This window comes from Abrus precatorius, unplaced genomic scaffold (genome assembly GCF_003935025.1).
Source record: "Abrus precatorius isolate BTA unplaced genomic scaffold, Abrus_2018 Scaffold3, whole genome shotgun sequence".
Classification (NCBI taxonomy): Eukaryota; Viridiplantae; Streptophyta; class Magnoliopsida; order Fabales; family Fabaceae; genus Abrus; species Abrus precatorius.
Genome location: NW_020874373.1, coordinates 32,692,264 through 32,836,442, shown reverse-complemented (window position 1 = coordinate 32,836,442; position 144,179 = coordinate 32,692,264). Strand labels below are relative to the sequence as shown.

General features: G+C 29.8%; 10 protein-coding genes, 2 non-coding genes and 2 pseudogenes across 12 annotated transcripts; 5 read left to right on the top strand and 9 right to left on the bottom strand.

Annotated features, from left to right (window-relative positions):
- Window positions 1-1,282: 1,282 nt before the first annotated feature.
- TRNAK-UUU lies at window positions 1,283-1,354 on the bottom strand. The gene has a single exon. It is a non-coding gene; the product is annotated as a tRNA-Lys (tRNA).
- Window positions 1,355-11,696: 10,342 nt separating this feature from the next.
- On the bottom strand, window positions 11,697-13,010 carry LOC113862511 (phospholipase A(1) DAD1, chloroplastic-like). Its single transcript, XM_027495592.1, has one exon. The coding sequence runs from the start codon at window positions 13,008-13,010 to the stop codon at window positions 11,697-11,699; it is 1,314 nt and encodes a 437-aa protein (XP_027351393.1).
- A 19,537-nt stretch (window positions 13,011-32,547) lies between these two features.
- Window positions 32,548-37,915, top strand: LOC113861776 (RGG repeats nuclear RNA binding protein A-like). The gene is made up of 7 exons (XM_027494804.1): window positions 32,548-33,030; window positions 33,791-34,109; window positions 34,188-34,253; window positions 34,385-34,517; window positions 35,254-35,409; window positions 35,514-35,570; window positions 37,160-37,915. Exons 1-7 carry the CDS (start codon window positions 32,832-32,834, stop codon window positions 37,334-37,336), a joined length of 1,107 nt encoding a protein of 368 aa, XP_027350605.1. The 5' UTR covers window positions 32,548-32,831; the 3' UTR covers window positions 37,337-37,915.
- Window positions 37,916-39,158: 1,243 nt separating this feature from the next.
- LOC113861779 (ras-related protein RABD2a-like) lies at window positions 39,159-43,333 on the bottom strand. Its single transcript, XM_027494806.1, has 8 exons — window positions 43,112-43,333; window positions 42,218-42,290; window positions 41,239-41,286; window positions 41,110-41,157; window positions 40,784-40,855; window positions 40,534-40,689; window positions 40,274-40,377; window positions 39,159-39,484 (listed from the first exon to the last, which is right to left on the bottom strand). The coding sequence occupies exons 1-8, from the start codon at window positions 43,123-43,125 to the stop codon at window positions 39,391-39,393; spliced, it is 609 nt and encodes a 202-aa protein (XP_027350607.1). The 5' UTR covers window positions 43,126-43,333; the 3' UTR covers window positions 39,159-39,390.
- Window positions 43,334-45,778: 2,445 nt separating this feature from the next.
- On the bottom strand, window positions 45,779-47,825 carry LOC113861778 (flavanone 3-dioxygenase 3-like). The gene is made up of 3 exons (XM_027494805.1): window positions 47,589-47,825; window positions 46,795-47,042; window positions 45,779-46,343 (listed from the first exon to the last, which is right to left on the bottom strand). Exons 1-3 carry the CDS (start codon window positions 47,823-47,825, stop codon window positions 45,779-45,781), a joined length of 1,050 nt encoding a protein of 349 aa, XP_027350606.1.
- Window positions 47,826-51,325: 3,500 nt separating this feature from the next.
- Window positions 51,326-54,856, bottom strand: LOC113862510 (MDIS1-interacting receptor like kinase 2-like). The gene is made up of 2 exons (XM_027495591.1): window positions 51,946-54,856; window positions 51,326-51,675 (listed from the first exon to the last, which is right to left on the bottom strand). Exons 1-2 carry the CDS (start codon window positions 54,854-54,856, stop codon window positions 51,326-51,328), a joined length of 3,261 nt encoding a protein of 1,086 aa, XP_027351392.1.
- A 9,702-nt stretch (window positions 54,857-64,558) lies between these two features.
- On the top strand, window positions 64,559-70,103 carry LOC113861775 (subtilisin-like protease Glyma18g48580). Its single transcript, XM_027494803.1, has 11 exons — window positions 64,559-64,656; window positions 64,779-64,888; window positions 65,361-65,458; window positions 65,559-65,714; window positions 66,229-66,352; window positions 66,902-67,445; window positions 67,787-67,881; window positions 67,993-68,283; window positions 68,388-68,517; window positions 68,817-69,033; window positions 69,394-70,103. The coding sequence occupies exons 1-11, from the start codon at window positions 64,567-64,569 to the stop codon at window positions 69,933-69,935; spliced, it is 2,397 nt and encodes a 798-aa protein (XP_027350604.1). The 5' UTR covers window positions 64,559-64,566; the 3' UTR covers window positions 69,936-70,103.
- A 3,043-nt stretch (window positions 70,104-73,146) lies between these two features.
- Window positions 73,147-76,595, bottom strand: LOC113862509 (annotated as a pseudogene).
- A 10,697-nt stretch (window positions 76,596-87,292) lies between these two features.
- LOC113862508 (subtilisin-like protease Glyma18g48580) lies at window positions 87,293-92,297 on the top strand. Its single transcript, XM_027495589.1, has 11 exons — window positions 87,293-87,367; window positions 87,578-87,687; window positions 87,790-87,887; window positions 87,988-88,143; window positions 89,236-89,359; window positions 89,528-90,074; window positions 90,268-90,362; window positions 90,444-90,695; window positions 90,912-91,044; window positions 91,137-91,353; window positions 91,756-92,297. Exons 1-11 carry the CDS (start codon window positions 87,293-87,295, stop codon window positions 92,295-92,297), a joined length of 2,349 nt encoding a protein of 782 aa, XP_027351390.1.
- Window positions 92,298-93,877: 1,580 nt separating this feature from the next.
- Window positions 93,878-99,918, bottom strand: LOC113862507 (annotated as a pseudogene).
- Window positions 99,919-107,858: 7,940 nt separating this feature from the next.
- On the top strand, window positions 107,859-107,964 carry LOC113864055. The gene has a single exon (XR_003504661.1). It is a non-coding gene; the product is annotated as a small nucleolar RNA R71 (small nucleolar RNA).
- Window positions 107,965-112,292: 4,328 nt separating this feature from the next.
- Window positions 112,293-116,565, bottom strand: LOC113863683 (probable leucine-rich repeat receptor-like protein kinase At1g35710). The gene is made up of 2 exons (XM_027497339.1): window positions 112,908-116,565; window positions 112,293-112,648 (listed from the first exon to the last, which is right to left on the bottom strand). The coding sequence occupies exons 1-2, from the start codon at window positions 115,738-115,740 to the stop codon at window positions 112,293-112,295; spliced, it is 3,189 nt and encodes a 1,062-aa protein (XP_027353140.1). The 5' UTR covers window positions 115,741-116,565.
- A 7,667-nt stretch (window positions 116,566-124,232) lies between these two features.
- On the top strand, window positions 124,233-129,826 carry LOC113862506 (subtilisin-like protease Glyma18g48580). The gene is made up of 11 exons (XM_027495588.1): window positions 124,233-124,307; window positions 124,518-124,627; window positions 124,726-124,823; window positions 124,924-125,079; window positions 126,766-126,889; window positions 127,058-127,604; window positions 127,799-127,893; window positions 127,975-128,226; window positions 128,441-128,573; window positions 128,666-128,882; window positions 129,285-129,826. The coding sequence occupies exons 1-11, from the start codon at window positions 124,233-124,235 to the stop codon at window positions 129,824-129,826; spliced, it is 2,349 nt and encodes a 782-aa protein (XP_027351389.1).
- Window positions 129,827-131,354: 1,528 nt separating this feature from the next.
- On the bottom strand, window positions 131,355-132,558 carry LOC113863915 (putative glucan endo-1,3-beta-glucosidase GVI). Its single transcript, XM_027497698.1, has 2 exons — window positions 132,483-132,558; window positions 131,355-132,295 (listed from the first exon to the last, which is right to left on the bottom strand). The coding sequence occupies exons 1-2, from the start codon at window positions 132,556-132,558 to the stop codon at window positions 131,355-131,357; spliced, it is 1,017 nt and encodes a 338-aa protein (XP_027353499.1).
- Window positions 132,559-144,179: the final 11,621 nt, after the last annotated feature.

Genomic DNA, 144,179 nt, shown 5'->3' with positions numbered 1-144,179 from the left:
TTAAATAAGTTAAAAATAATTTATTTCTTTAAATTTTCAAAAAAATTGAATGAAGAAACTTTTAAAAAAATAAAAGTTGATTTTAACTTATAAAAAGAATTTAATTCATTTTAATACTTAATTTTTTACTTTTACTTGGAAAAATTTACCTAAACTAAACCTAGGTCAAGTTAAAAAGTCCTTTCAAACTTTTCTTATGAGATGAATAATACTATATTTGATAAAATATGACAACTTGTTTATCCTTAAAGAGTCAGGTATTTTATTTCGAGAGTTCATCGTGACTCTTTGCTAGCTAATTCTAAAAGAAAGAATATAAACATGTCTGTATTCAACATTTTTCTTCCCTGAAATGAAGTTTTTGAATCAATAATACATGTTCGAAAATATTGTAATCAAGTTCAAGACTTTTTGGTCTCTTTAATTGATTAGAAGTGTTGACTAAAATTCTTTAATAGTAGTTTAAACAATTGAGTTACGATGAATTTATTTGATATTCAAATAGAGCCAATGAATTGTGATTGAATTATTTTATTTGGTAAAACTATGATTTTTAATGGTTTATTTGACATCCATGATAGTTTACTTAATCCCGAGTTAAAATGAAATTTCCTAAAATACTTTTAAAGTCAAGATGCCAACCATTAAATTTTTGCATCAAAGGAAATGGTACATTTGTTGGCTTCCCCTTTATTCTAGTTTTGTTAAACTGAATATTAATAACTCTATTGCTATAGGTTATGGCAAAGTGGCTTTATTTAGGAACTCCAATGGAGAGTTTGTTAAAGGTTTTCTTTTTAACATGGGTGTCTTCCCCTTTGGAAAGGTTAAACTATGCAATATTCTACAGAGATTTAAATTGTTAGTTGATCTTAAAGTGGAGAAGGTTTTTATAGAAATAAACTCTTGAGTTATTGTTGCCATAACAAAGCATTATTATTGTCATAATTATTACAGTAATTAACAATTTTAGAATTTCAATCAATGAAAATTAAGATTTTCTTTTCACTCTTATTTTTAAAGAAGCTAACACAACTTTCTTGCCAACTTACTTTCTTTTCTCCCTCTCCATTGTAGTTTAAGAAAAAATGTTTGTGAAATTATTTTTACTAGACTAATTCTGTAGCTTTTGGGTCTTTGGTTCCTTTATTCATAAAAAAAAAAGGTAAGTATTTCGATAAGAAATCACGTAATAGCGAGTTAGTTTTCCTATGATATTACTAATGGTTTAATTATAAAATTTTTACAAAAGATTAAATAAGAAAAATAAGAAATCAGACGACGCCGTCTGTGGGGATCGAACCCACGACCACGTGGTTAAAAGCCACGCGCTCTACCACTGAGCTAAGACGGCTTTGTTAATTATGTCACCATATATTTTATTTTCACTAATTCTTTATACGTTTACTTTAGGTACTCGTAACTATTATAATTAATTGAAAATGTTAATCTCAATTATTGTGACTGAGTTTGAGCAACTAAATAGTTTAAATAATTTTATAACTTTAATACAAAGAATATATATATTTTTAATATAATTTTTTTTACTTTTAGATACTTAAAATAATTAATACATTTAATCTATTTTGATTTTATAGTTTTATAAATAATCTGGCATTTTAACGGGAAAGTAGATCAGCAGTGCTGGATTCAAATTTGTACTAATTTACAAACAAAATAGCGTACATGGACTTTGAAAGTTGGGCTGATCCAATTATTTTGATAGCAACATCGTAACGTATATTCATCTTTTTTGGTTTTGTCAATGTTGAGTTGATCCAATTAACTTACATTCATCTGAATGATCTGACAAATTTTTTGGGCTTTAAAAAAATAAAAGGAGTAATAACCCATTTTAACCACAGTGCTATTGCCTCAAAAATAATATTTACTTCATAAAAACTATTTTCTTTTGTATTTACTTCATGAAAAGAAAAAGTTATTTTGCTTTTTAAAGTCCTTGTAAAATCATGATAGAATGTGGGGCCTTTTCTGCAAAAAATTAATTACTCAAAATAAATTAATTTTATTTACTAAATAAGTACAATTTTTTATTTATTTTGATAATTTTAATAATAAATAAAATATTCATCGTAGCCAATAACCGAATTTACCTATATTAGGGTTGGACTAACCCTATATGGCAAAAAATAATAATAATTAGACCATGGGAGATTATAGTTTTTGCTGGTATATACGTATAGTCTAAGATAATGGCCGTTTACAGATGAGAAAATAAAAACAAATATTTAATATTTAAATAAGTTAAAATGAAAGAAAAATGATAAAAAAAAAATTAGCTTGCTGGAATGAGTAAAATTTTTTGAGTCATTTTAAAAATATTCATAAACATTTAAATTTTATTTATTTATTTAAAAATATTATAATATTTTTTAATTAAAAATGTTTTTGTATTTTATATTATTTTAATATATATTTCCTTCTCTCCTTTCCATTTTCATACCATCCAAGAACACCATAAGATAGCAAATTATCTTGAGAAAAAAAATTGAAAATACATACAATCACTCAACAACACCAATAGTAAGAGCAAAACGATGCATATATAATTACAAATTCAAACAGTGAAGTTACAAATTAAATAAGTGGATGTAAGCCAAGCCTATATACTTTTAGGAACATAGCCATTAACATGATAAGCGGAACTTCTCAATAATCTTCCTCAAGGACATACAAGATTTTTTAGATTTTGGATGATTATTTGCTAGATAATTGGTTTCCGGCTGAATAGACGGTGGTGAAAAACCACGGGCACTTGGTGAAAGCCGCGGAGAGTGGTGGTGCGTTGAATGCACAGGCCAGTGATGATGACGTGAACAACCAGATGAGCATCTACCTTCATAGTGGGCACTAGGTTCATGTTCATTAAAGGGAAGAGCATTTTGTGCCATGTTATGCCACGAGTTGTAAGGACCATACAATTGATAAAGGTAATTTCTATAAGGATATCTTACATTAGAAAATGGACCATGATCAATCAAATTAATATTTTGGCCACTTCCAGGGTCTTGGATTTGGTTTTGTTCAGCTCTTGTAATTAAAACCATAGCTAATCCATTCAATTTTGGCATGTTTGTCACTCTTCTTTAGCTTCGTCAAAATTAATTGCGGATCTGCCTTATTTTACATATATGAACCCAAGGGGTGCATTAATCTCCTAACACAGGTCTAGCAAAGAAAGAAACATCATGAGAAATGGGAGAATCTGTATAATCTATTGCAAATGTTACAGAAAGGTTAAGGAATAAGGGGGGGAAAAATAAGGTAAAATGTTATGATGAATAATGCTAATCGAGCACAAAAGAAAATGAATTTTTGGATATTCTAAATGCGAAAAATCAGTGAGTAAAGGAATTTTCTTTGATATAGCATAGAAACTGGAATGCAATTAAGGTGTATTTTATTCCACGTTATTTCATTTTCCCTTCTATAATTTCAGTAATAAATTGGATAACACAGAGAAAAAGATATGACAACTTTTAGAGGTTATAGAAAATGACACAACTCTAATATAATATAAAAACTAATATAAAATTAACATAAAATACAATCTTACACGTCGAAAGAGAGAATCATGAGCTGAAATACCTTCAAATCTACCCAAAACTTTAGTCACAGAAAATTCCCATCAGTCTGAAGTATGGATTCTTAACAAACAGTCCTTGAAAAAGGGAGAAAAAGGATTTGAATAAAACACGGTAATTTCAACAGAACTAATTTAATTAATTAAAAGACTTGCAACAATGAAAGACGAGTGTATATATCTATGCTAATTAATTCATAAAATAACATTGAAAAAGCTATGATGATGAAAACCATGCCTTGCACAAGGTCTGAGATCTGAAAGTTGAGAAAATGAATAAGGGAAAGAGTTTCTATAACAAAATGATAAGTGTAAGCGTTGTAAGAAATTGCGAATTTAAAAGGGTTACTTTATGAGCAAATCATCATTAATAATTTAATATCCGCTCCAAAAACTTATTTCTTTTCAAATACATAATCCATTCATCAAAACAAATTAAGAATTAATGGGAGAGCGATGAAATGACGAATCAGGATATTATATTTAAAGCACTCACCATTTCATTTCATAAACTATTAGATACGTTAGGATCAAAGAAGAAAATGAAGGTAAGAGCCACCAGAGTTTTAGTTTCCTTGGCTTCGAATTTGAAATGTTACAATACAAATATAATTTTTGGATCCCATGCCCTAGTTTGAAATTCAAATATTTGATTAATTGGTTTTGATTACAGTGATTGTTATCAACAGTGATCACCATTTTGGGTTGCGCAAATCAACTACGTATTAATTAACAAAAATTATTTATAGTAATTTAATAACATAAGGATTAATTTGTCAGATTAAAAGTCAAAATTTATTGAAGTGTTTACTTTTGAATACAGGCATTTAGAACGGAAATTCTTACCTTTTCTTTTTCATTTCCCCTTTTTTTATGTCAATCCTTCTCTATAAGCTAGTGATGTTTATGAACTGATATTTCTGTAAAAATTTGTGACAACTTTCCTCTAGGTTGTATATATCTTTTTAAGTTTAATTAGTTATAATAAAGATTTGTATTAAAGCAATTAATTTTGGTTTAACTTTTTCCATTAGAATCAAATTAAACTGATTCATCTATATTCTTAATCAATTTTTTAATGTTTTTATTTTGAATAAATTTAAAATACAAAACATTATTTTAATTTTTTAATTAAATATAAAAACTAATAAAATAAAAATATTAACTAAAAGTGCAATACTGCTCACAATCCAAAATTTTTTAAAAAGTATTTCAAAACTAAGTAAGCTATAACATGTATGTGTATAGATGCATGTGTGTTCATACATGTGCACGAGCATGTAAAATTATATTTATACCCTTTTTTATACAGTATTTTTTTTAAAAAGATTAATGTGATAAGAACTTTAGATTAGTGTATAATTCCCATTAAAGTATAAAATAAAATAAAAATTATTAATTAAAAAATCAACGATTGATACAACAATTAAATACGTGTATCAGTAAAATAAACTGTAAATTATTATTAAAATCTCAAGCATTAGTTTTAAAACAATGGTTATTACTCCTGTATGGTTTAAAGCAAATCCTGTATTTAAAAATAATAAAATTCAAAAAATTAATATGCAATCAAAAAATTTTGTAAATACCAATTAATCATGGTTTTGTATTTAATTTACTTCAAATTTTATTAAAAAAAGTCATTCAAATAAAACATAAAATAATATACAATTTGTTTTTATTTGAAGATAATATAAAAACTAAATTGAACTGAAATTTTAGAGTTCTGTTTGGATAATTTCTTTATTTTTAAAATTTTATTTATTGTTATATAATTTTAATTTTAACTTAGACTAGGTAGTAGTCGAAAAATTTGAATGAGTTTATTAGAAAAATGAAAAAATAGATAAAAAAAAGTTGATTAAAAAGATAAAATTATGAAAAAAATACAAATTTATTAATTGAGAAAAAATATGTTCAATGAAAAAAAAATAATGTAAAGAAAATAAAAGCATTGCATCATATACTTATACAACATTATGATAAGATTGATTAAAAGTTAATTTTTATATAAAATATGATAAATATATTATAAATGGGCCGGGGTTTAACCGTATCCAATTTAGTTTAAACAATGAAAGATGAAAACAATTTTTTAACTTTTGATTTGATTGATTTTTGGTTTCTTAAATTTTGAATTTGTTTAATAAATTAAGAATAATTAAATTAAATTTTGAACAATTCTATTAGTTAAGTTTGGGATCTGTTGCGATCTGGAATTAAAAATATTGTGATTACTATGGATGAAGAAATCAATGGGTGATGTAAATATATTTAAAGTGATATTCTTAAATGGAATTGGCAAAAACATGATATGCATGGAATTTCCCTTTCATCAACTTACATTGGAGCTGAAGGTAATAATACATTTCACTCAATTCAAATTAGGCCGTTTCACGTTTAACTTATTGAAAAATAATGGGATGCTAAATTAAACGCATACCCAAATTGTCTAGTGAAGCTATATGAGATGGGACCAAATTTATTGGGTGATTTAGCCAATCATAGAGCTTTGATCTTTGTTTTGATGAACTTGTCTTGTCAAGATAAACGAGAAGGGACCCATTTCTTGAGAGATTTAGCCAATCATGCAACCCTCATCTTTCTTTTGGGACCCATTTGCTGTCCTTGGTTTAGATATAAAATCGTGTTATTAGCCCTATCTCATATGCATCTTTTTTATCTTTTTCAATTTTCGGCCATTCAAGAGACACAGATTTAAACCGTCAAATGTCTATCATAGTAAAAGCGTATCACAACTCCATCGTCAAAAGCCTAAGCAAGCCTTGCCCATCAAAACCCACCCAAAAAAATCTGCAGTTCACGAGACCAAACAGTGTCATTCTGCCATTCATCTTTATTACATCCCACAACACATGTAAATCAAACCAAATGGGTTTCTTGTCGTTCAAATTCTCAGACCATAAACATAGCCACTGCCTCTGTGGTAGGTAGACTCATAGCATGTGTCGTTCTTACAACAATTTTTATTAGATCTCACGTATATTTATCAACGTGCATGTTTATCAAAAATATTATATTCATATAAAGGGCTTTTATATAAAAGTTTATGGACATTTTCAGAAAATGAACGTGTTTAAATTGTTAAAAACACGTTTGAAACGTAAGTTTATAATTTATGTAAAAACAGATTTTTTTACTATTATTTTGGTATAATTGTAATAAATAATTTTTTATAAATTTTGAAACTAATTTATAAAGAAAATATTTTAAGTAACTTTTAGCTTATTGAAAGTAAACTTCTAGGAAGTAAACAATCGAGCTAATCTCCTGTTTTTGCATCATTTCTAATTAAGCACTTAAACTCAAGATAGTAATCACCTAAAAAAGCTAACAAAATCAGACTAAAGTACGAAAAGAACCCCAAACACACGAAAAGACAATTAGCTCTTAATCTAAACTGAGCATATCATATATGCTTTTCAACAAAAACTAAATCATTTTATGCTCAAATTGAGAATGACAACATTATTAACTACAAGAACTCTCCCAGTCTTCGGATTTGTTTCACATACACTTCATATATAAAATAACAGATATCCTTCATGTAAAATAATCTTATTCAAGTAAAAAAAAATTATAATATGATAAAAAAATAATAACTTTATATATAACATTTGAATTCAAAACTTTATTAAAAATAAATAAATGTATATTCCCTTAGTCAATTAATCATGGGTTAATATGCGCTGAAGACCCTTCAATATTTAAGAAGAATTACATGAACTGCGAAGTGCATTCCTTCGAAATTTAAAAGCCTACTAATCGTCACACAGTTAATTAACATTTATTTATATACTTTCAATTACTAAAGTCATTGTCTATGAAGAAAATATCCATCATTGATTATTAAAAATCTGTACGGAAGAGTCCATCAATAATTTATAACTTGTTTATGTTGTTTTTAGTTTTTTTTAAAAAGTTTGTTGATATATAATTTATTAAAATAAGTTTTTTAAAATTTATTTTTAAATTTATGGCCTAAATAATTATTTAAAATATTTAAATAAATAATTATCTAAATATAATGCATAAATATACTTGACTATTACGAATCTTATATGTTGATGTCCTAAGACAGAATAATGAAATATATATTGTTAGATTATCTAAACTTTTTTTATTATAGTTCTTATATTTCAAAAAATTATTATTTTCAGTCTAGTCTTTTCAACTGAAGTAATTCAACTAAATCAATATTATACAGTGTGGATCAAGTTAGTAATAAAAACTAAAAAAAATTGAAGAAATTAAGATAAAAAATTGACTAGTATAAAAGTATATTTAAACATAAGAGATATACATCATGCCCCTTGTTCAAATGAAATGAGTATGACTTGACCAAAGGCTTGGAAAGGGCTCCTCATGATTGCTTATTGAGAGAACCACGGCATAGAAAAGTAACGATGATATAACAGTGGCCTAGAAAGAACAGCAAGATGCATTCCCCCACTTAATCATGTATCATTGTGCGCAGCAGCCTAACCCTCTTGTTCAGTACGAGAATAAGATTAATTTATGATATTACTTTTCTTATCTTATTAAATTAGTATAATTATTATTCTATTATTTTTCTCTCATCTCTCTTATATTTCTTTTTTTTATTAACATAAAGTTATATATAAGATAATAATGTAGCCTGTTGTGTTTAAGTTTAATAAAATTTTGTGAAAACTTAAAATTTAACTTATTTAATTAAATAATTATTCAAAAAAGTTTTATTTTTTTATTAAACAGGTTAGGTCAAATTAAGTTTAAAATAGGTTAAATCATAAATTAAGGATGAATTGTTTAACATATTTTTATTCTTTTTAATTTTTTTTCTCTCTTTCTTATATCTAACATATAACTCGCTTTTTATTTAGTGTAAGAACATCATTGTTCATTGAATGTTAATATCTATATAGCACAAGTTATTGACTTTACTCTAAGCAATGAGTTGGTAAGCATAGTGATCGTTTTCCTTGGCTTTTTCAAGTTGAGTCTCTAGCCAATTCCGCAGACATGTGTCACTTATTTGCATAGAATTTGAGATACATTTGTACAGTTATATTGAAATGGTTGATCTGTTACGTTTGTGTTGACAAATAATTGCAACTTGCACACATGTCCTAAAGATCCATCGTAAGCTATCGTTTCCTTCTCATGCTAATTCTCACTTAAGAGTATTGTTATTAAAAGTCAGTACTTTCTATGTATTTTTTTAAAAAAAATTATTTTAACCTCTTAATATGATGACACCAAAAATTTATTTTATTTTTTATTAAGGTGCTCAAATTATTATAAAAGTAAGGTGATAACTAGTTTTAAAGTTATTTTATGTGTTAATTAACAGAAGTCATCCTTGATAAATAAAGATATTATTGTCAAAAATTAATAAATGCTTTCTTGATGTTTTAAAGAAGCAAATATTTGTTATACAAATAAAAAATATTTAAATAATGATATTTCAAGCAGAGAAAGCACATGTTAATAGTATCTCAAGTATAATTTTACACTTAAAGAGTTGGGTAATTGGTAGTTGAATACAAGGATTTTTTTTTATCTGTCCTAGATTACTTGTATCTTTTATAGGAAATAATTTTGATTCAAATTAGGTAAAATCATTATAAACAACTTTTTTTTTCCAAATACATATATACACACCACATTTATTTAAACTTAGAATGTTAATATTATACTTTTAATAAACTTATGCTTATTTAAAAAATCTAATTAAAGTTTAAAATAAAAAATAATATAAACATTTATAATATGATAAGTAGTAAACTTCAATTACAGTAGTAAATCAGAGATAGAGATTTTAAATAAAAGATATCATAAATTTTGTATAATAAATTTCAGAATATTGAGATGTATAATTATTTTTATATTATCATTATTTTACCTTCATGAAAATCTTAGATTTTCATCCATCTCATGAGAATACATTTTTAGAAAATTTAATAAAAAATTATAGTTGATGATTGAAAATTATAAGTTAAACATATATAGTCGCATAATTTATTATATACATGTACCTACATTTAATTGCAGAATCATTATAACTATTTATTTTAAAGGAATCATATCATAAAATAATAAAAGAATTTTTTAATATTATTTTATTAAATAATTATTTTTTCATATTATATTATTGTTAAATGAAACTACATAGTATAAAGCCAGAAATTTAGTAGCATGGTCTTGAGTTGGCCCTCTATCTTATATATTTTTATTCTTTTTAAATCATATATTATGCACTTATTACATTTATTATTATTTTTTATTTTTAATCTCTCCTTCCTCTCAAAATATATATAGCTCCGAAGGGTGTAAAAATATGATTTTCTTAACAATAATGTCTACGCTTATGTTCACTAAATTCGAAAGAAAAACTCGCATTTCGGTTTATGCATACAAGCTATACATTATATATATATAAACAATTCTCTAAAATGGCATCGAGAGGTTTATTTTACAATATACTGCGAACCACAGTGATTTTGGTCAACCACAAAAACGAATTAATTTTATTTTTAACTAAATACATATTACAATTATACTTTTCGCATTAACCTAAGATGGGGTTTGACAAGTTATTATCAAGACGAAAGGGACCGACTAATCTATCAGTTTGTTAGCAAATGAAAATTACATTTCCTTTATAACTAAAATTTCAACCACTTTTTTACTCCAAGTTCTTAATAAATGCAATGTATGTGATCATTGACTTAGCATTGCATATGTTGATGAAGCTAGGATTCCATTCATATCGTTTTGACTTCTTAACCTGATTTCTTCTTTTAGACCCATTGATTGCCTAGCTAGGATTCATGCTTTCATTTCATGCGCGCTGCCTTTGGAGAAGAATAATTTGAACTACGCACACGAAATGAAAATGATAATAGTTTCTAATCCTAGGTTTTTATTTCCATTAATTTGTTCATTGTTTACTCTGGAAATGGGACTTACCGAAAATGATATAGGCTCAGCTATCACAACTAGGACCAAAATGAAAACTATATGTATTTGCAACACACTTCGATTCCCCTCCTCTTTGATATGATTGATCACCACACTAAAGGTGACAATGGCATGATCATGACCAAAGATATTAGGATGATGGAAATATCAAAAGAGGTATCTTACACAAATATGTAGGGTTGAATAAGTATCTTGTATGAAAAATGCATAATGTTGTAAAATTTTAGGGAATGTCTCTGGTGCGCTTGCTTTCCCTTTGGGTAAGAGCACTTGTTTTTCTTAGCAAAGATTATCGAAATGTTTTCCTTACACGGAAACATGTATGCATTATTAACCTTCGCATATTGGAAGTAGCTTTCGTTAGCAACTTGATGTGGACATTGCAAACCTCAATGGTGGAAAGTACGCATGCACTCTACTTAGAACTCCAAAATAGCGCAATTGGGGCCATCCAAATGGGGCCTTAGTTACCCATTCTGTGCTCACTTACAACTTCGGTTTTGTAAAACGATTATATTAGTTGCTGATACAGGCTTTTCTTTTTTGAGCCAATTTGTTGCGCACCACTCTTTGATATATTTTGGGGCTATGTTATTTTATTACACAAGATATTCAAATTATGCAAATTAGCAAATCCATCATATATTAATGAACACATTACCCTTCTGCAGTACCAAACTAGATATTTCTGTAATCGATTGTTGATATTAGTTTGGGGACTTTACAGTATAAAATATGAATATTTATATTAAAAAATAATAATCAAGTCATCAAATCACACTTCCAAAAAATAAAGTCATGGAATATGAAAACTGTCAAATCAAACGTTGATTTTTCAGATAATTACATGTAACTAATTTTCTATGCCATCTTTCCCTTTTTCTCTATTTTCTTAGTATGTTAAGATTTGAACCGACCTTACAACTGATAGAATTTCACTTTTCCAAAATATGGAAAAATGTAGAATGTGAAAAAACAAAACATGTCCACAGTTGATTTGAAATAAATTAAATCTATAAAATAATTTAATTTAATTTAAATCACCAATGAATATATATATATATATTTTTTTCCTTTTCTATCTCTGTATATATCTCCAACCTTTTCATCGGTGAAGGAACCTCTTGGCAGTGGATCTAAAGGGACAGGTGGAGCTGACAAAGCCATCAACAAGGTGAAGATACGTGTTCAAATCATGACACGTGGCAATGTTGACACCCCTGAGGTACGGAGAATCCCTGCTACAAAGGCGTAACTCCTCCCCAACCTCAGAGTAAGACCACTGTATCTCTTCCACTCGCTTTTGAATCCAATTAGGAATTTTCGCCACGTGGAAGCCCCCATCACTTGCCACGTCATTTTCAATTTTGTCCACGTCATCATCAAACACAAATCCCGGCACCTTTGTTATAACATCATCGGAATTTACTATTCTCAACACTTTTGTTCCTTGTTTCTCAAGCCGCCGGCGGAAGCTTTTGTTGCCTACGCGGGGGCCACCGAACGAAATCACTGTCACGAGCGGTGGCCGGAGAAAACTGTTTTTGATGTCATAAGCCGTGAGAGTGGCCAATGCCGCTCCCAAACTATGTCCCGTGATGGTCAAACTCAACGGTTCTCCATCATAAGTTTGAAGAATGCGACCAATCTCTTCCCTCACCATTGCTTGCAAGCTCATTAACGATGAATTGTCACCAAGTGCTGACGTGTAAAGACTCAAGAACCCACTTTCTACCATGGCTGCATTTTCTTCCACTAGTTCATTTTCCATGTTGCATGGTACATGTGTGAGAGTGGCGCGAAGATTCTCAAGCCATTCCAAGCACGTGGTGGTTCCTCTATATGAGACAACCACGTCCCTTCGACCTAGTCGTTTGATCTCTTCCTTGTTGTCACACACTGCTACATATCCCACGTAGCTTGATTGTGTTGCTACCCAGCTTGGTGCCTTGTCGACCCAACTAGGTAGTTGAATCCCTGAAGTTGCACGAAGGTGTTTGGTTACCTTGTAACCAGTGTTAGGTAAACCGCATCTTTCAAAGAGTGTGCTTTTGGGGAACTTGCATGTGGCATAGTTTGGAGAAGAAGGGTCTAATTCAAAGGATTTGTATGCAGCTTCAACGAAATGCCCATAGCGGAGAATTTCACCTCGAAGGTTTTCATCCAACGGGTCTAATAAACCGTTCCAATTGCTCACTCCTTGGTACTCTTTCCATCTCTTCCCAACTTTCTCCGACAACGATGATGATGGTCTCAATGGGGACAAACGCATCATTTTCTCAATCCTTTTAACGTTGTCATTGAAGCCTTGTGGTTTGGTGGGTTGAATGAGGGTTATGCACTGTGGTCTAATGCTGAAGGTTGATGTGGGTGTGGCGCAAGAAATGAGGGTGGTTGGAGCGTGGTGTAGAGTTCTCATTGCGTTGTTAAAGAGTGGCACGGAGTGATAAGAGACAGAGAGTGAGAACAAGCGAATGTGGTTTTGAGAAGCAATTGTGAGGGAAATTTATAAGTGGAAGATTTTGAGAATAGGAATGGTGCGTAACTCATAACTGCATATACCGTATAGAGTGGGTCGCTTTTATGATGAGTGCAGGTTTGCGTAGAGATAGAAAGTGTGTATATGTGATGGTACGTGGAATTTTTCCTTTTGCTATTTTGTTTTATTGTATCGAGAAAACATTGTAGATCTTCGTTACGTAGAGCCATTTGTGTATGGACACGTTTCCGAAACCTCCAGCTTTGTTGAGTTGAGGAAATTAATGACTACTGTCTCAGCTGGAGATAAAAAATAAAATAAAAATAAGAGGGTGGAGAATTTTGAAAAATTATTGGGTCTAATTTCGAAACTATAAGTAATTTTATAGGTGGCGCAAGTTATTCTTGAATATCTTAAATAAGATTAATAGCTATTATAATATTCGATTGAAATGCTTAATCAAATAAAAGGTTGAAATTTTGAAACACTAATTGTAAGGCAAATTTCATTAGAATACACTAAATTTTCATTTAAAAAAAAAAAAGGCTTTGGCACTAGCGCATAAATCTCTCTACTCTTTCTCTCCCCCTATCCCCCTATTTACTATCGTAGCACTGGGAGTTCTTGTCTTTTACTTGTCTCTTAGCTTTAAAATATCAATCACAATGTCAGTTCAGTTTCCTTCGCACCGCCAAGATCCAGAAGTACAAACAAGAATACAGCTAGTTGCCTATGCACACATGCATACATATATCACTTTATAAGTTAAGTTTGAATTTTAGTTTCTGTATATGACGTTTATTTTTACTTTATACGTGAAAACATTCCTAAATGGCCAAATCATTCCTTGGCCCTCAGCATTCATCATAGCATCGTGATTTAGTTGTTTATTTTTATTATAATTTATACGCGAGCATGACCAAGAGTGTGATTGAGTGAATTACAGGAAATTTTTAAGTACTTTGTTTGTTAAAAAATATCATAACACTTTGAATTTTAATATCTTATTTATATATTAAAATTTATTTGATAAATCTTATGATTAAGGTGGGGATTTTTAATATATTTTTAGCTATTTGTTAAAATCGGTCATTATGATTAATGTTAACAGCACCATTCATTTTAATGTTGGCGCGCGACAAAATCTTAGCCACCAAAGTATAAACAAAGCACATTCGTAATCCATCCATCCTATGTGACTAATAAGAATCTAGTAACTTTGTGTTTTGTAAGTGACATTCATGTTAGATGATTTTTCATCCTCTAAAGTCAACAGATATGCTAAATAAGAAAGTAAGAGTATAATTATCCTTAATTATTTGAATCATAAATTTGTCATCTTTATTAAAACTTAGATGTTAGTAAGCATATATTGAGATACACTAATATATGACATATTGCATTAGAGGGAAATACCAAAGGCTCGTGTCCATAGGGTGTGAGCCACTTCCTTATCGTAGATGCCATATCCCAAATCCAGTACAAATTATATAGAAGCGATATATTTTATAGACACCCTTTGGACAAACTCATCAAACACTTGCATTGACTGAGATTCTATAATTTTAAAAGTTAATGCTGCCTAATTGACAAAAAAAAATAAATCGTGGTCACTTTGACTGACAGCAAAACTTAGATTTGCAAAGGCAAGAAATCTAGGTGACTCTTTGATGGTAATGAACATAAATTTGGGATAAACCAAGTCCTTGTAACTAAACTTGCAAAGATAATTCATATTGGACACATATTGCTTGGAATTCTGATTTTGTTGCATGTGTATCATACGAGAGGTGATTTATTAGAGATTTGCAAGCATAACCAATTAATCACGGACTTTTTTATTTGAGCTTCGGCCGTCGAACCACTTAAATTTTATTATTTTTAAATTTGTTGTCTTTTTGTTAGGGTTTTATTTTATCTATAAATAAGCTCTCTTTGTGAATAGTTGATAGATTTATACGATAATTTCTTTTTATTTTTACTTTTTCTGTGTGAGTCAAGGAGTAGTCATCCTAAGGTGTAGCTTGTCAAGGAAAATACCGTTTAAATTACAATTTCACATCAATCTAAGTTAAGTAAAAGAATACTCATAAGTTTATTGTAGGAGAGTACTTTATCAAAAGAGAGTACCTTTGGTAAAGTACCTTTAGGTTTACATCAATCTAGTTCTATATTAATGTAAATTGAGTCGAGAGTACTTTCATGCTTTGCGTTTATTTCATGAGTACCGTACTAAAGAAAGTACTTTTTGAATGACGGTTCTACGTCAATGTATCTACTAAAATAAAAAGGAAAAAGGAAAAAAATAGTAAATATAATACATAATATGATACAATGAAACAAAAAAATATTAAATAATCATTAAGAATACTATATTATCTTATTATTTTATAAAGGGGATCCGTTTTATCTTTGATAGTAAGAAATTTTAGGTCAGAAGGCTACAAAAGATACACGTTAGTGTACTAGTGTTTATTTATTCTTGTTTAACACGAAACTTTATAAGGAGTGTAGCAATTAATATCTTGAGAAAATTAGCATTAAATAGGAGCACTTTATGCCCAACATATTATGGTCCACTCCCTTTTCTCATTAAGAGCTTCTTAATGTTGGAAATCAGGAACCGTCGAAAAGCTTGGAATTATTGAAGTTGGTAGGTCATCATACTATAAATAAATACCCTGCATCTATTCTTAGCATCAGATCTCAACTGGCACAATAAGATATAATAATGGATTGTTCGGTTGCTAAGTTTATATATGAACCCTCCCTTTTAATTACTTTGTAAAATTATTTTTTTCTCTTTAAAATATTATAATGGTAATTGTATTGTATTTTTTAAAATAAGATATGTATGAAATTTAAATGTGTGGCTCGTATGAACTCACTAATTTACTGTGAGTTAGATATGGCTGCAGCGTCCTTGCGTAGAGGACAACCGTCCCAAGTCTTGCCAAATTCAAAAGTGTTGGGGTACCCAATCCAGTATTGAAAGCCGCATGATTTTTGTCAGATCGATCTTTTGATCCCACAATATTCTAAAATGGAATTTCTACATTTTTGCGATTGATATGGGCCACGTAATATATAAACAACTGTCAACTAATGTCCTTATAGTATTAATCTAGTTTAACATTATTTTAATAAAATAATTATTTTAATTTTTTACTCAATACACAACAACTAAATTACTTTAAAATGTTTAAGGCAGTTCGTTTGTATTTATTAAATGAAAATATCATATACTAAAAATTTAGTAAGACATTAATTTTTGTAAGGCTTTATTACATTCTTAGTCATTGAGTTTTAATTTATATTATAATTTTTATTTTTATATTTAATTTTCATAATATTTTAATTGTTCACACTATACCTCTTATTCTATAATTTTGTTCAATAATCAACAAAAACATGACAAAAATAGGAAATATCATTGGTTTGTATAAATTTTTAAAAAATATATTTAAATAAAATATATTTTATTATATTTTATACAAGTATATTTATTATTTTTATTATATATATACTAACTTAAATAAATCAATAATGTTACATTTTTATATTTTTTATTAAATATCAGATAAAATGGGAGTAAAGAACTTAATTTGAATAATTAAAAATTAAATATAAAAAAAATAAGAGAGACTGTAGTAAAGTATGAATATCACAATTAAACCAATTGTTAACTTTGTAGTTGATGTTACCGGGGCATAATATATATTAGTGAAGTGCATTTAATTTATAACATTATATTATCCAAGGGCACTAACATAACATATTTGTTAATTGAACAGTAGTCATTAATGTGCTTAATTTATAATAAAAAGCCATTAAAAAAATATTTGTTAGCTGCCTTTATTGACAAAAGTGGAAGAATGTATTTAATTGAGACTGCTAATTTAGAAAATACGCGTAAGGATTGATTTTATAATTTTGATAAGTTTATTTATATGTTTTTTATATAATGTATCAAAATATTTGTTTAATATATTATATGAAAAATCTGTGCCATCATGAAAAAATAAAAATATTTTAAATAAATATATAATCAAACTATTTATTCAAACACATTTTTAAAATATTAATTATAAAGTGTTAAATACATGATAAAAATAATTTTTATGTTAAAATCCGTGTTACAATAAGAAAAGTTAATTAGGATTTATTTTGTTGGGCAAACACTAATTAATATTTAATTTTATGCACAAAAAGTGATTCAATGGTTTCACTGGTATATATCCATCAAAGCATGAATATTTTGCACATGCATTACAAGAGCAATGAGACTACGATGATGGAAAGTGGAATGAAATTGTTGGAATAAATAAAAAATAAAAAAAAATACTAAAGAAGTATATGAAAACATGGAGTGCATGTAATTTCCCTTTTCTCAACATATAATTGGTGGTCTTATGAGATTTCATTTCATTCGCCTCCAATTAGGCCTTTTCACGTTTTATTGATTGTGCCAAACCCACACCCAAATAATAATACATCTTGTCCTCTCTACACTGCCTATACATAGAAACTCATCTCTTTTTACTATGCCATATGCATTCTTTTTTCCCTTTTCAATTTATTTATCCAAATATTTCATATCAAATTGAATTTTCTTGTTTTTGGCTGTGTCAATTTGGAAAACTATTTGTATTAAATTATTTTTAATGATACCAGACTATCTATCTTTCAAATTTTGTATTGTTCATAAAATCTTTATGTGAGAATATATAATAAAAAATTGTATCTAACTGTCAATTGCCAAAAATGGTAAATACATTGAGATGTAAAGACGAAGCAAAAAAAATAAGTTATCCTTAAAATGGCAACACTTTTGAAAAGGAGAGTAATTTTACATAAAACATACCTTTCTAGAGTGTGGAATAAAATATACATATTAAAGGTTGATTATTATAATGGTTTATTGAAAAAATATGGTTGTTAAATTTATAAAATAGAAATGTCTTGATAAAAATTAAAGCAAAAATATTATACCCTTTTGCAATCCAGTCATTGGTCTATGTTATAAAAAAAATTAATCTTTAATACAATTGTTATAATCATCAAAATTATAATAAAAATATTTATTAAAAAAAGTTTCAAGTTGATTTTTTTTTTTTGTATTAAAAAGTTATATTGAATCACTGTAAAAGTTATAATCATCAACCATTTGTTTGTGAGTAACTTCCCTTTTCTATTTTCTTTTAGAGTTAGTTTAAAAATAAATAAATAATGCATGGTAAATTCGGCTCGAAATCTGATATAGGGTTCAACAGAGTTGAAGAATTAATTCAATTCCTCTGACTAGAACAAATAAAAGATGGGAGTGAAATGGTTGCGGCAGTTTACAATATCATATAACATACTTAAATGAAAATAGAAATATTGTACTGGAATTTTAAATATAATTGTAAAAATATTGTATTGATTCATCAAATTGTTTCATGATTTGATTTTAAATTATTAATACTTTTCTTTTCCTTTTTCTTTTGAGATCGTAAAAAATGGCATGAAAGAATTTTGAATAATTTAAAATAATTGTACACATGATTTAATGAAGGCTATAATATGCACATTTTAAGTTTATTTGAAAAATTGAAATAAGAGAAAAACAGTTTGAGAAATAAAAGAATTAAGGAAAAAAATAGGAAGAAAGGTTAAACTCTTTTTTATATATATATAATTTTTTAAAAATAATTAAAATGAGATAATTTAAACAATTAATACAAAAATAATAGTTTTAGCAAAAAACCATCAAATCACTTTCTCTTATTTTTAAAAGTTATCAAATAAAGAAATTTCTCTTAAAAGCTTTTCCTTCTCCACCTCTTTTCTTTTAGATTTAACTTGCAAAGAAAGTTATCAAATTGAATCATTCTCTATTAGTAAAATATTCTATAACCAAAATTAAATAATATAAATATTATGGGTTTTTATTTTATATGGTATTCAAAGAAAATAATCCCTTAATTAGGTAAAACTTAAAATGAGTCAATAAGAAATTTTTAAGGATTTATAAAAATTTATCTCATATTTAAAAAAATTTTAACAAAAATTATTATCAAATAAATATTTTTTCACTCTTTTCTTTCTTAAATTTAACTCATGAATAAAGTCTAAATTAATACCCAAATATATTATTAATATATATATATATATATATATATAATTAATCGAAAGTAACTTGCATATAAAGTTATAATTCAAGAAAAAATAAACATTGAAATTTTTTTAAAAAAGTATCAACAACAAAGTAAAAGTTAAAATTTAATATATATATATATATATATATATATATATATATATATATATATATATGTATTAACGATTTTAACATTCCGATAAAATATTAGATATATATTATTAGTACATCAAATAGCATAATGTATTATACTATTAATGTAAAGTAATAATTCCCATTCTAATAACTTCATTTTTATTGAATACAATATATATTAACAAAAATAATTCTAATTATATATATATATATATATATATATATATATATATATTTTGCAATGTTTAAGATCTCAAGGATTAAAAAAAATCAATCTTATAATTATTATTTCATTTACTCTAACACTTATAAATTTGATAATTGATCTTGCGTCATATAAATGGTTATGGCCAAGCAATTAAAAGATTTGTTTGTGATTTTATCCCTAATAAATATGTGAATTAAAGACTATAATTTCTTAGTTAAAGATGATAATTTTTTTTGTAATCACTTAATATTTACGGAATAATTGTTCTTTATTGTAAATTATAAATCATGATATCACTATTATAAAGTGAATTATCCTGGTGTATTTGATAAAACACAATAATAAAATTCTCTTGTTTTAGTTCTCATGTATTTGACATAAGTTGAAATTTATTTTATTTTATTTGAGCTATCAAGAAAATAAAAAATTAAATTATCTCTATGCGAATAACCGGTACAAATATAATATTTCAAAATTAATATAATATTAATAATAGAAGTCCAAAACTTGAGACAACCAATGTTGTACATGTAAAGGGAAAAACACCAAACCTTATGTACATTACTCTCACTACTAAAAAGTCTGTTTATACAGACAGATTTACAGACAGATTTTTAGAGTATTATAGACGATTTTTTCTATTACAAACGGATTTTTCCGTCTGTGATTTACAGACAGATTTTTCCGAGTTACAGACAGATTTTACCGTCTGTAAGTTACAGACAGATTTTTCCGTCTGTAAGTTACAGATGAATTTTTCTGTCTGTAATCCGTCGGTGATATATTTTGCTAATATTGATATTTTTTTATTTATATAGATAGTTATTTCCTGCTGTTCTTGATTATCACAATTTATAAACAAAATAGAAACTATAGATTCGGCATCTAAACATTTCAAAATGATTTATAAAATTTAAATGTTATTACAAAGGAAGACAAAAAAGCATCTAAATAAATACATTTAAATATAAAATACAAGTCTTCATCAGGAATAATCTGTATGGTCATAATCCGAAAGAGCATAATCATCAGTAGAAAAGGAGTCAGTAGAGGAATGATGCATGGAGGTGAAAACCGGTGGTGCTGGAGCTGGTGGAGGAGGAGGAAGAGGTGTGGAGCTGCTTGCTCTCATGAGCTCAAAATAAGCATGCATCTGCTGCATTTGCATATGCTGTTGCGTCATTTGCTGCTGGACCTCCCTTTGCATTCTCGACGCCACCTTCTTCTCTATCTTTTTCTCCATTTTCTTTGCCCACTTCTTCTTCCATGCACTTTCTTTGCTCTTCCACATCTCCTCATTCTGCTTCTGGAGTTCTTCATTGAGGGCATGGACTTGAGTGCGGATCATGTCCTCCACATCCTCAGGTGCAAGAGAAGGGGCATCTCCAGTGACAGATGCAGGGGACATGGAGTCTGCAAAGCAGCCCCCCATGCCATAAATGTGACCTTTATAAAGGCCAACAAGAATATGGTTTATTAAATTGATTGTTTGGAGTGAACCCATCAGCACATAACCCTAACCTTACATTTCTAGGATCGGATGCAAACTCAGGATATACTTGATCAAAATGTTGCCAAGCCTGACCATGAGATGGATGAGTCATTATCCCATCACTCCTTTTATTTTCAGCATGCCATGTCATGTAAGGAGCTGAACTCATTGACGCATACAACCTTTTTAGCCTAGGAATCAAAGGCAAATAATGCATTCTACTTTGCGGTACATCTTTATGTTTACCACTTCTACCACCTCTTCTTGGTTTAAACCTAGGCTCTCCACAGAATTTGCAATTGGTCAAAACAGCATCATCTTTGTAATACAGCATGCAGCCTTTCAAACAACAATCAATTTTGACTTATTTTAATCCAAGTTTGGAAACTAATTTTTTGGCTTGGTAAAAGTCCTTTGGGATGGAGTCAGGTTCGGGACTAAGCTCACTAATTAATGTAGCCCATTGATCAAATGAACTCTGACTTTGATTGCCTTCTGACTTTATGCTTAATATTCTTATTGCTAAAGATAACTCTGAATGCACACACTCATCCCATAAAGGCTTGTTTGCTGCTTCTAAAACATTATAAAACTTTGCAGCCTCTCCATTAGGTTCTTCTTCAGCTTCAAAATTATGAAAAATTCCAAATTGAGGACCAACAGCATCATAAACCATTTCTTGATAACGACTATTGCTTTCTTCCCAACTTACATTACCTACATGACCACCTGATTGTAATATATTTGAATTACCTACTTGATTTTCTAAATTAACTTCTTCCCCATGCTCAGTCCATATCCAATAATCATGTTTAAATCCAAACTTATATAAATCATATCTAATTGAATCAATATCCAAAAACTTTCTACACTTGCACTTAGAACATAGACACCTAACGACCTGATTGGTGATGAATTGATGCGAATTACAATTGACGCGTATAAATTCCTCTACACCCTCAAAGAATTCAGGTTTTATCCCCCCCGACTTGGGTGCAACCTATCATACATCCACTGACGATTTCTGAGAAACATCTTCCTCAACAACTATATAAACCTAATACAAATATACAATGTGGTATCAACCTTCTAAAATACATTACAGAAAATTTTAATATAAATTTTGGCAGAATCTCCCCTAATACATGTTAATTTCCTTACATTTGTTTACCATTTTTTTACAAAAATGAAAATTTCACCTAAAATCAACTAATAAATTATATAACAATAAATTATTCGATACATCAAACAAAAACACATCACAATCCTAAACCGTTCTAGAGCACATCCCCTTGTAACTCCACAACATGCATATTCTACAAACTCCACAAACACAAACAATCCCACAGCACACAATAATCAGGTTCGGAGAAGGACCTCTACACCCTTCCCCCCAGTCATACAATCTCCAATCCTACAACTCTATCTTAGAAAGTTTAAGTCTCTAAAAAACATAAAAAATTAAAAAACTAAACCGATTAAAAGTTAGAGTATCGTACCAGGAATACAATGATGCAAAAAAACTTTCAAATGGTTGCTCCAATCACTCGCAATGGCTAAAACACTGAGCTCTTAGAGAGAGAGAGGGGGGAGCGAGAGAGAGAGAGGGGGTTCTGATAATGGGGGAGGGGAAGAAGAGACGCGGTTTTTATGGGTTTCAGTCATTACAGACGGAAAAATTCGTCTGTAATGAGTTTAATGAAACGGTGCGTTTAAGGTGGCACATTACAGACGGATTTTTCCGTCTGTAAATGCGTCAATCCCATTTACAGACGGAAAAATCCGTCTGTAATTTATCACCTGAAAGGTCGGCTAAAACAGCCACATTTACAGACGGGAAAATTCGTCTGTAATTTCCTGCTATAATATTTCCTCTTATTTTCAAATTACAGATGGAAAAATCCGTCTGTAATTTCTGTCTATAACATTTGGTGCCAAAAGGTGGGCTAAATACAGACTGATTTACAGACGGATGTTTCAGAAAAAAAAAAAAAATTATTCCACAAATCTATCTGTAAATCCGTCTGTAAAATCTGTCTATATTAAGCACTTTTTTAGTAGTGTCTCTCAAAATTACATACAAAACTTCCTTACTCAAACCTTGTTTAACTTAAGTGTTAGAGTACTTTCTTACAACAACACTTCCATCATCCGTTAAATCACCTTATTGTACAAGACATTCGAGCATCATATTTATGTTTAAGGAATACTCTCTACCTAAAAACCGAACAATATAGTCAATATTATTTTTAATAACAAATTAAATTTATAAAAATATTAATATTATTCCAACTCTTACATAAAAGTGTAAAGTAAAAGAAAAGAAAGAAAATTTAACTATTTTTAATTTAAATTTAAATATTTTAATAATATAATTAACATTAAATTAAAAAAAAACTCAGTTTTTTAATTTAGATATTTCTTTCAACTCAGGGAAATAAATCCATATATAAGTACACTTTACTTTCCGACAAATTGATAAATGCAAGTATCGATAGTGAATAGATATATATCGTCAAAACATTGGAAAGTACAAGTATCAATAGTCAACAGATATATATTAAGCATGCAACTGTTAAAGATGTGTATTTCGTTCTTTAAGATGATTGATGCTCCTTTGCCGAATTCTTCAACAGTATTCAAGTGCGTAGTACAACGTTAAAATGTCACCATTAAAAGTAGGTACATATATGAGCTTTGTTTCACGCGTTAGCTCGTAAAAGTATAGATTTTAATTTAAAATTATACTGCCCATTTAATTATGAGTTTATGTAAGTTAGTTCACATAAATTACGGGTTAAGTTCATGCAAATCAATATGATAACCTGTAAAAGCTTAAAATTTAAATTTTTAAAAATTATTGTTAAATTATTTTAAAATAAGAAAAAAAAAACTAATTAAAAGTGTACAGTTCCGGTACCATTTTAAGGCAAGCTAATACAAGCTATAGCTGCCACCTAAGATATAAATGAACTAATTGAGCTCATCCTATAATCTTCTATGCACGATGTAAAATATGACTCTTCTATATATCCACGTATTTTTATCATACCCGTAGTCTTCAGGATTTTGTTTTCCTTTTATACCATTGCAATTAAGTTCTTTTCCTAGACCAGAACACATTTGTTTCCCAATTTGTTTACCAATTTTTTATATAAAATCTTAATTCTTAATTTTACAGAATTAAACATAATATTTATAAGTAGTTCATTTGGATTGAAGGTTTGCGAAATTCAACATTTGTAGACTTTAATACCACGTTTAAAAAAAACAGGTCTTACTTACTTTTAAAATTATCTTATAAAATAAAGATTATTCAACTCTTATAAAGATTGATGGTATAAATAAGTTATGATTAATTTGTTAATATGGTATATTAAAACTTATTTAGTTTAAATGTTAAGTTACCTACAAATATTCAGTCCTATAAACTTGCATGTAGAAGTTAGTTTTTAGGAGGGAGTTAAGCTTCTTCTTTTTTTCACTTTGCTACTAATATTAATATTGAAATAGGAATTTTTGTTGTAACTTTTTTTTGTTGATGGGAATTTTGCTTTTTGAAAATGCTAAAAACATGTTTGGTATATCATTCGTATTTTTAAGAATATTATACAATAATTTTTTAACTATGTTTTGATATTGTATTTGGTTGAGATATTATCTATTGATAATATTAATCTTTCTTTTAAAAGTATGTTTTTACTCTATGTGAAATTTAATAATTATTTTTAAAAATAATTGTTGACAAATATATATATATATATATATATACATATATATATTTGTATTGATACTATATGACATTGTCACCAAAATTAATTAATATGAGTGATGGTGATTTCAAATTTCCAATTATAATAAATTCACATAATCTTCGATTTCAGGAATACGTTAGGAACAAATGTTTGAATGGATATGATGACAAAATGAAGAAATAACATATGTTTAAATTTGAGGATATTAAGGGTTATAATGTATTTTTGTATTATAGAAAACTTTTTCATGAGAATTTTTTCTATAAAACTTAATTAAAAAAATATTCTTGAAAATATTAATTGTCGAAATTTTTTTATATTATTTATACTCAGTATATTTTAACAATTGAACTGGTTTAAAGATTAAGGTTTTATGGTTCAATTTTAGTTGAAACATGATTGAACCAGTGATAATTAAATTTTTTTTAATATCATATACTATATTAAATAATAAATTTACATAAAATAATAAAATATAAGATAAATCAAAATTTAAATTCATAAAATAAATTATACATGTTTGTGCAAGAAAAACTAAAAATAAAAAGATAAATAATTGGTGTAGATAAAACCTTTATAATTTGTCATTACTTTTTTTATAGTTTAAAATGAAAAAATAAAATATAACCTCTTTTAAAAAATAGAAACTGACCAATTCAAAGTAGGTTTTACTGTCGATTGTGGACCAGTTCAATTTTCTGAGTTTTGAAACCAGTCCAATTTTCTGAGTTAAATAGACTGCACCACTATCAATTCCCCTCAGTCCAATTTTTAAAATAATGTTTATACTGAATATGAAAATTTCACATTTCTAACCTATAATTTCTAAAAGAACTTAAAAAAATCTCCCCACAAAAAACTTACCATTGTCTCTATACAAACATTCGTAAATGAAACAAACTAAGCCTATGTTTAATTAATATAATATAAACAATATATATGTATGTCAGTCTAAAGATTAGCTTAGTTGTATCCTATTAGGCTATTAGCTTACTACAGGTTTACATGCAACCTAAACTCAGGCATGTGAGGAATGGAAGCCATTTCTCGGACTCGAGAAATGAAGATTCATATTAGTAATTACTTAGAATTCACCTAAGCAACAGACCATTTTTCTACCTTTTTGTCAAATTGTTGGGTTCGGCATAGTGATATGGATAAAGGTCAAGAATTTGGTAAACGAATGGAAACGTAGCTTAATATGAGCCATAAGAAATATAGAATATGAAACCCCTCTTTCGGCACATCATTGAAATCGAAAGCTTTTCAGAGCTGAGAGAGAAACTACACCAATAATTGCAAGTGAATGTACATAAAGCAACGCATTTAAGGTCAGAAAGTCCAGTTGTTTACATGTGGGATATTTATGAAGGAATTGCCTATGGATCTTTTTTAAATTTATGTTTTTTATATAATATTTTTGCCAGTACAACGATTAATATTTTAATATAATTTATAATTAAAGATCATTTGTTAATTTTTCATTCACTACTGTTAAAATTATATTAATATTATTTTAATTCATTTAAAAATTAATTAATTATATATAAATATTATATTCATACAAAATGTTTCTTGAAGGAGAAATATAAAATAAAATATGTTCCTTGCCAATTGCCTTAGAGAATTATTATATGAATAGAGATTATAACATGTCGAAAGGGTCGTTAATAATTAATCTGAAAATATTGATTACAAAATTAATATATCGAAAAGTATATTAAAAATTGTAATTGTTAACTGTTATTAATATTTTCTACTTTTAATTCGTTAATTAATGCATTAAAAATATTCCATAGATGACATTTGTCATATAAAAAGAGTGAAAGTATAAGTTACAACTTATTGCGGATGAGACGAATTAAATAAAAGTGCATCTGAAAAAAAAATGCGTGAGTAAATTAAAGGGTGTAGGCACATTGAATGCAGGATGCCAATTTCCCATATCGTACGTGCAATTTTGGGGGTATTTTGGGTAGTAAATATCATTATTTTAGATGTATCTTTAAAATAAAATAAAAATAATGTACCAGCCTTTGCAAAATTAACAATGAATAATTAAAAGTATCTCAAATTTTCTTTTTGCTATTAATATATGGTATTGTTAATTGTTTTGAAGCCTAAAAATACAAATTAAGAAACATTTAATTATTGAATATATATTTAAGGACTACTGACTAGTGCTGAAAAGTAATAATTAAGAATAATAACTATTTTTTTTAATAAAATGCATAGTAAAGATATGTTAGGAATATTAAATATTATTTTCAATAATTGTTATAAAAAATATTTTTTTATAATAAGGGGTAAAAAGGTAGTTATAAAATATATATATATATATATATATATATATATATATATATATATATATACGAACTTTGTCAAATAAACTTATTTTAATCAGACAAACATTTAAGCTAATCGAATATCGATAATTAGTTTAAAATGCTACAAAAAAATTGATCAAACTCAGTCGTTGTATCCTCCCTCTACGTTTAGGCCACGGTTGCAAGAAATTATAATCCAATCCAACTCTTTACATTTATCTCTCTATACACTGGAGTTGAGTAGTTCATAACACATATGGTCCATATTATTTATGAGCTAGGTAGTGATATTATTTATAACCATAAGACATTGTAGCTGTAAGCATGTGAACCATTTATTTCCAAAAGGCTTAATTCAATCAACCAAAAATATACAAATTTTTTTTTATAGAAGATAAAATTAATTAACTGAATCATTAGTTTAAAAATTCTTATTAAACAAATTAACTTTATAAAATGAATAATTCTAGTAACACTCTTTCTAACATATATTTTTGTAATACATCTTTTACTGTTAGTTAAAATTTATTGAAAACTACTAAAATTATGAAAGTTGCACTTTTTTTTCATTTTTAAATTAATATTTTTTTATATTTTGTTAGAGAGTGTGTTGTCAGTATTTTTTTATAAATATTTAAACTATGTAAAATTATATATATATATATATTTATATATATGTATAATTATAAAACTAATATAAGATAGTAGATTGATTAATTTTATAGAATATAAAAAATTAAGTGATATAAATATCTAAAATTTAAATTTTAAGCTTAGAGTCTTCTCGACTCTTTCTGCGTGTGAAATAGGTTACTAAAAATTAAAAGCGTATGTGTAACTTCAGATAGTTTGAGATATTTTGATAATATTTTAAAAAAAAGAAAAACAATTGCGATACAATTTATTTATTCAAATATAAGGACAAGTATTAAAGAGTAGTTGGCTTACTATAGATTCCCATATTTTTACCGTCGCATGGAGGGACATGGCATTAAATAAAATATCTGAAACCTTTGATATTAAATTCAATATAAAAAATAGTATACCATCTGCAAACTTGAGGAATAATGAGGTTAAACAACTTTCAAATGTATAATTAATTTTCAATAATTAACTATTACAAGATTAATCGGTTTCCATAATAGAAATTCATATAAGAAACACAGTAGCACTTTCTGCCCTTGTTAATTTCTATGGTGGGTGATGGAGGGGCCATGATTAGTGGGCTTGCAGCCATACCCACTAGGGAGAGTAATTGAGTTTGAGTTTGAAGGCTAAGACTCTGAAAAGTGAAATTTGTATAATTGAGTTAATTGGAGTGGGGTGACATCAAACTCTTGCCACCAAACCTTCTTACTATCTTATCCAAGTTTCACTTTCAAGTAATTTTTGCTGTGAAAAGGGAACTTACTATATAGTTCTCGCATAAATTTAAGAGGATTTAAATCTTTATTTTACTATCCAAACTTCACATTCTATGAATAAGATAAGGTCAATGTGATAAATTATTGGAACATTCAAAAGGGTTAGAAAAAAAATCTCTAAATATTAAGGTTAAGGATTCAAATTATATAAAATGAGTTACTATACATAATCACCATTGTGAGCACTAGGCTTCTAAAGTAGAAGAAACTTAACTGAAATTATGAGTTTTGAGAATTGAATAAATATATAATTGATATTTAGAAATTAGAGAAGCAAATTATTTTAATTTTGAAAATATTTATGTGCACTGTGTAGCAGTAAAAAGTTAATTTTTTGATCATGCAGGCCGTTCTCAAGTAGATTGCATTGACTACCTCTTTTCATTCTATCCAGCTAAATTGAAAAAAGAAAACATTTGATTTAAAAAAAATGATTAAAGCTACATAAGAAGACATTTTAAAGAAATTTATGATTTTTTTTTGTATTTGCTACAGTATTTCTAAATTTAAAGAAACATTAAATATTTTCTCTAGATTAGATTAAAATATTAAAAGATATTTATATCTTTTTTAAATACACTATTAATTATATTACTAAAATTAATGATTATAATTATTTTACGTACATAAAAGTATAGAATTTACCATATTTTTTTGGGGTCAGAATTAAATGAAGGTAACGTCAATTTGCATAGCGGCTATCCTGTATCACTTCACAGGACTTGGGCTTTGTATGAGTTGTTGGGCTTATTCGGCGTGTTGATCCCATAGCCAGCTCTTGTTGACTGCTACCCAGAAAAAGTGTTGTCAAATTTTCATAGCACAAAATCTTTCCACGTAAATGAGTGATCATTGTTCACAACTTCACAAGGTAATTATTTGAAAATTAATACTTACATTTTTTTGCCTTTTTTATATAAAAATATGGTATTTTAAAGAAAACTATAAGTATATAAGAATTTTTCAAAAATCGTCAATGACTCTTTATACTTTTAAAAAAATCGTTATTGATAATTTTTATATTTTTATTTTTATTTTTTAAAAACCTTCATTAGTAAATTTTGATTTTTTAATTTTTTTTAAAAAAATTTCATTAACAAATTTTGAGAGATTTTAACTTTACTTGTTCTATTTCTAAATCTCTAAACCAAAAATCGTGATTTTTAAACTTTATATTTTTATAATTTCTTTTAAAATATCATATTCTAGTATATATTAATTTTAAATATCATATATAAAAAAAATCCACATCTTTCACTTATTTTGCTTATATATTTCTCTTTCTCCACTCATTCAATACCCGAAATTTGAGAGTCAACCAATGATTTTGCTTTGAAAATAAACTGCTGACAACCTTAGTTAGAGTTTTCCTAATCTAAATGAATTATATGTTACGACCGAAAGAAAAATGAAAAAACAAAAATTTTTGTTAAAGGTTTTTGAATTGGGTGACAAATGCTGATGGGTTCTCTATTATGCTGTATTTTTTAATATGTTACCTTCATCACTGTCGTCTACTGTGTAACTGTTTTGAGCCAAAGCACTTTCTTATAAGGGGGAAAGCTATAGTGCTTTTATACTATAATTAAGCAAGGTAAATTGAGTTACAGATTTTGAATAGAGGGTGTTATCAATCAACTTTAAGCATGTATCTAGAAAGAGTTCAACTTGCAAAATAGAGAATACAAATTTCAACCAAATTAACCACAAGAATCTATAAATTGTAACTCATAAAAATTTCAACTAAATCAACCACGCGAATCTATAAATTGTAACTCAAAATTGAAGCCAAAATCAAACGTAATCTAAAATTTGATTCTTAAAACTGAACCAATAACTAAACTAAATCAAACTGAGAATTCAAAATTTGTGCCAAATCTTTAACATTTCAATTTGATCCTCTTGATCCAACTTAAAGTTAAAAACTCAAGTAGCATATTATGGAGGAGGTAATTGACAACAACATAGAAGAATAATTCATGGGATTGCTACTTGAAAGCCAAAGACAACGATAATCCTTTGTAAAGACACATGTATTCCTATAGTATGCTGGTCTTTGAAAATCATGATGAATATTTTTATCAAATTAGAATCCTTGTTAAGTAATGTAACATGGTTATGTTAGAGAAAAAAAGGGACAAAATTGTTATCAATTTTAATTAATGGGATCTACAACGAATCAAAGTAGGTCTTTATTTGATTAAAAAAAAAGACTTTTTCTGTTTAACATGATCATATTACATTCCTTACTAACATGAAAGGATTCAAATTCATTTTTAAATAAATGTTGAACATCTATTGCAAATTTTTCAAGTATAAAAGGCCTTAATTGTGTGTATCAAAATTGGTTGTCTAATTTTGTTGAAGTAATCATGTTAATTCACAATAATGTTTGAATTAATAATGTTACAAGGTTTATGAACTTGACATGTGGTTTTTAAAGTTACAAGTTCAAATAGTGATACTAATATGTTAAATGTGTTTAACAATTTGGAAAGATGAGCTCTCGCACTACAATATGCAATGAATAGAACCTAACATTATAAGGTACAATCTAGCAAATGACATTTATTTATAATAGCATAGATTTATCTAAAACATCCTAGTATTACAAGTAGATGAAATAAAATCATTTGTCCAAGATTAAGAAACAACAGAAAATATATAAAATGAGCATTTAAAATACTTCAATCTTGATATGTAATTATATATGGATTGACGCATGCTTGACACATGGATTGATTTAAGCATATACTATATGTATGTATCATGTCATACAAAAGGGTCAACAAAGACAAATGAAATGTATATGATTATTTTTTTTTATTATTACAATTTTCTATATAATGACATCTCTCAATAACTAAAATGTTCCTCATATTGTTTTTCAAACACATCTAAAAGGGAGAGTCAACACTTGTCATAGACAAATTCATCATTAACTTCAAACAAATACACACACACACACATATATATATATATATATATATATATATATATATATATATATATATATTGCATAGTTTTTAATATATTTTAACTATGAAATTGCTATAAGTTTTGTGCATTTTAGTTTTCCCAAAAAATAGTACAAATAATTTTAATTTTGTATGTATTTTAACATAATTTTGAATATATATATATATATATATATATATATATATATATCTAACTTTTTACCAAGTGCATTCTTAACAAAATCCTATAAAGAATTCTTAAGTTAAATGTTACAATTAATTAAAATATACTTATAATATAAAATATTTTTATATTATCAATTATTAGTTATTCATAAATTAACATTTAAAAATTATTGACTTTTATAATAAGTAATTAAATTTCTTTATCATCATAAAAATATTTTTAATAATTAATCTCCTTCATTATAAAATATCTATTTAATCAAACAATACATGTATTTATTATTTAAAAAATATAAAAAATTATTTAATATTTTCTCAATTTAATAGTTAAAAGAATTATAGGCATAAAAATAGAAAGATTTAAAATGATTTTAACTAATTCGAAATTTATATCTACAATATATTTTTTATTAATTGACATTTTAAATAATATATAATAAAAATTAATAAGTAATACGATTTTATTATAAATTATGACATTTAATACCATTATATGATTTTTAATGCATTAGATTCTATAATTTTTATAAAAATTAATATATATTATTTTTTAATATTTTAAGATATATGTTTAAAAAATACTATTAATTATTATGATAAAAAATTGAAAAAAAACTTCTCTTCTACAATTTTTCACTCACGTTAAAGTTACACATTTTTTTAAAATTTAGAAATAAAATAATATTTTTCAGAAAACACGTAAATTTTCTTACAAGTAAAAGAATTTATAAACCCAAATAATCGAAATGTATAATTTTTTTTGTCAACAATTATTATATCAAAAATTAAACCTTAAATATAAAATAATTAAAAAAATAATCTCCTGTAAAGCAAGAAGCAACAGCAGACAGCACATTCGAGGTCCCAAATAAAATAGACATAAGATTAGGTTGCTGTGTCAATTGTATTCTCTTTCACACACTCACACACACTCTCTCTTTCTCTCTCCTATTGCGGCTAGGGTTTTTCACTCTCCATATCCCTTCACCTCTTTCTCTCTGATCTGTGGATTCGTGTATGTGTCTGAGTTTGTGTAGTGATGGAGACGTTGCGGGTTTAGTGTGAAAGGGTTGGTAGAGACCTTTGTCTTTGGAAAAGTGCGATTGGGTTTAGGCTTTGTGGGAATTTGCTTTTGAAAATGGCAACTATGAACCCTTTTGATTTGTTGGGTGATGATGCTGAAGACCCTTCTCAGCTCATCGCAGCTGAACAGCTCAAGGCAGCCTCAGCTGCAGCCGCGGCTCCCAAAAAGGCTCAGCCGCAGCAGCGAGCCGCTCAGACTCAGCCCAACAAGCCGGCTCAGTTGCCTTCCAAGCCGCCTCCGCCGGCTCAGGCTGGTGAGCCTCTCAACTCTTCAAGTTTTTTATTTTTTATATTTTTATCTGACTTTTTTGTTTGTGGGGGGTTGAGGCGATATGAATCGAATTTACTTGGTGATATTCTCTTGAAAAATCTCGCCTTTACGATTTGTTTATGTTCTATTGTTGCACTAGATGAAGTTATTTTGTTGTGTGCTACTGCTTATATAGATGTTTTTGGTAGGTCATGTAATACTTTTGGGTTCCTTGGTTCCATGACTGTGTTTAGTTAGCTTTATTTTTTGTTGTCGTTGTTGTGAGTGTGATTATTGGAAATCTTGTATCTTCGGTGTCTACACATGCAGTTGATTATGATTTCATTTTTGTCCCTGTTTGTTACATATATGCATTATTAATGTTTTATTTTAGTGTACGCTGTGTATAATATTGGTTTTGCTTATGAAAGGAACTAATTTTAAGTGGTAACAATCTTGTCTAAGTTTTCGTACCGGGTTATGGATTTTTTATGCATAATGGGTGGGATTTTTCTTCTAAAGTTGTGGAGGTGTAGCTTGATAGAAGTTTTCAAGTTCAAAACACATTCTGCCATAGTTTGTGAGTCGATTCGATTATGCATTTGCCTATTGATCTCTTTTTCTTATTTGTAATTTGGGTATGTATCACTAGAATTAGAAGATTTGTGTGTATTTTTTTGTCAGTCTAGTTTATGGTGGCATTTGTTCTATGCCGATCCTGTTTTTACGTGCATTCACACTTTCTGCTTGTATCTTATTGTTAGTGAGGGAGGCTAGAAATGAGCCATCTCGGGGAGGCCGAGGAGGTGGACGAGGCAGCGGACGTGGATATGGGCGTGGTCGTGGTTTTAGTCGCGACTCTTCCAATGAAGAGAACTCATTCCCTGCCACTGGAGGTTCCGATAATCAGGGTCCTTTTGAAGAAGGAGATGCTGGGAAGGCTTCAGAAAGACGCGGGGGTTATGGTGGACCACGAGGTCCCTATCGTGGTGGTGGTCGTCGTGGAGGTTTCAGCAATGGTGATGCTGGGGATGAAGGACGACCTCGAAGAGCATTTGATCGTCGCAGTGGGACTGGAAGAGGGTGATGTTTTCACTGATGAATGATTTCTTTTTGAATTTCAGTTTCTGTAAATATTGATGTCCCTTGGTCTATCTGCAGAGTGGAATTTAAGCGTGAAGGTGCTGGACGTGGTAACTGGGGAACACAAACTGATGAAATTGCTCAGTAAGCATTCTTTCTGCAACTCAGTATTCTATCATTTTCTCAGTGATAATGCTTAAGTTGTTTCAAGGGAAATTCTTTGTATATAATTATTACTATCATTTATATTTTCTTTTCCTTCTAATTCATATTAGGGCAACTGATGAAGTTGTGAATGAAACTGAAAAGAATTTGGGTGATGAGAAGCCTGTGGCCGAAGAAGATGTAGCTGATGGAAACAAGGAGAGTCCTGCCAATGAAACTGAAGAAAAAGAGCCTGAAGATAAGGTGAAAGTCAAGCCAATAGTAGTTAACATACCAACAGAAGATGTGTGCTTATACATTATTAATAAATCAAGTTAAATCTTGGATTGTCTACTAAGTGCATCTCACCAAATTGATTGAACTACTTTTTTTTGCTTGATCATGATTATTTTTTTTTTGTTCAATGGTTTCCATGTAGCTGACTTCATCTAGTAGGAAGTTGTTATTGTTGTTGTATGCATTGTCAGAATTTGAACTTGATTTGGTCATTCACTATTTAGTATGACTTTGTATCTTTTCCTTGGTTATGAATTGTGTCCACTATTGCTGAACTTTGCAAGTGTCTGAAAGCTCTTCTATGTATTGATTCTGAGTAAGTACATTGCATAGCTGTGCTATCTGCACTTATGCTTAATGCTTACTAGGGGGATGTTGCTATTTCATAATGGTCTGAACTCTGATCTCATACATTGCATTTCCCTGTTCTCCTTGGGTGCAGTAGGACTTTCGTAGAACCTGAAAAAATGCGCAAAGTTGGTATCATTTGATGAAATTGTCAACTTTATATAGGTTCATTCTTAACAAATTATGGTCTTTTTACCACGGACTCTGGATTTTCTCATTGATTGTTACTACTTGCAGTCTACTCTCTAAAGTGCTCCTTTTTCCTTAGAAGATCTATATCATAGTTCATGTGATTTTAGTGTTCTGTATTTGTAATTTTATTAATCAGCAGGCTGTTGTTCTGTTCTTTTGTTAGGAGATGACTCTGGAAGAATATGAGAAACTGCTGGAAGAGAAAAGGAAGGCCTTGCAGACACTTAAGACTGAAGAAAGAAAGGTAGACATTAAAGAGTTTGAATCCATGCAACCCTTATCAAGCAAGAAAGACAATCATGACATCTTCATTAAACTGGTGAGAACATTTTGACGAACTTCTGCCTTTATAATTACATGTTGCTTATAATGTTTTGATAATACCTGCTATTATCTTTTGACAATTTTTATCTTCATTCCCAGGGGTCTGATAAGGATAAGCGAAAAGAGGCTTTTGAGAAGGAAGAGAAATCCAAGAAGGTTTGACTTTTTGAATTTGCTTACTCGGTACTTTGTATTTATAGTTCCACGATTGTCATTTTCTTCTGCTCAATTATCAAATGTTATTATTTTGTAAGATTTCTGGCAAGCATCCTGTACATTGCATGGTTTATAAACACATGTTAAATATAAATAAATATAAATCCAAAGAAAAATATTTAAAGAAAAAATATTTAATTGGTAATAAAAAGTAGATTAAGATGTAGCTAAAGTGTAGAATTTTTAATTTTGAAATTTTCAAAAGTTCTTTCTTTAATTGAATATTATTTTAATGTTTTCTAAATATCTTATACTCAATGTCAATTGATTCAATTTAATCCAATTGAGAAATTCGAAGTATTGATTAAAGTAATTAAGGAAACTAATTTCATTAGATAATTAATCATAAAGAAAAACTGATTTGACTGGATTCATAATGCTCAAGACATTTTAAATAATGATAAAGATGTCTCTACCATGTTTACAAGAATAAGTTGTTAATTGCTTCTGTTCCTTTCTATTCTATTCCTTATACTCTGCTTTCAAATTTTACCATTTTTGGGTGCCCTAGGCTTTGACATGACATGATGTCTTTAACACTACTTATCTCTTCGATTCCAAATGCTTTTTTATTTTATTGCTGTCATGTGGCACTTTAGTCATTTTTTCTGACAATAGAGTCCCTATGCCAATTGTCTAGCTATATATTTCTATTGTTTGTCTCTAAATTCAACTATGGGTTGTGTTTGGTCCAAGTACATCAATTTCTTTTTTTTTTTTTTTTTTATAAATATGGTGTTTTTTAGGATGCTTTAATTGTGTACATACGTTTGTGTGTGTATGCATGTTCCATTCTTTGATATTTATTAAACGCTGGAGTCAGTTCATAAAAATAGTGTCAGTAGAATTTGTTTCTCCAGTTTTTGGTTCATTCATCTGAATATATTATGTTGGTATTGATTCAGTTAATACTAATATACATCTTGGAAATCTTGCTTATAATATTCCCTTCGTGTACTTTTTTAAGCTTTGAATAATAAACATGTGTACATATTTTACAAAGCTAACACAAGTCATGTTAGAGACTAGAAATAGGCAAGCCAAAATTTTCCATGATGGTTAAAAAGGATGTTTTACCAAGGTGATATTTATTTGTGTTGATATCATTGTTTGAAGGTTTTATTTACATTCAGAAGGAAATTACATTTTTGCATTTACAGAATCTTCTAATGCTTCTTTATAACCTACAGAATTTTCTTTAATCTATTCCCAATTTTATTATCTGTACTGATTGAATTTTAGATAGTGACAAGTTATTGTGCTTTGAATTGAAAGCTTAAGATATCCTTGCTTGAAGTTGCTTATTATTCTTGATTTTATCCACAAAATTCTTTTGTTCCTTTTGTATCAACATTCCAGGTTGGCTTTCTGTGACAGGCAATGCTTTCCTTTTCTAGCGTATCCCTGTAAAGAGGGATTTTAAACAATAAATTGTTGTTCATGATCTCATAGTATGCTTTGGAACCTGTCAATTTTCTTCAGTGTGGCTGACTAATTTGGCATAATTTATTGGATTTCATATTCTTAAGTCTGTCAGCATAAACGAGTTTCTGAAGCCTGCTGAAGGGGAAGCCTACTACAACTCAGGTGGGCGTGGAAGGGGACGTGGCCGCGGACGTGGTGGTTATCGTGGAAATGCTACGAGCAATGCAGCTGCTCCATCCATTGAAGATCCTGGGCATTTCCCAACCTTGAGTGGCAAGTGAGATCTTCAAGAACCCTTCTGATATCCTGGTCCTATTTTGCAATTTTGGGTTCTCTTATTTGAACTTAGCAAGAAAAGAACTATGTTAATCGAATTTGCTGGATTAGAAGGGTCATTTAATTATATGACTTTAAAAAATGTAAATTTAGGTTCCTCATACGGTTCTGTATCCCTAGTAGCCTTTTCCCTTTATGCTTTACTTTATTGCATTTGACATTTTGGTGGTATATGGTGGCGGGTAAGACATAAATGTTGTTGAGTTTACCCTTTCATAGTTTGACATCTCAGTTTTGCTACCACCTTTGGTTTCTCTTATCCTATATTTTGGTCAAGATCCAGCATTTTTGTGGAGTACGTGGTTGGTGTGGGCGAGTGCTTGCATAAAGTAGAGATCATTCTAGATGGACCATGCCTCAGTTTTCCTTCCCATCCTGCACCATTTGTGCCCACTTGCATTGGATGGATTTCTTATTTTACAAAAGAGTTATATATTTTTTTTTTCCTGAATCAAAGATATTATTCAATTGCTCGAATCAGGAACATCTACGATATGAGGCTAATTCAACTAATTTTTTTCATGTGTAATTATTTTTCTTTTTTGTCAACTAAGCATTGTGTTTTGAATAATTAAAAATTAAAACGAGTCTTTTGAAATATACCTGACATGGTCCCAGTTCTTAAAAGGTCTTGAACACTTGACTTATAAAAATGAGCATCAACTTAGTTTTTACAAAATCAATTTGAACCATAAGCTAATATATATTTTATACCATAAATGTATTCATGTTAAAAATATTTGAATGACAATATAAACTGTATTCTTGAAAGACCATTTCTAATATTTAATCAGAGTAAATGTTAATTTTCTTTGGTCGTTGTATTTTCAAGATTAAAGAGAATTTGACTAAACTTAAACCAGAATTTGCACAAGTGGAGAATAAAGGCAAACTATGAATCAACACAGGCAAGCTTCCGTCTAACGCCTCCTAGTTGGAAGGGCTTAATTTTATTCCTTACTTTTTTCTATTGTTTGGCTGAGTTAAGGAAAAAAAACGGGAGAAGTTAGTCAGAAACCCTCTTTTTGCCGTGCTTTAGAGTGCATTCAGAAACTAAGCGTAATTAAGTACTCTATTATTTTATTTAATATTTAATCATAAAACATTTCGAAATAAACAGACAAGAACTTATTCTGATAAGCTATACTAATTAGAATAGGTTAAAATAAAAAATTGATGAAAATTATATACTAGTTTCATAAATTCTTTCACAAATAGACCAATCAGCTTAGACGAACCTTTTAAAATATAGGTGAAGCAATACACAGCAAAATAAGTGCTTTCCTTAATCTGGAGTTGTAGACATTTTTATAATATAAAAAATCTGTTCAAACTATAAAAACTCTTGTCTCCAACATCATGACAAATTCATTTTTAGTGTACGTTTGCAAGTAAAATGAGTCCAACTATCTCAAGTTGATTCATAGTGAAGTAGCCCTTTTTTTTTTTTGTCTTAGTGCCTTTATCTATCTATCAAAGTCCTTCTTTGTCTATAGCTTGAGTCAGTCCCCCGTGGTCTGCTTTGATTTTCTCTTAGAACTGAATTTCCACGAGCATAAATGACATGGTTTTAAAAATAATAAGCATGGATGGTTTCATTTAAACTCCCATCAAAGCTTTGTTGATTCTATAACGTAGTGTATATTTGTTGATGAAACGTGGAAAGGCTAAGAAAATAACTATCTATACCCAGAGCATGGATGTGCTGCTCTATGATACCACATTTTTGTAGCAATCGAATAAACAAAAGGTAGTGGTCTCAAATTGAAAGATAAGAGCATGAATATATATATTTAGCACTGATGAGTAATATACTTTGCACAAGCCATATCATTAAGTATATTCAAAGAATGGGATCATCTAAGGTCAGTTCCAAACCACCAGATAAATTCTGACATTGGTCCACTATTTAGTGAAATAATAATAAAAAAAAAACTTACATGAAATAGGTGAGAAACAGAGAAAAAGAAATGGATCAGAGATTCAGAATAACTTGTGGTTAGGAAGAGCAGCACCCCCCTTTCTGACCAACTGGCTGTCCCCTGATCTGCACTGTTGGAGGCCTTGCATTGTTTGCAGGTTGGCTTGCCATTCTACATTCAAAGTAAAGTTACTATCAGATAATGAGCTTAGAAGGAATTGGAGAAAGAAAATAAAAAGTCAATGATCTAGTTCTATACATAACTAGTCATAGTTTAAATTAAAGCCATCCTTAGGGAACAGGTGGAGGAAAGGTAAAACAGAAAAAACTATTTATATATACTGTGATTTGTGCATTGTGTTTTGTTCATCCACTTGAATATAGACTTCATATAGATAACTCTAGCTCAAACATGTGTGACAACCCTTTCATTCTAATATTAACTTTTGTCATTTTGTATTGTGAAGGACTAGCTAAGAGAACAGAGTAATTTTCGAGACATTTTCTTATACAAGGGGTGGGACATTTTTAAAGAGATAGTATTGTTAGCTGAGAGTTGTGCTGCAGACTGGAAAAGGAAATATATCGGATCTTCATAATTTGGCCTCCAAAATTATTTCTTATGTGGTCAAGTGGCCATGGCTTTTTTGCCTATTTCAGTCCATCTCCTTATGACATTTGAGTTATTCAGAGAAAGGGTAACTATGATCTAGATGGGAATGGTTAGAATACCACTCTAGTGACATATCCATGCTAGCCCAATGTTTGGGAATTTTCACCTTCCCAAAAACTTGTGATAGAATCTGACCATATCCAGTATACTCAAAACTAAAGAATGTTGGTATGAGCTACAATATAATTTTTCTTCTGTTATTTGTTACATATGTTTTCCTGAGCACACATTAAACTTCTGCAATTTTATTGCATATCTACTGTTTAAATTATAAACAGGAATGTATACCTATTCTTGATGGAAGCAGCCATTGCCATGAAAGCCTGTTCGACATTTGTAGCATCTTTTGCACTTGTTTCCATAAAAGGTATGCCTATTTCATCTGCAAATGCCTGGCAACGAAAAGGAAACATAAAGATAGGGTTTGGGTAGCTGAAATAGGAATACGAGTAAACTCAACAACAGCACTAAGCATGAACACAAGCTTGAAACTGTTTACTTAATATGAAAAAATAAAATTCAAGGCTGGGTGTATAATAAAGTAATACTTTAGCTGTTTCATATGACACAGCTCTATTTGCTGTCAGATCACACTTGTTGCCAACCAAAAGTTTGTTAACATTATCACTTGCATAGCGGTCAATTTCGCTGAGCCACTGCTTCACATTATTGAAGCTCTCTTCATCAGTCACATCATAAACAATCTGCCAGAGGAACCAGTCAGTCAAGCAGGCAAGGATCCACTTAGAAAGGGAAAATCTATATTTAAAAGCTTATGCCAAGGAAATCAACACTGACAATGATCCCATGTGCCCCACGGTAGTAGCTGCTGGTGATTGTCCTAAATCGTTCTTGCCCGGCCGTGTCCCACTACATAAAAAATCAGATCACAGAACAAGGTAAGAAAACAATCTGTCAATACAACCATGAATTTCAGTGACCCACTTAATCTAGAAACATGATTGATTCAAAGAGGAAGTTCTTAAAAGAAAAAGGTAGAAATGATCAACAAACATTTTAAACCAAAATGTTTGCACGACGAAAAAGTTTAAAAAAGATAGATCACGCTCACGGAGGATTGAATATCAATAGATAATAGAGGACAAAGCTAGTTAGATACATACAATCTGGAGTTTAATGGTCTTTCCATCCTGTTCAACAGTACGTATTTTCTACAAAAAATTGACAAGAAACAATGAGTTTAGACACTGATTCAATCAGTTCAAGCAAAAACTTTGCAAAGTTGTACTCACAAAATCAACTCCAATGGTGCTTATGTAGCTGTCAATGTAAGAATCATCCTGTAGCATAACATAGAAATTATCACAGGTTAATCCAGATTACTGTATTAACCCACAATGTACAATCTCCAAGAACCACAATCAACCAACATGTAGAGTGAAGCCATTTGTTTAAGAAAGTGACATAACTATCATGATCTCTGAAAGGTAGAACAGATGACATAGACATATTTTATGAGTTATAACAATAGCTGAATAGCAGAATATCTAGTTTACGAAGGATATTGCAAGTGAGGTAAGTTGGGTATGCAGTATGCACAATTTAAAGTATGTATGATATGACATGCCATTGCTAATATTTAATATTCGCCACAGGGAAAAAGAAAGAAGAAAGATTTTATGTAATTAAGCTTTTACAAAATATTAGTACAAATAAGACTAAACATGCGGTAAGGGGCCTGGGATGCTATGTTCCCTTGATATTTTCATATTTTCTGCTCTAGCATCAAGTTCCTATCAAAATATCTAGCAAAAGTGCATTCAATTTCCTTGAATAGTTGTAGAACATACTGGGCAGCCAAGTGATAAACCAACATGTTTGCAACCATTCTGTGCATAAGGAGAGCGTACATCATTACACATGAGGAGAAAGGGAAAATGATCCAGAGAGAAAAGGCTAATCCACTAATTCATTATTTCAACTTCGTTTAATTACAGAACTCTAACACAATTAAAATTTTAAACAAAGAATAAAACATGTAGCTGCTAGCTATCACATATTAAGATGTCGCAGTTACAAAGTTATCACATTTAATTGAAGAGTGCCCAAAGGATGCTATTATTATTTAGGATAAGAGATGTAACTCTCTAAGAGAATAGAAAAACAAGGTAAAATGAAAATAAAAAAATTACAAGATCACATAATGGGAAATAAAACCCAGTAGTAGTCGCAACAATAAAATAATTAAATAAAAAGCATCTGAAAGCTTACAGCAAATCTCAGCAGAAGACAGGATTTGCCAACACCAGAGTCTCCAATAAGAAGGAGCTTGAACAGATAATCACTGCAAAGGATAGCCACAGCATATTAATTAATTCACTTCAAATAGTTTTTGAATCAGCATCAGAAGCAACCATTTCTTGCTCTTTCACACACATCAAGTTAACAACTAAATTGAAAGCCAATTGTGAAGTCTTGATTCTTGAAGATCTATAAAGCAATATAACACAAGGCATAACAACGTAGCAACGTAGCAACTGAGCAAACACTCTCTTGTATCCCCTAATTTCACTGGTTTAGCATAGTTTGATGATTCCTTCAATGAATTGCCAATCAAATCATTCAAGCAACAAATTCAATTACAATACAATATCAGCAGTTCATTTCTCAATCCAGTTAGTGCATGTTTGATTTAACTTATCAAGGAAAAATAATCCCTTACTTTTGTCAACTTACAGAATTAATCCCAAACAAACATGCACTTAAGCATTATGATTAGGGTATTGATCCACGTGACGATAAGAACGAAGGAAAAATGAGCATAGAAACACAAATGACTCTTTCAAATCAACAAAAGACAAGATCAGGGTAACTCTGCACCTCAAAATCAATCACAAAAGCAAAAAATCACAATGATCGCTGCAGAACCCTGATTAACAAGTAATTAAACTAAAGACAAAAGGGTCAAAATTTATGAAAGCCAATGAATCTAGGGTTACACGACAACGAGATTTGATGCTAACAGAACCCAACCAATATGCACCAATTTACTAGCAACCAACCCACCCTTTTAACACAGAACATAAAAAAAGCAAAAAGGAACGAACTTCAGAAAATCAGTGACGATTAAAGGGAAAAGGGGAAGAGGTATATAGAGGAACGTACTATTCAGGATTCATTTGCAGTGATGGAAATGGGGCCCGAGGATTCACCGGAGATCGGTGTGATGTCGCCGGAGATTGGTCCGGTGGCGTTGATTCACCTTGGAATAACAGAAGATTCGCACCAAGGAATCGAAAGACAACCTCGTTGGGTTCGCTTGTTGCTTCTTCCGAATGAAAATCGCGTGGAAACGTCACAAATACGGTGACGTATTTGTAATGGTAATGGTCGGGGGGTAGATCCAATCCAATTAAATTGACCCCAACCAGAACTTTAATTATTGCCTTTTCTTTTTAGAATAACATTAACTTTGGTTATTAGGATTAATTTTAAGTAAGAAAATTTATTAACAAATATTTATTATATAAAAATTTAAAATATGATAGAGAAAAATTAGTATTATTATTTAAAATTTTAAAAATAGATAATCATCTTAAGTAACTCTTTAGTTAATTAATATAATAAATTTTTAATTTAATTAATTCAAATACAAAAAATAATATTTTGGATCAAAATTGTTTATTTTTATCATTTTAAGATTTAATTTAGCAAATATAATAAGATAAAAAATCATAAAATATAAAAATTTAAATAAAAATTGATTTAATAAAAATATAATAAGCTCTCATCTTATTATTCATTTGATGCATGCTAGATTATTAGAATAGATAGCATTATAGTATTTTTTTAATTGATATAGGTCTTTTTTGTAAGATAAAATAAATAAATAAATAAATAAATAAAATAAGTCTATAAAATAAATTTACTCTACCATATTAATTAAATAAACATAAAAAATAAATATAAAAAAGTTATCCTATTTTATTCTTTTATTTTTTTTTTTCACGAAATAACCCTTTAATTAATGCTAGATGGACTAGGTCGTTGATCAGCACTTATTATATTCTATTTATACATAAAGTTAAGAAGGCAAATATGTTTGATGAATGTAGATTCATGGAAAGGCAAGAGTATATATAATAGCAAATATATGAATAGGCTGTGTAACATGAACCAAAATGACTGGAGGCAAATATTTAAAGTGGACTCAATCCATTAAATACATACAATGTAAAAGTTTAGGATCTTGTTTATTCAGTATAGCAGTTTATAAAATAAAATGAAAAAAGAAAGGCATCATATAACTTCCCTAGGGTGAAGAGCAAATTGTTGAACCCTTTGTTATTCTCCTTTTATGATATCATGTCATGCTGTAGTGTCATCATTAAAATTACATATGGAGTAGTGTAGTTTAGATAAATGTTATCTTGTGATAGGAGGTTAGCAATGCATTAATTTCACAGTAAGTAAGTGTCTACATGATGACCATTAATCGTGTGTAATAAATAAATAAATAAAACTACACACCTTTAATTTATCTTTTGTTTTGCTCCTACCACCATGATTTTTCCTCCAAGCAAATCACTTTGAGAAGCTATGTCTCTTCTTTTGAGTAAACTAAACAATAGAGATTCAGAAGTGTGGATTCATAAATTCACGTCCATTGAGACCCTACCTTTCATGTTATAGGAGATGCATGAATCCAGACAGGTACGTCCTAATTTCCATCCGTTAATTTTTGGTTAAATTCACAGAGAATCAGAGGGGACCCTGCACTGCCAATGCTTGTTATATATAATCATTTTTGCGTGTATATATTTATATCACAATTAAAATAATACGTAAAAATATTTTTTTTAAATAATGTAAAAAGTATGTTTCCTTAAAAGAATAGTCTGAGGGTTAACAGGGACCTTATAATAATAATAATAATAATAAAACAGGGTATGTACGTGTCGAGTTGAGGAGGCTCCTCGAAAAAAGAGTGAAGAATGGTGCATTTACGCGTCGCGTTGAGAGGGCCTCTTCGAACAGGTGGCGGCAAAGAGATGATCCTCGTCTTTCTCCTTTTCCTTTTTCTTCTCCGAATGCTTCTTATTATGCATAAAGAAACCTTATGAGACGATTTGGGAGAGAGAGAGACACATCGGAAATAAAGAAAAGAAGAAGATAGACGAAGGGAAAACACGGGTACAATTTTCATGCATTGCTTTCTTTGTTAAGTTTTTTGTTTTTTGGATAATTACCCGTATAAGAAAAGCATTTGTTCGGTGTAGTTTGAGGACTCTCATATTGATCGACGTTAATCATCATTATTAACGGGAGGTAAGCATTTTTCCATCCTCAATTTGCTATGATCTTTAAACCGCATAGCTCTAATATTAAATTTGGTCTCCTATTTTAAGTCTTAATTATCTACAAATTCTTCAATATGTCACAATTTGTTATACATAATTTGAAGTGGTCACACAGTTTTTTTTTTAATACTAGTTATTGTGTTCGTATGTCAGGTTGTAATTAACTTGTATAAGAATAACGTATCATGGCATGGTGATAGAGAGAATATAAAGTACCGTTCGACTCTCACTGCTCAAGTCTTCTAAAACTTATAGTGTGGTGTTATTGCATTCGCATGCTTTTATTTATTCCAAGTACATATTGATTAAGTAGCCAGGCAAACAGAAGACAAGGAAAAGAAAAGCATACATGATACATATATGTCTCGATGCATCTTTTTTTTATCATTTTATAAAACTAACCCTCACAGAATGCTATTGATATATTAAACTATATATACCCTCAAACTTTAACCCTTGGAATCTATGGTTTCTACATCTTCAAAGTGTCAAGAAACCTTCCCTTTGCAATATCATTGCTTGAGATGAAATCCAGAAATTCCCTGAAGCAGAACTCCTTGTAGGACTTAGGGTGCTGGTCATCAACAAGTTCAAGTGCTGGACCCATCTTTCTATCCATCGCAAAGCTATGAAGACTCACAATGGAAAATCTCTTCTCATCCCCATTAACTGTTGCTCGGTGAATCACACTCTTGTATTGTCCATTGCTGAGAACTTCCATTTGATCACCCAATTGCACCACAAGAGCTCCTTCAACAAAAGGAACAGGCACCCAGTTGTTGCTTTTGTCCTTGATTTCTAGCCCTGAACGGGTTTGGAGGAGCAATGTTATGGAACCGTAATCAGAATGAGGGTGGATTCCCAAGGTGAGTCCCGGTTCTGGACATGCAGGGTAGCAGTTCACAGCAAGTGTTTGTGAGCCTCCATTGATTTCTTCATGTAAGTAACTACGGTTTAACCCCAAGCTTTCAAAAATTATTGCCAATAGTTGATTTTGCAGGACTTGAACAGCTTCTACATACTTTCCCATCTTCTCCCTGTCAACATTGTAGATATTTAACTTTAAGATTTTTTTTTTCCACATCTATTTAGTTATATCTTCTACTTTATACTTTTCTTCTTTTCACTCATTTCACACCCCACGTGTGGGTGTGAATTAATAATTACCCTTAATTTAATAGCAAGATAATGATATAGACATGAATGAGAAGATTTGGTGGCAGTGGTTAAATTGTTTGAATTAAATTAGTTAATTTGAAATGGATTTAGAAGACATTTAGACGTTAGAGCAGTTACTAGTTAGATTTATGAAAATTACTTATATTTTTAAGTTTATTCTAGTAAGTTTAAATTCAAGGTTATGAATCTGCTCCAACTTAATAACAACTTGATGCACTAGAGGGTAATTATGTTGTTTATGCAAATATGCAGAACTTTGGCATTTGAAAAGGTCTACATTAAAGCATTTGAAAAATTTAGAATTAGTACCTGTAACTTGATGGATTCGAAGGCCACATATGAATCCAATCCAATATTGGATGAGAGTAGTGTTTGATGAAATCTCTCCAGCAGAAAACTTCATCCCGAGATTGATTAAGGCTTGTTCCATACCTTACAGGTTTGTGCACATCATCAGAAAATAATCGCATCTTTTCATCATTAGGGAGGTTGAAGAACTCTTTTGCCACTTCTAGGGCTTCATCCATTACTGATCGGTCAATCCCATGGTTAACAACCTACAAAAATGTAAGTAATCTGTAAATTTAATTATTTAGTTTAATGAAAGTGAGCTTAGAAATTTGATGATGCATGATAGCAAGAACAAAGATGGTTACAATTCCACTCGGAAGAAAAAAAATAAAATGAAGGCGGGTAATTTCATAGAAGTAGTGCAAAGAAATAGTAGTGCTTATTTCAAAATTCTAAACAAGGGTTTTTTTGTTACTTCTCTAAAACTACACACACACACACACACTCAGCTTCTTTATATACAGACACATTCATTAGCAAAGTTACATGATCTGCCAATTGGGCAAGTGTTATACCACAAATTGTGGCATAGAAAAAATAATAATAATTAAATAGCCCTACAAAATCAAAATTGCTACTACGATTGGTTTGAATAAGATATATCGAATTAAACAATTGCATAAAGTTTTGTAGTCACTTTTCTAAAATATATCGGCTCCTATAATTAATAATTGAATATATATATACAAATGTACATGTGTATGCTTCGTGTGTCTTCATTAGAAAATGTACAAATTGAACAAGTGTTATACCTGAAAGAGACCAATCTCCTTGCAGGCGACTCGAATTTCGTTGATTGTTTTAGATATGAGAGATTGATCACGCAAAGTAGACAAGTCTATAATGGGGAGGGTGGTGGAGATGGGAACATGAGGGCTCGGGCGTTGTGATGGAGGAAGAACATAACGTTGAGGTATAGAAGACACACCAAGTTGGTCAAGACTCATAGCACTAGTAAACGAAGAAGCACAATCTCCTTGTTGCCCCATTATTGTGATCTCTTTTGTTAGCTAAATTTTATTTTCAGTGATATTGTTTGAGATATCGAGCTAATCACTGGGTTCTATTTATAAGCGTTCTAGTGGATATGTGCATTCATTATAGTCCTCAATCCATATTTCCTTAAGTTGTTCACTTACATTGTACATGCAAGAACGAACAAGAAAGATTTTTGTTCACAAATGAGTGTGTTTATTATATTAAATGGTACTTGAAGTAGGTCTGAGTGATGGGGAGTGAAGTCAAAAGGGGAAGAAGAAAAGAAGAGCTGAGTGATGGAAGAATTGTTGAATTAATCCAACATTTTTCCGGCGTTAGGGCCAGTGGGAATGGGTGACTTGTTTGGACATTTTTTATTGGATAAACGTTTCGGCTTTGTACATATTCTATAAGAAGTACAAATACATGCTTTCTGTAGCACAATAGGATACTCGAAATAATGGTTGTCTTGTTTTGACTTTCTATACAATCAGCATGTGCCACGTGGACTCTTTCTCATGTATGTCTGTGTTTAACCTTAAATTGAGTGAAGTGAAATTGATTTTTAATTGTTAAATATGTTTGAAATATCTGCATGATTTTTTTTTTAAGCAAAGGAGAATTCAAAATTTATATATATAGAAAAAAAACTAACACTTATTAAAAAAATAAAAACTAAAAACATAACTAAAGAAACAATTTTGTAGATTTAGATACTAATTTACTAACAAAATAGTTTCTTGTGAACTATTCTAAAATTTATGATTTCTTTTTCATCTAAAACACTACATAAAGACTATACTATATTTATTAAAACAATTAATAAACATATTCTTTTTTTTTAATTTGAATTATATAATTTTTGTTAAAAAATATAATAATTAGTTTTATAATTTTGAAATAAATGAGTTTTATAAAAATGATTCATTTGTCAAAGTCATTTAAAAGAGAGAAATAGGAAAAAAAATTATAATGAATATAAATAAAAAAGATAATTATAAAAAATGGGTGTAAAATAATGGTTGATATTTTTAATTGGAGGAACTCATGGATGATTTTGTGGGCCATCTTTATGGTTTATCTTGAATCAGAGATACCTATGACGAGTGAATTGAAAAATAAAAATATTCAGAGATGAATGTGTACCTTATATTCTTCCTCGAAATTATCCAAAGCACCGATCTTTGTTCAAAGTTCATTCCCATTTGGCCCAAAAAACAGGTCAAGGGCAACGTATCTAATGATAGAACTCTGCTTGACCAAAATAATAATAATAGTAATAACCATAGAACTCTGGTTGTTGCGGCTGTTTTGAATATTATTTTCCTTTTTTCCTGGTTCATGAATACATTGTTTTCAAGCATCATTCTGTTGTTTTTATTAAGTATACAATAAAAAAAAAAACCTAGCATTTATTAATAAATAAATTTTGTCATGCGTTAGAACTATATTTTATCAATATAGTTTTTAATTATTTAATATACATATAAGTTTACATTAATAGTATTATATTTTCTATGGACGATTATATAATTTTATTATTACTATAGGCACTTCTTAGTCTTACCTTGTTTTTCATTATCATCATAATACCTTTTTTTTTTCGAATTTTTTTTGTCATTTGTAGAAAAGTTTGAAAACCCATTCAATCCTTATTGTTTTGTTTGCCTTTTAGACAAAATTGCCAACATGAACTGCTAACATGAACAAAAAAATATAGAACTCTGTCATGTGGCAAAGACAACGAATATTAAATCTAAAATGGAAGTTAAATGATAAAAGTATGTTTTTTTTTTAATTAAAATATTTTTAGTCAAAACTTTAAGGGAGAAGTCATAAAAAAATAATAAGATTGACTAACAAAAATATATTGCTAAACAAAGTGATTAGGAAAAATTGTTATAATGTTGAATAAAGTTACATATGAATTCCTGACATAAAATTACTTTCTATAATTCACTTCTCACATGAACAAAATTACCAACATGTATTGTTAACATCAACAAAGTAATGAAGCTTTTGTCATGTGACGAAAGCAGTTGATATGAAAATTAATATAAAAGTTAGAAAATAAAAGTATTTTTATTTAAATTATTTCATTGAAAAATTTAAGATTTTTTTTATTATCAAAATACAATTAAGATTAAGTTATAACAATTTACTAACAATGATAAAAGCATAACAATTATAATTTTTTTTGTTTTAAAATATTTGACTAACATGTCAAAATTGGTTAAGTATATGTGTATAAATAAACCTTTAATTTATGTTTTTAAACTTTAAGGTGAACGTAAATACCTTTGAGCATTATTATTTTAATCAACTTTTAACACTCAAACTTCACAATTTTTTTTTTGTTATTTCAGTAGAAAACTTATTATTTCATTGAGTAAAACAATTTAACCTTTACAAAAATAAAATTTTGAATATATATATATATATATATATATATATATATATATTTGTCAAGTTGTTGTTTTATATAATATATTTATAAAACTTTGATTCGCTTTATGTCAATGTTATAGTATAAATAAAATCATCAAAGTATTATTAGTAAAATATATAAACACTATAAAATTATAAATTATTCTACTTTGACTTGGTTTTTCGTTGTTACTCTGAACTAATAAAGACCATTTACTTATAATATAATAGTTTGTAAAAGGTTTCAATAGTTTTAATGACCTGTTTGTCGGACCTATGTAAATATACAATATTTTGTTACGGTTTTTGGTATCTTGAGTGTACATGCATGTGTGTACTCAAGAGAGAAGACGGTTTAATAAAGGAAAATATTCTATGTACTATTTGGGGGGGACCAGTTAAGGGTGTCCTTTTTACATTTTGGACATATTTTTGAAATGTATATTTATAAAAAATTATAACAAATAAACAAGTGATAAAAATAATTATATACAGTGTAATTTTTAGTTGTTTAATAATGAAACTAATTTAATTAATACACTCTCATTCATTTGATAATTGGGGTAAATTTAATAACATTGCCCCATATCAGTTCTCAAAATACTACATTTATTGGATAGGGGAGCCAAGGCACGAAATTGGTAGAGGATGAAAATGCAATAGGAACATGAGCTGAGAAGGTTCAAGGCATGCATGAATAAATAAAAACATATCTAAAAGGAGAAATAAGAAAGGAATAGTACTCTAGTTAATTCATATATATGTATTTTCATTTGGGACTAATTATAAAGTGAAGCATTTTTGCTTTACTTTTATTCAAACTAGTAGTTTGTACATATGAATGCTCACACCACTAAGAATTTGCCACCTAGAGTAATGTCCCAAGCCACACCCCTTGCTATTTCAACTAGAAAATCTAGTTACTTTTTCCAAGTATACAAAGAAAATAAACTAATACCTTATCAAAATAAGACCAACTAATAACTAAGACACGATTTATACAAAGGAAAAACAAACAAGCTTACAACGTAAGATAACAGAAATAGAATAATACAAGAACATATTATTTAAGTAGTTCAATGCTTTAGAGGAGTTGTCCTAGTCTTATCATTGGAAATTGGTCCGTTAAAGGTGATTTTCCCCTCATAAGCTCCTTAGACACTTGATCCATGGTTGGGCGAGAATGTGGATTTTCCCTCAAACAAGAAAATGCCAACTTTGAAACCAAAACGACATCCCCAACAATTGATTTTAGAGGTTGAGCAGGTCGTTGATCGAACACATCACTTAGTAGCAAATTGTAAGCTCCTGTTGATGATGATAGTAATGAAGAAACGAGATCTCCTGGATGCTTTCCCATTATTATTTCTAAAGAAAGCACGCCAAAACTAAAGACATCACATTTCTCAGTCACTTCCATCGTTTGGGCAAGCTCTACAATGAATAAAAATTTTGAAGTTATAACTCATAAAGCAATATGTACATTTTTATATCAAAGTATAGTAGATTGTTTTTAGAAATGTATTTGAAACAAACAAATATCAATTTTTACTAGTTTTTGCGTAGTTCAATTTGATATTAGTCCAATTCCTTTATGTGTTGTTATCAATTCCTACACAATTTGAATGTAAAAGTAGTGTAAATGAATTGCAAAATGTGATCATTTCAATCTCTAAATATAAGGAAAAGAGGGAGGGGTCCAACCTGGAGCTGCATACCCAAATGTGCCTTCAAACGTGGTCCAAATGTGTGAACCAGGCTTCAAAAACTTCGCTGTTCCAAAATCAGAGACATGAGCAATATATTGTGAATCTAAAAGAACATTCTTGCTTGATATGTCACGGTGAATTATAGCAGGTGAGCAATCATGATGCATGTATGATAAAGCATTGGCCACACCTTTAACAATATTCACCCTCATTTCCCAATTACATGCAATTGCTTTTGTGTCATTCCTTAGTATTTGATCCAAGCTACCCCCTTCCAAGAACTTATAAACCAAAAATGAGAACCGTGAATGTGAGCAAAAACCATATAGCTTTATAATGTTACGGTGCCTGATTTCTGTCAAAGCTCGAATTTCAGTTTCAAAAGCTTTAAAATTTGGCTTCTCTTCATTTGTTTCCAAATGTAGTTTTTTCACTGCAACAACTTGACCTGAAGGTAACTCAGCCTTGTAAACAGATCCTTGACCCCCTATTCCAATGATATATTTGTCATTGAAATTATTGGTAGCTTCAATGATATTTTCAAACATCATTTTTCCATCATGACTCCATATAGAAAACACTTCTTCTGATTGTGCTTCGTTCGCTTGGATTTCTTCCTTTCTTGCACTTCTACAAAGAATATACATTGAAACTGCCACCACACAAAATACTAGTACTAGAGCACCCATGGCAACAAATAGTACTAGTAGAATGACCTTGTGGCTTTTTTTACTATGGTTGGTAGGACAAAGAACCAAGCCAGTGACGTTACCACACAAGCCTCTGTTACCTTTTAATGATTCGATTGAAGCAGTAAGAAAAGCATGATTTTTTGGAAGTGAACCTTCCAACTGGTTATATGATATGTTGACAAAAATCAAACTTGATGTGTCACCAAAACTGGATGGAATGGTTCCAAAAAGATTGTTGTGTGAAAGATTTAGCCACTGCAAATTCTTCAACTCTCCAAGCACTGTTGGTATTATTCCACTCAAAAAATTTTGACTAAGATCAAGAGATTCAAGAGGTTGTAATTCTCTAAAATTAGAGGGAATGGTTCCCTTGATTTTGTTTTTGCTCAAATTCAAGTTCCTTAACTTGGGCAACTCCACAACTTGTGTTGGTATTGTCCCACTCAACTTGTTTCCTCCTAGATCCAATTCTTCCAGATTCTGCAACAATCCAAGTTCAATTGGAATGTTTCCTGAAAGATCATTGTTGCTGATCACAAGTTCAGCTAATGATTTCAAATGGAAAAGTTCCTTTGGAATATTTCCATTCAAGTGATTAGAAGAAAAGTCAAGCCTAACCAACTTGGTTGCCTCAGCAAGTTCTATTGGTATACCACCAGATAGATTATTGTTGGATATCTTGAAGGTACCAAGATTGAAGCATTTCCCCCAATTTGTTGAAACTTGGCCGTAAAACTTATTGTCACTTAGATCAATAAGTTTCAAATTTGGATACACACCAAAATCTTGTGCTATATCTCCTTCAATTTGGTTTCCCCCAAGCCTGAGTCTAGCAATACTAGAGCAATTCTTCAAAGTTTTTGGTACTGGACCAGTAAAATGGTTGTGAGAGGTAGCAAAGAATGCAAGTGACCCACCAGAGCAAATTTGAGGTGGCAAATGGCCAATGAAATCATTGTCAGCCAATAACAAGGAATACCAATTGGTAACGTTATTTATGGAATGTGGAATGCTACCACTAAGTTTGTTGGTAGCCAATTCTAGGATGGTGAGCCGTTTTAAATTTCCAAAAGTGGTAGGGATTGATCCAAAAAGATTGTTTTCTTGGAGACTCAAAAGATTCAGATTGATCAAATTTCCTAAAGAGGGAGGAATTGATCCAGAAAAATGATTAGCATCCATGTACAACTCAATGAGATTTGTCAAGTTTCCAATACTGGAAGGAATGGATCCAAAAAGCAAGTTATCACTTAATGCAAGGAATTGCAAGTTGACCAAATTCTTTATGGAAGCATGCAACGAATCATTAAGTTTATTGCTATTAAGGTATAGCAACGTTAAGTTGGTCATGTTCCATATGGAAAATGGGATTGACCCAGAAATAGTGTTATTTGAAAGTCCAAGCGAATTCAAACTGCTCATGTTACCAATTTCGGAAGGAATGGTACCAGAGAGAAAGTTTCGTGACAAATCAATATATTGAAGGTTTGTCAACTCTCCAATTTCCTTGGGAATAGAACCAATAAGGTTACTAGCTCCAATACCAAGAAAGGTGAGAGTGTTCAATTTTCCAATCTGTGGAGGAATGTGACTAGAAAAATTGTTGCCACCTAAATCAAGATATGACAAGTTGGACAAGTTTGCTATGGAATTAGGAATCTCTCCACTTAGTAGACATAATGAAAGATCAAGCTTACGAAGACTCCTTAATGTCCACATTTCTTTTGGGATATTACCATCAAAAGAATTTAAGGACAAGTTCAATTCATTAATTTTGGACATGTTGCCTATTTGTGGAGGAATGGTCCCATAAAAGAAGTTATTGTATATATTTAGGCTGAGGAGGTTGGGAAATGAGGAGAAATTGAGAGAGTGAAGGGTACCTTTGAGTCCATAATTTGCAAGATTTATGCTAGAGACAGACTTGGATTTGTCACACTGAATTCGTTCCCATTTGCATGGGCTAATAGTACCTCCCCAAGTTGGCAACAAAGCTTGGGTTTGGTTGTCAAGGCTTTGTTTCCACTTTAACAAAGCATTTGCTTCATTATCTTTAGCTTCAGCTTGATAGTGAAGACTAACATTGGAGGCAGCAGAAGCTGAAGAAAGGATTTTGGAAAAACCAGCAACTTTGGGTGTTAAAAGAATCCAAAGTAACATGAAGAGAATCCGACAACATACTAGAATGTTGATGGACTTTCCTTTTTCAAACATGGGTGCCTTGTGGTTCAAGTATAACAGGATTTGGGATGAAGAATATAATCAAAGGTGCTGATTCTTGTAAATGGATGGCATGGTTGTGGTGATTGCAAGTTGGAATCAGGAAATGCTTATAAGGAATGATGATAACCAAGTTGCATGATTAATTGTCGTCTGTGGTGACATGACTACACTACACTTTTTGAAGTCTTCCACTAAGCCAATAAAATGAACATTTATGAATTGAGCTTTTCGTAAAGTGTGACGATACTTTATCCGATGGTTGCATATTATTCAGTGTGATTGGAATATGTCTTTCTTATGATATATATAAGAAAAATTTTGTTTACCTTACTTTAGTCTAGAACCAACAGTTAATAATAATAAAATTTTATTAAAAAAATATTTATTATATTTTTATAATTTTTTTATTTGTAAATACTTAAATTCAGTTTTAATAATTAAAATTAACAAAACTTTAAAAAAATATTAGTATCAATAATTAATCTTGTTTGGTATATATTAAAAAAGAAGTTAGCAGTTTTTAATTGTTTTATTTTTATAATTAGTTTTTTGTTAACTTTTATTTTTTAATTTTATTCTCAATAATTAATTATTTAAAATAAAATTTATTTATTGTACATAATTTTATGTTTTTTAATTTCATCATAAAAAATAGTTATTCCATACAATTTCAATAAAATATATTAATTTAAAATTAATCCTTATTGAATTATTTAAACATAAAGTTTATTTTATAAAATGAATTATAGATATAATTATTTAAATTTTTTTTTATAACTAATCAAATACACACTTAGTTCCGTCGCTTCTCTTAATCAAAGCTTATGTCTACATTTCACATTACTTTGAAGAAAAATATGCATTGCTTTGGAAAAGGGATAACGAAGTCACGTTTGAATGGGAGGAAGTTTATCCAACCGGTTGGTAAAAGAGGAACAAAAACCAAAAAAGAAAGACCCAATAAAGACAACTTCGAAGATCCACTCAAAACAACTTTCATGTTATGTTTAGTTTAGAAAATATGAAAAAGAAGGATAAGAAAGAAATTAAGAAATTTAATGGAAAGAAACTAACGAGAAAATCAAGGTTTTTAAATTGTTGTAATAAAAATACAATTTTAGGAATAAATAATTATTTCCTTGAAAGGAATATATGTGTTATAATATAATATTAATATATTTTTCAAATTTTAGTTTTTTATTTTTAATATATTTTATCAAATAATATAAATATTATTTCAAAATTATAAAATATCATATTATTCAATAAATAAAATAAATATTTTTTAACATTTACTTTCTTTATCAAATTAACAAAGCTACACCTAAAACACTAAATGAAACATTAAAGAGAAATCATCTTCTTCCTTTTCTAATGATATAGTTAGTTTTCTTTTTTCCAAAATAATGTGTAGGTGTTGGTAAAATATTATCATTTATTTTAATTTTTCATATAATAGTGAGTCTATCTTCCATGACAAATATTCTTAGAAATATATCTTAACTATTAACCTTTGTATATTAAAAATTCGAATCCACTCTCTTTATAATAATTAAATTAGTTTATTTATGTTTTGGTGTTTTTTTAAAAGTTACAAACATATCATATGTAATTAGGGTTATAGTAGTATTTAGATTTTCTTTCGTTATGACCGAAATTTAACTTCTAATTTTATTTTTACTTAAGTCAAAATGAATTTACTTAAATAAAAAAGTAAAAAACGACAAAAAATATTTTTTTTTCTCAAAATTGATTTAAGAATTTTTTTTTAGTTTCTTTGAATTTTGCGTGCTTTTTATGAAAAAGAGAAGATGATGACTGAGTGTGAAAAAAAAGGGACGGGGAATAGGAGAACCAATTGGTCTTATTTTAGCCATGATATCATCAACATTTTCCTTCCTATAAACATGTGGAGTGTATACTTCTCATTGCAAACCTAGTAAAATTCTTATGTTCTGAATTATAGCACTATATATGTAATATTGATTATTATGAGACTTTGAGTTTGACATGATATAATTCCATAAATTTTGCTTGCAAGATTTCATATATTCTAATATTATAAAAAAAAAAGTAAAATCAAAAAGTCACTTTTTATATTGATATCTTGCTATACTACCAAAACTTGCTAGGCCAATATTTTTAAATGAAGATCCTTGAGACAATAAATTTCAATAGAGAGAGTTGCCACACAACACACATAAGTTCAACTCTATACTGAGATTAATTAAATGTATCAATCACTACATGAAGACGCTAATCGCATTAATCTACCCATTTACAAACACTATCTTGTTTTCTACATTCCAAATATACTAAGTAGTGACATAAAATAACATTATTTTAGTATTCTAACTCACTTTCGTTCATTCATTAAGATATTGAATCGAGAAAAAAAAATAATTATTTTTATATCCAAGCTTAAGTTAAGAATATCTTGCTATCTATCCATCGTGATTTGATAAATAATGTTAATAAAATTGTAAGTCTACCTTTTAAAATAAATTTGATATATTTATTTGCTTAGGCTTGATAAATAATGTTAACAAAATCGTGAAGATAACTTGATAGACTTTACTTTTTAATAATATAATAAAAAGATATTATTATCAATACTAATGATTCAATCAACAAACATGACGGACTTTTCCGTTTCAAACCTCGCATGGTTGAAATTTAAAGGGAGTTTTGGATCAATTATACAATCAAATAGACAAACACTGCAGATTCTTATATAAATTAACAGATTGTATATCATTCTTATGACATAAATTAAATAACAAAGTGGTGAGTGGCGACGTGGGTACACTTTTGAAAGTCTTGCCAAAAAGACAATAAACATCTATAAACCGAGCTTTAAAGACCCAAAGGCTCTGTTATTTAATTTCCACCACTTCCAAACAAAGCTCATGTGTTACAACTCACATTACTTTATTGAAAAATATTCATTGCTTTAGAACAGGCATATATTGTCAACGAACCAAATTAAAAAGTGAAAGAAGACTGAAAAAAGATAGAACTTTGGAAGATTTACTTAGTTGATTATGTTGGCCTATTCTGCTGCAAGCGTTCACTGATGCTTGTTGAACTCAAAGAATTATTCGAAGAATTCGATGAACAAACTAATTAATTGATTCTTTACAAAATTAGGTTCAATCTGCTGAACCAAATATTTTTAAAATCAAACTAACATGAATTAATCGAACTAATCGGGCTATCTCTAAATTTTTTAAATCAAATATTTAATTTTTAATTACCTAAAATCAACTTAAAAAATTAATATTAATAAAATAAAAAAATATATTATAGCGTTACTTACTACAACTTGCGCGTGGTGCAGTGGAATTCAAGCTCCAATCCATAGTTTTAAGCCCAATTCCCACTCATACCGTTCTAAACTTGCATGTAGCCCAATATGAATTACCATCTCAGTAGCAAGCCAAGTTAAGGCCCAAGGCCCAGGATTTGACCAAAAACTGAAGGCCGAAAGAAATATAGGCCCATTGCGTAAGCAATCACCAATTACAAGGAGGCGTATTTTACGACCAAAAACAAAAAGGAGGTGAATGTTTGTGCACCAAAAAGATAAATAGAAGTGTATGTTAGATAAATCATATTTAGTGTTAGATTCTCTGAGGGGAGTGCTTCATGTCTTATCCCTTTTGACATTGTTGTATTTCTTTGGGCCTTGGTTTTGGAATTTTTGTAGGTTCTCAATGTTAATCTATGGAGAAAAAAATAATTTGTTTTTGATAATCTTGTGAAAGAATTAAAAAAAATTATTTTGTTATATAATCTTTATTAGAATCATATTTGAAATCATTTTTCTCAATTGAAATTCACAGGACAATTTTTTTTCTTCCAAACATATAGAAAAAATCACAAAATCCATGATAAAATGGTCCTAATATGTGTTTAGAAGGTATGTGAGAGTATGGACAGTTTGGTTAGAGTTTTAGTGTTGCATCTCAGATAGTGGTGATAGTTTATGAGACAGTGGTTCATGGTAACATTAACGGTGATGTGAATGGTGGTTGAATATTAATCGGGGGATGGGGTGTTTCTGCATAAAATAGTCTGACAATGCCTATTTATGTCTTAATTAAGTAAAATTCCACTCTTGTGACATCATAGGAGCATTGGGAAGGGGGAGGTAGCCATGATCACACTAGGTTAGTATGTGCCATGTTTGGTACAAGGGTTTCGGAGAGCCACCTCAAACCAAGACATATGGATGCTCAAGGAGAGTACATGAATGCATACTAAGATATCCACCATGGGATATAGTGGCCCCAAGTGGGTCACTCGTGTTAATATTTGAGCCCTCAGTTTGGACTTTACACGACCACCTAGGATCATATGTTGAGCCTGTCTGCAGTGGTTTTGTGCATTTAACTTCGGATCCTCTTCAGTCCTTGTTGTAGAGCTTTTTAGGATCCCGAGTTCTTTACATGTGGCTTATATTCCCATCCCTGCGTTGTCTTTATCAAACCTATGTATTCATCACTAATCACCTGAAAAATTGTAGCTGGGAATATTATGTTTTTCACATACTCATTGTGAAAGTAACTGTGGAACTGATTATTTGGAAGACTCTATTGTTGGAAGACTCTTCTGTTACTTCTTTTTAATAATTGTAGCATTTTAGTTTAGTGGGGTTTTGTCCCACCTGAATCCTGATTAAGCACACATTCACACACAATTAGAATTGTTAATTGGTTTATATGATCACTTTATTTTGTTTCCACTTTGTTTACTAAAAAGAAATAAATAACCCACATTTTGAGTTGCTAATTGATTTATTTGACTTTATGTTATTTCCAGATTGCAGCGCACTAGTCCAAGAAGAGTGTTATTGTTTCCAGCACCATAGCTCAATACGTCATGTCGTTATCTTTCTTTCTCTCTTTTTATTCAAAAGTATGAAGATAATGTTAATATTTTAATCCTAAGTCTTTCCTTGTAAATTAAATAAAATATTAAGTATTCTATTCGCACCTACCGACTACCTATTTTATGGATTTCGGAAGAATAATATCTTTCTAATGCAAAAGAAAAAAAAGTGAAAGATTTGGCATATTTATTTATTATTTCGAGGTTTATCGAGAGAATTTTCTTTGGTCCAAAAAGTTTGTAAGATAAGCAAAAGTTACTCATTTGGAATCTCGTAACACTGATTAAAGTGTTTACTGTTTCTCTGCATGATGACCTTCTGATTCTTTTAAGGAAGAAAGAAACTTCCAAAGTTCAGAAAAGGGTAAGAAAATATAAAGAGAAAAATCAGGAAAAAAAATAAAAGAGTAGAAAATGATGTTGTTTAGTTTGAGAAGATGGAGATAAATTAAAACAAAATGATGTCAAATATTTTATTAAAAATATCATTTATTTATAATTTAATATTAAATTAATTTTATTAATACATGCTTTTTTTTATTAAAAAAGTAAAATTTGAAGTATAAACATTTTTTGTTTGTACTAATAATACGATACATTATATTGCTAAATCATTTTACAGAATATATTATGTATTATTCATATATTAAATATTAGTATAGTGTATATTTTTTAAAAATTTATTAAAATTAATTTTGTTAAATAAATATTATAGATCCTAATATTTAATAAATTTTCCATAAATAATAGTTTGTTTTGTATGATGTCCGTGTGTATATAATATTATAAAATTTATGTTTCATATAATCTTCTCTGATGGCTTTGCTTTATTAGCATAGTTATTGCTTAACATTTTTTCTTCTCTTTTACTTTTTGTTCATTCCAAATTTGTGGAAAAATGTCTCGATATAGATGTTTACTTTCTTAAAAGGTTTCTTCGATTCTATATTCCGCGATTCCAAATGAGTGCTTATGGTAATTATTAATTAATCTAACTTTTATATTTTTACACTTTATTTTTTTACATCTATTTTTTATTTTTATATTTTTTATCGTATCATTAATTATATTTTTATTTTCTCTCTCTTCTTTCCTTTCACTTTAAAAAAAGTGAGTTTTTTTTAACATTATGTTAATGAAATATTCATTATTATGAGACAAAGTGCATTAAAAAACTTAAATTTATTCACCTTCCTGTGAATTTTTATTGTTGAAGATCCATTTTTCTAAAATTGAAATGTATAAAATAAAAATATATTTATTTAATTTAAAATTAATTAAATTTATGAATTACTTTTTGTTAGAATAATATAAAAAATAAATAATGTTAATTTCAAGTCTCATCACACTGTCCATTTTAATATAAATAAAAGGTTTTATATATTTCTATCCCTTTGAGTAGAGTTGTCAAATTAAATTAATTTAACCATCCAGATTCATCTATCAAAGGTTGTGTTTAACAGTGAATCAACTCAACCTAGCTCACTTTTATGGTGAGTTTATAACACTACTTAACTCACTAATTTATTGGTTTAGTTTATGGGTTCACCTACTAAATTAAGAAACTTTTTTAATAAAAATTAAAATTTTTAAAAATTATAAAATACTACTAAACAATTTTTAAATCATTAAACATTTTAACATTTATATTATTAGTGAATTTATTTTTAAACTTAATTTTTTTATTAATTATAAATCAAACTAAACGCCCTTGAGTTAATCCATTTTGTTGTGAGTTGAATCCCATTAGTTAATGAGTTGAGTGGTGTGTGTTAAAATAATATTTGAATGATATATGAATTAAATTTTTAAGAAATAGGTGGCCAGATACCTGTGGTGGTGGCCTGGGTTATCCCACAAATTAAAGTTCTATTTAACAATTAAATCTTTGAGTAATTAACTTTGGATATAGTGATGAGTGTTAATGAGTCAGATTTAGTGTTTAAAGCTCAAACGTAGATTGTAAAACAAAAATACTTAAATTTTGTTTATTTATTTAAACGAATCAAATTTAAAATTTGAACTTGATTTAATTATTAATTTTTTAACTTAAAATTAACATTGACTTGTTTATAATTTTTTTTAAATTTTAATTTTTTATTAATTTAATATTTAATGAATATTTTGATGCTAAAAAGTAAAGTAAAATAATAATAAAATGTAAGTTTATCTAAATATGACTTAATGTTAAAAAAAATTGTTATAAAAATAATATATTTTTTAAAGAAATTATGATCACTATTTAAAATACAACTCTTAAAAATTAAAATTAATAAATAATACACACACTTATAATAACAAAAATATAAATTTTAAATAAATATAATAAATAAAATTATATTTTATTTAAGGATACATATGCAAGCTGCTTAAGTATTATTAGTGTTAAATTTAAAAAGCTTAATATGGTTAATTTAAATAATTGAGTTTAATTTTAATTTTAATTAATTAATTAATTAAATTTAAAGATTTCATAATATGATAATTTTTAATACAACATGACAATTTTTTGATATACTCAATATGGCTGTAAGTTTTTTTATGAAATCTTTAATTTGAATAATATTCTAAAAATATTTATTCAGAAACAAAAGCAAGACCTAGTTTTTCATTTTTGATATGAATGAAAAGTATATGGTTGCTATCGTGTCCATGAGGGTATTTTGTATTATTTTTAAAAATTAAAAAATATTTATATTTTTTTAAAGATGAATATTAATAGACATAATATTAATAGGGATGATTATTTCATATATTCTTCTTTTAATCTTTAAATCATCACAGAAATTTCAGTAATGCCTCTATTAAGAGTTAAAATTAGCATAAACCAATCATCATCACAGATTCCACAACTGCTGTTGAACAAATGAAGGTCCATCTGTTACAAAATACTGCCACACCTTACTTTAGCTCTACATCATTGTTGCTTGCAAGCAAAAATCTGGGTTAACCCATAAACTCAATCAATCTAAAATGAACTTAAACAACTATGTTGTATGCATCTAGTTTAGGTCAAATAAATTTTTCGACATTCAATTGATTCAAAGGATAAGAAATTTCAAACTATACTAACTCAACCTTTTGTTTTTCATTTATTCCTATTTTTCTACTATTAATACTTTTTAATTTTAATTGATATTCTTTTTAATTAATTTTTTATCAACAAATAAATCCCGACTGAACCAACCTATATTTCATTAATTTTCAGTTTGGGTATTAGTTTACTTCATTTGATTTGTTTGGGTTATAGTTTTTTTTTTTTTCCTAAACTGAACTCATGTCTAAAGTTTAAAGAAGAGAAGGAAGAAACAATCACATGTTCAAAATAGAGAAGTAAAAGCATCTCTAATAAAATTTATAGAAGTTCTTTCCTTTTCATTCGTTAAAAAAAAATGTTTTTCTTTTATACAAGAGTTTCTTTAAAATTGGGTTTAATATGACATATTTTATTATTAAGAAGATAAATTTAAAAATAAAATAAAATTGAAGTTGTTCATGGTCGAGTAAAATTAATTAACTTTACAAATTCAACTTAATCTAAACTAAAATTAACGAGTTAGGTTGGATAATATTTATAACTTAGTAAACTTAACTCGATTACATTTTTAAAAAAATTAAATAATTTATAATATTTGTATTTTATTATTTTTATGTATGAACAGTACTAAAAATTAGGTTTTGATCTATGCTCTTAATATTGATGATTTTGAAAGCTGAAAGTAGCTTTTAACGATTTTTTTCTAGTGATCTCTAAAGATAATATTCTTACAAGAAACATTTCAATGTTTAAGTTAATGGAAATTTAATTAAAACAAAATAATTTTTTCTTTATATTGGTGTTGGTAGATTTGTCATTTAGTATATTTGACACTGTAACCATGACACACTTGATAAAACTATCACTTATTAGAAGTGTCAAAATGTGAATGTGCATGTACTACTATTAAATTATCTTGATTGAAATTGAAATAAACTTCAATTAGAATAAGAGTCTCTCCGAAGTGAACACACAATTGTGGAGGTATAAAGGGGTGTACAAATGTGCTCATTGATATGTTTAGTAGATTCATCTTTTGTAGTAGACTGCGGTGGAACGGGGACAATTTTGTTTATGACCATGGTCTTGTATTTAACTATAGATCAATGTGTGTTTTTAAATGTAGTTTTTGATAAATAATTTATTATTTAAGCATAAATCAAGACATTTTTTTACATAAATATTGATATATTAATCTAATTTAATTTAATAATTGTTTGATTTTATATTTTATAAAAATATTTTTATTTTTCATGTATGGATTCAATTACCAGACTCAAACTAATATATTCATAATCGAGTTTGGTTGATTTTGGTTTGGTTAAACCTAATTCAACTTGTTAACATTTCTATTTTTTTTTTACTGTTTGAAGTAACTATTTTTTTCTCCATATACTCAGCCTACTTAAGATTAGCAAATATAGTTATTTTGTTTTATGTAAAGGATGCTTTTGCCGACCAAATTATGCATACTTACACTCTAGAAGCTTGCATTTCGAAAGTAATAATGAAGAAGTGCGGAAGAAAGTGAATACAGCTTAGAAACTTTGGAAAAGATAGAAAAACAAAAAAGAAAAAGTTCGTTTGTCTCCTTCATTACATTTGGAAAAGCAAAAGCTTTCTCAAGCACTACCCAAAGACCAATTGTGAAGAGAGAGTAGTAAGAGATTATAGTTAAAGACATGACCTATATATATATATATATATATATATATATATATATATAACTATGCCTACCAAGCAATTACTAAAGACCACATGCATGAAAAGCATGGGCAGCACCATTTTATCCCTTCACCTTATTGTTTCATCAATTTTTCTTTTCACTTTCTTGCTGGAACCTGTCCATGGCACCAAAAAGGCATAGTCGTTTGTCCAATTACTTATTTTACAAAGTTTCAATATCTTGAAATTGTGATGATGATTTGCTGGTGATGTTGCCGACGTTCCCATTGTTTTACCAATTGTTGGTTTTGTTTACAGTGTTACATAATATATTTGGGAGCACATTCTCATGGTCCCAGCCCTACGTCTGTTGACCTTGAAGTTGCTACGTATTCACATTATGATTTACTAGGTTCTGTTTTGGGAAGGTATGAAATCATGGATTTATTTATTTATTATGTGTATTTTTTTATTCTTAGCCAAATATATAGTACTATCATATCATTGAAGAATGCTGACTGCTGTACTTACTATGTTTAACAAGTGTTACCTTTTTTATTTAGTGTCAACATAAATATCATGGCAACGTAAAAATCTTTACGGTCAATTCCATCATAGTAGATGTTATATTATCTAATACTGTACAAAAAGGTAGTGAATAAAAAAGTATATTTCATATTATTATTTTTAGGATAAGTACCTCTCATATCTTAAAAAATTATAAACATATTCAATATTTTCGTTATTTAAGAAACAATAACCCTTATTAGGAAAATTTTATCCAAGGATTATGAATTATTCTTTAAACTTGAACAGTTAAAACGATCATATTCTGTCAGAAGAATATGATGATGGATATAATTTTAGCTATAGACATACGCATTAATTATTCTGTCGCAGCCAGGAGAAAGCCAAAGCAGCAATTATTTACTCATACAACAGACACATCAATGGTTTTGCTGCACTTCTTGAAGAGGAAGAAGCAGCAGATATTGCAAGTAAGCATTCTTCCATTGACATCTTCCAATAGTGTTTAAACTGTTTTTTCGTCATTTGAATTATGTTTCAAACTTTGAAACGATGTTTCAAATGGAGCAGAAAACCCAGATGTAGTGTCTGTGTTCTTGAGCAAAGAACATAAACTACACACTACTCGGTCATGGGAATTTCTTGGACTACGCAGAAATGCTGGGAACACTGCTTGGCAAAAGGGAAGATACGGCGAAAATACAATAATCGGCACCATTGACACAGGTAAACTCTACAACTTACTGCACCTTTTCTGCGTTATTATTGTTAACCACTAAGCCACTGCAAGTTAATAGTTAAATGGCAACTATTTTAATATCTACATTTATATTTTATTTGTTTTATAAATGTATTTTAATTTTACCGGTTCAACCAGTGACCCACTATCTTCACCAAGTTATTAATTTAATTAATAACACTGACATGCACATAAGAGTATTTTTAAAAATATATTTCAGTATAATGTCTATTGAGTAATGACATATGGTAGCAGTAAATTAAAATTTCGATACTCAATTTATCACTTAATTCTGTTAGCTATATAATATAGTTATTTACTTATAGAGAATTGATGTTTTTACTTGTTTAATTTGTTACAGATTAAACTTTAATATTTTTTAAAATTAAATGCAAATGTAATAAATTTTATTGCCATCAAAGCTTAGTTAAGCCTGTTACAAAAGAAATTTATGAATAAATAATACAATTTTTCTTAAATCTTGATTTCACCCTGAAACAGGTGTTTGGCCTGAATCCAAGAGCTTCAGTGATACAGGATTCGGCCCCATTCCATCAAAATGGGGTGGGGGTAAGGTCTGTGAAATTAACAAACTGCGTGGTTCCAAGAGAAATCCTTGCAACAGGTTACTTGTTCTCTTTTAAGTTTTAACACTTCCTTTGAAGCTTTTCCATTATATATTAAATAGTTTACTTTTATATTTGAATAAATACCACAGGCTTTTTAATACTCTGTGACCTCTTTGTATTGGTTTCTAATTTTAAATTTTGAAAATTTTTAAAATTAAAACCACCCGAAATAACCCTAAGTTGTTATTTATTTATTAATCGGCCCATATGAAGATAAGAAGAACACTTTAATTATGTTAATACAAAATATTTCACAAAAAAGTTGTACGCATAGTGCTCTAATTTATTACATGCTAAATTACACGTTAAAATTATAATTTTATTCATGTAATTTTCTACTTATAATTTTTTTATTTATCTTTTTATCTATTAGATATATTAAGTTTAAACTTAATTTTTTAGTGCTATCACATTATCGATCACTTTTTTCCCACTAGACACCCACATAAAATGCTAACCTATAATTTTCCTTCGGGAATATGTACTTTCGATCTTTCCATTAAGATTCCTCCATCTGTCTAATAATTCCAAAGCTCCATAAACAGGAAATTAATTGGAGCTAGATTCTTCAGCAAAGCTTATGAAGCATATTATGGCAAGCTTCACCAATCGCAATACACAGCCCGTGACTTTGTAGGCCATGGTACTCATACTCTATCAACAGCTGGTGGAAATTTTGTGGCAGGTGCAAGTGTATTTGGTAATGGTAATGGCACAGCAAAGGGTGGATCCCCAAGAGCTAGAGTTGCAGCCTACAAGGTGTGCTGGTCTCCAACCGATGCAGCTAGTTGTTTTGGTGCTGATGTGTTAGCTGCTATTGATCAAGCCATTAGTGATGGTGTTGATGTTATTAATCTTTCTGCTGGTGGTCAATACCTTGTCACTCCTGAAGGAATATTCACTGATGAGGTTTCTATTGGTGCATTCCATGCAATTGCCAAAAATATATTATTAGTAGCCTCTGCAGGGAATGATGGACCAACTCGTGGAAGTGTTGTTAATGTGGCTCCCTGGGTATTCACAATTGCTGCTAGCACTTTAGACAGGGATTTCAGCGGTACTATAACTGTTGGTAACAATCAAATCATGGTATTATCCTTATTCTTCTTTTCCTTTTTTAATATGTTAGTTTAATTTTTCAGAGTTTTTAAAATCGGTGGTGATACCTTTATGTGATATTATTTTGATATAAAGAAGACAGAGATAAAAATAAATGAAAGAGAAAGTAAAAATATGATATTTGATGTAATAGGGAGGCAAATGCTAAAGGATACGAAGTTTATTCACACAAAAATCGCAATAAAACTGCATGCCACTGTCCACATAATAGAGAGAGAGATAAAATAAAATAAGAAATAATTTATTTAAAAAGAGAAGTTAGGAAAAGCTAGGGACTACAAACAGGCCTAATGCAATTTGTATGATACCAGGGGGCCAGTCTTTTTGTAAACTTGCCACCTAATCAAGCCTTTTCTCTTATCCTTGCCATCGATGCTAAGCTTGCTAATGCGACAAATCGAGATGCGTAAGCACAAATCTCAAAAGCTTTTCTTCATAATACCACTATTACCTTGCTTAAATAATGTTTGTTTCTCATCACATTCTTATGTGTATAATTGTATGTATGTTCTTGCAGTCAACTATGTAGGGCTGGAACACTTGATCCTAGAAAAGTAAATGGGAAAATAGTGGCATGTACCCGAGAAGGAAAAATAAAATCAGTTGCTGAGGGTCAGGAAGCACTATCTTCTGGCGCAAAGGGAATGGTTTTGGGCAATCAAAAGCAAAATGGGAACACACTTCTTGCTGAACCTCATGTTTTGTCCACTATAAATTATATGCCTAAGGCTAGATCACCTACGAAGCCTCCAGCTAGTCGTGATTATGCTATAACTTCAACACCTAGTGATTTTGACATAACAGCCACGTAATTATATATCATTCATCTACCTTTTAAAAATTATCACATTTTAAAATGACATGTTGCAAATGAAGGTTTCCATTTATACACACATTATGTTTACATTGCAGGGATCCTATAGACACAGGTGCTTCAATAAGAATGTCCCCAGCAAAGACATTGCTCGGAAGAAGGCCAGCTCCAGTTATGGCTTCATTTTCATCTAGAGGACCCAATAGGATTCAGCCATCAATACTCAAGGTGCACGCACACTAGTATTGAATTTTTTTTATTATCTGAACTTTTGAAAATACTTATAAAATAATAAAATAAATAGATAAAATACATAATTTTTTTATGAGTTGAAACAATTGTAGCACCTCTCAAGTTTTAAAGAACTTAATTACAAGAGTTTTTTTTTTAAAAAAATAAAGAAATATAAATTGATTTAATTTTTATTTTCTTTAGATACTTGATAAGTTAACGAGACTTTTTATAATGTATATGTATACTCTTTATAATGTATTCAAAGTTCAATGCGACTTGTTTTTGTGATTTAGCCTGATGTAACTGCGCCCGGTGTGAACATACTTGCTGCGTATTCACTCGTTGCAAGTGCATCCAACTTGCTATCAGACACTCGTAAAGGGTTTCCATTCAATGTATTGCAAGGAACTTCCATGTCAAGCCCTCATGTCGCTGGCATTGCTGGACTTCTCAGAACACTTCATCCTAATTGGAGTCCAGCTGCTATTAAATCAGCAATCATGACCACAGGTGCATTAATTTATATAGATGAAATTTATAAAATTTCCGATGATTTAAAAAATAATTGATCTCTTTTCGCATTAATTTATTTTTAGGTATAATATATCTTATAAAATAAAAGTAATTAAATGTTTGGTTAATATACATGTATTATATATCGATTAAATTAAGCAGGACCAACATAACATGATTCTATTAAAAAAGTTATTTTTTTATAAAATAGTATTATATTACAAAATTTGATGCCTAATATAGTTAATTCAGTGTGAAGATGTTTCTATGATATAATACATGCATGTCTTTTAATTTTATTTATTTATTACTGAAATTACTAAATTCTAACTTGTTTAACTATATATATCATTCCAGCAACCAAACTTGACAACACAAACAAGCCAATAAGGGATGCGTTTGATAAAAAGCTTGCAACTCCGTTTGCTTACGGTTCAGGACATGTTCGACCTGACCTTGCAATAGACCCTGGACTTGTTTATGATCTAACCCTTACAGATTACTTGAACTTCTTATGTGCTTCTGGATACGATCAACAACTCATTTCTGCACTCAATTTCAACAGAACATTCATCTGTTCTGGATCTCACAGGGTAACGGACTTGAACTACCCTTCAATCACCCTGCCAAATCTTGGGTTAAAACCCGTAAACATTACTCGTACGGTGACAAATGTTGGGCCTCCAAGTACATACAATGCAAAAGCTCAATTGCCGGCTCATAACATTGCTGTTGTACCAAATTCCTTGACTTTTAAGAAAGTAGGTGAAAAAAAGACATTCCAAGTAATTGTGCAAGCAAAGAGTGCAATTAAGCGTGGAGAATATCAATTCGGAGATTTGCAATGGACAAACGGAAAGCACGTAGTGAGGAGTCCTATTACCGTTAAGCGCAAATGAAAATTACCCTTGTGTTTATTAGGATATCGTATTATTGTCGATGCATATTTAAATGTGAGTTTGACTGTAGGATATCTTATGATATATATGATGATTGTGTTCGGTTTTTTCTTTCTTTTTCGTTGTTTGAGTATCGTAGTAATGTATGTTTAGTAATAAGGAAGATGTGGGAGGGAAAATCTGTATCTTGTGTAATCTCTCACTTCAAATGTGGGTGCAATGGACAATATGCTTGTGGCGTAATCTTTGTGTAATGTATGTTTTTATTCTAGTGCAATTTTAGAAATTTCTTGGTGAAAAATGCCAAGAATTTGACTGTATTCTCGTATTCTAAATCATTCTAGGAAGAAAATCTCTACCAATGAATTCTTAAATTAAAACGTATTTTATAAATTTAAGTTTTTATTCTTAAATATGAATTTATTGTACTCTCTCTCTCTCTCTCTCTCTCATCATTATTTAACACTTTTTTATATTTTAAACTAATAGTTAATTTTATATTTCATTTTATGTTTAAATTTTCTTTAATTCTCTCGAACTTTAGCTTTGATTTTTTTATATTTAATTTTCAGTCTTAAATCTCAACTACCGTAATCGAGGTATAACGACTGTATCCCCGTTTTATAACCCTAATAATAACATTCAATCATGTTTATCATCTCAAGCTTCTCACTATGCAAGAAATCTTTAAAAAGTTTAAGCAGTGGATAGATTGAATCATACAAATTATCTTTTGAAAAATGTTAATAACATGTTAAAAAAAATACTTTAAAGAATATAACCTTACCCTATCTTACTTTTATCCATGTACGAAAGTTACTGTACCTTTTGAAAGGTGATTATTCACAAAACTTAATTGGTGTCATCGAAGATAATCAAGTTAATTAAAGGCATATCGAAAATCTAAACTTGATACATTTAGTTAATTATTATTCATTATTTAGCATAATCATGGATGCATTTATATGTTTTACTTTTAAGTGTTTACTTAGTTAACAAATGAATTTAATATTCTGGAGTTAAACTCATTACAAGTGATGTCAACTATCAAATATACCTATATATATAATGTTGTATGCAGGTCAGAAAAAGAAAAGGTAAAAAAAAGATGAGAAATTCGATTTAAAAAATATATCAAAAGAGTGACTCATGACTTAAAGCATAAATTGCCCCCTTATTGGCCACATTTTTTCGCTGCTATATTACTTTGCTCAATAATGAAGGTCATGCTTTGAATGTAGATCACATTCAAATCAGCTACTGCTAATTATTGATATTAACTTATGCAATTGTGAATTTGTTTCTAGCGTACTAGTCGACTAGGAATTCAACTTTCAACATTCTTTTTACAGAAAATGACATGACACCTCCATCGGTATCAGCATAAAGAAGAATACAATTATTATAACCTTATTTCTTCTTAGTTATTTATACTATTTGAAATCTTTTTCTCACCCCATCGACCCTACTGTTCACCTTATGTGTTTGTAGGTGTGTATTTTAGAATCTCATAGAAGTGCTAAAAGACTTTGTTGCTTTTATCGTTCAGTGATCCTTTTGATGGGAATTGTTATGACATTCTGTCTAATGATATTCTTATTTATGAAGAGGCTACTTTTGAAATAAAAGAATTGTATATAAGGCACGTACATTTTAAAAAATTTAAATAAATAACAAAATGGGATTACAAAATTGTTAGAAATCTCAACCGTGAGAAAGGAAATTTACGTTGAATGAAAAATGATAAATTGAGTAATATATAAATAATATTGACCTATATAATTTGTGTTTTAAGGATCGTATGTTTTTGTTTGGCCTGTTGTTAAATAGTCCTTCCATATTTTATGATCTTTTCACACCCACCAAAAAGTAAAGTGAAAATGAAAATTTTGATAGGAATAAAAATATGTAAAGAAAAAGTATAGTGGCTCCTTACTTTACTTTCTTTGGCAATATGGTTTAATGAATTCAAAATGCCATTCCAACAACCACCCCTATATAGTCCCCAGCAAGCTAACGTGACATGGTAATTTCATAATAACTGTGTTGAATAGGTATAGTTAACCACCTTTAAGACATTGTTAATACAAACAATTGTAAATTTTTTACCAAAGTAAAAATAACCAATAAAATTTTTTAAAATATTTGCAAGTTCACTACTAGCTTATGGTTTGCAAGTTTTAATCAATAATGTTCATTAAATTCTAATGTTTTTAAGTACGACCAAAAACTTGTGGTACTTAGTTTCCAATAGACTTGCTTTCAGGACCTGATAGCACTACAGATCCGGTCTAATCCAACTCGATCAGCTAAATTTATATATATGTTTTCCTTTCATTCAGTAGTGGATACTTTTTTCTGCCTTCTTAGTATTTTCCATTCAAGATTTTTGTATATATTTTAATATTTTAGCATCAATTATAATGAATTTTTAAAAATAAATTAGCTAAAAATTAAACTCTCATATAATAATAACATGGCTTTGTACCTTAATCTTCATTTACTTTCTTTTGGTCAACAATCTTGATTAACTAAAACCTCCAGAAGTTTCTATATATGTTTCTGTTTTTCATTTGGTCGTACTATTTTTTTTTCTCTGAAAAGAATAACTTTGGACATAAAATTTCCTTCCATTATGCCTACTCATATGGACTAATGACCTAAGCCCAAAAGAAACCCACTTACCCAATTCTCCTTTAGCATCTTCACTTTGTTACTGAATTGGAGTTTCTACAAGGCTGGGTCTTACCTCTTGGCTTTTTGGTTCTTTTTTCTGATTGCAATAGATTTTGGATAATTTTTCTGGTCGCCCAGTTAAGCATAGGGAATGATAATGGTATAGCTAAAATCTTTGATGTTAAAATGGTACCCAGTGGATTTAAGTTTGTTATTCAATTAAGCGTGGTGTAAGTTGTAAGTAATTATTCTATATTTAATTCATCTAATATAACACAACCCAAAAAATTAGTTATTATTACTCAGAGATGAAATCCTTTTCATAATTATTATTTTTAATTTTTAAAACATTTTCATTTTATTTTACTTTGTTTTACTTATAATATTTTTTAAACTAACAAAATAGTATTTTTAAATTGAGTACATTATATATACAATGAACAAAGCAAGGAAGCTTACAATATGCAAGGGAAAGAAGGATGGGGTACAGAGAAGAATAAGAAGGAAACAAAATACTTGCATGTTACAATGATTTTTAGTACAGTTGTCCTAATCTAATCATGGAAAATTGATCAGGCAAATGTGATTTCCCTGCTACAAGTGTCTTAGATACTTGATCCATGGTTGGTCGAGAACGTGGATTTTTATCCAAGCAAGCAAATGCTAACCTTGCAACCAAGATCACCTCTGCATCAATTGGCTTTGTAGGTTGAGGAGGTCTTTGATCTAACACATCAACTAGTAGTAAATCATTTGCAATTTGAGCCAAAGATGGTGACATAAATTGAGAAATGAGATCTCTTGGATGTCTTCCCATTATGATTTCCAAAGCAAGTACACCAAAACTAAAAACATCACATTTCTCATTCACTTCCATTATCTCAGCCAACTCTGCAGACAAATAAATAAATAAAATATTGAGTTATATTATGTATAATCAAGTAGAGTAGCTTGTGTTTTCTAATGGATCATGCTATTTATACAAAACTTGTTTTCACCACTTTCATATTTCACTAGCCCTACCATTAGGATTAGTCCAATTCTTGCATGGATGAATCAATCCCTATACAAAATTTTAGTGTAAAAAAGTGGTGTGAATGAAAAATAATGCCACTATTTGCATTTGTAAATATGAGGGAGAAGGGTCTAATCTGGAGCAGCATACCCAAAGGTGCCTGCAAATTGGGTCCAACTACGTGAACCTGGCTTTAGAAACTTAGCTGTCCCAAAGTCAGAGACATGAGCTTCATATTCAAGATCTAGAAGAACATTCTTGCTTGATATGTCACGATGAACTATAGGAGGGGAACAATCATGATGCAAATAAGATAAAGCATTGGCCACACCTTTAACAACATTCACCCTTTTTTCCCAATCAAATTCAATTGCTTGTGTATTATTATTAAGTATTTGATCCAAGCTACCCCCTTCCAAGAATTGATAAACCAAGAATGAGAACTGTGAATGTGAGCAAAATCCATGCAATTTTATAATGTTTCTGTGTTTGATTTCTGTCAAGTTTTGAATCTCACTTGCAAAAGCCTTGAAACTAAAATTTGACATTTCCTCATCTATCACTGAATAAAGTTTTTTCACTGCAACAACCAAACCTGTAGAAAACTGCACCTTGTAAACATATCCTTGACTTCCTGCTCCAATGAGATATTTGTCATCAAAATTCTCTGTAGCTTCGATGATGTTTTCAAACATCATTTTTCCATCATAGCTCCATATAGAAAAGAGCACTTCCTTTGGTGCTTCTTCAGAATGACTTTCTTCTTTTCTTTTACTACAATGAAAAGTATACATTAAAAATCCCACCCCACACAAAACTAGTATCACACTTCCTAAAATGAGGAACACCACCATAATGACATTGTTGCTTTTTCGATTATGGTTGGTTGGACATGGAATCAAGCCTGGAACATTGCCACACAAGCCTTTGTTATTTTTCAATGAGTCAATTGAAGCATGAAGAAAAGCTGGACTGTTTGGAAGTGGCCCTTCCAATTGGTTGTCTGATATGTTGACAAAATCTAATGTCTTGCTAAAAGTGGAAGGAATGGTGCCAGAAAGACTATTATGTGAGAGATTCAACATTGACAAGAATTGCAACCCTCCAAGAGTTGATGGTATTATTCCACTCAATAAATTGGAACTAAGATCAATAGATGCCAAAGTTTGACTAAGTTGAGAGGGAATGCTTCCATCAATTTTGTTTTTGCTCAAATTCAAGTTTTGTAACCTCGGTAACTCCACAACTTCTATTGGTATTGTGCCACTGAAATTGTTATTTCCCAAATCCAAATCTACAAGGTTATGCAGTAACCCAATTTCTGTTGGAATGTTTCCTACAAGATGATTATTGCTAATCTTGAGTTGAATTAATGATTTCATACTCCCCAATTCCTTTGGAAGCTTTCCATTCAAGTGGTTAGAAGAAAGGTCAAGAGCACCTAGCTTGGATGCCTCAACAAATTCCGTTGGGATACGACCAGATATATTATTTTTGGATATCTTGAAGGTATAGAGATTGAGGCACTTCCCCCAATTTGGTGAAATTTGACCAGAAAATTTATTGTCACTCAAATCAATGTATTTTAAATTTGGATATATACCAAAATCTTGTGCTATATCTCCTTCCATTTTGTTTCCTTCAAGTCCGAGTCTAACAATACTGGAACAGTTCTTCAAGCTTGTTGGAATTGGACCAGTGAAATGGTTGTCGAAAGCATTTAAGTACACTAGTGACTGACCAGAACATATTTGAGGCGGCAATTGACCTATAAAATCATTCTCAGCAACTAAAAAGGAAAGCCAATTGGTAATGTTATTCAAGACTTGTGGAATGCTGCCATTAAGTTTGTTGGTGGACAATTCCAAAACTTTGAGCATTTACAAATTTCCAATTGTGGCAGGAATTGTTCCAGAGAGATTGTTTACTTGGAGACTAAGGGCATTTAAATTTATCAAATTTCCTATAGAGGGTGGAATTGATCCAAAAAGATTATTAAAACCCAAATACAAATCGGTGAGTTTTGTCAAGTTTCCAATGGTGGAAGGAATTGTCCCGGAAAGTTGGTTTTTATCAAGTGCAAGTCCCACTAAATTGGCCAAGTTTTCTATGGAAGCTGGGATTGATCCAGAAAATTTATTTTTATCAAGGTAGAGCAAGGTCAAGTTAGACATATTCCATAAGGAAGATGGAACTGGCCCAGATAACATAGTGTTATTAGAAAGGTAAAGTTGATTTAAATTGCTCATGTTACCTATTGTTTCAAGGATAGGACCAGAGAGAAAGTTTCTTGACAAATCAATAAGCCTAAGGTTTGTCAACATTCCAATTTCTTGGGGAATGGAACCAAAAATTTTACTACCTGCAATACCAAGATACTCCAAATTAAATAACTTTCCAATCCCTGGAGGAATGGAGCTAGAAAAATTGTTGCCACCTAAATCTAGAAATGACAAGTTGGACAAGTTTGCTATGGAATTGGGAATCTCTCCACTTAGTAGACATAATGAAAGATCAAGCTTACGAAGACTCCTTAATGTCCCCATTTCTTGAGGGATGGAACCATCAAAAGAATTTGAGGAGAAGTTCAAATCATTAACTTTGGACATGTTACCTATTTGTTGAGGAATGGTATCATGGAAGAAGTTGTTGTATATATTTAGGCTAAGGAGGTTGGGGAGTGAGGAGAAGCTGAGACTGTGAAGTGTACCTTTGAGTCCATAATTTGCAAGGTTTATGCTAGAGACAGACTTGGATTTGTCACACTGAATTCCTTCCCATTTGCATGGACTAATAGTACCTCTCCAAGTTGACAACAAAGCTTGGCTTTGGTTGTCAAGGCTTTGTTTCCACTTTAACAAAGCATTTGCTTCACCTTCTTCAGCAGCAGCTTGGTGCAACAAGAGTGTTAGAAAGACACAAAAAGATAGAATCACGATGGATTTTTCCCTTTGAAAGGTGGGTGCCATGATTTAACTACAACAAGATCTTTGAATCAAGGAATAAGATTGAGGATATGGTGGTGATCATAGTGAATTAGAGGGAGATCAGTGTTGCTTATAAACAGCATAACCAAGTGGTATGCATGTGTCACATGTGAACACTTTGGTCTATTTTTTACCAGTTTGGTCCAAAACTTGGTCGCTTTAAGTCTGTTTCCGAGGGAATGAACATCTATCAATGGACATTATTTTTATATTTGGTGGAAGTGAGCCATTTCTCCAATGGTTGTCACTTATGTTAATTTTTGCATTTGGTGGGAGAGGTCCCTATATCTCACTGTTCACATTCATGACTTTGAATAAAAATATGCATTATTGTGGGAAAGAAACTATGATCTAGACACAAATATAGAAAAATCCAAAAGAGACTAAAGTTTTTCTTTGCTTTGTTCACATTCATATTATTGACTAGTTAGTACTAAAATAGACATGTGAATAAGAATAACAACTTTATGAAAAAATATATCTTCCATGTTTATTAAATATGTATATGATCTTTTCTTTTATAATAATATGGTTAGTTTGTTCTTGGACGTGTAGTACTTAGTTTAGTATTTTTATTCTATTCGGCTATTCTTCCAAGACCCTTTTAATATTATTAGTAGGTTAACAGGGTAATCTTTAAATTAAAAGTTTACCTACTTCCACTTCTCAAAATTTTAATTAAATTTTTAAATTTGTTAAAATGTCAATCTCGTCCCTTTTTTTTTAACATTATTTAATATAAATGTTTTATAATTAAGAGAATTGTGAAAAGAAAAGAAACGTGCCAAATAAAATAGAAAAATAAGGAAAATGATGAATTATTAAAAAAAATGGTGTTAAAAGAGAGAACATGATCAAATGACATTAAACTTAGAAAAAATTAAATGTAAATACTATTAACTTAACTGATAATTCATGTGATATTATTATGCTGATCATGTTATAAAATTTTACACGATATAGATATTTGTAGAGATAAGAATAATATTGTTTATTTATTTATATTTCAAACAGCTAAAATAAAATCAAGTGCATTAATTAATATTATAGTTGCGTAAAATTTGAAGAATACTAAAAGTACTTTTTTTTTACACATTTTGAGTTATTAGTTAAAATTTATCATGAATTAGAAAAATATACATGAGAATAATAAATTATAAGTGAAATTTATATGATTTTTGTAATCTTTAATAAATTTTAACTAATGATAATGTGTTTGAAAGAGAGTGTTAAAAAAAATTACTATTAGCATTTTTCATAAAATTTTGTAACTTTGATCTACTTTAAAATAATTTTGAATTTAATAGTTAAATTAATAAAATCATTCTAATAAAAAATATTTTTTTTACCATGTTTAACACCTAAATTTTTATTCTACCCACAAAGAGTTCTGCTTGTTGTGAACGCTAAAACCACGAGATGCTGCGCTTTTCACACTTACAGAGAGAAAGTTCTTGTTTAATTCTAGCTAATTAAGATTGCGTTAGACACAATTACCTAAAAAAATCAACAAATAGGTTATTAAGAGTTGAAAAAAATGACAATTGGAAGTGTAAAGCTGAAAATTGATGCAGATTCAGTGATTGAATTAAAAGCACATATTATAATAGTTATGTTACTTTGTTTTACTCTTCTACTAATATTTTTATTATTTTATAAAATAAATATTAAATAAAAATGTGTGTGTTATTATTTTAAATATAATGAAGTATTTCATATTTTTATTATTGAATAATTAATTTTTTTTGTAAAAGAAAAGTAAAAAAAATAAATAAATTGTTCATATTAAAATCAACTCGTCAACTAGTTAATACATATAAATTAATGTAAATAGGCATGTGCGTTTTTTTTTTTTTTTTTTGTAATGTTGGAAGAACAAATAAAAAAAGGAATAAAAACAAAAATGACACTCCATAGGAGTGAACTCCAAGGCATCAGCCGGCAAAAGACGAGCTAAATCTTCAGGCGTGTTTGCCACTGTTATAAAATTAGCTTTTTTTTTTAATTATTATTTTAAATTGTAAGTTTATATATATTTTTTTAATTTAGTCTTTATAAAAACTGATAATTTAGTATGTTAAAATTTTATTTAATCTATTATGTAATTTCCATTATACAATGACTATTATGAAATTACCTTTTTTCTTAAAGATCTTGAATTACGTTGTTCTCATAATACAATATATGGTTCTTATATAATTAAGGGTTTAGAGAGCACTAATCTAAATCTATTGTTCCTTGATGTTACCTCTCTCTTCAATGTCGTTGATCCCTTGATATTTTCTCTAATTCTTCATTCCTTTTTCAGCTCCTCTTAGATGGTTGAGAGAAAATTCATTTTTTATGTTTACCGTGAGCTCACTGAGAAACCGTGAAAGTGAATAAATAGAGAATGCCGTAACTCCCATTTGGTAACTGTTTTTTAATTTATATGAAGGGAGAGGGGATGGTTTCCTTATAATTGTATTTATAATTATACCCTCAATGACTCTATATTTTATATTTAACTGCCATCACATTAAATCATTAATTAGAGTTATGCTATAAGTTACATAAGCCACTATAATAAGATTATTAAAATAATCTAACAATCTCTCACTTGGCCTATGTGACGACTTGAAGATTTAATGAACTATAAGTGTGCATATCATTGATAATATCAAGTCATCATCTTTTAATGATTTAAGTTGATCGAATCATGGCGGTCACAAGTCATTTGACGACATGATTCCTTCCAAGTATTACAGAACCAACCTAAATCAAAATAGCTTTAATCAGTCATACTGCAGATTGTAACTTTGATTTGTTTTTAACACTTAACTTGTCATCAACTTAAACCATACATGTACATTAACACAATTCAGATAACAAGTAAACAAGCAGAAACAATACTTTTATTGAATTTCCAAAATGTCTATAATAATATGAGCAAAATAATCTATACACATATATGTGAATCACATAATCATGCTAACAAGGACTTGTCTATAATGCCCATTCTACCAACATGGCCAAAAAACGTTTTAGGGGGCAATCTTTTAGTTAGCGGATCCACTATAATTAAATCAGTACTAATATGCTCAATAGACACTTTCTGTTTCTGCACTTCTTCTTTCACTGATAAGTATTTTAAGTCCATATGTTTTACTTCCTTTGAATACTTATCATTCTTAGAGAAGAAGACGGCTACGGAATTATCATAGTACATTCTTAGCGGCTTTTTTATATTATCAACAATATCAAGCCCAAAGACAACGTTCTGTAGCCACAAAGCATGAATAATGGCCTTAAAGCACGCCACAAATTTCGCTTCCATGGTAGACGTAGCAATAATGGACTCCTTTCCACTCTTCCATGAAATCGCACCTCCAGCCAACAAGAAGATGTAGCAAAAGGTCAATTTCCTTAAGTCTACATATCCAGTATAGTCTGAATCCGAGTAGCTAACCACTTCCAAGTGATTGGATTTCCTATAAGTAAGCATGTAGTCCTTGGTGCCTTGTAAATACCTAAGGACTTTCTTTGCAGCCTTCTAGTGGTCGATTCCGGAATTACTTTGATATCAGCCTAATATTCCAACCGCAAAACTGATATCAGGCCAAGTGCATGTCTGAGCATACATTAAACTCATGACCACTAATGCATAGGGAATAGATTCCATTGCTTTTCGCTCCAACTCATTCTTGGGACATTACATTTTACTAAACTTGTCTCCTTTTTGAATTGAAACTACCCTTGATAAGCACTTTTCCATTTTGAATCTCTCTAATACTTTGTTGATGTAGCCTTTTTGAGACAATCTCAGTAATCCTTGTGATCTATTACAGAATATTTCTATTCCAATCACATAAGAAGCCTCACCCATATCTTTCATCTCCAAGTTCTTAGAGAGAAATTCCTTTACATCATGCAACAACCTAATATCATTAGTAGCAAGAAGAATGTCATCACCATACAGGACTAAAATGATGAACTTGCTTCCACTAACCTTCATATAAATACACCGGTCAACAGTATTCTCTACAAAACTATATGACGTGATGGTATCATTGAATTTAAGATACCATTGTCTGGAAATTTGTTTCATCTCATATATTGATTTCTTTAACTTACACACCATACTTTCTTTACTTTCGGTCAAGAAGCCATCTGACTGATCCATATAAACTCCCTCTTCCAAGTTACCATTTAGAAAGGCAGTCTTTACATCTATTTGATGGAGCTCTAAGTCATAATGAGCCACCAAAGCCATAACAATTCTTAAAGAGTCCTTCTTTGAAACTGGAGAAAAGGTCTCTTTATAGTCTATGCCATCCTTTTGAGTGTATCTCTTAGCAACAAGTCTAGCCTTATATCTCTCAACATTACCGTTTGAGTCACGTTTGGTCTTAAAGACCCACTTGTAACCGACTCGTTTTGAACCTTCAAGAAACTCGACTAGATCCCATACCTTATTGTTACTCATTGATTTTAACTCTTCTTTCATGACATTCAACCACTTTTCAGAATTGTAACATTCCATGGCTTGCTTAAAAGGACTGGATCCTCATCAATACTCAAGTCACATTCATGCTCAAATGAGTAAACCACATAGTCATTCGAAATAGTAGGTCTTTCATGCCTTACAAACTTCCTTAATGCTATCTCTTGTGGTTCACCTTCCTCTTGCTCAATTATGACTTGCGCATTTTTCAACTGGTTCATCTTTTATATGTTGTTCTTGTGAGTTTGGAACATTAACTTGTTGTCTCCCTATGTTGTGTGACCGTGATACAACAAGAGGAACAACAACTGGAGAAGAGACACCAACTACAGGAGTTTCTTCATGTGTCTCTTTAATTTCCACCTTTTGTGTTTCACCACTCCCAATAAACTGACCGTTTTCAATGAACCTTGCATTTCTAGACTCAACTATTCTCATACTATGGTTAGGACAGTAGAATCTGTACTCCTTTGATTTTTCAGGATAGCTGATGAAATAACCACTTATGGTTATAGCATCAAGCTTCTTTTCATGTGGATTATACACTCTTACTTTTGCTGGACAATCTCAGACATGAAGATGTCTTAAACTAGGTTTCTTTCCTGTCCACAGTTCATAAGGAGTCTTTGGAACTGCCTTACTAAGAACTCTATTAAGCAGATACGCATCGGTCTTTAATGCGTACATCCACAAAGACATAGGTATAGAACTGTAACTCAACATACTCCTAACCATTTCCATGATAGTACAATTCTGCCTTTCAGCCACACCATTTTGTTGTGGTGTACTAGGCATAGTATACTGTGCACATATGCCTCGACTTTCTAGAAGTTTTGTAAATGGACCTGGACATTGTCCACTTTCATCATATTTTTCATAATATTCACTACCTCTATCTAACCTCACAACCTTTACTTTTTTATCTAGTTATCTTTCCACCTCATCAATGAACACCTGTAAGACATCCACTGATTGAGATTTTTCACGCTACACATACAGATAACAATAATGTGAGTAGTCATCAATAAAGGTAATAAAATATCTTTCACCACCTCAAGATGGGATGTCAAACGGATCACAAATATCAATGTGTATCAACTCTAAGAGTTGACTACTTCTTGTGGCTGGATTCTTTGATGTGTGTTTGGTTTGTTTTCCTTTAATACAATCCACACATACATCCTAGTCAACAAAATCTAACTGAGGTAAAATTTCACTTTTCATTAACCTCATCATATTTTCTTTGGATATGTGACCTAACCTTTGATGCCACAAGAAAGTAGAGCATTCATTACGCACATTCAAATTACTGCTAACAACATTCTCAATATGAAACAGAGATGCAACAAATTTAACATTAAGATTGAAACGATATAAATCATCAATTAATGTACCAGATCCAAAATAGTACGAGTGCTTATACAAAGAAAAGGTATCGTTTCCAATCTTAAAATTTAAACTAAATTCGTCCAACTTTGCAACAGAAACCAAATTTCTAGCACATTTAGGAACATAGACACTTTTCTAGATCTATGCAGTAACCAATATGCAAGATCAATCTGTAAGTCTCCATTCCTTCTATTCGTGTCTTCATTCTGTTTCCCATGTACAAGAACTTTTCAGTTCTGCTTATGGGTTGGATCGAAAGAAATCCCTACATTATATGTGACACATGAGTAGTTGCACTAGAATCTAACCACCAGGTATTTTTAGGTACCTCAATAAGATTTGATTCAAAGCATACTGAAACATAATATATACATTTCCTTTCGAATCAAACCTTTCTCTTTGGACAATATTTCTTGAAGTAACCAGTCTTCTTGCAGAAGAAGCACCTCTAGCCCTTCTGGATCGGCCTTCATGAACCTTTAATAAGGCCTTATCTTTCTTGTCCTTGTTGTCCTTCTTACCTGACTTAGCCTTGCTACTACTAGCCCCTTTATGAAATGTGAGATGGACGGAGTGTTCTTTCACCTTCTTCAGCCTCCCTTCCTCCTGAACCAGCATTACCTTAATTTTTTGTATGTTCCATTTATCCTTAATGGTGTTGTAATTCACCTAGAACTGACCAAACTCAGGCGGGAGTGAGTTCAAAATGAACTGTACTAGAAAGAATTCCTTTACCTCTATGCCCATTAATTTCAACTTTGTCGCTTGATTGATCATGTCAGTCACATGGTCATGAATGGACCGTGACCAATCAAACTTCTTAGTAGTCAGCTCAGTTAACAGGGTGCCTGTAACTGACTTGTCAGTAATGTCTGATTGTGCATACTCTTTTACCTTTGCCATAAATCCCCTAGCATTTTCAATCTTTGGCATTGATGGCTTCACATTTCAGCCATAGTCATCTTCAGCAAGCTCAAGCTCAGCCTATTCGACCTTTCCCAAGCTTCACGAAGAGTCCTTTCCTCTTTAGTACTAGTCTCTGTGATGGCTGCAGGCTTTTGTTCCATAATGATTGCTAGGTCTAAGTCCATAATACTTAGCTGGAATCGAACTTGTTCAGCCCAATCATTATAGTTGAGCCCATTGAACTTGACTACGCCATTGCTCATGCCATACGTATTCATAGAGACTGAATCCATTTAACACATGCTTAAACATTTATGCTTTGAATAAACTTAATGGATTCAGACAGTCAACTCTAATCAATTATGCATCTAAGTCTACCTTTGAGCAACGCCTAAACACAATTTATCTATAATGATGCTAATAAACAACTTTAATTGACAACCAGTCACTCAAACCAATATGCAAGTCATCTTTGGATATACAAACATATTATGAAGTGCTTAGATGTCTCCTTATTAATCATATGGAATGATCCACTTTGGATGATCTCCTAGCGTTATAATTAATGAGCTAAATTGTCCATTCTTTATGTTTCCATATAGCATCAAACAATTTTGAACAATTTATAACATACAATTAAATGCTTAAAGAACTTTTAAAGTCAAGCCACTTTGGTGACTAACAAGCTACCCTTATAATTAAACACTAAATTGTGAAGTTTTCATAATGATAATGTAAATTAGAATTAATTAACTTGAGAATTTAATCACTTTGGTGAGTAAAATTCACTTTGATGTAATTCTAAAATTATCTATATATTTTATGAATTATATTCTTTATTCTGCCGTAAAATTCCTATGCACGACCGTGCTTTTACTTGATGCATGGCCGTGCTTACAATATGCAAGGTCGTGCTTATAATTGATGCATGGTCATGCTTCCATTATGCAAGGTCGTGCTTGTTCTTGATGCGTGGCCTTGCTCCCTGATGCATGACCCTGCTTACTAATATATGGCTCTGCTCATATTACAAATTCAAAATTCAATGTTTCTAACTTCCAAAACCTTAGGGTTTTAATTATTGAATCCAAAAACAATTATTCAACATCAAAATAATGCCAATCCATCATATAAAAATACCTAGGGTTCATGTAATTTGAGAAAAACTTTAATGGAGAACCAATCTCTTATGGAGAATCAACGAAATTCACAACCTAGCTCTGATACCAACTATTAGAATTTTCTTTAATCCATTATGTAATTTCCATTATGCAATGACTATTATGAAATTACCTTTTTCTCTTAGAGATCTTGAATTACGTTACTCTCACAACACAATATATGGTTCTCATACAATTAAGGGTTTAGAGAGCACTAACCTAAATCCATTGTTCCTTGATGTTACCTCTCTCTTCAATGTCGTTGATCCCTTAGTATTTTCTCCAACTCTTCCTTCCTTTTTTAGCTCCTCTCAGATGGTTGAGAGAAAGTTCCTTTCTTGCGTTTACCGTGAGCTCACTCAGAAATTGTGAAAGTGAACAAATAAAGAATGTCGTAACTCTCATTTGGTAACCGCTCTTTAATTTATATGAAAGGAGAGGAGAGGGTTTCCTTATAATTGTATTTACAATTATACTTTCAATGACTCTATATTTTATATTTAACTACCATCACATTAAATCATTAATTAAAGTCATGATATAAGTTACATAAACCACTATAATAAGATTATTAAAATAATCTAACATAGTAAACATTTTGAATTAATTTTATAGTTTATAAATGTGTTTACTGTGTTAAATAATAGATTAAAATATAAAATAAATCTTCAACAATATAACTTTTTTACAAAAGAAAAATTAATTTAAAAATAAGTGTTAATTATAGAAACCACGAAAGTATCTCTTTGCTGTCTCAACAAATCTTTTTGATCATCATTCTCCGTCGTCAGACCTATCCTCTGTGCGTTTCAAGCAATGGTCGTTTTCTGAAATGTTTTCATTATTATTGTGGGTTTCAAGCAATGGTCGTTTTCTGAAATGTTTTCATTATTATTGTGCCTTTCAAGCAATGGTCGTTTTCTGAAATGTTTTCTTTATTATTATTTGGTCAAATATGGTACACGCACTGACATTTATTCCTTTCCCTCCCTGCATGAAGGTGCTGAGGAACTGAGATGAGAACGGGGTTAATTACCCATTAGATAAATAGTCAAATATTTATATTTATCATACAAAAAAGTCTATTTTATTTTATTTCATAGAAAGACGGGGAATAAGACAACGAATAGGAGCACAGGTCATTTTGATCGATGCCTGTCTTTTTAAAATTCTGGTCTTTCATCACCATGTTTGTGGAATGAGAACTTTTAGTTGTAATTTTTATATTATAAAATGAGATATAATGAAAGTGTTATAAGTATGTGACTAAGCGAGTGTCCTGAAAATGACTTGAAGGAAGTGTCGGCAGAGTCACACAGAAAGAAGTTAAAAGCAAGAGTGGTTGAAGTGAAAAAAAATAATTTGTAAATATTAATTTCAAATAATAAAATATAAAAATATTAAATGATACATTAATAATGAATTGACTCTTTGTTAAGAAAAAATGATATTTTTAAAAAATTAACAGAAAATTAAATTTTAATTTTTTAATATTTTAAAAACTAAAATTTAATAAAAACATTCTAAAAAGTCTTATCACAAAATATGTATTTTTTTTAAAAAAAACTAAACTTACCAATTCAATCAATTGAATTGCAAAAATATTTTAAAACATTTATAGATAATTTATAAAACTAATTTATGACTTTCTTAGTTTTTTTAAACTTATTTTAATAAGTTTAAAAATAAGATTATTAGTATGATTTATTTCCCTCAATTATTGTTCTCTACTAAATAAATATTAATTATTAAGAATAAAATTATAAAAATATATTAATTATTCATTAATTTTATAAAATATCAAAGAAAATAGATTTAACACCTTTTTTAATCTTGTGATAAAATTAAATGACAAAATATGGCACGCCAATCACATCCTCCTTTCTCTCATTCAACCCTCAACTCATCATCTCGTCATCAACAAAATAATAATAATAAATCTTAGCCTCTTGTCAGCTCTTCAGACACTGTGGAAAGTACCACGTTCTTATGCTACTTCTTTCTTCAAGTGTTCCCAATTCCTTGGAGTCTTGACTCACCCTCAAGCTACCTAGCACCACTTCTGCCAAAATTTTCGTGTATTTGAGACCTGAATCTCTAACGTTATAATTGCAAGTGTGGATTTACGTATTCCTTAACGTGAAATTAAGCATGCTATAAATTTTTTGTTTCCTTTAATCTCGTGATTACATGCCCCATAGATGTATTAAAGAGACTTAGAAAAAATAACATAATTCTCAGAAGCTATTTTTAATTTATTTTAATAAACTACTTAGTATAACTTAATAAAATAATTTATTTTCAGTTTATTTTAATAAATTTTATTCTTAAATTTATGGTTTTTTATTTGATGGCTGGGTTATAAAAATAAAGTATAAAATAAATATACACGCAAGGAACGAGCATTGAAAAAGATTAAAACTTACACAGTCATAAAAGGAATAGTTAAAGTCAAGAAATTTCATTAAACATACACACAAAAAATATATATACACAGAAAAAATATTTATTTGAAAAGAGTCTTTCTTTATGATTGAGTAATAATCATAAATTTCTTACTTTAAACTAAGGATAAATATTTCTTTTGTATCTGACTTTAGGAATAAAATCAATCTAGAGTCGTGTTTATATAGTTCAAATAAAATTTGGCTTTATTTATGTCCTTTCGTTACTTAAGGCGAGGAATTAGCAGAGGCCATGTGCTAAGCTGAGCACTTTCCAAAGACCATCAACTGAAGAGAATGGATCGCTCCCTTCGTCTTTCATCCTTTCTTATTCTCTCTCTGTTGCTGAATTTTGTTCATGCCAGCAAAAAGGTAGGCCAGGTTGCATGTTTATTAATTGCTCATTTGCATGATGAATTACCAAAACAAAAAATTGCTTTTTTGAATATTGTTGTGAGGTTTCCACTTTGAAGTTGAGATGAAGATTTCATAGGGTGTAATAAATGAATTACATAATGGTGATGCATTACATTGTTTTGCTTACACTTCACCAATTGTTGATTTTTTATTTGTTGTTTACAGTGCTACATTGTATACTTGGGAGCACATTCTCATGGTCCAAACCCTTCATCTGTTGATCTTGAAACTGCTACTCTTTCTCATTACGATTTATTGGGTTCAATCTTGGGAAGGTATATGATTAATTAAGTTGAATTAACCGTTAAATTCTTCCTAGCTAAGCACTGGTTAAGAAGGATGTAATTAACTGTTTTGTGTATATTGATCACTCACAGCCATGAGAAAGCGAAAGAAGCAATTATTTATTCATATAATCAACACATAAATGGCTTTGCAGCTGCACTTGAAGAGGAAGAAGCAGAAGATACTGCAAGTTAGAAAATGAATAGCAAATACTGCCATAAACATCTTCCAAATTAATTATATATTTTGTTTCAAATTAGTTAGGTGACACAATGTTTGTAATGATGCAGAAAAACCAAATGTAGTGTCCGTGTTCTTGAGCAAAGAGCATAAACTGTACACTACCCGTTCCTGGGAGTTTCTTGGATTGCAAAGGAATGGTGTGAACACAGCATGGCAAAGGGGAAGATTTGGTGAAAAAACAATAATCGGTAACATTGACACAGGTAAACTTCATAGTTTTCTTACCACAATTTATTTGTTAAATAATATTATATATTTTATTTGCCCGTAAGATCTCATGGTGTGTGTTCCATGTTTAAAATTTGCACGAGGGTAAGTGCCCACAATTCTATGAACCTATATGATCTGTATCTCGAAAAGATGGGTCACTTTGAAACCAATTGTCATCAATTTTAATAGATTTTGTTATTTGGACACCAATGAATCTATGATATATTGATTGTAAGTTTTTTTATTGGGAGAAGTTCAAAATAGAATATATATATATATATGAATTAAACATAACTGTTGATTAATAAAATGATATTATTATAATTTTTTCATTTAAAACAAATTTTATTAGAGCATCTGTTGATTCATTTGATTATCATGATAATTACGCATATAAAATTTTTCATAATTTTAAAATATATAATTATATAATCTAATAATAACTATTTACTGATATTTTAAATAACATATCATATGCCAAAATAAAATGATAGAGTAACAATTAATCTTTAAATTCTATAAAACTTTATAAGCTTTCTATATTTTGTAATAACTTTATATTCAAATTAATAAAATTTATTTTTAATAAAATATTGTTTAAGTTTTAATTTTATTAAATTTGACATTTAATTTTATTTGATGTTGTCTCACTTTTAAATAGCTAAATTTATGATTCTAATAATTTTTTATATATTCTGATTTTAAAAATTAACTCGAGAAATGTATTTCTAGCTTACTAGAGAATTACATTTTTCTTTTATTCCGTTATTGATTAATATAGAATTATTATTCGGAAAAAAGTAAAGATAAAAATGAGTAATCGTGACGTAGGGTTTAAGATCATCTCTTATATAATATGTGGGAATTTAAAGTGATATCATTTGTAGGAATTATTTGTCTTCCATTATTGTCTGAGCGCAGACATACAAAATTGGTGGGGTTTTAAACAAAGAAATTATATATATATATATATACACACACGCGTTAAAATCTAAAATGAATGATCTATTTCTTTTTTTTTATTATTTATTTAAAATGAAATGTCTAAATTGTTTAAATATTCTTCTAACTTGACCATTGTGTAGGTGTTTGGCCTGAATCCACGAGTTTTAGCGACACAGGAATCGGTCTTGTGCCAGCAAAATGGCGTGGGGGCAATGTCTGTCAAATTGACAGATTGCGGGGTTCAAAGAAAATTCCATGTAACAGGTCCTCTTCCTTTCATTTAATCAATCAAAGAAAATTCGATCATCAAACTAGGCATTTAATCATGAACAGATATATAAATAACATAAGCAAGAAAAATGATAGAAATAAAAGTCTTCTAAGTTATGCCTACAAAAATATTAACACAGTATTGTGTGATACGTAATGCAGAAAGCTAATTGGAGCAAGATTCTTCAACAAAGCTTATGAAGCATTCAGCGGCAAACTTCCCTCATCACAACAAACAGCGCGTGACTTTGTGGGCCATGGTACCCACACTCTATCAACAGCTGGAGGAAACTTTGTGGCAGGTGCAAGTGTCTTTGGAAATGGCAATGGCACTGCAAAGGGTGGATCTCCAAGAGCTAGAGTTGCAGCTTACAAAGCATGCTGGTCTCTCACAGATGCTGCTAGTTGCTTTGGTGCAGATGTGTTAGCTGCTATTGATCAAGCCATAAGTGATGGTGTTGATGTGATTTCTGTTTCTATTGGAGGCAGAACTAGTCTTAGTGCTGAAGAAATATTCACAGATGAAGTTTCTATTGGGGCATTCCATGCACTTTCCAAAAATGTATTAGTGGTTGCCGCGGCTGGGAATGATGGACCAACACCTGGAACTGTTCTTAATGTGGCTCCCTGGCTATTCACTATTGCTGCTAGCACAATAGATAGGGACTTCAGCAGCACTTTAACTTTTGGTAACAATCAGAAAATCACGGTAGTGTCCTTTTTCTTAATTTATAATTCTAATATATGTTAATGGAAAGACGACACAATACTATCTAATATATAAATTGAGGTTTTTGTAGGGTTAAAAAAATATATCAAGTTTTAGAAAAAATGAGTGTAATTTTTATTATTTTTGTAATTGTCGTGTTAGAATAATTGTTTTTTATTTGTATTACTTGCAGGGAGACAGTCTTTTTGTAAATTTACCACCTAATCAGTCCTTTTCTCTGATCCTTGCTACTGATGGGAAATTTGCCAATGCAACAAATCGAGATGCGTAAGTGCAAATCTCACAAGCATTTCTTCGAACTTTGTTTACTAGATGACCATGCATTCATTTTCGTGTGCTTTCTTGCAGTCGATTTTGTAGGGCTGGGACACTTGATCCTAGAAAAGTGAATGGCAAAATAGTGTCGTGCCTTCGAGAAGGAAAAATAAAATCAGTTGCAGAAGGTCAAGAAGCTCTATCTGCTGGTGCCAGGGGAGTGATTTTGGGCAATCAAAAGCAAAATGGGAACACACTTCTTGCTGAGCCTCATGTTTTATCCACCGTCAACTATCCGCAGAATCATTCAATAACAAATCCTGCTAAGTTTAACTTAACTGCAACGTAATTATATATATATTTTTCATATACCATTTTCTAAAATTATTATCTTTATAATAAATTATTTCTATGTTTATTTAGTATTTCTGTTTTATTTTCTTTTTTTAATCACATTTTTTACTAAATTTATACACCTAGTAAGTGTATTAATTTCCATGTTCCAATGACGTCAAATAAAGTGCTCCATTTATGCACACACACTATATGCTTATATTGCAGGGACTCTACGATAAAATCGGGCAATACAATAAGGATGTCTTCGGCAAGAACTTTGTTTGGAATAAAGCCAGCTCCAGTTATGGCTTCATTCTCCTCTAGAGGACCCAATAAGATTCAACCATCAATACTCAAGGTGCACATTAGTGTTGGATTTTCTTTTAATCAACTATACATATATACTCTATAGTGTCTTTATTGTTCAATGAGACTTCTTTTGTTTTTTAGCCTGATGTAACTGCACCCGGTGTGAACATACTTGCTGCCTATTCACTATTCGCTAGTGCATCAAACCTACCTTCAGACCCTCGCAGAGGGTTTCCATTCAATGTTTTGCAAGGAACTTCTATGTCTTGCCCTCATGTCGCTGGCATTGCTGGACTTATCAAAACACTTCATCCTAGTTGGAGTCCAGCAGCTATTAAATCAGCAATCATGACCACAGGTATTCTCTCTCAATGCATATACTTTGTGTCCAATTAATATTTTTTTTATAAAACAAAGATATTATCAATTAGAGTACAAGGAATAGTCTAACTTATTTACGACATAATCATTATGTACCAATTGTATGCATTTGTCTTATATATAACCAATGTGTACTAATATGAGTAGAAGAACATGGATCACTTAAACATATCATATTGAGTTTGATCATGTGATTCTACAAAGTGAAAAAAAATACCATTAAGAGCCCTGACATAGTTGAGAGATCAATCCTAATCATACAACTATGATAGCTGAAGTGATAACAATTTTCGCTTTATATTTGTGCCCCACCCACTCATCGTGTCTGAAATAGTACTATTTTAGGCGATTTCTAACATATTTAAATGATGTCTTGCAGCAAGCACAAGAGATAACACCAACAGACCAATACGGGATGCGTTTGATAAAACATTGGCAAACCCGTTTGCTTATGGTTCAGGACATGTTCAACCTAACTCAGCAATAGATCCTGGACTTGTTTATGATCTAAGCATTGTTGATTACTTGAACTTCCTATGTGCTTCTGGATACGACCGACAACTCATTTCCGCACTTAATTTCAACAAGACATTCACTTGTTCAGGATCTCACAGCATAACTGACTTGAACTACCCTTCAATAACAATGCCAAATCTTGGGTTAAATGCCATGGTTGTCACTCGCACGGTCACCAATGTTGGGCCACCAAGCACCTATGTTGTAAAAGCCCAATTGCCTGGATATAACATTGTTGTTATACCCAATTCCTTGACTTTCAAGAAAGTTGGTGAAAAGAAGACATTCAAGGTTACTGTACAAGCTTCAAGTGTAACTAAGCGGGGAAATTATAGTTTTGGGGAATTGCTGTGGACAAATGGAAAGCACATAGTCAGAAGTCCCATCACAGTTCGGCGCAAATGAAAAATCTCCTTAGAGTTAGTGGTGTAAGGACATCATATATATTAATATAGGGGTTTATGTAAAAATGGATGTTTCACTACTGGGATCTCATGTTTGTGACCCTTTGTTATTTCATCCTTTTTTGGTTGTTTGGTTATTATTGTAGAAATTAACGTGTGTTATAACAATAATTAATGCATGGGAGCACAACACATTAAATAACATGCCTTTTTACTCTTCCAAGTTTGGTGCAACTGAACATGCATGTAGCATTATCTTTGTGTTTTCCGTCTAAGCTTAAATTAATGTGCCAAGCGCGAAATTATTCTTTTAGATATTTTTGAAGTGTAAAAATATCAAATTCTCACCAATGCTTACGTTAACTTGATAAAATTTATCATCTTTCATTTACAATACTTTTAATCAAAATTCTTAATAATTATATATTTAATTTCACAAAAAAAATATGTTCTCTGTTAAAAATCGTAAAATTCATTACTTTTATGCATTTTTCTTCTCAAAATTTGTATTACTTTCAAATACTATATAAAGTTATTTTTTTAGTTACTTATAATTTTTTTAAAATTAGGATATCTTTTATTATTTTCTGTTGCAATATATATATATATATATATATATATATATGTATATATGATAAAATATGTGCACTTTTTAACATTTAAATCATATTAGCATAATATTATATATATAAATTATATTTTAATTGAAATATGCGTCATAATAGTTTATCTAATCTTCATTAATATATTATATTTTATTAGTTTTACAATTATAAACAATTCTTAATTTAAGTGTTAAATTTTTATAATATATTTTAATATTTTATGTTTATTTTAAAATAAAATATATGTGTATTGTATGAATTACTAAACTAATATAATATATATGAATATGAAATATATAGTAAGTTATTTTTTAATTTTTTAAGTTTTAATTATAATTTTAAATAAATTACCAGTAGGTACTTTAACTTTAAATACATAAAAAATATTATTTTATTGATCATTTCTATTTATAAAATATTCTAAATAAATAAGATTTAATTTCATATTAATGTAACTTGAAATTGTTTAAATGTTTTGAGATTTAAAAGTTGAATATAAAAGCTAATTTTTCATTACACTTTTATTATATGCATTTAGGAATAATAAATAAAATTTTAAATATATATTTATTTAGAAAACCAGAACAAAACATATTATAAAATTTATATTATTTTGTACTCGTTAAATAAACGAAATGACATCATTTTACAAATAAAAAATAAAAGAATTAACGGAACAATTTACAATGATTTAATTATGATAAATAATAAATTAATAAAAATTTAAATTTTAGCTTTTTTTTTTATTCTAAACCAATTTTTTATATCTACACAAATCCTCTCCAACACACGGATAATTTATCTCTTATATGTCATTATTCTCCATTGAAATCTCAATTTACAAATAGAGAGCAAAATAAAACGAAACATTATACACGTTGATTCATCAATTTTATTTATGATATAGTAATTCGTACAATGTTTAATGTGCAGATAGCCTATAGAATTTGATAACTTGCTTTATGCATTTCTATGATCAACAACTTAAAAGGGGATAAACAGGAGTCATGTTTGGTAAATAGACTCCAATTCTGCTCCACCCTGGTTTTCATTGAACATGGCAAAAATAAAAGCATCCAAAGGTTGACCTGGCCTTCTTGGTGTGCCGCTATTATCCTGCAATTGATTTAGCAAGTTTTGGTTAATGGTTTGTGCATTTTGTATGGTTGTGTAAGGCTCATTTCCTATAGTAGGCCAACCAACTTCTCCTATGATTATACCAACATTGTTTGCTCCTAACTTTTCCAATGCTGCATAAACTGAATCAACCATTGCATCAAATAGGCTACAATATTTCAAGTCACCATCAATTACAGGAGTTGTGCCTTGAAATGAGGCATATTCAAAGGTTATATGTGATGGATCTGAAGTGTAACTATAGTAAGGGTATACATTGACCATAAGGGGTGCACCTGTTTGAGCAAGAAAAGTAGTAACACTCTTCATAACATTCACTATTTCATTTGTGAATGCCCCAGCTGATGGAGGGAAAGAGGAAACAAGGCCAAGCAAATAAAATGATGTGGTCACCTTAGAGGTAGTTAAGCCTGTTAGAGAGAAGAAGAAGAAACTAAAAAATACTTTTATTACTGAATGAAAAACTTAGTACAAACAAAAACAAAAATAACCTATATATAATACTAAGTCCTAAGATCTTAACAAAATATGGTTAAATACTGATTAACAAAATAACAAACTACTAAACAAAATTATATGTTTAGTCCTTCTCCTTGTTATCCCCCTACAAAGTCAATGTGGATTTTTGTTTCACATTGAGTTTTGGTCTTAACTCCAAAAAGATGTTTGATGAAGGTGCCTTGGTGAGTAAATCTGAAACTTGAAAACGAGCTAGTACATGTTTAACAATCAATTCTCCTCTGGCAACCTTCTCTTGGATATATCATAAATCCAATTCAAAGCGTTTGGTTTTGCTGTGCAAAATTGGATTAGCAGAAAGAAGCACAACTCCTTGATTATCACACCAAATCAGTGGAACTCTAGTCATAGGAATCTGCAGTTTAATGAGCAAGTTTCGGATATAAGCAATTTCTGAAACTACTGTTTATAAGGATCGAAATTCAGCTTCAGTACTTGACTTGGATACCATTATTTGTTTCTTTGCTGTCCAGGAGACAATGTTATTTCTTAAGTACACACAATATCCAAAAGTTGACCTTAAGTCATTAGGATTTGAGGCTCAATCACTGTCACAGAAAGCAGAAATGTTAAGATAATTTGTTTTGTTAAAATGGAAACAATAATTAATGGTGCCATTTAAGTATCTAAGTATCCTTTTTACAGCAGTCCAATAAACTTCAAGAGAATTATGCATGAATTGACACAATTTGTTGACAGGGTAAGCAATATCTGGTCGAGTGATTGTAGCATATTGCAATGCTCCTATTACGGATCTGTATAATTAAGGATCTTGAGCTTGATCAGTGCCATCAACTAGAAGTTTAGTTGAAGGAGTAAAAAGAGTTTTTATTAACCTTGCATTTGACATATTAATATTTGTTACCAAGTCTGAAATGTACTTTATTTAAGAGAGCTAGAGGCCACCATTTGAAGCTGGTTGAACTTCTATACTAAGTAAATGATGCAACTTGCCTAGATTTTTGAGAGGAAATTTTGCATTGAGTTTAGCTATTAAGTTGGAAATTGCTTGACTAGAGCTGTTGGTGATAATAATATCATCTACATACATTAACATGAATATTATAAAGTGTTGTGTATGAAGAGTGAAAAGAGATGTGTCACTTCTGGTTTCCTTGAAGCTAAGTCTATGGAGAGTTGAGCCAAGCTTTTGAAACCAAGCACGTGGTGCTTGTTTTAGACCATAAAAAGCTTTGTGAAGTCTGCATACAGTGTTCTCATCACCATTACTGAAACTTGATGGTTGTTTTGTATAGATTTCCTCCCAAAGAGTGCCATTAAGAAAGGCATTATCAATGTCAAGTTGATGGATTGATCAGCCTCTTGATAGAGCAATGGAGAGGACTACCCTGATGGTGACTGGCTTGACTACAGGGCTGAAAGTTTTTGTATAATCAAGCCTTGCCTATTGTGTAAATTCACAGGCAACCAATCTGGCTTTATGTCTGCTGATTTTACCTTCAGTATCATACTTTATTTTAAACAATCATTTGCAGGTAACAGCTTTCCTACCGGGTGGAAGTTGAACAAGACTCCAAGTTTTATTGTGTAAGAGGGCATTATACTCATCTTGCATGGCTTGTTTCCATTCTAGAATGGCGAGAGCTTGTGTATGATTGGATGGTTTCTGTAGTAGCAAGAAGAACTCTAGGTTTAAAAATTCCAGCTTTGGCTAGAGTAGTCATGGAATGAGTGTTGTGGATAGTTTGAGATATGGTGAGTGCAGGAACAACAAAATTAGTTTGTGGTAAAGTAGATGAAGTTGTCTCATGGTTGATTTGAGCAGAAACAGATGCAGATGTTGCAAAATTTGAATTCTTAAGAGGTATACCTGAACAAGGAACAATATCAATAGGGGTCCTGGGAGGAACAAAATTAGTAGTTACCTGAGAAACTGGATGTTGTTTTGAGACCACTGGAATTGTAAGCAACATTGTCACTGATTGTACATCAGTGGACATGTTAATAGCGGTTTGAACTCTATCTTTGTAAGAAAACTCAGTTTCATAGAAAACTATATTTCTTGCCACAATTATTGAACCTTTACTAGTGAGGCACTTGTAACCTTTATGTTGAGGGTGTAGCCAACAAAAGTACAAAGGCTAAATCTAAAATCCATTTTATGTTTGTTGTAGGTCTTAAATGTAGAAAACAAGCACAGTCAAAAGGTTTGAGAAAAGTATAATCAGGTGATTTGTGAAAAAGCTTATGAAAGGGTGTCTGAAACTGAAGATTAGGAGTAGGCAATCTATTGATGACATAATTAGCTGTGGCAAAAGCATTTGTCCAGAAATTAGAAGGTAAATAAGAAGAAGCTTACAAGGTAAGACTAGTCTCAGCTACATGTCTATGTTTCCTTTCAATAGTACCATGTTACTAATGTGTATATGGACAACTTATTCTATATATAATACCTTAATCTGTCAAAAAATTTAGTGAACACGTATATTCTTTTTCACCATTTGTTTGAACATACTTAAGTTTTCTTTGAAATTGATTTTCAACAAGCGTTTTGAAATGTTTAAAGTGTGTAAAAACTTCAGATTTGTTATGCATAAAGTATAGTCATGTAAACTTAGAGTAAGCATCAATAAAGTTTACATAGTATCTATATTCTAGTCTAGAAGGTAAAGGTGAGGGACCCTAAACATCAGTGTAAATAAGATCAGGGGGAATCGTATAATTAGTAGAAGCATTAGGAAAAGGCAAAACATAAGACTTACCAATACAACAAGAAGTACATGTAATATTTGTTTTATTGAGATTTTTCACAGGGATATTACACTGTCTCATGACATATGCATAGATCTTATTAGAAGCATGAGCAAGTCTACCATGCCAAACATCAAACACAGTACCTCTATTTTCAACATTAAAAACACAAGATTATATAGGAAGAATTTCAGAATTGTTTACGGGCCTATCACTAGAAGTTAAACCATGTGACTTTGCAGAAAAGCATGTTGAAGGATTGGCAAGTTTAACATGCTAAATATAAACCATTCGTAAGTCTCACTTAAAGAAGAGTAGTCTTGGTTTCCTGAGATTTAACAAGACAAGTGTCCGTGTGAAACTAAAAAAAAACCTTGTTTTCTTGAGTAAATTGAGAAACACTTAACAAATTCTTTGTAATTAAAGGCGCATGCAAGATATTTTTTAGGATAAAATTTTGATCAGTAATATTTGACTAAATATAAGAAGTACCAATATTAGAAATTCTTATACCTGATCTATTACCCATATGTATCTTCTCAAAGCCAAAATACTCAGTTCATTGTTGAAGATTATTGATATCAGGAGTTAGATGATTAATAGCTCTTGAGTCAGGATGCTAACTAGCATCATAGAGCAAGTGTTGGGCTGAAGTATTCATGGCTTGCATAGCAACCAGATTTTGACCTGTATTATGAAAAACAAATGTATTTGAGTTTTGATTTGGATCAGATAATTTTTTATCATACCTGTGCCAACAATTATAAGCTGAGTGGCCCATTTTGCCACACAGTTGGCATTGAATTTTGTTGTTCCTTCAGCTAGTATGCTGAAATCTACCTCCACGAGCACAACCACGACCTTGAAATCCTCTACCTCCACCTTGATTGTTACCACGACCACAGTTATTTGAGTGATTTCCATGTACAAGATTGGCTTGCATGTTGGTACCATCAATTTTTTTCACGATTCTAATCTATCTTCTTGAGCCATTAGCAGAGCCTCTATTTCTTTAATGGTGTAAGGATCTTTTCGAGATATAATGGAAGTGACAAAGCCATCATATTCATCAGGAAGCCCATCGACAATTGTATCAAAATATTCTTCAACACTCAAAGGAGCACCAATTGCTGCAAGGGTATTTACAACCTTCTTGATTTTCAAAAGATACAGAGTGATCGAGGAAGTTTTCTTAATGGATCGCAACTGAATCTTGAGTTGCTTGATTCGAGCACACGTTTGGGAAATAAAATAAGTATCAAGGGTTTTCCAAATTTGATAGCTCCACTCACAACCTACCATTCGAATCTTGAATTTTGCTTCCATGGATTCAAGAAGCCATGATTTGAGAATAGCATCATGTTGCTCATAATCTTCGAAAGCTTCACTCACTTTATCTTTGACCTTATACTCCGTAGAATCGTATTTAGGAGGGATCGATGCATCTCCATGAATGAATTTCTTCAATTTGTATCCCTTCATGGTGGATTCAGTTTCATGTTTCCATGTGAGATAGTTGTCTTCATCAAGACGAAAGGGAATGGGGGTGGAGAAAGTTTGGACGAGAGATTTTTGAGCGAAAGCAGAAGTCATGGTCACACTAGAGTTCTTGATACCATGTTAGAGAGAAGAGAGAAGAAGAAGAAACTAAAAAATACTTTTATTACTAAATGAAAAACTTAGTACAAACAGAAACGAGAATAACCTATATATAATACTAAGCCCTAAGATCCTAACACAATACGGTTAAGTACTAATTAACAAAATAACAAACTACCAAATTATATGTTTAGTTCTTCTCCCTATTAAAGCCAGTAGAATTTATTGCATTATAAATGTTTTGCATGGCTTGGGGACCTAGAATTATCTCATTTCCCACTGTAATCCATTAGAAAAGTACATCATCCTTGTAAGGGACAACATTAGTATCGATCCATTAGGTAGCTGCTTCTGGGCTTGAGGCTAAGATTTGTACATCTTCATTTCTCACTTCAAGACTCACTTGCAAGTTAGACCCTCTTAATGATTCCAATACAGCAGGGCTTGGATCAAAAAGTCTTAGAAGCTGAATGGCACACCTCTTGTAAATGTGTTTACGGTGAAAAAGGACAATTTGTGAACAAATAATCCAAGAGCAATTTGGGGACTGGATTTAGGTTCTCTTTGAGTTATTTTAAGTGTGTTGTGATTCAATATACGTCATAAAACAAATTGTTAAGCAGGAATAATATAAAACTAAATTACAACGTAGAGGTTTCTACAGAAATATGCTCAAACAAGAACTGAAATTACATGAACGGAAAGCAAAGCAAATTAAAAGTAAATGCAAGAATGTAAATAATGCAAGAAAATAAACTTACAACTCCTAGCAATAACAAACAATATAGTGAGTTTCTTGGTAGCTGGTGTTGATGGCCTTTTTGGTAACACTTGACAAGCAGACCAAGTTTCGATGTAGTAATTTGATATCGTCCTCAGGGATTTGTTGATAATAGTAATTTCCTTTCTTGTTGTATATAAAACTATAAAAATGTGATAAAATATTGATTTGTTCTAAAATATATAAAAGCAACAAATTGAAGTTTAGTAGAAAACCTTATGCAAGAAGAGATCAGATTCAAATATACTTTCTAACTCTTTTATCTTCATTGAATAAACATGATTTCAATTCTATTACTTCCACGTTCATTACATAACTTAACCAGATCCCTCAAAATTAAGTCCTAAGGTAATTAATCTTACAACATGATTCCTCTATGTTTTAAGATTAATACCTTGCATTAAGAACACAACTTGAACATATATGGCTAACAACCCCAAGTCTATTCCTAGTACAAGTGATTATTAGGTGTGTGATTCAATTCGGGTTTTCAAAAGTGTTTCCCAACAGAATTCAAAAGCCAAAGATCATAAACCGGGTGATTAAGCCGAATTAAGCATTAAGAATAGAATCACACTCAAGTAAATAAATTGAAAATCATATAAACTCACGAAGTAATTGAGTTAGGAGTTATATTGAATCCAATCCTAAAGAAATTAGCTACTCATAGTGAGGGCCATATCAAGATGTAGACAGAAATTACAATGAGAAAAAGTGAAGACGTGATTCTTGTTCTGAAGCGATCCTTCCTACGTTTTCTGTTGCTCCATTCTTCCCCCCTTTTCTTCTTCCTCCCCAAAGGTCCTTCTTTCTTTTTTTTTTATCTATTCTGCTCTTCCCCCTCCTTTCTCTTTCCAGCCGTTTTTCTTTTATGGGTCTTCAAAACAAAGAGAATTTGAACAGATTTTAACTCCACGGCTATAGCTATGGATTCACCGTTATAGTTGTAGCTTTGGCTTGCATTAATTCTCTCACAGCTGTAGCTGCAGATTCATGGCTTTGGCTGTAGCTCTCTGGAATCCTTTTTTGTTGCACAATTTCATGGCTGTAGCTGTGGCTTTGGGGCTGTAACCTTGAATTTCAGACTTCACCAAATTCTGCACAAAAGAGAGATATTTTAAAGGAAAACACTACTACTTTTGTGACTTCTTCAATTAGATTAATTCATACAATTGGGAGTTAGATATACCCAGAATTATTTACATTTCAACCAAAAACTGTGCTAAATTAATGATATAATATGAATTTCTAGCACTTAACAATTCCCCCCAACTTACTCTTTTGTTTGTCCCCAAACAAAACAAGGACAACCACAAGCCAACTTGCAAATTGCTTTTTTTTTTTCAACAGAAAGAAAGTTCATCAATCAATTCACTTTCATAGGACCATCTTTAACTCACTTGAAGTTCTCCCAAAAATCAATCATACTTAACCACAGAATTCACATAACAATTCAAACATGAACACTACAAATCAGTGACCAAATATGATTCTCACAGTGTATAACTCTCATGGGTGAGTGTTTCTCTCTTTTCCACTCATCATTTCTATGAACATAAACATTGATATCATCTCTCTACTATCACTCTTGAAAAGAACATTAAGGATCACAAGGACTTTTGAGGGTTATAATGGGGCCTAGCTAACAAGGAAAGACATGGTTTTTCTAGTTAAACAAAGTTCCAACTCTAGAGAGCAAAATGAACATGAATAACATCAATCAACAATGTTTCATTCTCTTCAATTTTCAACTCCAATCACATTTCTCAGTCCAATTTCTTCCTTCAAAGTTCACTCGAACTCTCTTAATAAAATTTTTCTTTTTAACTCATTGTGGAGAATCCCCTCTCTATTTTAAAATTTATGTACACTATTTTAGCTTCTCTCTTTCTTTTTTTTTTTCTTTCATGAAGCTACTTTTGTCATAGTTGTACCATGATAACACTAGGGAGGTAATTCTCACTTACAATTTACAACATGCTAATTCTTTTCTCTTTCCTTCAACCTTAACAAACTTCACTCCTCCCAACTTAACCCAAATTCATCGTCATCAAGCTCTCTAAGGTTTAGTAAAGGTAAAGAATTAACATTTTTGCTTAGGATTAAGGGTTGAATAAAGTAGCAGGCTCAAACAGGTTTCAAAAGGATTTTTCTCATTTCAGGATAGTTGTTTGGCTTTGGCTTCAAAAATTTTCAATAAACACAATAAAATGCCTTGATCCTTTCCAAAATTTCTTATAAGAGCAACCATTTCAAGACTCAACCAATGCAAACACATATACTATGATGATGGCTCTCAACAATGTTATAATATGTATCAGGTTAGGGACTCTCACTCACTAGCTTAGCTAAATGATTCAATCACTGATCTTTCATGTCAAGTTCATGAAATGCTTATGAAATTCCATGATCATGCACAATTAATAGAATGCAACCACAAGATGAGCATTAAAGCATTATTTTTTAATTTTTAATTTTTTTTTAATTAGAAGTAATAACATTATTGAAAAACAAAAATTTTAAAATTGCAAGAAATGTAAATGCAAAAATTTAAAATTACAAGGAATGTAAATGGTAAAACTTTTTCTCAGAAGTTTGATGACTCAGAGCCATCCTCTTCCTGATCATCTTCTTCCTCATCTTCATGCTCTGTACCTTCCTCCTCCATCTGATCTCCAGGCTTCATAGTGTGGGCTCCACACTCTTGCACTTCGTATTGTTGTGTTCCACCCCCTCCAGAAAAATTAGGACTGTCCCCAGGCCATAGAATTTGTTCAGCAAAAAAAATACGCACTTTCGCTATAGCAATGGCTTTGACCGCTGCAGCACTGGATAATATTACTTTTGTGCCAAAAACAGAGAGTTGACGCTATAGCCCTGAAATGAGCGCTACAGCGCTGGATACAAATTAATTGGACAGAGAGTTGCAGCTATAGCCCTGAAATGAGAGCTACAGCGCTCATATCAGCAACTGCTTTTAAGCTATTTTTCTGATAAAACGGCTGCAGCCATGAGTGAGGGCTACAACTATGAAACCCAAAAAATATGGAATCTTCAATCTTTGTCCTCCTACCCTCTCTTTCTACCAGCTTTAATTCACGCAATTAAACATACTAACATAAAGCAAATCACACTAACTAATCATCTAACAACAATGCACAATCTATATAAATGCATATCAAATTAACACACTAACTTACATACCTTTAACCAAATGCAGATCAATACTTATAAAGATGCTCAACTTTCACAACTAAACAAGCAAATGCACAACTAAAATGACTTTGACATTCAACACACACATACTTAATCACACAATATGGATAACACAAACTCTAATTCACACATAATTAACCCTAAACATGCTAATTTAATGTCTTTAGCTTGACATTGCTGCATGATCAAATCTCTTTGAGATGTGTGATGGTAATGATCTTTTCAACTTCACCCCTCAAATAAGGTTTGAGTCTTTGACCATTAACTGTCCATGTTCTTCCCGTGGCAGGTTCTTCAAGTTCAATTGCTCCATATGGCTTAACAGATTTAACCAAAAATGGGCCTGACCACTTTGATTTGAGTTTGCCTGGAAATAACTTCAATCTAGAATTGAATAACAAAACTGATTGACTAGGTTGAAAGTTCTTTCTCACTATGTTCTTGTCATGATAGGCCTTTACTTTACTCTTGTATAACCTATTATTCTCATAGGCCTGCAATCTCAATTCCTCTAATTCATGCAACTGAATTTTTCTTTTTTCACCAGTTGTCTTCATGTCAAAATTCAATGCCTTTAAGGCCCAAAATGCCTTATGCTCCAACTCCACGGGAAAATGACACGCCTTACCATAAACCAGCTGAAATGGAGTCAACCCAATTGGGGTCTTGAATGTTGTTCTATATGCCCATAAGGTGTCATCCAGCTTCATGGCCCAGTCTTTTCTTGAACTAGCTACAGTTTTCTCCAGGATCTTCTTTAATTCTCGGTTGGAGACCTTAACTTGGCCATTGGTCTGAGGATGGTATGGTGTAGCCACTCTATGCCTCACTCCATAATGCTCAAGTACTTTTCTCAGTTGAGTATTACAAAAATGTGATCCACCATCACTAATAAGCACTCTTGGAGCACCAAACCTACAAAATACATTTTTCTTCAAGAACCTAATGATAGTCTTGGCATCGGCCTTTTGAGTAGCACTAGCTTCTACCCATTTTGATACATAATCCACAGCTACCAGTATGTATTCATTGGAATATGAAGATGGAAGTGGACCAACAAAATCGATCTCCCAACAGTCAAATAATTCAACCTCAAGGATAGTCTGTAAAGGTAACTCATGTTTTTTTTGAAATTCCACCTGTTCTTTGGCATTTGTCACAACTTTTGCAATGTTCATGAGCATCCTTGAAGAGAGATAGCCAATAGAATCTTGCTTGTAAAACATTGGCAGTTGTGCGCTTACCATTGTAGCGGCCACCATATAGAGAATTATGACAATGCCATAGAATATCTTTGCATTCACTTCCTGATACACACCTTCTCAATAAACCAGCAGCTCCTATCTTGAACAAGTAAGGGTCATCCCAGACATAGAAGTTAGATGCTTTGAAGAATTTCTTTTTCTGGTGCCAATTGTATTCTTCAGGAATGACTCCTGCTGCCTTGTAGTTGGCCATATCAGAAAACCAGGGTCTTTCACTCACCGCAAATAACTTTTCATCTGGAAACTCCTCCAAGACCTCACCCTCCTGATTGGTCACTTGTTCATTTACTAGTCTTGATAAGTGATTAGTAACATGATTCTCACAACCTTTTTTGTCTTTGATCTCTAAATCAAATTCTTGTAACAATAGAATCTACTGGATCAACCTAGGCTTGGAGTCAGTTTTTGTCAACAAGTACTTTATAGCTGCATGGTCAGTATACAGTGATTTTCGAACCAATGAGATAAGAACGAAATTTTTCAAGTGCATACACTATGGCAAGTAACTCTTTCTCAATTGTTGCATAATTTACTTGAGTTTCATTTAACACTTTACTTGCATAGTATATGATATGAAAAATTTTATTCTTCCTTTGACCCAATGCTGCTCCTATTCCATAATCACTAGCATCACACATAAGTTCAAAATCATAATTCCAGTCTTGTGCTATGATTATGGGAGCTGAAACAAGATTTTTCTTTAGCATTTCAAAAGCTTTTAAACAATCATCATTAAAATCAAATTTAATGCTTTTGAGAAGAAGATTACTAAGAGGCTTAGCTATCTTGGAGAAATCTTTGATGAATCTTCTATAAAAACCTGCATGCCCCAAGAAGCTTCTTATTCCTTTGACGTTGGCTGGTGGTGGAAGCTTAGCAATGACCTCAACTTTGGCTGGATCAACCTCTATTCCTCTTGTTGAGATTTTATGCCCCAGCACAATTCCTTCAGTCACCATAAAGTGACACTTCTCCCAGTTGAGTACTAAATTGGTCTCCACACATCGCTTCAGTACAGTGTTTAAGTTTTTCAAGCAAACATCAAAAGAGGATCCAAAAACTAAGAAATCGTCCATGAACACCTCAATGCATCTCTTAAGTAAATCAGAAAAATAGCTAGCATACATCTCTGGAATGTGGCTGGTGCATTACACAAGCCAAATGGCATCCTCCTATAAGCAAATACACCAAAAGGACATGTAAAAGCTGTCTTTTCTTGGTCTTGAGAATTTAATGCTATCTGATTGTATCCAGAGTAACCATCTAAGAAATAATAGTATGACTGACCAGCTAATCTCTCAAGCATCTGGTCCATGAAGGGTAGGGGAAAGTGATCTTTCCTAGTGGCCTGATTGAGCTTCCTGTAGTCTATACACATATGCCATCCTGTCACCGTCCTAGTTGGAATCAGCTTATTTTTCTCATTTATCACAACTGTCATACCCCTTTTTTTAGGAACAACTTGGACCGGACTGACCCAAGCACTATCTGAGATGGGGTAGATCATACCCGCTTCTAACAATTTAACCACCTCTTTTTTTACTACTTCCTTCATGGTAGGATTCAGGCATCTTTGAGGTTGGGCGACTGGCTTATAATCTTGCTCCATGTATATCTTATGCATACAGTATGAAAGACTAATTCCTTTCAAATCTGCTAAAGTCCACCCAATAGCACCTTTATTAGCCTTAATCACCTCAATCAATTGATTCTCTTGCTCCTTTGACAAATGACTGCTAATAATAATTGGCTTCCCACTATCACTGTCCAAAAAGACATATTTCAAGTGAGATGGTAATTGCTTCAGTTCTAGCTTTACAGGTTGCACTTTCTCATCTTCCCTCACATCTTCTTGCAAATGAGTATTAGTAGAAGAACTTGCACCTTTATTCAAACTATCAATACACTCTTGCACTTCCTTGTCTAAAGTCTCATCAAACTCCTCATCAGCATCAAATAAAACTTTTTCAAGTGGTGATGAGTTCCTAAGATTGCCTTGAGCTTCCAAGTACACATCATCCAATACATCAACTCTAAAACATTCTTTGGTACCTTTTGGAAACTTCATTGCTTCAAACACATTAAAAATAACCTCATCATCTTGAACTCGCACCTTTAGCTTTCCGTCATCCATGTCAATGATAACTAGGGCGGTCTTCATGAATGGTCTACCTAGAATCAAAGGAACCTCTGCATCCTCTTCAATATCCATTACTACAAAATCCACTGAAAACATGAATTTCTCCACCTTTACTATCATATCTTCAACTATGCCATGTGGAAGTTTCACTGATCTATCTGCTAGCTGCAAGGTCATCCTTGTAGGACATACCTCCACATCTCCAATTTTCTTTATCATCGACAAGGGTATCAAATTGATACTAGCACCAAGATCTAGAAGTGTCTTTCCCACTGATAAATTTCCAATAGTCACTGGAAGAGTGAAACTGCCCGGATCTCTGGATTTCTGGGGTAAAGACTTCTGTATAATAGCACTGCACCCTGCTTCAAGCTCCATAGTTTCCTCTTCAAGAATACTTCTTTTCTTGGTCAACAAATCCTTCATGAATCTAGCATATGTGGGCATTTGTTCCATAGCTTCAGTGAAAGGAATGTTGATCTGGAGCTTCTTCATAATATCCAAAAATCTTGCAAACTGTCTTTCTTTCTCTTTCTTTGATGGTGCATGAGGGTAAGATAGGTCTTTAATAAGAACTGTCAAAATTACCTCCTTGCCCTTCTTCTTACTCTTTTCTTTTTCTACACCACTCTTTTCTTTTACTTCCTCTTTTTCATTTTCTTTTTCACTCTCACTCTTATTATTTATATCTCCACCTTTATTATCTTCTCCATCTTTCCTCTCAATCTCTTTCTCAACCTCACCACCCTGCTCATGTTCTTCTATCTTCTCACTCACTCTAACATCACTACCTACCACCTTACCACTCCGTGTTGTGATGGCTTGGCATTGCTCCTTGGGGTTGGTCTTTGTGTTTGTTGAGAATGGACCTTCAAACTTGTCAGCTAATTGTTTCGCTAGCTGACCCACCTGAACTTCTAGATTTTTTATGGAAGCCTCTGTATTCTTCTGGTTAGTGATAGATACTTGCATAAATTGATTCAGGGTGTCCTCCAACTTGTTGGTCCTCTCATGAATAGAAGGATAAGAAGCTTGTTGCTGTTGTTGTGGAGATCTATTGGAGGTTTTTGCTTCATTTCTCCATCCAAAACCTTGGTTGTTATTAGCATTATTTCTCCAGCCTTGATTTCCCTGCATGAAATTATTAGCATTCAAATTCTGGGAATTAAAATATCCTCCTCTTGGTTGATTACCCATATAATTGACTTCCTCTTCATTGGTAGTTTCTGAACAGAACCCATTTGGATGATCTCCTCCACAGAAATCACACTTAAGTTAGGGGGATTGTATGGCATGGAGTTGTTGTGGCAGCTTAGCCATTTGTTTTGTCAAGGCTTCAATCTGCTGGGTTAGCAACTTATTCTGAGCAAGAATAGCATCATGAGTGTTCAACTCAATGATTCCTCTTCTTTGAGATTAATGTCTTCCATGTTGTGCTTGTTGATCAGAGGATGCTAATGACTCAATAATCTGCATGGCTTCATCAGGATCTGCAGACATCATAGTACCACCAGCTGCTGCATCTAACAACATCTTCACTTCAGGTTTGATTTCATTGCAAAAGAAGTTCAGTTGTGCTATATCTTCAAACCCATGGTTAGGACATTTTCTGAGCAATGATTTAAATCTCTCCCAGGCTTCACAAAATGGCTCATCTATGCTTTGCCTAAAAGTAGTGATCTTAGCCTTGGCTTTGATATACTTGGATGAAGGGTAAAATCTGTTAACAAATTTGTTCTCCACATCGCTCCAGCTGGTCAAACTTTGATTAGGATGAGATTGTAGCCATATTTTAGCTTTGCCTGTCAAAGAAAAAGGGAACAATCTTAAATAAACAGCATCTTCATCACCTTCTGGAATACCCACTGTACTACAAAGCTCATAAAAATTAGACAAATGAGAATATGGATCCTCATGGTCAAGTCCAGTAAACTGTTGTGAGCTAACTAAGCTGAGGAAAGCTAGTTTCAATTCCATGGCTCTGGAAGCAGTAGGAGCTACAATACTAGAAAAATGCCTTGGGCCTTGTTGTAGAGCATAATCACCCAATGTCCTTCTTGGAGGTCTACCTATTTCAGCCCCACTATCATAATTTGTTTCTTCTTCAGCCATTTCTAACTCACGGAACGGTTGCTTGGAAGAAATTGAAGAAGATGGACAAATTAACTCTTGCTGTTGTTCTTGGAGTGTCTCTAACTGTCTGATCCTTCTTGTTCTACTATTATTTCTCCTTGCCGTTCTCTCAATCTCAGGATCAAATTGTAATTCTTCGGCTGGAGTTTTTCCTCGCATATAAGAAATCTTAACAAAAAGGGTAAATCCAAGTAACAAAATAATTATATATACCATAAATATTCACAAACTTAACTAGTAACAAAACTTAACAAGAAATGAACGTTACTAAATATCTGTGCCAAATCTCCGGCAATGGCGCCAAAAACTTGATGACCTTTTTGGTAACACTTGGCAAGCGAACCAAGTTTCGATGTAGTAATTTGATATCGTCCTCAGAGATTTGTTGATAATAGTAATTTCCTTTCTTGTTGTATATAAAAATATAAAAATGTGATAAAATATTGATTTGTTCTAAAATATATAAAAGCAACAAATTGAAATTTAGTAGAAAACCTTATGCAAGAAGAGATCGGATTCAAATATACTTTCTAACTCTTTTATCTTCATTGAATAAACATGATTTCAATTCTATTACTTCCACGTTCATTACATAACTTAACCAGATCCCTCGAAATTAAGTCCTAAGGTAATTAATCTTACAACATGATTCCTCTATGTTTTAAGATTAATACCTTGCATTAAGAACACAACTTGAACATATATGGTTAACAACCCCAAGTCTATTCCTAGTACAAGTGATTATTAGGTGTGTGATTCAGTTCGGGTTTTCAAAAGTGTTTCCCAACAGAATTCAAAAGCCAAAGATCATAAACCGGGTGATTAAGCCGAATTAAGCATTAAGAATAGAATCACACTCAAGTAAATAAACTGAAAATCATATAAACTCACGAAGTAATTGAGTTAGGAGTTATATTGACTCCAATCCTAAAGAAATTAGCCACTCATAGTGAGGGCCATATCAAGATGCAGACAGAAATTACAATGAGAAAAAGTGAAGATATGATTCTTGTTCTGAAGCGATCCTCCCTACGTTTTCTGTTGCTCTATTCTTCCCCCCTTTTCTTCTTCCGCCCCAAAGGTCCTTCTTTTTTTTTTTTTTTTATCTATTCTACTCTTCCCCCTCCTTTCTCCTTCCAGCCGTTTTTCTTTTATGGGTCTTCAAAACAAAGAGAATTCAAATAGATTTTAACTCCACGGCTATAGCTATGGATTCACCGCTGTAGCTGTAGCTTTGACTTGCATTAATTCTCTCACGGTTGTAGCTACAGATTCATGGCTTTGGCTGTAGCTCTCTGGAATCCTTTTTTTGTTGCACAATTTCATGGCTGTAGCTGTGGCTTTAAGGCTGTAGCCCTGAATTTTAGACTTCACCAAATTCTGCACAAAAGAAAGATATTTTAAAGGAAAATACTACTACTTTTGTGACTTCTTCGATTAGATTAATTCATACAATTGAGAGTTAGATATACCCAGAATTATTTACATTTCAACCAAAAACTGTGCTAAATTAATGATATAATATGAATTTCTATCACTTAACAGGTGTCTGGCGCGATGCAGGTTTTCAGCGTGCAGAGGTTTTAAGTGCAGGTGTTTGGGTGCAAAAGGTCGTCCTCTAGAAAGTGAAACTTTGACGTATTTATAGGCAAGGGAAACTACTATTGTTCTCCTTTTTTCTCGATAAATGCATTCAACTGTTGCCCATTATCCACGACTGGCTCTGATCATGCTATCGGTTGTGGTCTATTGCCCATGATCCTTCTTCGTATTGTTATACTTTCGTTTGGTGGTAACTGTTGGTAACTGCTTATGAGACTTGTAATAACTTTTGAGTTTTATCATGACTCTTAAGAACTTAGAATTTTTTTCTTTTTTGTTTTCTATTTTTTGAGCAGTTCTGAGAGAAATCTAAGAGGCTCATTTAGCATTATAGACTTAGAATAATTTCTTCCTTGATTTCTATTTTTTGACTAATTCCTTTTTTTTGTACTCGTAGACTTAAAATATTTCTTCTGACCACTTCCTATTTTTCGAGCGTTTCTGGAGGAAATCTGGAGCTCAACCAGGTTTAGAGACTTAGAATATTTTCTGACAACTTCTTATTTTTTGATCAATTTTGTGTTGCTAGGGACTTAAGAACCCTCAAAAACTCCTTGAAAAGATTTGCAGTCTTGTAGACTTAGAATATTTTTCTGTTATTTCTATTTTTCGAGCAATTTTTTGTGTAAAGGACCTGAGGACTACTCAAAAACTTCTTGAAAAAAATCCTCTTGTCTTGTAGACTTGGAATAATTTCTTACCATTCATTGAGCAGTTTTGGCTATTCTCAATTCAGGAGCCAAAGTATTCTCAAAACACCTCGAAAAAAGCTTCCAGTTTTATGGACTTGAAAACTATTCAAAACACATAGAAAAAACTTCCTCCAATAAGGTTTTATAACTTAGAGAAATTTTTCCTTACCCAAACAAAAGGGCTATAACATCTTGTGGGGCTAGAAGATTATTTCCCAATTACCCATATTTTATGATCTTTTCACACCCACCAAAAAGTAAAGTGAAAATGAAAATTTTGATAGGAATAAAAATATGTAAAGAAAAAGTATAGTTGCTCCTTACTTTACTTTCTTTGGCAATATGGTTTAATGAATTCAAAATGCCATTCCAACAACCACGCATGTATAGCTCCCAGCAAGCTAACGTGACATGGTAATTTCATAATAACTGTGTTGAATAGGTATAGTTAACCACCCTTAAGCATTGTTAATAAAAACAATTGTAAATTTTTTACCAAAGTAAAAATAACCAATAAAAGTTTTTAAAATATTTGCAAGTTCACTACTAGCTTATGGTTTGCAAGTTTTAATCAATAATGTTCATTAAATTCTAATGTTTTTAAGTACGACCAAAAACTTGTGGTACTTAGTTTCCAATAGACTTGCTTTCAGGACCTGATAGCACTACAGATCCGGTCTAATCCAACTCGATCAGCTAAATTTATATATATGTTTTCCTTTCATTCAGTAGTGGATTCTTTTTTCTGCCTTCTCAGTATTTTCCATTCAAGATTTTTGTATATATTTTAATATTTTAGCATCAATTATAATGAATTTTTAAAAATAAATTAGCTAAAAATTAAACTCTCATATAATAATAACATGGCTTTGTACCTTAATCTTCATTTACTTTCTTTTGGTCAACAATCTTGATTAACTAAAACCTCCAGAAGTTTCTATATATGTTTCTGTTTTTTATTTGGTCGTACTATTTTTTTTTTCTCTGAAAAGAATAACTTTGGACATAAAATTTCCTTCCATTATGCCTACTCATATGGACTAATGACCTAAGCCCAAAAGAAACCCACTTACCCAATTCTCCTTCGGCATCTTCACTTCGTTACTGAATTGGAGTTTCTACAAGGCTGGGTCTTACCATCTTGGCTTTTTGGTTCTTTTTTCTGATTGCAATAGATTTTGGATAATTTTTCTGGTCGCCCAGTTAAGCATAGGGAATGATAATGGTATAGCTAAAATCTTTGATGTTAAATTGGTACCCAGTGGATTTAAGTTTGTTATTCAATTAAGCGTGTAAGTTGTAAGTAATTATTCTATATTTAATTCATCTAATATAACACAACCCAAAAAATTAGTTATTATTACTCAGATGAAATCCTTTTCATAATTATTATTTTTAATTTTTAAAACATTTTCATTTTATTTTACTTTGTTTTACTTATAATATTTTTTAAACTAACAAAATAGTATTTTTAAATTGAGTACATTATATATACAATGAACAAAGCAAGGAAGCTTACAATATGCAAGGGAAAGAAGGATGGGGTACAGAGAAGAATAAGAAGGAAACAAAATACTTGCATGTTACAATGATTTTTAGTAGAGTTGTCCTAATCTAATCATGGAAAATTGATCAGGCAAATGTGATTTCCCTGCTACAAGTGTCTTAGATACTTGATCCATGGTTGGTCGAGAACGTGGATTTTTATCCAAGCAAGCAAATGCTAACCTTGCAACCAAGATCACCTCTGCATCAATTGGCTTTGTAGGTTGAGGAGGTCTTTGATCTAACACATCAACTAGTAGTAAATCATTTGCAATTTGAGCCAAAGATGGTGACATAAATTGAGAAATGAGATCTCTTGGATGTTTTCCCATTATGATTTCCAAAGCAAGTACACCAAAACTATAAACATCACATTTCTCATTCACTTCCATTGTCTCAGCCAACTCTGCAGACAAATAAATAAATAAAATATTGAGTTATATTATGTATAATCAAGTAGAGTAGCTTGTGTTTTCTAATGGATCATGCTATTTATACAAAACTTGTTTTCACCACTTTCATATTTCACTACCTCTACCATTAGGATTAGTCCAATTCTTGCATGGAATGAATCAATCCCTATACAAAATTTTAGTGTAAAAAAGTGGTGTGAATGAAAAATAATGCGACTATTTGCCTTTGTAAATGAGGGAAAAGGGTCTAACCTGGAGCAGCATACCCAAAGGTGCCTGCAAATTGGGTCCAACTACGTGAACCTGGCTTTAGAAACTTAGCTGTCCCAAAGTCAGAGACATGAGCTTCATATTCAAGATCTAGAAGAACATTCTTGCTTGATATGTCACGATGAACTATAGGAGGGGAACAATCATGATGCAAATAAGATAAAGCATTGGCCACACCTTTAACAACATTCACCCTTTTTTCCCAATCAAATTCAATTGCTTGTGTATTATTATTAAGCATTTGATCCAAGCTACCCCCTTCCAAGAATTGATAAACCAAGAATGAGAACTGTGAATGTGAGCAAAATCCATGCAATTTTATAATGTTTCTGTGTTTGATTTCTGTCAAGGTTTGAATCTCACTTGCAAAAGCCTTGGAACTAAAATTTGACATTTCCTCATCTATCACTGAATGAAGTTTTTTCACAGCAACAACCAAACCTGTAGAAAACTGCACCTTGTAAACATATCCTTGACTTCCTGTTCCAATGAGATATTTGTCATCAAAATTCTCTGTAGCTTCGATGATGTTTTCAAACATCATTTTTCCATCATAGCTCCATATAGAAAAGAATACTTCCTTTGGTGCTTCTTCAAAATGACTTTCTTCTTTTCTTTTACTGCAACAAAAAGTATACACTAAAAATCCCATCCCACACAACACTAGTATCACACTTCCTAAAATAAGGAACACCACCATAATGACGTTGTTGCTTTTTCGATTATGGTTGGTTGGACATGGAATCAAGCCTGGAACATTGCCACACAAGCCTTTGTTATTTTTCAATGAGTCAATTGAAGCATGAAGAAAAGCTGGACTGTTTGGAAGTGGCCCTTCCAATTGGTTGTCTGATATGTTGACAAAATCTAATGTTTTGCTAAAAGTGGAAGGAATGGTGCCAGAAAGACTATTATGTGAGAGATTCAACATTGACAAGAATTGCAACCCTCCAAGAGTTGATGGTATTATTCCACTCAATAAATTGGAACTAAGATCAATAGATGCCAAAGTTTGACTAAGTTGAGAGGGAATGCTTCCATCAATTTTGTTTTTGCTCAAATTCAAGTTTTGTAACCTCGGTAACTCCACAACTTCTATTGGTATTGTGCCACTGAAATTGTTATTTCCCAAATCCAAATCTACAAGATTATGCAGTAACCCAATATCTGTTGGAATGTTTCCTAGAAGATGATTATTGCTAATCTTGAGTTGAACTAATGATTTCATACTACCCAATTCCTTTGGAAGCTTTCCATTCAAGTGGTTAGAAGAAAGGTCAAGAGCACCTAGCTTGGATGCCTCAACAAATTCCGTTGGGATACGACCAGATATATTATTTTTGGATATCTTGAAGGTATAGAGATTGAGGCACTTCCCCCAATTCGGTGAAATTTGACCAGAAAATTTATTGTCACTCAAATCAATGTATTTTAAATTTGGATATATACCAAAATCTTGTGCTATATCTCCTTCCATTTTGTTTCCTTCAAGTCTGAGTCTAACAATACTGGAACAGTTCTTCAAGCTTGTTGGTATTGGACCAGTGAAATGGTTGTCAAAAGCATTTAAGTACACTAGTGACTGACCAGAACATATTTGAGGCGGCAATTGACCTATAAAATCATTCTCAGCAACTAAAAAGGAAAGCCAATTGGTAATGTTATTCAAGACTTGTGGAATGCTGCCATTAAGTTTGTTGGTGGACAATTCCAAAACTTTGAGCATTTTCAAATTTCCAATTGTGGCAGGAATTGTTCCAGAGAGATTGTTTACTTGGAGACTAAGGGCATTTAAATTTATCAAATTTCCTATAGAGGGTGGAATTGATCCAAAAAGATTATTAAAACCCAAATACAAATCGGTGAGTTTTGTCAAGTTTCCAATGGTGGAAGGAATTGTCCCGGAAAGTTGGTTTTTATCAAGTGCAAGATCCACTAAATTGGCCAAGTTTTCTATGGAAGCTGGGATTGATCCAGAAAATTTATTTTTATCAAGGTAGAGCAAGGTCAAGTTAGACATATTCCATAAGGAAGATGGAACTGGCCCAGATAACATAGTGTTATTAGAAAGGTAAAGTTGATTTAAATTGCTCATGTTACCTATTGTTTCAGGGATAGGACCAGAGAGAAAGTTTCTTGACAAATCAATAAGCCTAAGGTTTGTCAACATTCCAATTTCTTGGGGAATGGAACCAAAAATTTTACTACCTGCAATCCCTAGATACTCCAAATTAATCAACTTTCCAATCTCTGGAGGAATGGAGCTAGAAAAATTGTTGCCACCTAAATCTAGAAATGACAAGTTGGACAAGTTTGCTATGGAATTGGGAATCTCTCCACTTAGTAGACATAATGAAAGATCAAGCTTACGAATACTCCTTAATGTCCCCATTTCTTGAGGGATGGAACCATCAAAAGAATTTGAGGAGAAGTTCAAATCATTAACTTTGGACATGTTACCTATTTGTTGAGGAATGGTATCATAGAAGAAGTTGTTGTATATATTTAGGCTAAGGAGGTTGGGGAGTGAGGAGAAGCTGAGACTGTGAAGTGTACCTTTGAGTCCATAATTTGCAAGGTTTATGCTAGAGACAGACTTGGATTTGTCACACTGAATTCCTTCCCATTTGCATGGACTAATAGTACCTCTCCAAGTTGACAACAAAGCTTGGGTTTGGTTGTCAAGGCTTTGTTTCCACTTTAACAAAGCATTTGCTTCACCTTCTTCAGCAGCAGCTTGGCGCAACAAGAGTGTTAGAAAGACACAAAAAGATAGAATCACGATGGATTTTTCCCTTTGAAAGGTGGGTGCCATGATTTAACTACAACAAGATCTTTGAATCAAGGAATAAGATTGAGGATATGGTGGTGATCATAGTGAATTAGAGGGAGATCAGTGTTGCTTATAAACAGCATAACCAAGTGGTATGCATGTGTCACATGTGAACACTTTGGTCTATTTTTTACCAGTTTGGTCCAAAACTTGGTCGCTTTAAGTCTGTTTCCGAGGGAATGAACATCTATCAATGGACATTATTTTTATATTTGGTGGAAGTGAGCCATTTCTCCAATGGTTGTCACTTATGTTAATTTTTGCATTTGGTGGGAGAGGTCCCTATATCTCACTGTTCACATTCATGACTTTGAATAAAAATATGCATTATTGTGGGAAAGAAACTATGATCTAGAAACAAATATAGAAAAATCCAAAAGAGACTAAAGTTTTTCTTTGCTTTGTTTACTTTCATATTATTGTTTCTCGGTCTTTCGCGCGTAATCATGGTGACTAGTTAATATTAAAATAGACATGTGAATAATAATAACAACTTTATTAAAAAATATATCTTCCATGTTTATTAAATATGTATATGATCTTTTCTTTTATAATAATATGGTTAGTTTGTTCTTGGACGTGTAGTACTTAGTTTAGTATTTTTATTCTATTCGGCTATTCTTCCAAGACCCTTTTAATATTATTAGTAGGTTAACAGGGTAATCTTTAAATTAAAAGTTTACCTACTTCCACTTCTCAAAATTTTAATTAAATGTTTAAATTTGTTAAAATGTCAATCTCATCCCTTTTTTTTAACATTATTTTATATAAATGTTTTATAATTAAGAGAATTGTGAAAAGAAAAGAAACGTGCCAAATAAAATAGAAAAATAAGGAAAATGATGAATTATTAAAACAATGGTGTTAAAAGAGAGAACATGATCAAATGACATTAAACTTAGAAAAAATTAAATGTAAATACTATTAACTTAACTGATAATTCATGTGATATTATTATGCTGATCATGTTATAAAATTTTACACGATATAGATATTTGTAGAGATAAATTTAATATTGTTTATTTATTTATATTTCAAACAGCTAAAATAAAATCAAGTGCATTAATTAATATTTTAGTTGCATAAAATTTTAAGAATACTAAAAGTACTTTTTTTTTTTACACATTTTGAGTTATTAGTTAAAATTTATCATGAATTAGAAAAATATACATGAGAATAATAAATTATAAGTGAAATTTATATGATTTTTGTAATTTTTAATAAATTTTAACTAATGATAATGTGTTTGAAAGAGTGTGTTAAAAAAATTACTATTAGCATTTTTCATAAAATTTTGTGACTTTGATCTACTTTAAAATAATTTTAAATTTAATAGTTAAATTAATAAAATCATTTTAATAAAAAATATTTTTTTTACCACTAAATTTTTATTCTACCCCCAAAGAGTTCTGCTTGTTGTGAACGCTAAAACCACGAGATGCTGCGCTTTTCACAATTACAGAGAGAAAGTTCTTGTTTAATTCTAGCTAATTAAGATTGCGTTAGACACAATTACCTAAAAACATCAACAAATAGGTTATTAAGAGTTGAAGAAAATGACAATTGGAAGTTTAAAGCTGAAAATTGATGCAGATTCAGTGATTGAATTAAAAGCACATATTATAATAGTTTTGTTACTTTGATTTACTCTTCTACTAATATTTTTATTATTTTATAAAATAAATATTAAATAAAAATGTGTGTGTGTGTTATTATTTTAAATATAATGAAGGATTTCATATTTTTATGATTGAATAATTAAATTTCTTTGTAAAAGAAAAGTAAATAAATAAATAAATTGTTCATATTAAAATCAACTCGTCAACTAGTTAATACATATAAATTAATGTAAATAGGCATGTGCGTTTCTTTGTTTTTATTTTTTTTGTTTGTAATGTTGGAAGAACAAATAAAAAAAGGAATAAAAACAAAAATGACACTCCATGGGAGTGAACTCCAAGGCATCAGCTGGCAAAAGACGAGCTAAATCTTCAGGCGTGTTTGCCACTGTTATAAAACTAGCTTTTTTAAAAAAATATTATTTTAAATTGTAAATTTTTTTTTTTAATTTAGTCTTTATAAAAAATTATAATTTAGTAAACATTTTGAATTAATTTTATAGTTTATAAATGTGTTTACTGTGTTAAATAGTAGATTAAAATATAAAATAAATCTTCAACAATATCACCTTTTTACAAAAGAAAAATTAATTTAAAAATAAGTGTTAATTATAAAAACCATGAAAGTATCTCTTTGCTGTCTCAACAAATCTTTTTGATCATCATTCTCCCTCGTCAGACCTATCCTCTGTGCGTTTCAAGCTATTGTCGTTTTCTGAAATGTTTTCATTATTATTGTGGGTTTCAAGCAATGGTCGTTTTCTGAAATGTTATTGTGCGTTTCAAGCAATGGTCGTTTTCTGAAATGTTTTCATTATTATTATTTGGTCAAATATGGTACACGCACTGACATTTATTCCTTTCCCTCCCTGCATGAAGGTGCTGAGGAACTGAGATGAGAACGGGGTTAATTACCCATTAGATAAATAGTCAAATATTTATATTTATCATACAAAAAAGTCTATTTTATTTTATTTCATAGAAAGACGGGGAATAAGACAACGAATAGGAGCACAGGTCATTTTGATCAATGCCTGTCTTTTTAAAATTCTGGTCTTTCATCACCATGTTTGTGGAATGAGAACTTTTAGTTGTACTTCATTTTTATATTATAAAATGAGATATAATGTTATAAAAAAGGATTCAAGAATAATATTATTTTGGTCTTAGAGTATTCTTTTGTTTTTACAAATACTGAAATTCAAGGCACATGCTCCACAAGTGATCTAAAGGAAATATGAACGTAAATTTGATTATTATTATTATTATTTTGTAGCTAAACTTCGCAGCTACTTATTATGTTCTAGAGCTAGTATTATAATATAAATAATAGTAAGCCTTCCCTTTTATTTCTTAAGGTATGTGTAAATACAGAGAGGACTCAGAAAGCAAGCTTCCAAAGTCGTAGCAGTCATATATGTTAGATGTGTGGATCATGAGGGTGCACAGCTGCTTTTATTTTGCTGCTCAATATTCATTGAAGATCAAGTTTATGGCTTATATTGCTCAACATGAAAGATCAGTGTTATATATAGGGATGTTTATGTAAATACAACGTTGGCAAGTTGATTCTAATATAACGGTGCAATTTTAGGACTTGCGGGAAAAAAGGAAAAGAAAATCACACATCAATTTTTTTTCTAAAGAAAAAGCTAAACTAAAGAATTTATAATTATTGTAAAGTGATTTAAAAAAAGTGTCCTCCTACACAGCATAAAATCTTAGTATTTTACGTTGGTTATAAACAAAGAATTAAAAAAGTGAATATTCTAAATATTAAGTAATAACTATTAAAAGTAAGAAATTATTCAACTTTCAGAAATAGTTAATAAAAGAAGAGTTGAGAGAAACAAAAAATAAATAAATAAAATTATTTAAAAATATTTTTTAATTAATTAAATTTTTAAAAATTTAATTTTTGAATTCAATAGTATTGCATGATTTGTGTAACCAATTTCATTAAATGAAATAAGACACGATTATTGTTGTTATTATTTCTCTAACATACTTGTTGAATTCAATTTTTTCAGTTATATTTTTTATCATACATGTTATTATCGTTGCATCCAAATGTTTTTTATAATTTAAAGTGTTACTTTTGATGGCAGGTTATTGTTGATATTTTTTTATATTAATAATATTTTTTTAATCCTATAAGTCATTAGCGGTTGAATTTAAAATTTATTAAGTTTATATAATTTTTTTATAGTAATTAAGTTTATATAAAGTTTTTTAACAAAAAATAATAATAATATTTTTATTTCTATAATATAACATATTTTGTGATAAATTTTTGTAAATTTTTTTTGAAAATTTAATTTGAAGAAATTAAGATTCAACTGATTAACAAAAACAATTCATCATTATTATGTAATTGTCACATATTATTAAATCATTAAATTTTTTTAAATATTTTATTATTTAAAATTAATATTTATAAAAAAATCTTCATCCCTCAAAACATCACTGCTAGCTAACCCAAGCAACCTTCCTAACTTCCTTCTGCATTTCTCTAACTTGGTCCCTCAAAGATTCATTGCTCATCATCTCATTGATTCCATTAGCAAAGTCCTTACCTTTTACCATGTCAAGTGCTCCCCACCCCTACCCGACCAACCCTCATTGCCTCAAAGGCTATCTTTTGATCAACCATACCCTTTTCCCTCACCTTATTCATTAAACTAAACAAATATACACCACAAACCGCTAGTGCCTCAGCTTCTATTTGGATTGTCCTCCATGAATATGCTCTCAAAGAGGAGGTCTTCTTGACTCGGTGGGTGGTTTCCATTTTTCCAGTAACCAAACAGAGACGAGAAAATCGGTTACAACCGCTGTTCTTTGGAAAAGAGCAACATTCATGAAACACTCGCTTCACAAGCGCCAAACCATCACCGATAATGTGGTCTCCATTCTCAAATCCTTCGATCACTGCCTCTCCGCTCTCAAAACCGCAATGCGTCCCGCTCAAGTATGCACGTTTGCATGGTTTTCTCTTCCTTTTCCGCCACAAATGGCATAAGAATGCATGAACTGTTTGCGTCAAGGGTGTTGTTGGAGTTCGCCACATCAGCGAGGGCAGAGGCGTAGCTGGTGGCCGGTGGAGTGGCGTGTGGTGGGAACGGCAATGGAGAGTTTGAACTTGGAGGAAGTGACGGCAGAGTCAAAGAGAAAGAAGTTAAAAGAAGAGAGGTTGAAGCAAAAAATTAATTTATAAAAATTAATTTTAAATAATAAAATATAAAAATATTAAATGATACAACAATAATGAATTGACTCTTTGTTAAGAAAGAAGACATTTAAAAAAATTAACAGAAACTTAAATTTTAATTTTTTAATATTTTAAAAACTAAAATTTAATAAAAACGTTGTAAAAAGTCTTATCACAAAATATGTTTTCAAAAAAAAAAAAAAAAGAACTAAACTTACCAATTCATTCATTTGAATTGCAAAAATATTTTAAAATATTTATAGATAATTTATAAAACTAATTTATGACTTTCTTAGTTTTTAAACTTATTTTAATAAGCTTAAAAATAAGATTATTAGTATGATTTATTTCACAAATCCGATTTATAACGTAAATAGATTTAACACCTCTTTTAATCTTGTGATAAAATTAAATTACAAAATATGGCACGTCAATCACATCCTCCTTATTTAATTTCCCACTCCTAAGCTGATCCTACTCAATCCTCCTTTCTCTCGTTCAACCCTCAACTCATCATCTCATCATCAACAAAATAATAATAATAAATCTTAGCCTCTTGTCAGCTCTTCAAGCACTGTGGAAAGTACCACGTTCTTATGCTACTTCTTGGCTTAATGAACTTAATAATATTTTTTTAATTACTTATTATCATAATATAAAAAATAACTAATTTTTTTATTTGGAGTAAATTTTTGCTATATCAATTTATGTTTTATATAAAAATCAGATAAAATTAATTTTTTATTTTTTAATTAATTCAATTTATTTAAAAAAAGACAAAATATTACCTATTTGATATAAAATAGAGACAAAATTAAATGATAATGATAAGTGTTCAAATTTTGTTAAATTCATTTTCACTTAAAATAAAATAATAAGATGACAATTCTTATATAAATTCTGTTAATTTCATCTTTATACGAGACAAAATTTATATTACCGCTAGACAATTAGCAGCGGCTACTTCCTTAACGAAATTCTTACTTTGCTTTTCATTTGCAGGGTTCAATTTTTTTATATTTGATTTAGATACACTTCAATTAAGAACAAAATGAAAGCAATTGTGTGCTTCTGCGTGTGGAAGTATGCGAATACAATTTTTTTTTAGACAGAGACAAATAAATATTGGTCACTCTTAATAATTTTTATAAATCCTTTTCAACTTATTCATTAAACAATATATATATATATACACCTTAATATCGCTATATATTTCTAGCTAGATCAAAATTGAAATATATATATATATATATATATATATATGAAAATTTTAATATAATTAAACAATTAAAAAATTACCTAAAAAGTATATATAATGTAGGTGTCTTTATTGTTAATGATAAGAATTTTATCTTTTTATATACAAGTATAACAAAAAAATATGACTGTTTTAATTTGACAAAAATATATAAAAATAAATTTCAAAACATTAGCTCCAACTTTTAGATTCAAAGATAAGTGGCTAAAAGTGATAAGTTTTTATTAAAAAAGTATTTTTCATTTAAAAATATAAAGTGTAAGAAATTTATATTTTTAATTAAAAATATATTTTTAGATATCTATTTTTTTTTAAATTAAGTTAACAAATTATTTATTCAAGAATTGACATATTATTTTTATTAATTTGATGTGATGTATTAAGTTTAAAAAATGAATTAAAATTGATGAGACGAATATTTTATGTTTATTTCAATAAAAAAAGTATTAAAAATATTGTTTAATAAAAAAATTAAATTAATTAAACTCTAAGTAATATTAAGAATAAAGAGACGTTAACAACCGTATGTTTGTTGTTGTTAGATTTTTATTGTAATATAGAAACCTGCAAATGAAAAGCAAAGTAAAGATTTCATCTAGGGTAATCGTTGCTCATTGTCCAAGAAGTAATATGAATTTCGTCTCATATAAAGATGAAATTAAACACGTGTCGTCATCCTATTATTTTGTCTTAAATGAAAATAAATTTAACGAGATCTGAAAATTTGTCATCGTCACCTATTTTGTATCTGTTTTATACGAAATAGGTGATATTTCATTTTTCTTTTGGACGAATTGAATTAATTAAAAAAATAAAAAATTAATTTTATCTTACTTTTATATAAAATATGAATTGATGTGACAAAAATTTATCTTTAATAAAAAAAATTAGTTATTTTTTATTTTATTTTAGTAATAAATAATTAAAAAAGCATTGTTAAGGTCATTAAGCCCTGCTTGTTGCTTCAAGCTTTCCCAATTCGTTCTCACAACTTTTTCACTGTCCTGTGCTTGAGTCTTGATTCACCCCTCAAGCTACCTAGCACCACTTCTGCCAAATTTTTCGTGTATTTGTAGAACTGAATCTGTAACGTTATAATTGCAAGTGTGGATTTACGTATTCCTTAACGTGAAATTAAGCATGCTATAAATTTTTTGTATCCTTAATCTCGTGATTACATGCCGCAAAGATGTATTACAGAGAACTTGGAAAAAATAACTTATAATTCTCACAAGCTATTTTTAACTTATTTTAATAAACTATTTAGTATAACAACAAAATAATTTATTTTCAGTTTATTTTAATAAATTTTATTCTTAAATTTATTATATAAATTATTTTTTAAAAAAAGTTTTTAAATTAGTGCTTAAATAAGCAGTTATTCAAAGTAAATTTTAATCAGTGTTTTAAAATTACTTTTTATTAAAAATAATAAATATACATCTCTTCATAATTTTTAATAATTTTTTAATTCTTTAAATAATTTATTAAATTGCTAGTTAGGAAGACCTTTAATTCAAATCTAAGCAAATAAACAATTACCCAAAATCTCTTTTCAAATTCGTTGGAGCCTATTTTGTTATGAGTGTCTCCAATCGCTAAATTAATTATCGAGATCATGGCCCGGAAAGCCATGTTTATTGAACTTAATGCTTACATGGGAAATTAAATGGTAGATAGACTCTCGTCGCACCTCAATCTAATATCGAGAACACCTTGAGTCCTATTAAATTAGTACTTTGTATTTCTAATTCTTTTATTTTATTTTAAAGAAAGGGAAAAAAATCATTGTTTATTATTTAACTCTGTCTCATTGTTTTAACTTTTGCTAGTTCCTAAATTAATGTCCTCCGCTTGACTCATTGTCACCTAACATCCGCAAATTGTATGTTTTTATATTCCAATCACAGTGATAGAAGGCTCTCTCCACGATGTTTGAACTTCGATGATCTTTCAAGGGAGAATTCGAATTCTGAAATTTATGGTTTTTTATTTGATGGACGGGTAATATAAATAAAGTATAAAATAAATATACACGCAAGGAACGAGCATTGAAAAAGATTAAAACTTAGAGTCATAAAAGGAATAGTTAAAGTCAAGAAATTTCATTAAACATACACACACAAAATATATATACAAAGAAAAAAATATTTATTTAAAAAGAGTCTTTCTTTATAATTGAGTAATAATCATAAATTTCTCACTTTAAACTAAGGATAAACATTTCTTTTGTATCTGACTTTAGGAATAAAATCAATCTAGAGTCGTGTTTATCTTGTTAAAATAAAATTTGGCTTTATTTATGTCCTTTCGTTACTTAAGGCGAGGAATTAGCAGAGGCCATGTGCTAAGCTGAGCACTTTCCAAAGACCATCAACTGAAGTGAATGGATCGCTCCCTTCTTCTTTCATACTTTCTTATTCTCTCTCTGTTGCTGAATTTTGTTCATGCCAGCAAAAAGGTAGGCCAGGTTGCATGTTTATTAATTGCTCATTTGCATGATGAATTACCAAAACAAAAAATTGCTTTTTTGAATATTGTTGTGAGGTTTCCACTTTGAAGTTGAGATGAAGATTTCAAAGGGTGTAATAAATGAATTACATAATGGTGATGCATTACATTGTTTTGCTTACACTTCACCAATTGTTGATTTTTTATTTGTTGTTTACAGTGCTACATTGTATACTTGGGAGCACATTCTCATGGTCCAAACCCTTCATCTGTTGATCTTGAAACTGCTACTCTTTCTCATTACGATTTATTGGGTTCAATCTTGGGAAGGTATATGATTAATTAAGTTGAATAAACCGTTAATTCCTAGCTAAGCTCTGGTTAAGAAGGATGTAATTAACTGTTTTGTGTATATTGATCACTCACAGCCATGAGAAAGCGAAAGAAGCAATTATTTATTCATATAATCAACACATAAATGGCTTTGCAGCTGCACTTGAAGAGGAAGAAGCAGAAGATATTGCAAGTTAGAAAATGAATAGCAAATACTGCCATAAACATCTTCCAAATTAATTATATATTTTGTTTCAAATTAGTTAGGTGACACGATGTTTGTAATGATGCAGAAAAACCAAACGTAGTGTCTGTGTTCTTGAGCAAAGAGCATAAACTGTACACTACCCGTTCCTGGGAGTTTCTTGGATTGCAAAGGAATGGTGTGAACACAGCATGGCAAAAGGGAAGATTTGGTGAAAAAACAATCATCGGTAACATTGACACAGGTAAACTTCATAATTTTATTACCACACTCTATGTCTTATAATCCAATCAGAATCAAGTAAACTCTCGTTATATATAGTTCTTAAAATTGTAAATATCAATCAGAATTTTGGTTTTTTAACTTCATAAAAAACTTACTTTAGTTTTAATTTTATAAAAAGTTGTTTATCTAGTTAGTTCTATTTTATTTTAATGTTATTTTTATACTAAAACAATTAAAGTAGATTTTTTTTATAAAATTAAAATTTTAAATAACAATTGTATAAAATAATAATTAAATCGATTGATAATTCAATTTAAAAAACTAAAATGAGTTTACCCAAACAGAACCAAATAATTATCTATTAATAATTTTGAAAAAACATCTGTATTAATAATCGAAGCCAGCGATATCAATTTGGTTTACAGTTATCTTTATAATTATCAACTTATTTTATTGAGGATTTACATAAAGTTGATGTTGCCATTATTTTGTTAGAGGGCTGTTAGATGCTTTTCATCTTTTCAAATTTATTAACCTATTTGGCGACAAGCACTACAGGCTTTCTTGCGTTGGCAAGATGCTTTCTTGAGTTCTTAAAATCCAAGCACGAAAGCTTGGACAATTTTTGTGTTAAATAATATTATATATTTTATTTGCCCGTAAGATCTCATGGTGTGTGCTCCATATTTAAAATTTGCACGAGGGTAAATGCCCACAAATCTATGAACCTATATGATCTGTATCTCGAAAAGAGGGGTCACTTTGAAACCAATTGTATCAATTTTAATAGATTTTGTTATCTGGACACCAATGAATCTATGATATATTGATTGTAAGTTTTTTATTGGGAAAAGTTCAAAATAGAATATATATGAATTTTTTAATGAAAATAGTATGCAAACAACTTTGTAATACGTAAACATAACTGTTGATTAATAAAATGATATTATAAATTTTCCATTTAAAACAAATTTTATTAGAGGAACTGTTGATTCATTTGATTATCATGATAATTATGCATATAAAATTTTTCATAATTTTAAAATATATAATTATATAATCTAATAATAACTATTTACTGATATTTTAAATAACATATCATATGCCAAAATAAAATGAGAGTAAAAAATTAATCTTTAAATTCTATAAAATTTTATAAGCTTACTATATTTTGTAATAACTTTATATTCAAATTAATAAAATTTACTTTTAATAAAATATTGTTTAAGTTATAATTTTATTAAATTTGACATTTAATATTATTTGATGTTGTCTCACTTTTAAATAGATAAATTTATGATTTTAATTTTTTTTATAGATTCTGATTTTAATATTTAACTCGAGAAAAGTATTTCTAGCTTGCAAGAGAATTAAAATTTTCTTTTATTCCGTTATTGATTAATATAGAATTATTATTCGGAAAAAGGTAAAGATAAAAATGCGTAATCGTGATGTAAGGTTTAAGATCATCTCTTATATAATATGTGGGAATTTAAAGTGATATCATTTGAAGGAATTATTTGTTTTCCATTATTGTCTGAGAGATAAGTAAAGTGCACAGACATACAAAATTGGGGTTTTAAATAAAGAAATTGTATTTACTTTAAAATCTAAAATGAATGATCTATTTCTTTTGTGTTAATATGTTATTTAAAATGAAATGTCTAAATTGTTTAAATACTCTTCTAACTTGACCACTGTATAGGTGTTTGGCCTGAATCCATGAGTTTTAGCGACACAGGAATCGGTCCTGTGCCAGCAAAATGGCGTGGGGGCAATGTCTGTCAAATTGACAGATTGCGGGGTTCAAAGAAAATTCCATGTAACAGGTCCTCTTCCTTTCATTTAATCAATCAAAGAAAATTCGATAATCAAACTAGGCATTTAATCATGAACAGATATATAAATAACATAAGCAAGAAACATGATAGAAATAAAAGTCTTCTAAGTTATGCCTACAAAAACATTAACACAGTATTGTGTGATACGTAATGCAGAAAGCTAATTGGAGCAAGATTCTTCAACAAAGCTTATGAAGCATTCAGCGGCAAACTTCCCTCATCACAACAAACAGCGCGTGACTTTGTGGGCCATGGTACCCACACTCTATCAACAGCTGGAGGAAACTTTGTGGCAGGTGCAAGTGTCTTTGGAAATGGCAATGGCACTGCAAAGGGTGGATCTCCAAGAGCTAGAGTTGCAGCTTACAAAGCATGCTGGTCTCTCACAGATGCTGCTAGTTGCTTTGGTGCAGATGTGTTAGCTGCTATTGATCAAGCCATCAGTGATGGTGTTGATGTGATTTCTGTTTCTATTGGAGGCAGAACTAGTCTTAGTGCTGAAGAAATATTCACAGATGAAGTTTCTATTGGGGCATTCCATGCACTTTCCAAAAATGTATTAGTGGTTGCCGCGGCTGGAAATGATGGACCAACACCTGGAACTGTTCTTAATGTGGCTCCCTGGCTATTCACTATTGCTGCTAGCACAATAGATAGGGACTTCAGCAGCACTTTAACTTTTGGTAACAATCAGAAAATCACGGTAGTGTCCTTTTTCTTAATTTATAATTCTAATATATGTTAATGGAAAGACGACACAATACTATCTAATATATAAATTGAGGTTTTTGTAGAGTTAAAAAAATATATCAAGTTTTAGAAAAAAATGAGTGTAATTTTTATTATTTTTGTAATTGTCGTGTTAGAATAATTGTTTTTTATTTGTATTACTTGCAGGGAGACAGTCTTTTTGTAAATTTACCACCTAATCAGTCCTTTTCTCTGATCCTTGCTACTGATGCTAAATTTGCCAATGCAACAAATCGAGATGCGTAAGTGCAAATCTCACAAGCATTTCTTCGAACTTTGTTTACTAGATGACCATGCATTCATTTTTGTGTGCTTTCTTGCAGTCGATTTTGTAGGGCTAGGACACTTGATCCTAGAAAAGTGAATGGCAAAATAGTGTCGTGCCTTCGAGAAGGAAAAATAAAATCAGTTGCAGAAGGTCAAGAAGCTCTATCTGCTGGTGCCAGGGGAGTGATTTTGGGCAATCAAAAGCAAAATGGGAACACACTTCTTGCTGAGCCTCATGTTTTATCCACCGTCAACTATCCGCAGAAACATCCAAAAACAAATCCTGCTAGTTTTGACTTAACTGCAACGTAATTATATATATTTTTCATATACCATTTTCTAAAATTATTATCTTTATAATAAATTATTTCTATGTTTATTTAGTATTTCTGTTTTATTTTCTTTTTTTAATCACATTTTTTACTAAATTTATACACCTAGTAAGTGTATTAATTTCCATGTTCCAATGACGTCAAATAAAGTGCTCCATTTATGCACACACACTATATGCTTATATTGCAGGGACTCTACGATAAAATCAGGCAATACAATAAGGATGTCTTCGGCAAGAACTTTGTTTGGAATAAAGCCAGCTCCAGTTATGGCTTCATTCTCCTCTAGAGGACCCAATAAGATTCAACCATCAATACTCAAGGTGCACATTAGTGTTGGATTTTCTTTTAATCAACTATACGTATATACTCTATAGTGTCTTTATTGTTCAATGAGACTTCTTTTGTTTTTTAGCCTGATGTAACTGCACCCGGTGTGAACATACTTGCTGCCTATTCACTATTCGCTAGTGCATCAAACCTACCTTCAGACCCTCGCAGAGGGTTTCCATTCAATGTTTTGCAAGGAACTTCTATGTCTTGCCCTCATGTCGCTGGCATTGCTGGACTTATCAAAACACTTCATCCTAGTTGGAGTCCAGCAGCTATTAAATCAGCAATCATGACCACAGGTATTCTCTCTCAATGCATATACTTTGTGTCCAATTAATATTTTTTTTATAAAACAAAGATATTATCAATTAGAGTACAAGGAATAGTCTAACTTATTTACGACATAATAATTATGTACCAATTGTATGCGTTTGTCTTATATATAACCAATGTGTACTAATATGAGTAGAAGAACATGGATCACTTAAACATATCATATTGAGTTTGATCATGTGATTCTACAAAGTGAAAAAAAATACCATTAAGAGCCCTGACATAGTTGAGAGATCAATCCTAATCATACAACTATGATAGCTGAAGTGATAACAATTTTCGCTTTATATTTGTGCCCCACCCACTCATCGTGTCTGAAATAGTACTATTTTAGGCGATTTCTAACATATTTAAATGATGTCTTGCAGCAAGCACAAGAGATAACACCAACAGACCAATACGGGATGCGTTTGATAAAACATTGGCAAACCCGTTTGCTTATGGTTCAGGACATGTTCAACCTAACTCAGCAATAGATCCTGGACTTGTTTATGATCTAAGCATTGTTGATTACTTGAACTTCCTATGTGCTTCTGGATACGACCGACAACTCATTTCCGCACTTAATTTCAACAAGACATTCACTTGTTCAGGATCTCACAGCATAACTGACTTGAACTACCCTTCAATAACAATGCCAAATCTTGGGTTAAATGCCATGGTTGTCACTCGCACGGTCACCAATGTTGGGCCACCAAGCACCTATGTTGTAAAAGCCCAATTGCCTGGATATAACATTGTTGTTATACCCAATTCCTTGACTTTCAAGAAAGTTGGTGAAAAGAAGACATTCAAGGTTACTGTACAAGCTTCAAGTGTAACTAAGCGGGGAAATTATAGTTTTGGGGAATTGCTGTGGACAAATGGAAAGCACATAGTCAGAAGTCCCATCACAGTTCGGCGCAAATGAAAAATCTCCTTAGAGTTAGTGGTGTAAGGACATCATATATATTAATATAGGGGTTTATGTAAAAATGGATGTTTCACTACTGGGATCTCATGTTTGTGACCCTTTGTTATTTCATCCTTTTTTGGTTGTTTGGTTATTATTGTAGAAATTAACGTGTGTTATAACAATAATTAATGCATGGGAGCACAACACATTAAATAACATGCCTTTTTACTCTTCCAAGTTTGGTGCAACTGAACATGCATGTAGCATTATCTTTGTGTTTTCCGTCTAAGCTTAAATTAATGTGCCAAGCGCGAAATTATTCTTTTAGATATTTTTTAAGTGTAAAAATATCAAATTCTCACCAATGCTTACGTTAACTTGATAAAATTTATCATCTTTCATCTATTATTTACAATACTTTTAATCAAAATTCTTAATAATTATATATTTAATTTCACAAAAAAAATATGTTCTCTGTTAAAAATCGTAAAATTCATTACTTTTATGCATTTTTCTTCTCAAAATTTGTATTAATTTCAAATACTATCTAAAGTAATTTTTTTAGTTAATTATAATTTTTTTTAAAATTAGGATATCTTTTATTCTTTTCTATCTATTGCAATATCATATATATATATATATATATATAATATGTGTACTTTTTAACATTTATACCATATTACATAATATTATATAGATAAATTATATTTTAATTGAAATATGTGTCATAATAGTTGATCTAATATTTATTAATATATTATATTTTATTAGTTTTACAATTATAAAAAATTCTTAATTTAAGTGTTAAATTTTTATAATATATTTTAATATTTTATATGTATTTTAAAATAAAATATATGTGTATTGTATGAATTACTAAACTAATGTAATATATATAAATATGAAATATATAGTAAGTTATTTTTTAATTTTGTAAGTTTAATTATAATTTTAAATAAATTACTATTAGGTACTTTAAATTTAAATATATTAAAATTATTATTTTTATTCATTATTTCTATTTATAAAATATTATAAATAAATAAGATTTAGTTACATATTAAAATAACTTGAAATTGTTTAAATGTTTTGACATTTAAAAGTTGAATATAAAAGCTAATTTTTCATTACACTTTTATTATATGCATTTAGGAATAATAAATAAAATTTTATTCATTATATATAGTTGATAAACGAAATGACATCAATTTACAAATACATAATTAAAATAATTAAAGAAATAATTTACAATAATTTAATTATAATAAATAATAAATTAATAAAAATTTAAATTTTAAGTTATTTTTTTATATTCTAAACCATTTTTTTATATCTACACAAATCCCCTCCAACACACGGATAATTTATCTCCTATATCTCATGACTCTTCATTGAAATCTCAATTTACAAATAGAGAGTAAAATAAAACGAAATATTTATACACGTTAATTCATCGATTTTATTTATGATATAGTAATTCGTACAATGTTTAATGTGCAAGTAGCCTATAGAATTTGATAACTTGTTTAATGCATTGCCATGATCAACAACTTAAAAGGGGATAAACAGGAGTCATGTTTGGCAAGAAGACTCCCCAATTCTGCTCCACCCCATTTGGCTTTTGGTTTTCATTGAATATGGCAAAAATAAAAGCATCCAAAGGTTGACCTGGCCTTCTTGGTGTGCCACTATTACCCTGCAAATGATTTAGCAATTTTTGGTTAAAGGTTTGTGCATTTTGTATGGTTGTGTAAGGCTCATTTCCCGCAGTAGGCCAACCAACTTCTCCTATGATTATACCAACATTGTTTGCTCCTATCTTTTCCAATGCTGCATAAACTGAATCAACCATTGCATCAAATAGGCTAAAATATTTCAAGTCACCATCAATTAAAGGAGCTGTGCCTTGAAATGAGGCATATTCAAAGGTTATATGTGATGGATCTGAAGTGTAACTATAGTAAGGGTATACATTGACCATAAGGGGTGCACCTGTTTGAGCAAGAAAAGTAGTAACACTCTTCATAACATCCACTATTTCATTTGTGAATGCCCCAGCTGATGGAGGGAAAGAGGATGCAAGGCCAAGCAAATAAAATGATGTGGTCACCTTAGAGGTAGTTAAGCCAATAGAATTTATTGCATTATAAATGTTTTGCATGGCTTGAGTAACATGTATGGCTTGGGGACCTGGAATTATCTCATTTCCCACTGTAATCCATCGGAAAAGTACATCATCCTTGTAAGGGGCAACATTAGTATTGACCCATTGGGTAGCTGCTTCTGGGCTTGAGGCCAAGATTTGTACATCTTCATTTCTCACTCCAAGACTCACTTTCAAGTTAGACCCTCTTAATGCTTCCAATACATCAGGGCTTGGATCAAAAAGTCTTAGAAGCTGAATGCCACACCTCTTGTAAAGGGCTACAACATCTTGTGGGGCTGGAAGATTGTTTCCCAGTCTCCCATAATTAAAGCCAATGCCTGATCATTTAGAATAGAAAAATGAATAATCTTCAACCATATAGCTAAGGATACATTGATTTCAACATAAAATACACCTCTTATAGATAGTATACTAAATAGCAACATATTATTGTGAGATAACTGATCTCAATATAAAGAACTTTAACTAATTTGCAATGGAGTAATATAAACATGGCCTACTTACTTGCAGAGAGAGGTAGTTGAATTGCCAGGATTGAAACCATAATCACGTACATGGATATGGTCGATAGTAAAGCCATTAGTGCTAGGGTTGCAACAATGACACCAAAGTCAATATAGATAATTTTGTATGTGCTTGAGATAAACCAGCTAGTGACCTATATATAATAATTTTTTTTAACTTGTGCAATGTTATATATGATAAAAATTTAAAATTATAATTTTTTATTAAAAATAACAAAATTTAATGTAATTTAAAGCATCGATAACAAAATTTAATACATGAATACTATTAAATATTATAATTTTTAATAAAATTTTACTATTTATTAATTTGTTATCATCTGTAGTATTACATGTTAAGAAAAATTATATTTAATAAAATTAACTAGACATTCATGTTATTATTTAATAAAATTTTACTATTTATTAATTTTTTATTATCTATAATATTGTACATGTTAAGAAAATGATATTGAATAAAATTAACTAGACATTCGTGCTATTATTAAATGTGATAAAATATTACCTTGTCTAATAACATCAGATCCTATATTCATTAATTTTTTATATTTACTTACATTATTCAAGCTAATATGTTTACTAAATGTACGATTCTTCTTATTAATAATATTTATAAGAAAAATTATTACCAAATAAAATTTAATTAATGAAAAATTAAAACCTAAAAACATATACTAAAATATATTTCAAAACAAAAACATTTAACATAATACACAAAAAGTTAATGATGGAGATAATGATTTATCTATTTATTTCTATTTTAAATTATTTTTTTAAATAAACTAATAAGTTATTTGAAATTTAAGTGTTTATTAAAAATATTATCAATATTTATTTATTGTTAATCAAAAAATATTTTAAAGAAACTTAACATGCAAATGCATAATAATATTATTTTCTATTATTTAAATTTTTTATGTGAAAATTAGTTTACTTATTCTTTTATCATTGGACTTTATTTAATCTATTTAATCACAGTAAGTCGCATTCTGTTTATTATAAATAATTAAATGAAAATTAAAACACATCATATATACATGTATTGCTAAAAAAATATAAACTCAAATTCAATGATTTACGGATTCATTTTTAGTTTCAATTATGTGGAAAAAAAATCAATAAATAAAATCCATTATTTTCTATGTGTATTAAATAAAACCAAAAAAAAAACACATCACAAATAAATATAAATTCTAATTTTATGATTTACGGATTCATGTTTAATTTTACTTATGAGGAAAATTATCAAATCCGTTATTTTTTTATGTATATTTAATAAAAAATTTGGAAAAAAATAAATCTAAAACATTTAGTGCTGAAAAAGTAAATCCAAATTCTATGATTTACTTATTATTTTGTTAAAATTATGACACTAAGTACATTTGCATCTTTAGGTGAAGAGAATTATTGGGGACACTTGTCTAATAATTGGCTGTTATAAGTTGATCATCATGAAAAACACGTAGGAAAAATATTTTAATAGAGACAAAAATGTCAAGCTAGTATCAACTTAAGACAAAGTGGGTGATTTATTCAAATAAACGGCTTATTACATATATTCATTAAACAAATATCATTATGGGCTATCTTTAATATATTTATATTTTAATCATAATCTCAATAAAATGTTAATAAGTCGTATTGTTGATTCTCATAAAAAAATACATAAATAAAAAATTATATTCAATGAACTATTTGTAATAAATTATAAAATTAAAAAAAAATCCATTTTCTTTTTCTTGTACATTTCAAATTATATTTGTTTCAGATTTCAAGAAACCTATAATTCAGGAATATAATTAGTTTATCAATAACATGAATTAATTACGTCTACTCATATTTTAAATTATAAGGATTTCAAAAACATGGCCAAATAAATGGAATTAATGAAGTGGGAGAAACTAATTGTAAGTAAATAACGTTCAATAATTTTTTACTATTTTATAAAGTTAGTATTAAATTATATATATATTCTTAAAATATAAAATATATTTAATAATTAAGATCATGTGTAAGAATAAAGGATATGACAATTTAAAATTATAAAATTTACTGAATAATAGTTAAAAAATAAAAACATTTAATAAAAAGTATATTCTTTCATTAAATTTTCAAGCATGACATTTTTTTCCTGAATGATTGTTTTGATATATAACATTTATTTGTAGTGTATTAACAATTAAGTAACAAGGTAAACCTTATAAACTTTTTTCTTCTATTTAATACAAAAAGTTAAATTTATAATTAAGATTATAGGACAAAATTAAATGTAATTTATTGTGTTTTAATTTTTTTAATTAAATTTTTACTTTAATAATACATAAAAATATTAAATAAATAGTTTTTTTTAAAATAAAACTCTAATTTAAATTAAAAAGTAACATTAAAAAGAATTAAATAAATGTACTTCAATTTTTCTTTCTTTTCTTTTTTATGTACAACAGAACTTAAAGCTTAAAAGATAAATTAATCTAACTATTCTAGAATACTTTTGGATGATTTCTTTTTAAAAGAGAGATCAAAGATGGAGAAGACTTGTACATAATCAATGACTAAAAGTGTGTTTTAAAGAGACTTTGAGTAGAATGTTTATTTCTGAATTGATTTCTTTAATAATGGTGAGTACCATCCATTTAGGAATTAATTAAATAAACAAGATTTTCTAGATGATCTTTCTTCGGAATAGTAAAAATACAAGTTTGATTTATATCACCTACAGAATAAGGATTTTTTTAAAAAAAAATCCTTTACTTTATTACAAAAAGCCCTATCAACAGTATCCCATTGAAATTTAAAGAAAATAACATGAAAATCATTTGGATCCAGAGATTTATAATTACCAATATTAAACAGGGGCATTGTGAATTTCAGGCATTGAAAGAAATTTATCAATTTATGCTAATTCTCACTCCTCAAGAAGGGAAAAATTATTTGTAGCAACATAAGAGGGGTATTCTAAAACAATCTTGAATGTACAGATTTTTTTTTAAATTTTATGACCAAGCCCATAATTTCCTCCTTCTTATAAACCCACTTACCTTGAGTATTTTTTTAAAGCATAAATTTTATTCTTAGTTCTTCTAATAATTGCATAAGAATAAAAACAAAGTAGTGTTTTTATCACCTAATTTAGCCCAATTAATTCTTGCTTAGAGGAACCAATATTGTTCTTCTTCTAATAAAATATTATAGTAATTGGTTAAAAAATACTTTTCATGTAGATGTGAGAGGAAAAGACTATCTCCCTGTAGAGGTTTTCTATCGATCCCTTCTAATCATAATATTAATATTTTTTATGAAAAAAATATTACAAAAAATATCCTTATTCTAGTTCAATAAATTATTAGCAAGATCATTTAGATTATCATTCCAATTCTTACTATATCCTCCCATCAATTCTGGATAAACTAAGAAAATTTTGAATGTTTTAACCAATAAATTAAAAATTTAAATTGATTATCCCTTTTCTTAACCGAACTAATTTGTAAACATATACCACAAGGATTAGAAGAAGGCAAAGGGATATTTATCATTGAAAACTTATTATGACGAATCAATCAATCTTTATTTGCTAACATTGTATCTAACCTTTCCTTAATTTTTACCTATTTTTCAAGTAAACCTTCAAAAGCAACATCAGATAAATGGCACAACTTAAGCCAATTAGCAAATTTTCTTATAGCGCTGTGATTGGCATTAATACGCCTAATTTTTTTTCCAAAAGAAAACAAGATAGAGTTAAAATCACTTCCAATACACAAGGCTAATTCATTAAGAGAATTATTATATTAATCTAGTTTTCCCAAGCCCTCTCTATCCTTTTTCACAGGATTTGCAAAAACAACACAGAATCTTCAAGATTCACTAAAAGAATCATTAATTTCTAAATGAATGATTTGTTCATGAACAACGATAATATCAACTTTAAGAAAGTTTATGATTCTGCCAGATACACAAAATCTCCGAGCAGAACCTATAGCTTAAACCCAAATACATAACTTGATACGCTTTAGTACCACCTATTCTAGGTTCTAACAAAGCTAAAAAATAAATATTATGATTTTAATAATATCTTTTACTAGATTAGGAAAGTTCAAAACAATAGAACAATAAAGATATAGAAAGAGCAAACTTGAATTTGAGGATCCAAAACTTCCTCCTTCTGATTTAGGATTATTGAAACGTTCTTCTACTTTTCACAATTTGTCTTCTAATTATGGGTGGTAGAAATTGGCCTTTGATTCAAAAGTTTGGAATATTTAACTTTTCCACTTTAATTTTAATTTCCTTTTTCCTTCCAAACCTTTTTCATGATCCATATAAGATTTTTCCTTTTGTCTTATGTCTCTTGAAATGGTTTGACCCTCACTCAAAATGTGAAATATGGGTCGCCACTTTCATTACTATGATTTCCTTCTTTTAAGCAATCTCACTCTTCATTTCATAACCATTTACTTTATGATTATATATACCACGATGAAAACATATTAAATGAAGTCCTTGATTCTCTATCTTGTGAAACTATCTCACAGTATTAAACGAAATAATCAAGTAATTTTTTAAATTTATCTCAACATATTTATGTGTAAATCTACTCCCATAAATAGGGATAAAAATATTTCAAGTAGTTTGATAGAGGTTTATATCTTAACCTTTTTAAAGTTTAGTCTAATTCAATTTATTTGAATAATATATTTAATTTAAATTTTTTAAAATATTTAATTAATTAATTAGATCAAATTTAAACTTAAAAAAATGTTTATTAAACATGGTAGAATGACATATATATTTAAAAGTTATAAAATTTATAATAATATATTAAATAATTTTATATAAAAATTATAATATTATATTATATTAAATTAATTAAATTTTAAAATAAATAAAATTTTAAATTAAAAACTCTATTTTTTTTTGTTAGAGTTCAAGAGTACTCCTATTGCATACTCTTTTAGAGAAAAAACTGCTTGATGAAATATTTTGCGTTTGTTACTTGATCTATTTCAACTCTTGTATGCATAAAACTGATATGTATTTGTATTTGTTATAAGTTTAATAATTTACTTATTTAAATTAAATATGTAATTTGAAGCGATAAATAGGAATATATAACTTTATTACAAATATTTAATGTACTAAACTATTTTTTAATGATTTATTTAAATATAAATCTTATAAACTTTATAAAGACATATATATTTAAATAATTTGATAGTTTATCTATAAATAAACTTGATGACTTATTAAAAGACTCAATACGAATTAAGTCACTAAAAAAATTAATAAATTAAATTAAACTTTTAAAAAGATCATATTAGACTTAATACAAAGTCTCAAGCTTACTTATAAAAAAACTTAACATATTTTTATCTCTATCCTCTTCCTATAAGTGAATAAATATATATTCATCTATTTTTAACAACATTTTAAAAGAAACCCAAACTCCTTGTAAAAGTTATTATAAAACTATAATATAAACAAATTTTATAAAGGATATTCCTAATAAACATATTAGTTATTATATCATCAATTTAAATATTAAATGACATTAATAATTATAAATAGTTAAATGACTTTTTTTTTCTTTATATGTAACGGTATTGAAAAAAAGTGATAATATCTTTTAAAACCTAATTATGATAATATAAGATTTAAATAATTTTTATCTAATATTTTTATGAATTTTAAATATATTTATTTTTATAGTTATATATATGTGTGTTATTATTTTTTAAAGTAAATATTTTATATTTTTAATGACTATTAAATAATAATCTGATTGATCAAATAGTTATCACATGTCAATTATTTACATAGCCACGTATTAAATAGAGTAAATAAAGGCTTAAGTTATATATAGAGACTAAATATAGAAAAGTTGAGAAAATAAAATTTAAAAATTGTAAAAATACATGAACTTTAAAATATACTTAAACTAAATTTTCACACCATGGATCAATAAATCTCATTTTATCATGAACCCTAAAAAATAGGTTGGATCAATCTAACTAATATCACATAAGTTAACTTGCTTAAAGATTAAAAAAAATAATATAATATAAATTACATAAAAATAATGTGTATATGTATATTTAAATTTTAATATAAATAAATAAATAATTAACATCTATGTTATAAATAACAATATAATATTTAGAAAGAATTTGAACTTTGAATCCACAGTCTTTAGCTAGCTTCACAACTAGGAATACTAAATAATCCTCTAGTTACATTGCAAAAAGATGAGTTTTTTTTTCTCATAACTGAAGTAGTTCAAAATTGGGACAACTTGTTCTAATTTGTTTAGCTACAAATTGGTTCAAAAACAAGCTAACATGACCTGTCTTATTTAAAAAGTGGATTAAATTTTCTAATCCTACCCGTTTAAGGGTGAAACAATTGGTGAGCTAATAAATTATTGAACCAACATACCTAAAATTAATAAAATAAAAATAATAAAATATTTAAAAATAAATTTATAAAAATTAAAAATAAGCTTGATAGACTAATTTGTCATTGGTTGACATTTTGATTGGATAAAAAGGAACAAATTAGGTGGGTTAGTCAATTGGGCCATTGATTCAAGCCCAATTTGACATTTATGTTCAAAGCTAGAAGTTATAAGTTTGTAACTTGTTTGTTTTATTAAAAATAGCTCACATAAAAGTAATTAAAATTTTCGTTATGGGAATAAAAAATATAATCTCCTATATATTTAATTTAGAAAAATAATAGTGTATATGGCATTTTATATTAGGTATATACTTTAATTTATTTATTTTATATTCAAGATAGTTTATATTTTATTTTTCAAAAGTATTTGAAGATAAAGTTAATTTTTATCTAAAGGAAAAAAAGTTCCACTTTTGCACACATATGGAATAAATATTGAAATTAAAAATAGTAACACTTAAATAAAAAAGAAATACGTTGTTTTATCAATTGGCTTTAGTTTCATATATTTTATATATAACATATTATTATAAAATTATGGATCTTATGGAATAGTAATGGGACCTAAAGCAAGGACTTGAATATTCACTTACTAGCAGCCCTTGGGTATTTTAAAATATTACTAAATTATTGCTAGGTTCATAAATATGAGTACTGTAGGCAATATTACTAGTCAATATCATATATATCACAAACAAAAATTCAATAAAATTAAATAAATATTTCTTAATTTTTAAAATGAGTCGTACCATAATTAAACCCTGTATTATATCTACATTAACCACCATGGTTTTATAAAAGTATTGACATTATGAATATTTAGATTGAATTTCATCAAATATATAATGACATGTGTGTCACTGCTTACCTTAACTTATAGAGAGTTAAAGTTTAATTAATTAAGAATTTCATATAAAGAATATATATTAGAAAGGAATTTCTCATTACTAGTGTAAATTGAAAAAAATTTATATTTAAATTTTTATTTAATTTACATTTAACAGTCAGTAAAGTAATAAATTAAATTAAATATAAAATTTTTTAGACTTAAAGTTCTATTTTATATATATTTATATAGATGTTATTAATTTAGAAATAAAATTACATTTCATATTCACAATTATTAATATTTGACGAAACATAAAAGCTTGTTGTCACTTCACTAGTGGGGCGTGACATCGTTATGCCATTAATCTTTTTCTCGACCTAAAAAGTTGTTTGGTCACTAACCAAAAGTGTTCAAACAAAAATGAAGCAATGTAACAGACCATAATATGTAAAGCACTGTTTGCTATGGTTTGGCATCTGACTAATCCATATCTTATTCACATGTAAATAGGTTTAGGATTCAATCTTCTCATATTAAAACTTGACGTATAATAGAGATGTTCTTGAGCAAACCATGGAAGAGGATAGTAAGGAACAAGTGAATCCTAAAGAGCCATGACAGGAATAATGAAAGGTTGCTGAGGTGGATCATGGAGCTATGAAGGAGCCGGTGCTTGTGTTTGGCATGAAGATGCTCTCTCGTTGATAGAATATCAGATGATTTATTTTTCAGATTTGATAGAATATATATGTATTAAGCTCCATTTGGTGAAATTAGTTAAAAGTTTATAGCGTATAAAAATTCATGTCGAATTCAAACACTAAACTGTTTTTTGTTCTTAATTAATTCCCATAAACCATGAAATTTTCCCACTCTCTTGGTCTTGATTAAGGTGTCAGATCCGATTCCATAGACATATCCAAGTAAGCAACCCTTTATGTGAACATATGTCTAGATAAAAATAAACAAATAAAACACGCATTCCAATTTGATTCCTTAGGAGTAGTATATTTTGCATCTTTATTTCCACCAAGAGTTATTTAATGCCTATCAAACGGTTGTCTCTTTGATTAAAGTCAAAGTTTGGTCGAAGAACATAATTTTTTTTATATTTAAAAAATTTGTTGTTAACCAATGTCTTATTGATAATGATTAAAGAATTAATAAATACAAATATTATTACATAAGATTAAATAAAATATTAAAAGTAATTTTAGTGTTAATTTTTTAAAATTAAAATTAGGTTTTATTTTCATAATTCATAAAATAAAGATTGACATTAAAGATGAGTACATATTACTAAGATGAAAGTTTAATTTTAATTAAAAATAATAATTTTATTAATCTTAGCCCTCAAAATTAGATTTCAACATCTAATAGTAATAATTTTTTTTATTTAAAAGAACTCATTTATTATATTGAAATTATAAAAGTGTGTTGAATGCTTTTTTTATTAAAATTTTATTATATTAATTGGTTAAACTTAGTCTTAAAAATTAACATTAATAATTAAAAAAAAAACTTATGTATTGGATATAAGTTTTTAACATGATTCCTTCATTAAAAAAAAAATCACCTTCAACCTCCATCTCCAATTTATCTAGGATTTCTTCATTTTTTTTTTTTCACATAATCTTTCTCCCCTCTCATTCGTTACAAATAGCATTCCATGCAATCCAATAAATTTTGTGATCACCTTCTCTGGTCCCAAAGGAACTTCTTAAAAAGAAATTCAAGAACAAAATGGCACCTTTAACAGACCTAGAGAGGAAGAAACTATATTGATAAAATAAATAAATAAATAAATAAAAAGAAAGTACATCCATTAAAAGGACAAAATTCGTAGGACTTATTTTTCAACCTTTTGACCATAGTTACAGATGATGAAAGCCTATTGGAGTGGCTCCCGTGGTAAAAGAAATTGATCCATGGCATTATATACCTAATTATCATCTACGTTGAATGATATAAATTGACTCTTGTAGAAATTATTCTTTAAAGTTAACTCATATAACTTCAACATTAAAATGATAATCCAATGTTTTTCAGTAAGAATCTTTTTCTGTAAAGATTATATCATCCATATATTGTAGATGATGAGATATCTCATTCCTCTAATTCCCAACTTTAAAAATCCATAGAACATCTTCTTTACTACATTTACCATGCAGCTAAGTCCCTTAACCTCAATTGAGAATGAGAATGACTAATGAGGGTCACATTGCCTCAACCTTCTGCCTGCTACAGACTTTAGTATTGGATTTTCGTTGATAAGGATTGATATATATATATATATATATTAACATTTTAAAATACATATCTTGCATTAGTTACAAATTCTTTGTAACATCAAATTAAGTTTCAGCTAACATAATTGTAAGCCTCTACAATATCAACTTCAAAAGCAAAATAAATTTCCTCCTTCCTTTGCACCTTTTTGGTTACACTATTAACTTGCATTTACAATATTGTCCAAAATTTATCTCCTTTAGTGATTTTACTAATTTTAATGACTATTATGTAAATAATATTGTCGGACTCAAAACTAGTTTAGTACTTTTTAGAAATTTATTATAGTTGGTCTTTAAATCAATCTATAGATACATCACTCTCTAAAGTAATCTGCCCTAGACATACCAAATTACTTTTAAATCAATTTTCCTACTTTCCTTTCTCTAAAGTAATCTTCAAATTAAGAATTTTTTAAAAGATTTTTAATTATTAATTGCAAATTACCCTTTAATAAAAATAAAATGCATTTATTTTAGTCTCTACCCAAATCACCCAATTAATAAACAACAATTGAAATTCATTAGTTATAGTTGTAAGTGACCTGAAAGAGTCATGTATCACCTAAATCAAGTTTGCAATTATCAATCTATGAAACCTTCTTTTATTCACCATCAATTAAGTCTTATTTCAGTAAGTGAGGTCAATTATATAAATTATATGATATCATTAAATTCAGTCAAATTTTAAATTTTTAAAAATATTATTAATTAGAGAATTTTTTAAAAAAACATCTTCTAAAGTTTTTTTTTTTTTTTTTAGAAAACTTCCATTCTTGTCATTTATATTTGTAAAATTTTTCTCTACATGTGACTAAATTATCTTAAATGTTTTTTAGTCATTTTTTTTATTATAGGTATTACTTTAATATGCTTATGTATACTATCATTTCTCTATTTTAACATTTTCATTTCTATCACTTTCTCTCATTGTTCTTGCCTAATATTTATTATTATATAAAATAGTTGGTCATAATATAGTATGATAAAACTTTCTTTTCAACTTGATATTTATTTTAAGATACAAATAATTCAATTCTTGTAGTCTTTTTCTATTTTAACCACCTAACTCGGATTTTAAGTAACATATTCATTAATTTTTTAATCATTTTATAGAATTAATTGCAAATACTTGATTTTTACCTTTTTTTTATATATAAACTTATTATGCATATACCAAGTCTTCAAGCCCAACCATCAACATATTTCTTTTAGATTTGATTAACATTTTGTTTTTGTTTATTTGATCAATATCTAAGAGAGAAGAAAAAAAAAAAAAAAGACAATAAGAAAAGAGAGATTATGAGTCTCTTTGTAAGAGAAAATAGTGAGGATTTTGTTGCTCACCATTGATGTAGCACACCTTAAACGAACTACATTTAATTTTCTATGTCGTGATATCGTTTATCTTTATCTCGCTTCATTATTTCACTTAGCTATTCCACTTTTATTATTTAATTTTTACATATTAATCTGGTTTATTTGTGGGAAATTAAAAAATCAAATATATAACTATTTTGTTGAAAAAGTTGAAAATCTATTCATCTTCGTACTATTAACGTATTTTAACATATTTTTTCATAAAACAAATTACTATTTATTTATTTCTTAGTCAATACTCTTAGAACACAAAATAGTAAGACCCTTCATTTCTTGATTTATTTTAGTTTTAAATCTGCCACCCACGAATTAAATTATAATTTCAACAATTGTATCTTTTCTAAAGATGTATATGCGAACCACTCAAATTTGATATTATTAATTAATTGGTTGAAAGTTAACTGTGCATCACTTATGCACCTTAAAACCCATAAAGAAGTCTAGGGATAGGACGTGGGAACTCGCCAACAATATAATTGGTTTCTTTATAAATGAGTTCTGTGACTGTTACGCATAACTCAACCTTCTTCCTTATTTTTTGACCTTAGAGACTTGTTAAATAGGCTCGTTGACATTCTTTTAATGAGATGTTACAAAGCCATTATCCCTTAACTTAATGATTACCAATGAAATAGCTCACTCGCTAATGGCTAAGTACCCTAGAATATTTAGGCCCGGTATATATAGCACCTGTATTTTGAATTTTTAGGTGATTAGTCCACCAGAT

Bases quoted from the DNA above. Each gene is read 5' to 3' on its own strand.
- LOC113862511 (XM_027495592.1), bottom strand. From the start codon at position 13,010: ATGAGAACTCTACACCACGCTCCAACCACCCTCATTTCTTGCGCCACA.
- LOC113861776 (XM_027494804.1), top strand. From the start codon at position 32,832: ATGGCAACTATGAACCCTTTTGATTTGTTGGGTGATGATGCTGAAGAC. The intron at 33,031-33,790 runs GTGAGCCTCTCA...TCTTATTGTTAG, and splicing joins GCCTCCGCCGGCTCAGGCTG to TGAGGGAGGCTAGAAATGAG. The intron at 34,254-34,384 runs GTAAGCATTCTT...AATTCATATTAG, and splicing joins CAAACTGATGAAATTGCTCA to GGCAACTGATGAAGTTGTGA.
- LOC113861779 (XM_027494806.1), bottom strand. The intron at 41,287-42,217 runs GTAAGCTTTCAG...GTTATGCTACAG, and splicing joins GTCTTCTGCTGAGATTTGCT to GATGATTCTTACATTGACAG. The intron at 41,158-41,238 runs GTGAGTACAACT...AATTTTTTGTAG, and splicing joins GCACCATTGGAGTTGATTTT to AAAATACGTACTGTTGAACA.
- LOC113861778 (XM_027494805.1), bottom strand. From the start codon at position 47,825: ATGGGGCAACAAGGAGATTGTGCTTCTTCGTTTACTAGTGCTATGAGT. The intron at 47,043-47,588 runs GTATAACACTTG...ACATTTTTGTAG, and splicing joins AGGAGATTGGTCTCTTTCAG to GTTGTTAACCATGGGATTGA. The intron at 46,344-46,794 runs GTACTAATTCTA...CAATGTTGACAG, and splicing joins TCGAATCCATCAAGTTACAG to GGAGAAGATGGGAAAGTATG.
- LOC113862510 (XM_027495591.1), bottom strand. From the start codon at position 54,856: ATGTTTGAAAAAGGAAAGTCCATCAACATTCTAGTATGTTGTCGGATT. The intron at 51,676-51,945 runs GTTGGACCCCTC...TATTCATTGTAG, and splicing joins ATTTGGGTATGCAGCTCCAG to AGCTTGCCCAAACGATGGAA.
- LOC113861775 (XM_027494803.1), top strand. From the start codon at position 64,567: ATGGGCAGCACCATTTTATCCCTTCACCTTATTGTTTCATCAATTTTT. The intron at 66,353-66,901 runs GTTACTTGTTCT...CTCCATAAACAG, and splicing joins AAGAGAAATCCTTGCAACAG to GAAATTAATTGGAGCTAGAT. The intron at 67,882-67,992 runs GTAAGCACAAAT...ATGTTCTTGCAG, and splicing joins AATGCGACAAATCGAGATGC to TCAACTATGTAGGGCTGGAA.
- LOC113862508 (XM_027495589.1), top strand. From the start codon at position 87,293: ATGGATCGCTCCCTTCGTCTTTCATCCTTTCTTATTCTCTCTCTGTTG. The intron at 89,360-89,527 runs GTCCTCTTCCTT...TACGTAATGCAG, and splicing joins AAGAAAATTCCATGTAACAG to AAAGCTAATTGGAGCAAGAT. The intron at 90,696-90,911 runs GTAATTATATAT...CTTATATTGCAG, and splicing joins AAGTTTAACTTAACTGCAAC to GGACTCTACGATAAAATCGG.
- LOC113863683 (XM_027497339.1), bottom strand. From the start codon at position 115,740: ATGGCACCCACCTTTCAAAGGGAAAAATCCATCGTGATTCTATCTTTT. The intron at 112,649-112,907 runs GTTAGACCCTTT...ATTTGTCTGCAG, and splicing joins CTTTGGGTATGCTGCTCCAG to AGTTGGCTGAGACAATGGAA.
- LOC113862506 (XM_027495588.1), top strand. From the start codon at position 124,233: ATGGATCGCTCCCTTCTTCTTTCATACTTTCTTATTCTCTCTCTGTTG. The intron at 125,080-126,765 runs GTAAACTTCATA...ACCACTGTATAG, and splicing joins CATCGGTAACATTGACACAG to GTGTTTGGCCTGAATCCATG. The intron at 128,574-128,665 runs GTGCACATTAGT...TTTGTTTTTTAG, and splicing joins TTCAACCATCAATACTCAAG to CCTGATGTAACTGCACCCGG.
- LOC113863915 (XM_027497698.1), bottom strand. From the start codon at position 132,558: ATGGCTTTACTATCGACCATATCCATGTACGTGATTATGGTTTCAATC. The intron at 132,296-132,482 runs GTAAGTAGGCCA...CTAAATGATCAG, and splicing joins TCAACTACCTCTCTCTGCAA to GCATTGGCTTTAATTATGGG.